The 113450-nt window shown below is 42.4% G+C and overlaps 4 protein-coding genes across 4 annotated transcripts; 1 reads left to right on the forward strand and 3 right to left on the reverse strand.

Moving 5' to 3' along the window:
- Nucleotides 1–18702: 18702 nt before the first annotated feature.
- Nucleotides 18703–23879, forward strand: csrnp3 (cysteine-serine-rich nuclear protein 3; the record flags this gene model as incomplete). The annotated part of the gene is made up of 4 exons (XM_080536940.1): nucleotides 18703–18853; nucleotides 21102–21361; nucleotides 21979–22275; nucleotides 22650–23879. The coding sequence occupies 4 exons, from the start codon at nucleotides 18703–18705 to the stop codon at nucleotides 23877–23879; spliced, it is 1938 nt and encodes a 645-aa protein (XP_080393066.1).
- Nucleotides 23880–28309: 4430 nt separating this feature from the next.
- On the reverse strand, nucleotides 28310–35166 carry galnt3 (UDP-N-acetyl-alpha-D-galactosamine:polypeptide N-acetylgalactosaminyltransferase 3 (GalNAc-T3); the record flags this gene model as incomplete). Its single annotated transcript, XM_080536941.1, has 10 exons — nucleotides 28310–28432; nucleotides 28756–28908; nucleotides 29069–29170; nucleotides 29406–29537; nucleotides 30562–30762; nucleotides 30952–31069; nucleotides 31240–31474; nucleotides 32912–33061; nucleotides 33733–33905; nucleotides 34670–35166. The coding sequence occupies 10 exons, from the start codon at nucleotides 35164–35166 to the stop codon at nucleotides 28310–28312; spliced, it is 1884 nt and encodes a 627-aa protein (XP_080393067.1).
- Nucleotides 35167–38142: 2976 nt separating this feature from the next.
- On the reverse strand, nucleotides 38143–49487 carry ttc21b (tetratricopeptide repeat domain 21B; the record flags this gene model as incomplete). Its single annotated transcript, XM_080536943.1, has 29 exons — nucleotides 38143–38226; nucleotides 38335–38402; nucleotides 38490–38610; nucleotides 38839–39063; nucleotides 39331–39526; nucleotides 40077–40238; nucleotides 40332–40482; nucleotides 40652–40733; nucleotides 40827–40937; nucleotides 41334–41522; nucleotides 41795–41901; nucleotides 42268–42406; nucleotides 42505–42615; nucleotides 42854–42926; nucleotides 43222–43460; nucleotides 43688–43912; nucleotides 44047–44204; nucleotides 44323–44452; nucleotides 44726–44926; nucleotides 45340–45437; nucleotides 45721–45913; nucleotides 46071–46169; nucleotides 46331–46415; nucleotides 47398–47555; nucleotides 48003–48125; nucleotides 48221–48387; nucleotides 48491–48601; nucleotides 48692–48821; nucleotides 49455–49487. The coding sequence occupies 29 exons, from the start codon at nucleotides 49485–49487 to the stop codon at nucleotides 38149–38151; spliced, it is 3963 nt and encodes a 1320-aa protein (XP_080393069.1). The 3' UTR covers nucleotides 38143–38148.
- Nucleotides 49488–61261: 11774 nt separating this feature from the next.
- Nucleotides 61262–85095, reverse strand: scn1laa (sodium channel, voltage-gated, type I-like, alpha; the record flags this gene model as incomplete). Its single annotated transcript, XM_080535416.1, has 26 exons — nucleotides 61262–62460; nucleotides 62549–62819; nucleotides 62923–63023; nucleotides 63135–63273; nucleotides 65129–65188; nucleotides 65448–65723; nucleotides 67259–67381; nucleotides 67679–67852; nucleotides 68664–68818; nucleotides 68913–69051; nucleotides 74272–74763; nucleotides 75155–75511; nucleotides 75715–75888; nucleotides 76004–76242; nucleotides 76454–76586; nucleotides 76991–77362; nucleotides 78283–78561; nucleotides 79026–79232; nucleotides 80105–80246; nucleotides 80567–80630; nucleotides 81174–81419; nucleotides 82674–82765; nucleotides 83350–83478; nucleotides 83574–83654; nucleotides 83864–84027; nucleotides 84838–85095. 26 exons carry the CDS (start codon nucleotides 85093–85095, stop codon nucleotides 61262–61264), a joined length of 6066 nt encoding a protein of 2021 aa, XP_080391542.1.
- Nucleotides 85096–113450: the final 28355 nt, after the last annotated feature.

Genomic DNA, 113450 nt, shown 5'->3' on the forward strand with positions numbered 1-113450 from the left:
CTCATATGGCATCGATAGTGGAAGATGTGCACAGTACAGTGCTGTTGCTTGACGTGTAGCTTTATACACTCTCCACTAGATGACAGTGTACCTCAGTAATATGCTACTAAGCAAGTCGTGATAACATATCCTACTGTAGCTATGCATTGTTGGGGACCACTCCATTAGACTATGTGATGTCGCTAACATATTGTTATTGTTTCTAGTCGACAGTATTGAAGCATTACAAATGGCTTGTTTTTGTCTGTATGCTTGTTGCATATGTAGATGTGTTCTTACTTATATATAACAACTTATGGGCAATACACAAAGACAATTACTGTACTTGGCTTCCCTTTTTCTGTGGCATGAATATCTTGTTAACTTAACCTTTACATAAATGTGATGTAGCCGAAAAGCAGTGTGGTGTTTTCATTGATTGCCCGTATTATAGACAGCGAACATATTTGTTTCTGTATATATAACAAATAGACTGAAGCTCAGCTTCTACCCCAGGGCCATTCAGGCCCTGAACACAGCAAAGACCTAGGTTCTAGGCCCTGGACAATCTAGCCAATTTGATGGCAGCTACTAGATTGTAATCAAGTGCAATACTGAAACACAACTGTGAACATTTCAAACCTGCAAACTGCGACACTTTAAATGAATGTGCAATAATACTATGTGCAATATGACAACCCTCGTGCACATAAGGTTCAGAGATAGGAAATGTTAGGATATTCATAGCATAGCATATAGTACAGCACAGTGTTTTATTTGTATAGTATAGTATAGTGGATAGTGTACATAGCCTTTATTTATGTAAACCAGCTTTTTTCCCTTCTTGTTTTTAGTATTTTTTTCCAAGCACCAGGGGAGCCCCCCCTCCTAAATTTCGTTGTATGGTACCTGTACTATATCAATGACAATAAAGACCATTCATTCATTAATTCATTCATTCATAAATTGCATCCAAGTTGCATCAGTAAAGCATACACAACTCCTCTGCAACAGACAAGTGAAATATCATGATTACCTTTGGCGACATGTTACCAGCATTATCGCACATGTATCCCAAGATTCTACAGCCTACTTTTAGTCAGTACGATTCCTGATTCCTTGAAGCATGTAAAGTGATTGGTTGAGGGAAGTCACGTGGTGGATGTTGCTGTCACACCGATGCCGCACCATTGTTCCACCAGCAGCCGGAAGACCTGCGAACGCAACTGCACTGGAGATGCGACAACTGTACCGGGTGGTGGCACATCTCGATGGCAGTGCGCTCAAATGATGTATCGCTACACAATACTATGTAATAAGTGACATGCTTAATGAAGAAAACGTTTAATTTGCATGCCTAATTACTAGTCAGAAAGAGGGATGTCATTGAACGAGCAGTCATCATTGCATTTATAAAGGCTGATGTTTTAACGAAATGAATGGTAAGTGTCGCAACTTGAGCATCATTATTCATTCTTATCAATGGGGCTTATAGTAATCAAGTGTGTGTTTTTTAGGTTAACATTTTTCATTGACGACATGATTGTCTTTGTCTTGTAGAGAATGCATTTAGCCGATGTTACAGATATTTTCCTTGGCAGTGTATAATGTGGTTACTTGCATGTCATTTTATATTTTGTAACCATATCTTAGAACCTTATCATGATACAGTATTATACATTATGCATAAGGATATTGTATCAAGGCTGTGTAGCCCAAATTAGTTCACCATCATAATTTGTATTCTGTACAATAAGATCAGGAAAGGTTTCCTTTGTTCCAAAACACAAAATGATGAAGTTGGCTGTAATATTTGTTTGATATTAAGTACTTTGCTGACAGTGCTGTGTGCGTGTGACTGTGTGCGTGTGACTGTGTGTGTGTGTGAGTGTGTGTGTGTGTGTGTGTGTGTGTGTGTGTGTGTGTGTGTGTGTGTGTGTGTGTGTGTGTGTGTGTGTGTGTGTGTGTGCGTGCGTGCGTGCGTGCGTGTGTGTGTGCATGTGCGTGCGTGTGCATGCGTACATGCAGTGTGTACACTGGCAATGTGAACCCAAGTGCCTAAGAGGCTCCCATGCAGAGCTGTGTGAGAGGAGACGCTGGTCCCCTGCAGAGAGCTCCTGGTGAACATACAGCACAGCTGTGTCAGGCACCCTACTCCTGCTTCCTCTAGGAGTTCTCCCTCTCTCAGCTTGACTGCAGAAAGCCCACTGTCAATCATCACCACATTCCATGGTTTCCATGGTCAAAATACATTGTTGTGATATTGTAATGAGGGCAAAAGGTGCAGGTCAAATGGGACATGTGTCATTTTCAGCAGTGTCAAGAGTGTTCAGCAGAGTCAGGAGTGTGTATGCTTTTCATTAGAACAGTACTGGTTGAAAACATACGCTTTCCACAACATGGTTCAAATGTTGCAGACCATGGAAGTTGAAGTAGATTGTGATGTACTTTAATGCACTATATTATTGTAAGCCTAATATTTGTACTGTAGGTAGGTATGCATGTTGTTGTCACTTTTATTGCTAATTTATATTTATGTTTGTTGTTTCTATAGGATAGAGACTATTCAGTGCTGAAGAACTACATATTTTATTTAAGGTAAGACTGTCTATTGTTTCTTGTCTACTGTCTAAAATGTTTTGCCATGCAATACAGTGATGCCGACTGACATTGCTATGGACTGACGTTGAATTTATGGCTTTCTGTTAAATACTTGCAAAGCTGTTGCAGTGCTGCAACAGAGGCTCTCATGATAACAAGCTATGGTAAGATTTGATGTTGAATTGATATTCAGACAGACAACTGGGTTAGTGTTTACTCGATAGAGAATGTTTTAAATGCAACACACACCTCATTAATATTGGAAGTATTACAGCCAAGAGACTGAGAGTAGGCATGGTACAGATTTAATTTAAAATAATAAAATCAGACTTTATTTATATAGTGTGCAAAATTGCAGTACAAGGTGCTTAACAATAATGAAAATACAACAATACAATGAAAATACAACAATACAGTGAAAATGAACAGTAAAATAAGGAAAAATTAAAATAGGAGAGTGACACGTTAGAACAGAGAGACCAGTGTCGAACAGTAGAAGAGGATAGATTAAAATAAAATAGATTAAGAGAATGCTAAGATAAAAAGGTATGCTTTAAGAATTGTTTTAAAGGTGTTTACAGATTGTGACACCCTCAGCTCCGAGATGAATTGAAACAAATACATACATATGCATACATGTTTATGTATTTATTTATTTCATTTATAAATATAATAACAACAATAATCCTACACCAAGAATCAATCAAGTTTCTTAAATGGCCCAGTGACACTAAGGCATCGAGTCTCAGTGTACTGTATCCTGCAAGTCATTCCATGCACTAGGAGCACAGTAACTAAAGGCAGTACTACACAGCTCAGAGGAGACACGTGGGACCTCAAGGACTAACCAAACTTGAGACCACATCTGATAAGTGCTGGATTGTCACGTAATGAGTGAAGTAAGATAGCATGAGAGTTTATTTAGGGACGGCCACTCCATTGCCTGATATAAAAGACAGTGATGAGTACAAAACATATCACCTGTAATAGAATGGAGTGCTGAACGATAGATAGAATCTTTACTGTTTTAATGTAGAGGAGGATGCGTTCATATAAATAATGTCTACAGTATACGGTATGGTCAAGTACTGACAGGAACGTTGATCTTCTTTCTATTCAGCCAAGTGACAAGCATGACCTATTCCTATAGAGAAACCTAGTTTAACATTAATTCAACTGGATGTGGTTTAAATGATAAGACATGTAGTAGCTTTTTATTGTTAAGTCATCCATGAGTCAGAATCTATAAGGGACATACTTTGCTGTTTTACGAGGCAGTAAAATTTGGTTTTTGAATGGTCATCAATACTGTGGAACACCCAATGGCTTTTATTAGACATTGTCTATAATGGTCATAGAGGGCAATACTCAATGGTATGTGTGCATTTATTCTCTTCACCAGAAAAGAGACATCCTTCTTTATGCATGACAGTAGTATTTTGATACATATACTGTACTGTACCATACCTGGATGTTGAGAAATTACACTTTGTATTCTCATCTCTCATTCATTGTTAACTATACAGAATGGCAATTTACCAGACACATTCATTTTTATTCATAACGCCTAACATAGTATGTGCAGTGTATATGGTCCATGAGGGAATCAAACCAAGCATCTGCAAGCATCGTGGTTTTGCATGCAGCATGCCCCTACCACTTGAGCCATTACAAGAATAAGTATATATAATATAATATAAGTCAGTCCATTTACAAGAAGATGCATATTCACTAAGTCTGTATGTTGAGTTCCATTTTGCAAAACAAAACATATCCTAGCGCATGGTGGGTTTTGATTGGAGATATAATTGTTAACCTGATTATTCTGTGCATTATCAAAAGGGGGTAGATAGCAAAGGTCATGTAATTGGATGTCAGCAGCCCATGCTGTGCCAGTCAAGCGATGACAGTGGGTTGGAATATGGCAGCGTTTCTCGTTATCCAGCACTGCCTTCTTTGCTGTTCCTGAACCTGAGTCTCTTTTGTCAAACAGGGAAGAGGCACTGAGACAGCTTTCTGTGCAGCACACACACCCACCCACACACATGCACATTGCACACACACACACACACACACACGCACACACACACACACACACACACACACACACACACACACACACACACACACACACACCCACACACATGCACACACACACACACACACACACACACACACACACACACACACACACACACACACACACACACACACACACACACACACACACACACACACACACAGCCAAGTGATTGAGATCTGTTAGGCAACAGGGTCTTCCCCTCTTATTGTGGCTGTGTATTTATTCCTCCTCAATCCATCTGTTTGGCTACCCAGTCCATCAGCACTCTATTCTCATGGGGAAATGATTTAATTAGTACATGACACAGTTAAAGGACATTGAAACATTCACTAAATGTATTTACTTGGGTGCGAGGCTCGATCATTAAGCTGCTTCATTTGAATAAGTGAATCTGCCATGCCATTGGTATTGCATACTGTAGCACAGATGGCTGGAGCTCTGTAACAGTGAATGCGGTCCATTAAAGATTCACAGGAAAGGTGGCACAGCTTTTAAAGATAACAGCACAGAGTATATTCTCCCTGCATGACTCTGGCGCGGGTGCGTAGTCTTCAAACAGAGGTTCAAATTCACAGCCAAATCAATTTGGCTCCCTTTTATGTGGGAATGACAGGGATTCGTGTTTGCCTTGAATTTGGACGTGTAGCACCATTCATACTCACTTGTATAACAGTCCCAAAAGGTCAGGCTTTAACATTGGTTTGGGGTGCAGTAGAATAGCTACTGTAATGCTCTACTAACATTACGATACATATCTTTTTGATCAGTTGGAATGTTCTGCCTCATAATGCACTTTCCCTGAGGAGGACGAAAATATGTAGTATCTGTTTCTTATTTAGTGAACAAAGAACACTCTGTACAATTGATCGTTTCAGTTTCAAATGATATTCTTTAAATGTCTTATGAAGACAAACATATTGACCTTGATTTTCAAACATTTTTGTTCTAAACCATGTCAATCCATAAGCTTTGCATTAAAGCATTGAATAATACAGTACTGATCTTGTTTATTGCCAAATATGTTTTACAAACCGATGCATGTCAGTATAGGCAGTATTGTATTCTAGCATTAAGCAGTAAAAAAGCACTGATATCAGCTGTCAACCATTTTGCACAACAGAAGCATTTTGTTGCTCTTATACTAGGGGCCTTGAGTAGATGCTTGTAATGTGGCTTTTTGATCTGACTATACAGACTCATTTGACTGTACCAGCATCTTTTCAGAGATTGGGATCTGGTTCTCATAAGATGTTGCCTTGACACCTATTTAAAATGTTCTACACTCCATCTTATTATAGTAAAATAAACCTTAAAGCTTGATTAGCTTGAACTAATTGTACTGTGAGGTTGTAGTCTTCATTTTGTATTTTTAAATCACTGAAAAACTAATTACAGAATGTAATCAACTTTAATTAACAACTCGTAATTAAGTATTTGTCATTGCGTTTCCAGTCAAATATGTTGGATTAACAGTTTCATAAGTAAATGAAACAGTTGGTTTGGCTCTGTTTAACTGTGGTTTGGATTCATTGTATAAAGCAGACTATTCTATGCACTGTTGTTTTTAGTAGTATCAGGCATCAGCACTAAATGTGTTGTAATTAGTCGTATGAAACTGGGCCAACAGCAGGGCAGAATCCAGTCACTGAGAGAGCAGGCATGCTTTTGATTCAAATGTGTTATATTGATTTATTTTACTTGGAAAACAGTGGATGAACAGTCAAACAGTTACAGGATAAAACATTTATGTCCTTTCACTACCTTGATTAAAACAAATAATTCATTTCTTGCAGTGAAACCATATTTTGTTAATCTTACTTCATCAAAGTATATTGCTTTTCTTGTCAATTCCATTTGCAAAGCAAACATATTATTAGGTTTCTTATCAAATATCATTTAAACGGCTTACCTTGAACTAAAACTGGAACCCAAATTCTATACTCGCAAACTTGCAATAATAATTACTGTGCAGTTGATGATATACCTGTATATTCCGTATTCTCAACTATGCTATACCTTTTATTGATATTCTCATTCATAAGAGACAGCACATCTTTAATTTACAGGAGGTAGTGTAGGCATGTTTTGTTTTGATGGGACTCTTTTAGTATTTTTCTCGACTATTGTTTTGATTTCGAGGGAAATGAAGGGCACCACTTTTTATTTCATTCCTAAGAGGCCAGGATGTAATTTAGCTCGGAATAAATTCTCAACAAATGATTCCCATCATGCATTTATACAGTGCTCGCTATGCCTGCCATCATCACTATGGCAACCAGTTTTAATGTGAGGAACACTCTCGTGAAATGACTACCTTTGTGGTATAGGTTTTGATTTCCATTCAGTCAAAAGAACATTTGGAACAGATCAGTTGTAATATTATCAATAAAATATTCCTCAGGTAAACAATATATGTTTGTATGTAACATATATATTTATTTTTAGTATTATAGGAGAAGCTATTACTGTATGTTAGAATTATTGGGACCTCTTTCTATGACCTAATATCTAAATATCTTCATCTAAATATCATGGCATAGGAACCCTGGGTCTGGTCCTGGCTGTGATGTTTTGTGATTCAATGAATGCGTTATTAGAATTGAATTCATTATAGGCTGATTACATTCATTCTATTTGCATCATGACTATGACCACACACATGAATATACCGCATGACCTGCTTCATGAATTTTCCCAGTTATCAGAGCTAATGTTTTACATATGAAAATGCTTCAAGATATCAATAGATACAAGCTATATATAAATAATAACACTGTCTGCTGAACGTGAACCCCCCCCCCCACACACACACACACACACACTCCAGCTCCCTCGGCCTGAGTGAGATGAAAGCATCTACTGTATGTCTGTGAGGTGGTTTGGCAGCTCTGTTCCTGCCTGAGTATGGGCTTCTGTGAACTTTCAGGTGGCATGGGAAAATTCAGTCTTAAATAAAATATACTGGCATGAATAATTCAGAGGAGCATTGTGATTGACACAAGGGCTGAACATACCTGATTATGCCTCTGCATCACGTGACTTGAATTACACCAAAACATGACAAGTTTGAATGTGGAGCTGGAAAGTTATGATTGTATCTGTGATATGCTGTTGAATAATTATAGCAGGGATAACAGGGATTTATATATCTTTTGAAATTGATATCAGAGATTTATTGACCAAATCAACACCAAAACAATTTCAGTTTTACATAAATGTTACAGTATCAGACAGCAGTGATGTTGTGAATACATGTTAGGAAAGAGGATAGGCCTACATGTAGGTATAGAATTATATTGATTTGCTTGCTTATTTAGGAAATGTGCATGGAAATGTTCCATGTTAGGAAACAGATTTAATATATATATATATATATATATATATATATATATATATATATATATATATATATATATATAGTAGCCTATGCATAAACGTCATGTTGTGATCCTTTATTTCACTGTTATAACCACAATTAATCACAACACCCACTTTGCATCTCATGTTATTAGCAGTTATTGTGTCCACTTTAGAGGACCAGCACAGTCTGATACTGTAGCAGTACCTTCCATCCTGATCCATGGTTTTACCTTGTTATGACCATCTCTCTCTATTCTCCCTGGGCGTGCATTGATAACAGAGGCAACATTTCCTCTATTGTTCTGTGAGTAGGAGGAGATCAGTGGTGGCTAGCCCTAGGCTAGGCTAGGCTAGCTGCTGCAGCAGGCATCAGGCTGCAGTAGGCAGGAGGCTACAGCTCCGTGTGCAGAGTGCTGAGCAGTGGGCTGGTCTGGCTGCCTTCTCCCTCCCTCCCTCCCTCCTTCCCTCCCTCCTTTCATGTGTTGCAGAGCTGTCTGCAGCCTCAGGCAACAGCAAGTTAACAAATGTACAGAGCGCATGTGAAACCTCATTTGCATAAGTCTGTAGATAGATGTACTACATTTCCTTAAATGGATTCTTTTTGTTTAATTGCGGGATGTTTTCCCTGTGCTTGTGACTTCTGAATGCTCACCAAGATGCCCGAGCATTAATATTAGCCTTTCGTGACTCTGACCTGATATTGCATAGAATAAGATATCTAGCATCAGTAGTCGTGTTTTGGCTAATTGAAGAAAATAGTGGTTTTGAATTAGGCTGTTTATTCTCCCCCGACAGCAGGGTTATAGTGATAAAAGAAGAGAGGCCATCTTTGAATTCCATATTAGTGTAGAACAGAATGCTGTATGGAACTACAGCACTGTGACTTTAACTGTGCACAAAACAAATGCTGTACCTATTTCTTGTGATATTATGATATTATGATCTGAATATATTCAAGGCGCCATGTCATTGAGCTGTACATTTTTATTGTTCTCATATAATCATTGTGTGATATTCAGATGTGGCAAAGTTTTAATTCATTTAGAGAAAAAATAACGCACATCCTCCTGTCTTCGGTGCTGAGCTATAACTGACAGTGCAGTAATATTTAGTACAAAACAAGGTAGCCCGCACTCACTTTTCGTTGCTCCAATTTTTATTTAGCAACCAGCAAGTAAAAATGCTTACTGCTTGCTAAATAAAAATTGGAGCAACGAAAAGTGAGTGCGGGCTACTTTGTTTTGTACTAAAGTTTTAATTCATACCACTTTCATTCAAACCATCCTGTACATTGATTTGTTTTGGTGGGGAGGTGGGGGCTTCTGGAACCACATTTCCCCTAGGAAGGCTGGGATGCAAATGACACTCTGCATCATGTTATCCCTGAGCAATGTGATTACATGATACAGAGACAGAGAGAGAGAGAGAGAGAAAGTGAGCCTACTAGAGAGAGAGTGTGACCTCTGACCCCTCCGCAAACATATTCCACTGTGGCCTTTTCATGTATAATTTAGGAGGCTCTGCTCTGCGCCCTATAAACGGTGCCATTGAGAGTGGAATACATCAGTATTGTGTTTATGTTCTCTGAGCCGCACGCTCGCAGTCGTAGGGACACTCTGTTGACATCATCTGTAGCTGTGTAATCATCCAGACCCTGGCTTCTCCTCCAGGAAGCCCCAGCTGAGACCTCCCCTCTCAAGGTTGCTGTTTATGGCTCTAGCTGACACTGGTGATGGATGAGGTTAAACACAGCCTTGGACAACTGCTAACATGGCAGAGGAGCTTTGAGGTTTAAGGGTTTCCCTTTGCTCTAAGATCTCATCCCATATATTTTAATGGCCCTAGTCACTTAGACAGTCTGGATATTGGCATATTCTCTAACGGTTTCTTTTCCCCACAAAATATCAGACTAGCCATCTGGGTTGTGTGTGTATGTTTGCACTGAGCTGTGTGACAGTAGAAACACTCGCACTTTGAGATGAGACAGGCCATATTGAGATTTGGCTAAGGATGTGCGATGCCCTCTCTTCAGGCTTCCGAGGGACCAATCTGTGGTGTCTGAAGTCTGCCTTGCCCTGGTTCCGCTTTCCTAGCCTCACTTAGAGGGTTAGTACCCTGCCCCCTTCCCTACCCACTCCTATCCCTGCTCCATCAACCTCCCCCTCCCACCCCTGTCTCCTGCTTATCTTGTCCCTTCCATATAGGGTTAGGGATTTTTATCCAAAGCGACTTACATTGCAGTGAGTGCACACATTCTTCGGTATATATGGTCCCAGCGGGAATCAAACCACTCCCTCCCTTGTCCCCTGCTTACTCTGCTCTCCCCCCCCCCCCCCAACCAACCCTGTCCCCTGCCCACCCTTGTCCCCTCCTTACCCTGTCACCTCCCTACCTTGCCCCCCCCCCCATCCCCTGCCTCCCCCCCCACTGCTGCACTGTCAAGGGATTTGACAACTGTCAAGCATAGAGAATATGATTTAGATTAGGTAATCCAAGTGTCTGAGTAAAAGATGAAATTAGGGCTTCTGCAATGATTGCTTTAATGACGCTTCTCCAACTTCCATTCTCCTTATTCAGTAGCCTATATTGTATACTTCTTTGTCTTAGATAATTTGCCTTGTGTTTAGGAATAATAAAAAATACTCTTTTTATAAAGAAATTATGACTCAAGGATTCCTGTTTCTATATTTTTTTCTCTGTATTCTCTCCCAGTGACAAGCTGTCTTTGAGCATCCTGGGTTGGACAGTTAATTTGCATTTGACCTCAATACAACAGCAGAGCATGGCCACACATATTTAGAATTAATTAACTCAAAATCTCTTGTATGTTTATTTTCATGCCTGCTGTCACAAACATGCTTCTTTGAAATCAAAAAGCCACACGCGAGTCAGACCAAATATAGGTCATGAGCAGTGCTGGATGGTTGGTGTTCTTTATAACGAATGCCATCTACCCAGCTTATGTTTTGCATTTGTATGTATTAAAGCTGCATATACAGTATGTTGTCATAAGAGGCATGAAACAAAATGCAGATGAGGTATTCCAGTTTTACAATAGAAATCCAAGTTCTGGATGAAATGAGGGGGAAGTAACAGCGAATTGTGAGATTAGAGTCTTATTCAGATTCAAATTCAAATAACTTTATTGCCATGCCCATACAAGAGTTGAAAGGAATATGTCGTGGCTTTATTCAAGAATAAGAATACTCACATAGTGAATACCACAAATGGTGCAGATAGAAAAGAACATTGAAAAACACAGTCTTGTAAGAACAGATAACAGAAATGAGCATACAATACACACAATAGGCCTATACATATTTTAATGTCCTCAAGTATCAATGTCATGACGTTCAGCTGTGTAAGTGTGGATATGCATATCAAACAAATATTATGTTTACGGTTATGGTAACAGAAAAAAGTATATGTCGCACACTATTATTTCCAGTGTAGGTGCTGCCCTTTTAGAGAAAATATACATTTTGTTTATAATCATTATAATAAGACATCAACTAACCATAGTTCTCTGCACTGATCCTACAGTACCTAACAGTACAGTACATTAAATTAACCCACATTATGATGCAACAATGATGAGGGCGTCTTCTCGACCTTTAATCACCTCTCTCAAAAATTCTACCTTCCCCACTCAAGTTATTTTCGATACCTCCATGTTCGACATTTCATAAAAATGTTGGATACAAACTTCCCAAATACACCACAAGCTTCTGCTATAGATGATATCCTCCAAATTCCTCCCAATCTAAAAGGCCATTTCGGGTATCTATTCTAGCATATCATCTCTCGGAGACACTTCCCTCGACAAAATGAAAGAGAAATGGGAGGAGGAGCTAGGGGGTGTAATACCCGATGACTCCTGGACTGAGGCTCTGATGAGAGTTAACAGGAGCACATCATGATCTAGACTAGGTGTAATCCAATTTAAGGTCTTGCATCGAATTTACCTCTCCAAATCTAGGCTAGCCAGAATCTATCCTAACGGAGATGAGAATTGTAGCAGATGTCATAATGCTCCGGCAACGCTAACACACATGTTTTGGTCATGTCCCTTGTTATTTGATTATTGGTCTGCAGTTTTCAGGACCCTCTCACAGGCACTAGATCTGAACCTGCAACCTAACGCCTATTCAGCTATCTTTGGCATAGCGCCAACTGACCAACAGATTATTAACAAGCATAAAGACATTGTGGCATTTGCCACTCTACTTGCTCGTAGGAGGATTTTGCTTTGTTGGAAATCCCCCAAACCACAGAATTCCTCCTTATGGATGACTGACCTTTTGCTTCACTTTAGTCTTTAAATACACACTTAGGGGGTCCAAGTGCCGCTTCTATTTCACCTGGAACCATATAATATATTATTTCAACAAACTAAAAACCCTCCCTGACAATGCAAGTGTGCTGGATGCTGAGTGATGACATGATATCATAGCCCAACACGACCATCTCATGTATCCTTACTTAGAAACTAATTGCACTTCATTTTTCTTTATTTCTTTGTTTACTTATGTATACCTGTCTACTGTCTTCATTACCTATCACCACTGTTATTATAATTATTTATTTATTTATTATTTATTTATACCCTCTATCCTGGGATGCACCACTTGGGATTTGGTGGGATAGGGGGGTGGATGGGTTATGTTCGTGTTATGTGAAAAGTATTGTTTTTGTATATCTGTAATCTCTACCTCACTCTCAATAAAAAGATTGATTTTATTTTTTTATTTTTATTTTTTATTATGCAACTATAATATGATGCATGTGTGATACTGTAAATCTAAATCTGAATCTAAAGCTGAATGGACAGAAAACACCATTAGACTAATTCAGTTTCATGATCATGAGAAATTGAATAGCCGATATAAGAGAAAGCCCATGTTAGAGACCGATAACATAATGGTCAGTTGTAGTCACCTGTCTACACCTGCTGTCTACATTTGCAGTGTCCATGACAGTGTCCATGTCCACCTGTCTACCGTTGCACTGTATCCATGTTAATGTTTTATGTTAGAACAACTGTATTTCAAATCAACAATGGTCTAAGAAGATGAGGCATCTTAGTGTTGATGGTTTGGCTCTGGGTGGCGATTAGCTCCTTCGGCAGGATTTGATTTACCCTACTTTGTCACAGCAGAGTGGGGGCTTCATGTGAGATGGAGACTAAGAATGGTTAGAGGAGTGCGGCTCTATCGAGAGAGGGTTTGTGAGGACACACTGGTGGTGATGTACTGCTACTGAGAGAGATGATGGTTGTGTTTTATTTGTTCATCTATAAAACAATGTAATCCCTTCACAGCAAACATGGCGCTGTTAAAAAACAGGATTCTCACGCTGTATCCGTCCACTAAAGAAAATAACTTATAGGCAATATAAATAAAGGCAGCGGGGACTTATAGCATGTACTCTCTTTTCACATGTTCAAAGTGCTAAATGTGCTTTCATTCACAAGGTCTGCCGGCAGAGGTGTAGTGGTTTAGTGGTGTGTGTTACGAGATAGGTAGCTAATATACCCTTTTGCCACATGAGACCAACTTTTTGCGTTGACCTTTATTTCTATAGTTTGCTCTGAACAGTTACACGACTGCTCTATTGCTCATACAGTATTCCCCTGCTTGCTGTAAACTACCAGAATAAGAGGAAGCACAGGGCCTCTAATGTTGATTCATTGTCCAATTGAGTGTGAGAATGATATCATCCCTCCACAGGCTGTGGCCTCACTTACACTCACCAGGACTTCCTGACATAGGAAGTGTTTGGACTGTAATCGCTTCTCTGCTGACAAGTTGATACACAGACTGCCCCCTCTCACTGTGGTGGATAGAATATTTACTGGGATTAGACGTATCCTGATATTACTGGGATGGTTGTATTCAGTACCTTTCACGGTTGGTGAACATAAAGCAATTAGTCTAGTATGGTAGTCTGCATCATAGTTTATCATGTGCATAATAGTCTATCATGCATACCGTAGGCCTACTGTCATTGTTCCTTATTGGTAGGCCTGCTGCATCATCTGCTGAATGTCAGGAGACTTTTAAGAATAAGCACAACTGTATAATGCTCCCCACTGGTTTTGCCTCTTCTATTAGGTTTTTCAACTATTAGTCATGTTATGATTTCTCCTGTAGTTTTAAGACTTTTACAATAACCCATTACATGGGTTATTGTGCTGTGCCTGGAATCAAGTCTCTCTCCCTCACTCTACCTACCTCTCCCTCTCCCTCTCCCCCTCATAATTCCCAGCTCTGCCCCCTCTGCTCCCCCCCCCCTCTCTCTCTCTCTCACATCCGCCCCCCCCCCTCTCTGGCTCATGCTGGTAAAAATATCTGCAGACAGCAGGAGCAGAGGCACGCCTGACTCTCTCTCTCTCAGACATCCCACCCATGTGATCTCACGGGCTGCCTCTGCTCTGCTCTGCTCTGCTCCAGTCAGGCTCCAGCCTTTCAGCCGGCTGCAGCTAATGAGCCTTTGTGTGGCTAGGGTGAAGAGAGAGAGAAAGAGAGAAAGAGGGAGAGAGAGAGAGAGAGAGAGAGAGAGAGAGAGAGAGAGAGAGAGAGAGAGAGAGAGAGAGAGAGAGAGAGAGAGAGAGAGAGAGAGAGAAAGAGAAAGACAGAGAGTGCCTATCGTCATTCAACAATAAAGCATATGTTACCGTCAGTGGAATCAGGGCTGGAAAATTCTCAAGTCTCTCTCCCTCCCTCTCTCTCCCTCTCTCTCTCTCTCTCTCTCTCTCTCTCTCTCTCTCTCTCTCTCTCTCCCTGCCTCCCTCCCTCCCTTCTCTTCCACCACTAGCTCATGCCCCCAGAGTACCGGGGTCGCCTCTAGTCAGTGGACTGACGCAAAATGGGAACCTTTCATTCATCATGTTACACCTGTTTTTGAGTAGCCTCATTTAGCTTCTGTTTTCCTAAGTATTACTGTGAGGAGGGGTGAGAGGAGTCGGAATACGCCAGTGGACACAGGTCAGTTGTTTCTTAAAGGGCTCTCTGGCACAAGTGCTGTGTTGTATATTATTTGCATGACTGATGTGTCACGACTTGCTCCAGATGCTGTGGGCTTGTCGTCATCACCTGAGATGAGGGCTCTCGTTGTGATTCTCTGTAGCAGCTCTGTGTTATGATTTGGGATGCATATGAATGGAGATAATGTATATCTATTTGATTCAGATGATAATCTCTCTACTAGATGCAGTTGTTTAGGTACTACAGTTGGTTGATACACTGCATGTGTTTGTGTGTGCTTAGTGAAGCCAGCACAGGGAGGGGCTTTGCAAGCAAGGTTTGCTGCATTATTTTCTCCAGGATTTTCTTGTGCACCATGGTGTGTGCTGCCTAGATATGATTAGTTGGAACAGAACATTGGGGGAGACAAAGAAGAACTGCACGGTGAGGGTGAACAAGCACTGTTCTCTGGATTCTCCTAAGCCCTACAGAAGTGGAGTCTTACATTACCGGCTGGGTTACACATGATGTCATGCCAATTCAGAGTGCCAAGGAGATTTTAATCTATTCATCTATCCAGATTAGGTTCTATTGGTAACTGAATCATAACCCATGTTCATACGGTTAATGATATATTCTTGCATTATGAGTGATTTTTAAATTAACTGGTGGGTATTTATGTTATTCTAATCATCTTTTGTGTGATTGCTTCACACTGATATCCCTATGTGGTACGATTGTTCAGTACTGTAGTATTGACGTTGTATGTGGTATTGATAGCCGGTGTGCTATAGTGGAATCACTGTCAGATGGGAATTCACAGGTTGTGCAAGTATATTAGCATCTCCATGGAAACCATGTTGGGTATCAAAGCATAGTGAAGCATCTTCTGAGGGCTGAGGATATTAATATATGTTCATTTATATATTACAATGGGGAACTAATTATGATCATTATACAAATCTAGGCTTACATTGCATTGGTCATTCCATGTGAAAATTCAAACCAATTGTAGCTTGAAGCACAGATTTTATTTTTTGGAAGGAAGAATTCTCAACATGTATCTGGCATTCACATAATATGCAATGATTGTTGAAAAGCAATAGATTAGAATGTGGATACTAACAGGTTATTTCTGTTTTTACTCATTTTTATATATTGTTTAATGTACTACATTGTGCATGCACAGAAAGAAAAAAAAGTAATTAAACCAATCAGGCACTCACCATCATCAGTAGCCTATTATGGCTAGGGTATTCATGCTGCTAAATGATAATAGTTCATTTCAGACAGATCTTTTAGACATTTTAGAGCCACATTTTCAATAGCAAAGCAATTTTTAACAAGCCATTAAAGTGACAATGGGAAAAATATGCAGCCACGGCATATTTCAACGAGTTGTGTACATACTGAGGGAAAGTCATTAAAAGGGGGCGTCCCCCCCCTCTCCTTGACAGCGGATGCCACACATTCCACAGCGTGCTAGGTAGGGCAGTTTGCTCTGGCTCTCCTCCAGGTGCCAGCAGGCCCATGTCACACAGAACAACCACACACACTTGGGAACAATGACCCTCTGGCAGCATGAGTTCTACTTCTCTCTCTCTCTCTCTCTCTCTCTCTCTCTCTCTCTCTCTCTCTCTCTCTCTCTCGCTCTCTGTCTCTCTCGCTCTCTCTGTCTCTCTCTCTCTCTCTCTCTCTCTCTCTCTCTCTCTCTCTCTCTGTCTCTCTCTGTCTCTCTCTCTCGCTCTCTGTCTCTGTCTCTCTCTCTCGCTCTCTGTCTCTCTCTCTCTCTCTCTCTCTCTCTCTCTCTCTCTCTCTCTCTCTCTCTCTCTCTCTCTGTCTCTCTCTGTCTCTCTCTGTCTCTCTCTCTCGCTCTCTGTCTCTGTCTCTCTCTCTCTCTCTCTCTCTCTCTCTCTCTCTCTCTCTCTCTCTCTCTCTCTCTCTCTCTCTCTCTCTCTCTCTCTCTCTCTCTCTCTCTCTCAGGCAGCATTTGCATCTGTAATGAGTTGATAGCAGAGAGTCACTCCCAGTGTGAAACACACAGGAACTACCTCCACAAGCTGTTTTGGCAGATATCCCAGGTCAGAGTGAAGCTGGCAGTCGGTGTTGTTTCTCTATTTCAGATTCAAAAAGAAAGGGGAGACGGGAAAAAAAAGCTGCCAGTCATGCTCCTTTCTCAAGCTCTGCTTTGTCTGCCTGATAATGGGTTTGGATGACTTTTAGAAGATGACATCCTAGTAGTGTGGGACGAGAAGCAACACAGGACTTTGTGTTTGTCACTGACTGTATTTCATTTACTGTGTCATTTCACTGCTTTGAGTTGAGTTTATAATACAAAACAGAGGTTCATTGATGTCTGAAATTAGATTATCGACATAAAAATTATTGCAAACAGATTACAAACAATTAAAGACCCACGGTCTTGAAGCACAGAAAAATGTTTCAAGGTCTTTAATTGGCCACCTGGTGGAACGTTATTTGTGGAGAAAAAGCAACAATTAGATCAACGTCATGTTTGACAGTTACAATGGAGCACTTATGACAGCCAGTCGTTGAGTACTTAGTATTTCTGCAGTTGACTGATGAGCCTGGCCTTGTTTTTATTTCTTTAATTACACCATCAGTCAGAATTTAATGGCTGTCTCTGGTTGTTGCTCTCGTTTGCTTACTGGTGAAGTGGTCTGCTCTTTAGAGTGGTAGTAGTTAGAAAATGCCTCTACATAATATGACATAATATTATATTCTGACCTTTTTACTCTTTACAGCCTGCTTTGCGCTCTCTCAAGGTCCACCAGCCCCCCCACATATGTACACACACACACACACACACACACACACACACACACACACACACACACATACATTAACTGTTCAATTGGACTTTTCATAAGAATAAGCTGTAGTCAGGCCTTTTTAATTTCCCACAAGGTGTAAACTAATTAATTTTGAAGCCAGTGGATATTTTGAGTCTGCAGGCTTGATGCATTGTGTTTTTGAGGTGCGACGCCAATTAAATACAGTCACATAATTTCTCCTTTTCATATGCTGTGGGCAGCTATTAACAACCTGCTTAGGGTGTGTGTCTTGACTCATTTTACTTCTACTGCTCCATGTTGTTCTCCTGTAATTATTTAAAATATGTTCAATCTGTGTTTTTATGAGATGAGATGAGATGAGATAATGTTTATTGCCATTTATGCATACACATTAAGCATACACATATAGGAATTTGATTTGGCGTTACAGTAAGAGCATTTCTAAATGCAATGCAAACAAAACAACACAGGACAGACAGCAGTGCAGACAGAACACAACAAACTGTAAAACCATAGCTGCCATGTGCGGCGTATTTTATAAATACCATCTTGTAGTCGTGCAGAGAGCCTCACACAAAGTTTAGTTTTTTCTGTGGTCACTCCATCAAAGACAGCAGAATGAACTTCCTGTCAGGTAGACATAGCATGCAATTAGCAGCTTTCTCCCTTCCATTGCAGCTCCTTTCTGGCAAGGTGATCAATCGCCTGGGGGATGCCTGGGGGGGAAAGTGGGGGAGAGTGGTGGGAGAAGAGGGGGAGGCGGAGGAGTGGGTCTTGTCTGGGGTACTCACAGCTAATTGAGTGTGTTGAGGATTGCGGCAGGCCTAAGCTGGGTATTAAATAATGTGTTTCCCTACTCCCTGTGCTGGCTATTCCAGGTGACGGGGTGCGGAAGGCCATGAGCGGAATACTGAAGAGGAAGTTTGAGGAGGTGGAGGCCTCCTCTTCTCCGTGCTCGTCCTTGCGGGAGTCCGACGAGGAGGTCTCCTGCAGTGAGAGTGGCGACAGCAGTGACAGTGTCAACCCCTCCACCTCAGGCCCCTTCACCCGTAAGTCACCACACACACACACACACACACACACACACACACACACACACACACACACACACACACACACACACACACACAGACACATGACACATGCTCATCAATATGGCCAACACTTACACTGACACCAAGAAACAAATCTACAGCGCATGCATCACAGTATTATATCATGTTGACAGAGAAGCATTTTTAAATAAAGAAAGCATCATTATGATGTTGCCTCTCTGTCATGTTACATAATTAACTTGTTCATCTATTGATTGGGTGCCTATTGAGATGTCCAGTCATGTTATCTCATAATTCTTACATTGATGACTGTCAGATCTGTGTAAATGAAGTGCATATTGAATCACAATACAACCTACATCATAAAACATCAATCAGATTACACCATTGTTGATGTAATGAACAGGCAATCTGCGTCAATCTGTGCTTTAAAACAAGTGTCAGCAGGCCCTGCCAGCCAGATGGATGAGCTGATGTACTCTAGTCTAGTCTCTCTCTACCCATGTATATACAGTATGTGTGTGTGTGTGTGTGTGTGTGTGTGTGTGTGTGTGTATGCAGAGCCACTTGTGTGTACCATTCTCCAAGAAGCTCTACAGTATGTACTGATGTCTCAATCAATCAGTCGATCAATCAATCAATCAATCAATCAGTCAGTCAGTCAGTCAGTCAAGTAAACCTGTGTCCCAGAGTACTTTTTTTTTATCTGTGTACTTGTTTTAAGATTTGATGTTGAAGCTGACATGGCTGAATATTGGTGGGAAACTTGAGAGAACTGGTTTAAGCTGTGTTTGGGTGACACAAACGGGTCTTCAGTAGCACCTGAAGACACCAGGTTGTCGTTGTAAACATTGTCTACCTCCCTATGATAATGTCCTTATTTGGCTTACCTGGTGAAATGAGGGTCCAATAAATAAACACCGATACAACTTGGCTCTAGTTTATCCTGTGTTTGAGAGACAGAGCCCTTCACAGTGGTGAAACCATGGTTTCCCTAGGGCTTCTGAGATGTCTATGTCAGCTGCTGTTGATCCAGGTTGGAGGAAGTTAGCATTAGCTAGGCTAGGCCAGGGGATCAGAGAGCTCTTTACCACGCATCACAGCACACACATCCCCCAGCCTCTCCCCAGTAGAGATGTATCACACAGTGGCAGGCATGGTGCTAAGATGTAGCATTGTTGCCTGGAGTGTACAAGCCAGTCTTGGATAGGATAAGCAGTGTGTTAGTGTTTGAGAAACAAAAAGATCTCCTTGTGTGTTTGCTTTAGTGGAGCATCTTAAAGCCTTGAAACATGTAGAGGTGTTTGATTGGTAGAAGCCTACCGTGTATTCTCATAGAAACGTTTACATACAAGCTACATGACAATCATAAAAGAAATACTGAGTAGGTAGCTAACACGACTCATTCTAAGACCAGTGCACTAAACATCTTTCTTAATAATAATAGAGCCAGTTCTCAACTGGACAACTTGACACATTGCCATATTGGTAATGAATGCATTGTCCTTATGGCATGCTGGGGTGGGGAGCTGTTGGAACCAGATGGTTCCCATTTTCCCAGTGTGTCTGACATGGACTGAGTGCTGGGAAAAGCTGTGTGTGTCTGTGTGTGTGTCTGTGTGTGTCTGTGTGTGTCTGTGAACGGAACCACTCCACATCTCCAGGCCAGTAGGGTGGAGAGAGATTATTTATGCTCCGTTGTTGCTCTCCTCTCCACTCCGCCCCTCCCTCCCTCTCTCTCTGTCCTTAAAAAGCCACAGAGGGAACTAGCATGCCAAGTGGTAGAGTAGAGATGATGAAATGAAATCCTGCCCTACAGAGCTGGATCTAGTTAGAGGAAGTCCCTGAAGGCGAGCAGCAAGGCCATAGAGGGGCTAGGTAAATAACAAGTCATATATCTGGCATGTAATGTTTGGTAAATGAGCTATAAACACATGTTTTATCTTAGTATGGCTACATCATCATGGGGAAAATACCAAATGCAAAAGCATAGGCAGGCTCTCTAGTTATACTGTACTCATCTAAATGAATGCTTTCTCTTGTAAACAGTGGCATTGTTCTTGTATGCAAATGTTCTTGTCGCTTTACCTTTTCGTCCATGTCTGATTGAAAAGCCCTGGTTTTCAATTTGAGATATATTTATACAATACACATACTTTGTATACAGTATGACAGCTATCACTGTCATTGTGTTGAATAAGTCTTCCCCGTCTTCTCTCGCTTCGTCCCTTCTCCACCGTAGCTGATTCCATACTGAAGAGAGAGAAGCGTCTGAGGACGAGGAGGGTGCATTTTGAGAAGGTGACGGTGTACTACTTTGGCCGGCGGCAGGGCTTCACCAGTGTGCCCAGCCAGGGAGGCAGCACCCTGGGCATGTCCAACAGACACAGCTGGGTCAGACAATACTCCCTGGGGGAGTTTGCCCTGGAACAGGAGAGGATCCACAGAGACATGCTACGAGACCACCTGAAAGAGGAGAAACTCAACTCTGTTAAACTTAAGGTAAAGGAACGCTGCTACCGAAACATGTGACAGCAGCTGGTGAAAGCGGGAACAATGACACACTCGCTAGTCAAGCCAAAATATTGTAATGCAATGGATTCGGTGAGTAATCCCCACTACTACCTAGTTAGTGTAGAGTAGTGGGGATTACTCACCGAATCCATTGCATTGTGATATTTTGGCTTGACTAGCGAGTGTGTCGTTGATTTTCAACGTCGAAATGTATTTAAAATTTTCAAAATAAAAGCCTGAACATTCTGATTGGTTGGCGACTTGTTCCCGCTTTAACCAGCTGCTGTCACACATGAGTTTACATTGGTGAAAGTGCAGTGCTGAAAAAAACATCTGTAATTGTTGAATATTGGATTTCCTGTACACCATTGTTGGAGAGGAGTATTATACATGTAGGCTGTTGATGCTGCTGTAACGGAAAGTCTAGAAGGAACGTTATTATAGCAGATCTTGTTCGGTCGTATACAGTACAGCATGTTACATGTTGTGAAATGCTAACTCTGAATCCTGCTCCAAGCAGCGGCAGCATATCATTGGATTTCAGCAGGCTGCAATGCTTACTCTTCAAAGCGGACTGAATTTGATCCCCTCTCTCTGGTTTTCAGCTGACTAAGAACGGCACGGTGGAGTCGGAGGAAGCCAACACTCTCACGGTGGAGGACATCTCTGACGACGATATCGACCTGGACAACACAGAGGTGGATGAGTACTTCTTCCTGCAGCCCCTCACCACCAAGAAGCGGCGGGCGCTGCTGAGGTCCTCGGGGGTGAAGAAGATTGACGTGGAGGAGAAGCATGAGCTGCGGGCCATCAGGGTGTCCAGGGAGGACTGTGGCTGTGATTGCAGGGTGTTCTGTGACCCAGAAACCTGCGCCTGCAGCGTAGCAGGAATCAAATGCCAGGTACAGTACAACACCTCCCCTTGTGTAGTAACCAGGCCCAGAGATACACACTACTACTCACTACTTACACTACACACCCTGATGGAATACTCCCCTTTTAGCCCCATCTACTGTATGTCACTGGAGGCAAACACATTTTAACAAGAGGCTAATCAAGCAATCAAATAATTGAGCCAAAACATGGAAGCACTATTATTTACAGTAGTTTATTTTTATTGCCAAATACAGTGTCCCGTGTAAGTAATGGGACAGTGAAGCATTTTTTCTTCATTTGGAAAGGAGAATCATTCTGCAGTACCTATCCAGCACCTATATTATTGTCGAAATTGTCAAAAAAAGTATATTTTCACATGAAATGTTTTGCGTTGTGGCAGGTTGACCGCATGTCGTTCCCATGTGGCTGCACAAAGGAGGGCTGTAGTAACGCAGCAGGGAGGGTGGAGTTTAACCCCATCCGCGTGCGAACCCACTTCCTCCACACTATCATGAAGCTGGAGCTGGAGAAGAGCCGTGAGCAGCAGCAGGCGTCCCCTGCCAACGGTGGTTATCATGGCGAAACCAATGGCAACGGCCATCATGGCAACCCCCTGGTCCAGACCCCGCACAGCCTGGAGTACTCACTGTCAGACCCCGTCCAGCAGTCTGCTATCATGCACCTCCAGACAGCTGAAGACATGGAGGAGCCCCTAGATGAAGAAGATGAGGATGATGATGAGGAGGAGGATGAGGAGGAGGATAATGAGGAAGACGAAGAGGATGAAGAGGAGAGCAGTAGCTTATGCAGCGGGCTGTCTGACTCCAGTACTCAGAGTTTAGCGAACAGTGATTCTGAGGAAGAGGATGATGATGAGGATGATGATGATGAAGGTAAGTCAGAGGACTTTGAGGATGGGATGACCACTACACCTCCTGTGTCCCACACTGAGGTCGTCCCCCTGTCCTCTGTGTTGTGTTACTCGGACGGCGCCGTGGCACATGACAACCACATCAATGGAAACTCTTATTTAATCAACTCCTCGGCTGATTATTACCAGCTGGAGAACTCTAGCGCTGCCTCGGCCAATGGGCCGGCCGGCCAGCCCAGCGAACCCTACGGAGAGGCCTTAGCATTCGCTGCCTCAGCCAATGGGCTGCCGGCCAGCCAGCCCAGTGAACCCTACGGAGAGGCCTTAGCATTCCAAGACACAGTTAGCACTAGCAACGGGAACATGCCACCAGGACCATTCAACATGGCTGCCGAGCCATACACAGACTACGCCAACCAGGCTGAGGAACATTGCACAGCAACAAATAACCCTTTTACTCTGACCAACAGTGCACCATCCACTGCCATTGGGTGCTGCACGCCTGACCAGGAAAACAACATCCAATCCAATGGAACATTCCACGAGAAGCCTGAGGGCCACGGTCAGGTGGAGTTCCAGAACTATCTGAACAACAACAACTCTAAGGAGGCCTATGGTGGGAATGGGAAGTGTTTAGCGGCAGAACTGCCAAAGGAAGTGTCTAGTAGTGTTAATGGTCTCCCCGAGGGTCCGTCTCGAGCAGACAATACCAAGACCCCTCCATTACCCGAGCATTGCTCTGAGGTCACACCTGTTTAGTGGGCCTCGCCTGTTTAGGTGTCTTTCATTGTGTGTCTTTTCTTAATTGAACAAACCTGACCAATTGGTATTCATTGGGAGGTATTTCATGGCCTTTCAAAGCAGAACTAGAAATTCAAAGCAATTGCAGTGCAAGACCATAGCCTACATTTTGATTTCAAATGATTTAACCACAGGTTCCACGATGGGAAAACATGTTTCATGACCGCCGCAGGTCACCAGTATTCTTAACTGCAAGTTGGAAACAGCCAACAAAAAACGTAATACTGTAAGACTGTGCAATGTAATCTTGTAATTTCTAAAGTAAAGTTATAGTTTTAAGCAGATATTGTAGATGGAACTTTTCTATGTCTATGTGTCAAATGTGCGGAAAAAAAGACGCTTATTGTCACAGTTTATTTATTGGTTCTGAAGTATGTGTATACTTATAAGTGTTTTGATAATGATAAGCATGTTATTTTGGGTTCTCAATGGCATTTATGAGAAATTGATCATGGGTTTATAAGCAAGCTATATCAATGTACTGTTACTGTACAAACATTATTTTTGTGTTGTCACTTGTAATCCATGCTTTTCTATGGTTTGGAAAAGCATGAACCACTCTCTATAAATTATAGTAATAACAATGCTTTCTTTTGGATTACGCTGCAGAGAGGATAATTTGATTGGAGACATCCAAATAGTGAAAATGATTCACAGCTGCTGTTTGCACTTATGTACAAGGGTCAGATGCCATGCAGTTTGTATGATAGATACAGTCCTTGATACTTGTACTTGTTGTTTTAAGTTGAAAATGTGGCTCCTCTCTTTAGATTTTACTTCTTAAAACCATTATGAGTGGAGTAAAATCATTGACTGGTTCTACGTCATTTAACCATTTTGTTGACGGTGTTTACAGGGATATACTAATGTAGCACTTTGACACATCTCAAAGACCATATCAAAATGATGAAATGAAAGAGAAGAATGAAAAGGTCTATGGGAACAACAGGACAACATCATGATAATTAACAGTATGTGTGTATATGTACAGTACCAGTCAAAGGTTTGGACACACCTTCACATTGAAAATGAATGAGACGCTGTGTCCAAACTTTTGACTGGTACTGTATATACTGGTACATATATATTTATATATATGCATACATACACACATACTGTTATATTATATATATATATATATATATATATATATATATATATATATATATATATATATATATATATATATAACCATATTGGAGCTTCAGTTCAAATGAATATACGACATCTATTAACTTAGATTTGATATTATTACTATTACTTGACATAATGTGATATAATATGTTTGAATAATAGATAACACTTAAACACTTAAAAACTGGGGACAATAGATGTGACTTGTTTCTCCAGAGTTGGATGAGCAAATGTTTACATTGACATTCCATTCTCTTATGACAACTTCAATAGCTACTGTTCATGAAGATGCTGTATGGTGTGAAATGATAATTAAACAAGTATAAATGATCATTAGAGTCTGAAGTGCAATAGTTTCAGAAAAAAGGAGGTGTCGGAAACAACCATCTTTAAAGGTTTTCATGAGGGGTAATGATAAACTGTCACTGTATTTCATACTCTTGGCAGCACCATCACTCTCATACATGGAATACAGACGAGCAGTTATTAGTTATTCTTCATTCAAGGTTGGACAATCAAAGGTTGATATCAAACCCCATGCTTTATATATCAGCACCAAATTATATGACTGGCCACACCATAAGCATGTAGAGGAAAAACAGTTAATATGATTTGCCATGAAATCAGTACATATCTTTTACCCCTCACTGGAAATGACTTAAATGGAAAGGATATCGAATGGAATGCTCCAGATTTATCCAACGCTTCAAAAACGATTATGGGACAGCAATAATTCAACACAGCATTTACAATGATATACCCTTTAGAGAACTGAGTAATTTGCTCCCTAAATTCCCTCACCATGAGAGGTTCGCTCCTGCATGTCTCCCTGTGCCTCTGCCAAGCCTACAAAGTGTGTATCCATCCGACATGATCATAATGGTCAGTTCTGGGTTCTGCTCTTGAATGAAACACACAGTGGCAAGGTTCTCTCACCTCAGTGACAAAACAAAGTGTATTATACAGCTGTCAGGCAATCAATGCTATGAATGTGGCGTACACAGTGTCAGAGTGCCAAAGCATATTTATAAGAGAGGGCGAGATACAGTGACATTGCATCCAGTTAAGTAATTCTGCTGTGTTTATGATTTTCTGTATTTATTATGAATGATATATTGAAATGTGTATTTATTGTGGTTTATTGAAACAGTCTGTATTGCATTTCTTTTTTTTAACAAAAAAAAACACACTTTTCTGTCTTAAAATTGTCATATGTTTCATGATGGTTGTGAATTGTACAGCTCCATGTGCCTGGTTTATTTGAGTTGATTATTATGCTCTTTGATTCTGTGAAACAGAATACTTTTTGCACAAAATGGTATAGCTTAATGTTTCAATATGTGTTTTGGTTTCTGATTGTAAGATAAAGCCAAACTTCTTTCTTTTTTTGCTTTTTAACAATACATGACTTTGAAATAAAATGAAATGAAACCATGTGCAACACCTCTTCAACTTTTAGTTTGTGTAATAAAAAAAACAATGAATTTGTTTAGTAGAAATGTTTAGTCCAGGCATGATGGCCCAGAAGACTGGAGTATTACAAATGATGACAATGCATGCATGATGATGGATTCCTTTGTACATAGTGCCCCCTCCTGTTCAAAAAAATACTCACAATTGTGAAGCGGTAGTCTGCGTCAACTGATGAATGACACTTTCAATACAGAATGTGTTAGACAAACGGAAAAGCTCAAGTATCCAGGCATTAAAGGCACACTCTCTTTGCATTAGAATGTCATGTGTGGACAGATAGATCACTACCATACTGTAGATTATCCAGATCTCTGGCACAGACATATTCAATGTTTTACAATATCCCCTTGTCAGTCAATACTCTGCACCCATGGACATGAACTGGCCTGTATCCTTGCATCAAAACACTGAAGTTTCAGGATTGTTGGATGCTTGACTAAGACACCATAAAACTCTACTTGAAATGTAATATACAAATGTACACTCGTACGCTAAATAATATGTTGTAAACCAAGTATAAATGTTTCCCTTTCTACAGACACCATTGTAACATGATACATAAAGGGAAAATAAATGTCATTTGTATCACAAGATAACATAAATCTAAATATAGACGAAATTAAGCATGTTAAAAGCATACAACTACTGTATATAACCTACCATTGGAGAAACAATGAAAACCCCAAATAACCCTTTTTGTAAAAACTAAACAAAAAACCCCTCAATCTTAGCAATAAAAAACCTTCACATCAAATTGGTTTACAATACCGGTAGGTCAAACTAAGAAAATACAGTCATTAATGTAAAACTAAATATAAAATAAATTGGAGGATACAAAATCAGATGTATACTGTCAAACGTGACCAGGGTGACAAATAGCTATAGTTGTATTGTAATAACAATAGCTAGTTTCAAATACCATTGCTGTGGAATATCATCCCTTCTCCCCCACATTAGTTCATAAAGTAGATCATAAATTCAAAGGCACTGTATGGTCGATGTGTTATCATTCTGTAGGCCTATCTACTGCTCAGGAGAACCAGACGGATGAGGGGAGCATAAGCTCCCTCTAAGGATAATAGAAAATTATGTATTTTCAGTGCTCTCCTGATCTTATAAAATGACTTGGCATAATAAAAAGAGGCAGTAGTGGTACATATTGAATAAACTATATCATAAACATTAATTTCAATAGAAAATAATAATCCCTTAATGAGTCTTTGGTGAAAAGTGTTGTTTTCTGTGTTCTGTGCAAACAGAACAAGCCCTATTACATTACTTATTTTGTTGGTTTTCACAAACATTTATAAATTATTCAGTGTGGGCAATAAAGAGCATGCCCTTGATATTAAATACAATGTTATGTTGATTTTCCCTAAGGAGGACAAACTCAAAGGGGAAATAATCAAAGAAACAGGACTCAATAGTGGCATCCTTCAAAAGAACATCACTCTTCATATTTCCATCCAAAGGCAATTCACAGTTCCTAGTAAGGCCGTCTTTATCAAACCTACAGACAGAGTCTTGACTTGAATGAAGAACATAATTTCTCAACCCAAATCATGGTAAAAACAAAAAGCAAGAGAAATTAAAAGTCTTCAGTACAAGCTCAAATGCTTCCTTCCGGAGGTTGCATATTTTCCTTGAAAAATCCAACTTTCCAGCAGCAGTTCTTCCACGTATAAAAATAAATAAAAATTCAATTTGATAATAAATTTAAAAATGTATGCCAATTGCTTTTTTGTTAATGTTCCTAGTACACCCATGAACAGGTTTTGTCCTCAGCCAGAGCTGGTGAACAGCCAAAGCTGGTATTTGTCTGAAGGGTTGCAGGTCACCAGGGAAGGGTGCTCGTGACGGGCACTAAGACACAGGTTCCACCCTGGGATGAAGAATAACTGGTTCTACACAGAGGGAAGAAGACACACATAAAGAAGTTAATTATTTTCCACACAGTATGAAATAACTGGCATCCAGTTGTTATGATGACGGTAATGACGACTAAGTCTGGAATTCCAAAAATGCTGTGGTAGTAACGTTTATGCTTTGACTGTCGCACAAGCACAAACTGCTATTGTCCATGTGTGAAAAGTACATTTTGAAGTAGCACAGTAGTGAGATTTTACATCCCCCAAAAACTAGTCCCAGGATTTGAAATAAATGAATCCTGGATGAGCATACCAGATAAACAAAATGTAAGGCTTTAGTTAAGTTTTAAGACTCTCACCTCCTTTAACTCCCACTTTTGTTCCGTTCCTACGAACGTGCTCCTGCCTTTATACTGGCAGTCTTCCAGCTTCACAGCTCTGTCTGCCCCGTGTAAGCACAGCTCCTTCTGAATGTTGTGCCGGATCTCATGATGTGTGGAGTACTCAAAATACTGATGGATCAAAAAGAAAACTGTATATCATCTCGACTTATAAGCTGACAGATAAAGCATGAGTGTTAGAAACTGATAGACAAAGGAAGCGTTCTGTAAAACTAATAGACTAGGCAGTATTTTGTATTGGAAGTTGGGCAGTCCCGTAGCTCCCTCTGACCTGGTTTCCTCCTAGGCCGTGGCAGGGGTACATGATCAGCTGTTTCCCTCCCTCGTTGTTCTCCCCAGCATCCAGACACGAGTCCTTACCTACATTCTTAACCTGAAGGGCGGAAATGGAAATACAGTAAAAAAAGGGGATTTCAGTAACCCACAAGCTGTTTAAACAAGCCCCCCACCCTTGCCTCACTCGTGCCTTCGGTGCCTCTGAAGCACTCCTTTGGGCCCTCTGGAGTGGGCTAAGTAGAAACCCACAGTGGCCCAGACACAGTACTCTGTGGTCTGGAAAGGGAGGCTTTGGGGGAGGAGGAAGAGGAGACGGTACTGGTGGGGCTTACCGAGCCAAAGTGAAGTGGGTTGAGATCGGGCATGAAGACCTCTGGATACACGTTCTTCAAATACCAGGAGAAGCTCTTGCACTGCAGCCTCTCCCTGAGCTCCACACGCCTGGAGACGTCTCCAAAGACCCTCTGTGGAAACAATTCCAGGCAGCCATTAAAGAAAGAACGTTCCCTCATTACTCACTCACTCTGGCCAGGCTTTGAACTGGGGTAGGGAAAGCCTCCATTACCACTTCCTGTAGGCCGTGGTAGAGTCAGGAGCTGCGTGGTTGATGGGTGACGGGCTGAAGACAGCACTATGTATGGCATGTGTTCCATTCAGCCCCTCACAATAAAAGGACATTTCGTATATCATACCAAAGCAAGCTGAAAAACTTGATGTAAATTAACCAATGTTTAGTTGGTTAAGTTAGCGTCTACTGCATATTTGTCGAAACACTTCCAAGGAGGTCAAAACTTTTAACACCGGTGTAGGCTGATGATAACTACTATAGATAGGCCTTGAAGCTGTTTAAGGGGGGGCTGTTTGAACCCAGCAGGGGCGGTCTGTTGGTCTAGCTCTCTTTGAGGTATGGCCTCAGGGGGAATGTTTACGACATGTAGATGAGCGCCTGTGTTGGGAAGCACTACTCTGAGCCCATGTCATTCATCACTCCTGCTGCTTACCCTGGGGCTACTCAGACTGTCTGCTAACAACTTTAAAACTTGAGGAAAAAAAGTGGATAATCCATGACTATTTCTCTCAGTTACAAAGGGATACTAGCCATTTCAACTAATTTCACACACTGAGGTACTTATGCTGGGATCTCAAAATATATGTTCTCCTTACAGAATGTGTTTGCACATAATGACGTGTGTTCAGACTGTATCCAGACTATAGACAATCTATGAAGGCCCAGCGTGTGGTTGCCCAAACTTGTCCTACGAGGGGGATAACAAGACGTCTGCAGTCAAAATGGGAACATTTGTACGGCCATGTGGGATATAGCTGTGGGGAAACATTCCAGAGCAGACTGCTACTGTTATAACAGCTAAGGGATGGATGGATTTCTGGATATGGATGGATATTGCTTTTATGGCTTTGTCCCATTACAGGAAATAGCTAACAGGCACACCACTAAAGGAAAGCACCAGAATCAGAATCACCACGTACGTCTTTGGCCATCTGCGAGGCTTGCTGGTTGCGTCTGTAGAAGATCTCCTTGTAGTCGTCCATCCACACCTCAGCCAGGCGCACCTGGTTGCGTGCAATCACCTGGGTGCCCTTAGGGAAGGTGTGGGGGCTCTTGGTGCGGAAGACATGGCCCACGATGGAGCAGGGGATAATCTCCAACTGACCCCCACACTGCCACACCTGCCAGGAAGAAATAACTAAAAATAAATTGTCACGACTACACCTAGAGCTATGCTCAGATACAAAGATAGAGTGAATCACATTTAGTCAATAGCACTAATGGCATGATAATTAATACCTTCTGTGGAGGCACTAATATACTATAATGAAATGGTATTAGAAAAGAATGGCTGGTGAATGATCTCTTACTCTGAAAGACATTTCGATATTTTCTCCACCCCAAATTTCCATTTCTTCATCGTAGCTGCCTATATGATAGAAGTACTCTTTTGAGATGGAAAAGAGCCCACCAGCAAAAGTTGGTGTCCTATGAAGAAAAATACATTTAATGGAGAATCCTGATATATGTTTATTTCATAATAGACAACTCATTATCACATACCTAGGAATATAGAAATAGATTTTGCATAACTCTTTACAAATAAACAGGTGAATATATGTCAAAAACAATTCAGGCTTCCATACAGTTATACTCACTTGATAGGATAAGTCTCATCCTTCCTCCTTTGTTTCTCATGGTCGGGTAGACTCTCCCAGCCAAAGGACAGGCCCCAGTCAAAGTTACCACGGTTGTGGTTCTGTCCATACGGCGAGGGCTTCATGAACTCAAAGGTATTGAGGTCGATGGTGGTGATGTCAGGACTCACTACTGCGGTATAGTTTTCTGCTATCCTGGCCAGTAAGGGTTCCAGCCAGCCATTGAAGCATTCACCTGTTGGGCATGAATATCATTCACAAGAAGGTGTCACATAACAAACACTATGTGCTGTACATTATATACAGTACAGGCCAAAAGTTTGGACACACCTTCTCATTCAATGCGTTTCCTTTATTTTCATGACTATTTGGTACATTGTAGATTCTCACTGATGGCATCAAAACTATGAATGAACACATAGGAATTATGTATTTAACAATAAAGTGTGAAATAACTGTAAATATGTCTTATATTTTAGATTCCTCAAAGTAGCCACCCTTTGCTTTTTTGTTGTTAATAAAATATATTATAATAATATTAAATATAGTATGTGTTAATAATAATATGTTATTATATATATATATATATTTAATATTATTATATATTTTATTAACAACAAAACATTTTTATTTTATTAACAACAAAAAAAGCAAAGGGTGGCTACTTTGAGGAATCTAAAATCTAAGACATATTTAGAGTTATTTCACACTTTTTTGTTAAGTACATCATTCCACATGTGTTCATTCATAGTTTTGATGCCTTCAGTGAGAATCTACAATGTAAATAGTCATGAAAATAAAGGAAATACATTGAATGAGAAGGTGTGTCCAAACTTTTGGCCTGTACTGTATATCTGTTAAAATGTGAAACTCTATTATATTGGGTCGATTAACAGCATAGTAGCTTGCAGTACACAGTGCACATTCCTGGGTCAAGCACAAGCAGCCACACCACAATATATGCAACATTGCAAAACCAATGACATTTATAGCAATCCTGGCAAGCCTCAAAACAACAACATGTACTGATGCACATTCACTGAACACTATTAGGAACACTATACTAATACTGGGTATGGCTCCCTATGCTCTCAAAAAACTTAAATTCTTTGTGGCATTGATTCCACAAGATGTTGGAAACATTCCTTTGAGATTCTGGTCCATAATGACATGACAGACTGCAGATTTTTTTCAGGTGCACTTTCACGCTGTGAATCTCCAGTTCTACCACATCCCAAAGGTGTTCTATTGGACTCAGATCCGGTGACTGGGAAGGCCACTGAAGAACACTGAATTCATTGTCATGTTCATGAAACCAGTTTGAGACGACTTTTGCTTTGTGAAATGTTTTAATATCATGCTGGAAGTAGCCATTAGAAGATGGGTACATTGTGGCCATGAAGGGTTACACATAGTCAGCAACATTACTCAAATAGGCTGTGGCTTCAGCCATTAGGCCTACACAACCTCTACCAGCTTGGATTGTTGACAGGTGTGCAGGTTGTTCCTAATAAAGTGTTCAGTGAGTGCATATTCAGCATAGGTGTGGACACAGGTGTGTCTAAGTTGAACGATTACTAACTACTAGGTTTGTTGAATGAATGAATGACTCAGTGACATTGACGTCAGTGAGAGGGTGTGTGTGTGTGTGTGTGTGTGTGTGTGTACTTACAGTGAGCATCTAGGAAGGTGAGAGTGTCGCCGGTGGCCACTGAAGCCCCCAGCAGCCGAGCAGTGATCAGGCCCTTCCTCTCCCTCTGGCGAACCACACGCACAATGTGCAGTCTCTTCAGATAGTCATCCAGCTCCTCCTTCAAGGTATCTGGGGGGAAATTACACAGAAATTTAGAGAGATTCACGAAAATGAATCAGTGGACAAAACACAATAGTCTTTGATCAGATCATTCCTAACAGGTGAAGATAGATCGGCCTTTTTCTTTCTTTTTCTTGAACTCATGTCTGTATAGTGATACTGTAGCCAATTTGGTGAAGTGGCTTGTACCTCATCCAGGCCCCTTAATATGGAAGCTTACACTTCAACAGAGAAAGAGAAAGAAAGAGGTGCCTGGCTTTCATCCCCAGAATGGCTCCGTGCCAAGTATGCCTGACCAGTTCGTAGGCTATAGGAACAGGAAGGGAATCGTTTCTTTTTCTGCAAACCCCCTAATAGTGGGCTATTCCCACAAATGACTTTTTTGAGTTTAGAGTGTCGGTTGGGCTGAATTCCCTGCTCCTTCATTTTTGTTTCTCTCAGCCTGGGGCCTGTTTACAAGAGCAAACTCTGACTCATTTCTCCACACGAGCCCGGCTAGAGCTCCTCTTAGGAAAGTATTCACTAGCAGCTCTGCTTCCTGCCGTAACCCTCTTCACGAGCCGCGAGACAGGCCTCCAGACTGCACATTTCATGGCACACCAAAGGCCGCCCAGCAGGCCGCCTGAAATCAAATCCAAGTGAAAACAGGGTGGTCCCTGCCTGCCCAAAGGCCTTTTTACCGTCCACGCTGGCATCGTCCACCAGGATGATCTCCTTCAGGAAGATGGCGGGGGAGGTGTGAAGGACGCTGTACACCGTCCTCAACAGGGTGCTCCATCCTTCATTGTGGAACACAATGATCACACTAGTGGTCGGCAAGGAGGGACATCGCTTGAATGTTTGTTCGATACATCTGCAAAAAGAGCAAAGATATTTGATGTCTTTTATGGTTCCTGAGAGGCACAGTGGACTATGGTTAAAAAAACTTATTTTAGATAAGTTTAGTTTTAGTTTGAGATATTTTCCCTGAGGCGGTGTCCATTTCAGTTGTGACACTGGATGTGTGACAGCTTTGAAATGCCCACCGCACCAGACAGGGGGCGAAACTGTGTAAATTACCCTGTTAAAATAGTCGGAACATGGACAGACTTGTTTAATTAGCCAAACAAAACTCGACTTTCTCTTGAACTGGCCACATTAACTGGGCAGACATGCTGAAACGATGTTTCAGACAGAAAAACTCTCCCTGTGGTTGGAGTGAAATTTTCCTCAATAATTCAAAGCAAATATCAAAGAGTTTTTGGGTTGAGCAGTCATGTCTGTTCGAGACCAATTCTATAATGTTGTTATATCTCCTTCCCTCTGCGGTGTTTCAGTATGTGACTTGGGTTTAATATTGAGGTATATATGGAAATTGATTACGTCTACAGACACAACACCACCAGGTGGTGCTAGCTAGGAGAAGCTCATCTTTACATAGTCATGCTTTGTCATCTAATTCATTAATGTTTTAAAAGATAATGATGATGATGATGATGATGATGATTTTAATTCATGATACTCTGGGCCACCACTCTGAATCTCTACATGGCCATGTTGTTTCCAACCAATGATTAATATACTATGCCCACTATGAAAAAAGCAATAGACTGATGGTTTAATATAAGGATGACATACTCTGGAGGTCTGGTGTCAGGGCCCAAGTCGCGGCTGAGAGAAATGCGGTCACTGGCATAGAGGTTAAAGCAGTGCTTCTCATCTCCCCTCTCCTTCTCCTTCTGTTCAGTAGGGCTCAGCTTGTCTGTGTGGAGGGGCTTCCCAGAGGCCCCGGGGGCGTTGGGGTCCTGGGGTGGTCTTTCCAATGCCGGCCTGAGCTCGGCAGCAGTGTAGTACCCTGGTAGACAGGACAGGTCACCTCCGGTCTCCTGCTGCCTCACAGGGGCTCTGATCTGCATCTTTGGCATGACGTCCCTGAGGTTATTGACAGCCCCCATCACCATACCCAGCACTGCATCTCGTTTAACTGCTATTTCTTTCAGCCAGGGCTCCTCTTGTGGACTTTGGCTCACCACCTCACGTTGTATGAGGAACAGAAATGTGACAAAAATAAGGGCCACTATCACCAGTTTCAATGGGTGTAATCGCCTCCGGAGAAATCTGCGAAAGCTAGTCATTCTTCTGGAGCAGGTTGGGGTATTCCTTTCTGACAAAATGTCACCTAACAGTAACACAGTCATACAGTTAGGCCACATCTCCAATAACATCACAAAGAAATTAGAGTTGATCAGTATCAAATATGAGAGTGAGCAGAATCACAAAAGTATGTCAGAAAGAATCACAAAAGTATGTCTCCAAAACTGAAAACAGACGTAATAGTGACATGCCATGTTACCACACTACACATTGAACTGTGACATTCCACACGTGGACGCAGGCAAGTAACAAGATTCAGCATTGTGGCCACAACATGTAATGGTTGATCATTAAAGGATTGACATAATCTACAAATAAGCAGCGGCAACATAGGCTACACTTCACGTTGCCTCATTTATTAAACCATACACAAAACACTTTTAGTTTTACATGCAATTCTGGAAAATGATATGGAACTTACCTGGGATGTTACATAATAAGGACTGGAAATGCAATGCACTCCAAAATGGAGATTTAGAAGAACATCAAATTAAATCCATCATTGCATCCACACAAAGAGTTCCGTTTCAAAGTGCTGTATTCCAGGGCGGTTTAACCACAACTAATACAGTCAGCACAGTCAATTGGAGTTGCGCTATTTCAATCTCTGCAAACTAGGATACTTCCGTCTCGTTGGATCCAGGTGCGCTCCTCTCAGGTAGAGGGTGGAGCCCTGTTGGCAGTACGCGTGCGTAGAGCACATCTCCCCGTCGTGATGTTAGAATTATAAGGTTCTATCTCCATTTTTGTCAAAATTTAGGTTTTTTTACATAATCTGATCCATTAGGTGTTTATTAATGCCTGTGTGGTGTTGTCTTTAAAATGTTGACATTTTTTAGTTAGTAATTCATAAAATACAAAGGTTCCATCTCACAAAACCTAATGGAATGTGAAAACTTTGACGCTCAATATCTCTGAACTGCCCTAAACGGAGATAGAACCTTATCATTCTAAGCTCACGCCGTGTCGAAGCCATCGGACTGGAACATCAGTGGATATCCATACACATGCACAATGTGTTCCATAACGGCATAGGCTACCCCTAATTACAATTATGTGTTAATTAATTAGTTGACACATAGGCCTATACGCTCTAGTTGTGTCATAGCAAAACTCACTTATGATTCCCATAGGCTATACGTTTGAATTAACCAGCACTTGTCTTTTAGCATTAAACTAAAAAAAGAGTTGCAATCATGGAAGCAATTTGGAGCTAATACCTCTCTGGTCGCTTGCCTTGCAGAGTCACTTTGTCTGGGCAATATTGGAAATAGTCTACTCAGCGGGGTACGTCTGATCCGATAGTGGTGTCAATTCTTAAAATAATAGGATTTGCTTAGCCGGCCATTCATTGAGACTGTTGCCGGGTTACAAATAGCGGAGGAACGTATCCTACACCTCTCTCATAGGCACCGCATCCAATCAGGCTACCTAGGAGAATAACGGGAGGTCGCCCTTAGGGGACCATCTAATAGGGACGAAGGGGAACTCGTGAGAATTAACACTTACATTAAATTCCAATATCGAACACAGTTTCTGTTCAATTGTAGCCTACACACCGACACACCCTGGTTTATGTAGCCTATGACATCAATACGAAATCAAATGCCTATAATTGTATAATTGCATCTAAATTGACAAACTGATACTCAACCAAAGACCCATAACAGCGCATCTTGTTTCAGTGAAGTCACTTTTCTGATTTCTCAGAACACAACCCCGCACGCAAAAAAAGTTTGGAATTCTATAAACGCTCAACATTTAATGTGCACTATAATCAACGTCCATCCATGAGTTTTTATCTGTTGAATGAGAGATGGAATTAATGAAAATCATCGGACACTCACCGTGCATACGGGATCCTCTGAAACATAGCCCACCATAGTCCCGTGTGCCAAGCCCCCCCTGGCAGACGGTATTCATAGAGTGTTCGGTGCTTGTGGGGTAAAGAAAAGACGTGGACACGGTGGCCATCCGGAGAAGGAATACTCGGGTGCTTGTAGTGACACAATTCACCGTGACTGCTCTCCCCCCTCTTCGTTAATACCTCGCCTACACAGCAGCCCCGCACTTAGTTAAGCAGGTTACTTTTATGTGAAAAATGCAGGAATGCTCACTGCTTTTTCTTACATTTGAAATAGGCATCTTAATAATGAATGACAGAGTAGCCAATCTCTAGAGAGAGAGAGAGAGAGAGAGAGAGAGAGAGAGAGAGAGAGAGAGAGAGAGAGAGAGAGAGAGAGAGAGAGAGAGAGAGAGAGAGAGAGAGAGAGAGAGAGAGAGAGTGTGTGTGCTTTGTGACCTTTTCCCAATGTTACTAGATGAGCTATAGTACTTCACATTCTTCAAGACTTTTAACTCAGGAAATACTGTAGCAAAGTAAACTCTGATTGATTGATGGATTGACCAATCTCCTTATGGGAGGTTGCTCTCTATAGTTGGCAACTCCCAGAGGGGTAACTTTCATTTAAAAAGTTACAACCTTCCCGACAGCATGTTCAGAAGAAAACTTAAACAGATGACATAGGGTGGTTGTATCAATTCTTAATTATACAAATCCTGTCTATGATACAGTACAATATTTTGTTGATAAAGATAAGTGTGAATCCATAAAAAAGCATGTACGCTTAAAGACTATAGATTAAATTCAAAGTAATCATTAGTAGCAGCTACATAATAACAATATCTCTTTCATTATCAAGTTGTGGATTCAACTTGAATTCATGTACCGGTATTTGTATTGTAGAAATAACAACAATATCAATTAATCGATAACAATACATGTTTTACTTAAGCATAGTGATTACAAAGACTATTCTTCCAAATGTACAAAGCACAGCATGAGAAAATACTCTGCATCACTTCCATCCAAATTGATTAATAATGAAAACACTGTCATAAGAAAACATAAAGTCAACAATGATATACACATTCACACTCACATACACACTCTAGTATTTCTGCTAAGATCTTAAAGCTGCCCGTGCTTTGTCCAAGATGTCCTTCCTCATCCTTGGATAATTTGGATGAGCATCCAGAACCTGCAGATGACATGACATAAAGTTAGTTACTGTACTGTACTATATGACAGTGTGTTATCCAAACAAACAAAATAATATCGTTAACCTGTTTACAGGAAATGTTCTTACCTTGTGACACACATCAATGGCGTCAACATGCCTCTTTGCTTTCAGGTAGTTGAATGCAAGCTTGTACCCTGGGATAAAAGCGTAGTTACATCAATGTGTGCTGAAATGAATACAACACAATTGACTGAGCCTATGTAAAATGTCCTACCACATACCTATAGTTGGGTTAGTTTGATTTCCATATTTCCACGCCATTTCATAGTTGAGTGCTGCATCCCGGAACGCCTGTTCTTTTTCCATGATATAGCCCATATACTCATAAGCTTTACAACAGGACTGTAAACACAACATAATGACTGTCAAAATCTCATAATGGAATATTTCACCTACAATGCATGGCATGTTATCAGCAATGGGAACTTTAGCAAGGAACACTCAACACTATCCATAAATAGAACAGAAAGGTTTGATAATGAATAATACGTTTAGACCCTATCGCTCTTTGTAATACAGTGAGATACAGTAATGCCATTCATTTAATGTGACAGTCTCTCCAATATTAACCTTATTATGACGGAGGCATCTCTTCAGGAGCTCGCCGGCCATGTCATATTTCCCTGACTGGATATAGATGTCTGCCAGGAGCAGCCAGCTCTTCTCAAACTCGTCAGCGTCAACGATGCTCCAGTTCATTTTAGCGATACGTTTGAGCTGGTTCCTAGCTCGGGGTGTTTGTTTGAGAATCATGTAGGCCGTGGCCATTGCTAGCAGTGCAGGCACATGGTCTTTCTAAATGAGAAGAGAGACCCCTGGTTAGGTGTTCTAGTACAAAAGGGTTGGGGAAAATACAATGCTATAAATCAGATACAAATTCTCTAAAATGTACAGTGAAAAGTTACTCTGTACTGTAAAGAGTTAAGTTCCATACAAATGTTAAGACAACATAACTAAACTGAAAAGCAAAGAGACAATGAGATAATGCATGCCATTAAAGTGAGGGTACATTTGCTCTAAGGGCGTATGGGCATCCATGTACACCATCTGGAGTTGACTTACCTCATTGTTTGCAATCTCTGTGAAAACATTCAGAGCTTTCTCCACGTTGGCTTTTTGCTTGGTGGCCAGAGAGCAGTAGTTCTCTAGGATGCGTAGTTGCACTTGGCCACTGGCTGTCTGGGGCTTTAACTCCTTCAGGAGCTTCTCTGCTGTTCTCACTGCCATCTGCTCGGACTCCTGTTTCTCAGTGGAGTTCCTGGACACAGGTGAGGAGGATAGAGGCTAAAGAGTCTAATTTCTTATCATTGAATATATACTGTACAGTGCATTCACCTAACATAATTCTTTTAAATTTGTTTTTCAGATTTTATCCCTTTTTCACCCAATTTGGTAGCCAATTGAACCCAACCTAGCATCCAATTATCCCCTGCCTATTGCATAGGATCCGCCGCACGACCCCGTGGCCGGCAGTCCCAGAAGAGGCCGCCAGGCAGACTAGCTGACTGGCTCCTCGAGCCCAGCACCGTTATTCCGGCACCCAGGGGGCGGTGTTGCGCGACGGATCCTTGTCCAGAAATACTCCTATACCGCCCTCGGAAGCGGCCGCCCAATATGCCGCTTCCCGTGTGCCTCGGCCATATCTGGATCTGGCGAGCCGGGATACGAACCCCGGCCCCGGTGGGCAGCATGCACTAGTGGCCAGTGCGTAGACCGCTACACCACCTAACATAATTCAATGAAAATCCCAATGTTCTAGACAGTTCAAGGACAGAGCTGACTGCTGCTGTTCATGTCACCCAGCTCACCCCATGTCACCATCTAGATTCTCAAACACTTCTCCTCCCATAGTGTCATTGTCTGGGTTTAGGCAGATCTCAATCATGTTGTACACAGCATTCTGACCCCAGTCATTGTCCTTCCGGGCCTTATTGAAGTGGCGCAGCCCATCATTTGGTTCACCCATGTACCTGTGCAGCAACCACACAACTCTTTGAGATTGTCTTTGCCAGACTGCCTTGTAAATATTTCTGAATAGATCAAATTGAGATGAGTGAACTGACCACAGGTAAAGTCCTTTGCAGTAGTTAAACCCAGCATCCAACCTGGCCCTGGAGGAGTCTTTTTCAGCCATGTCGAGGAACCTGGGAACTTCCTCTAGCTTTCCAGCTCTCCTCAACAGATCTATTAGACGTGACAGTGTTGGGTAGTTGTCTAGGGGAGAACAGATGGGAAAGACATTACTTCCCCCCCAGAATCGGTCAAATCAGTGGTAGATATTTACATTAAGTTCTTAAGTTTCCCTTTCAAGCTAGCAAATCTCCATTATTTCAGAGGGGGTATATGAGGTTGTGTATTTAAGCCCTCAGAACACTTGTCACACCTGGTTTGCGCTCCAGTAGTTGTTGAAAGTGGAAGACGGCCTGCTCATAGTCCTGCTTCCGGAACATCAGGTCAGCCATCATCTACGGGGGAAACACTTCCCGGGTGAGTAACTCACATTTTCCCTTACAGACTTACTGAAAGACGTATAGAAATATCCTATGGACAGAACTAACCAGAGTGGCGTCTTCATTGACCTGGTCACTCTTGAGAAGGACACTGCATTGCTGCTGGCAGGAGTCCAGGTCATCTAAAGTCAGGTACAGCCGTGCCAACTCCAACATCACCTACAGTAAAGTCAGTAAAAAAAAGCAAAGCTCAAATCAAATAGGAAATAAATGTTAGCTTTTTTAGATGTATTATTTGCAACTATCCCAAATAGCGCAAGGAGATTTAATGTTTTGGCTACAGAGTTTTTCCGGGGCAGGTAGCTCCTAATTATAATTACAAAAGCATAAACCAATGAGCAATGTTGCCATTAAACATACAGTCCACATTCACAAATAAACATGTTTGTTTAATTGCAGATATTTGATGAATAAGTCAAAACACCCATAATAATCCTAAATAGGTGTGTACAAAACCAGGGATGCAACCTCACAGAAAAGGGAAAGAAGGGATGCTAAGGCTTAACAAGTACAGCTGCAGTGAGCACAGTGACCGTTTGATTCAGCCTCACCGACCTTGCTATCACTCTCACAATAGACAAGAGCTTCTTTGTAGAACTTGACTGCTCTCTCGTAGCCCCTCTGACTCGTGTAGTGTTTAGCGATCTCGGCGCAGATCTCAGCAGCGAGCTGCTTCTGCATGGGGACGGCGTCCGGCTGCTCCAACTGGACCCGCTTGAGAACCTTGGCCTGCACATCTCTCGCCTAAAGACGGCATAAGAAAGCGGTCATCTACACATGCAATGGTAATGTTGGGCATTCGTCACTTAGCTTGAAGTTAAATTGATTATACATTTCAGTTAATATAATGATAATAATTATTATAATAATAGTAGTAATAATAATAATAATAATATATGCCATTTAGCTGACATTTTTATCTAAAGTGACTTACATTGCAGTGAGTGTATACATTTTTCAGTATGGTCAGTATATGTATATGGTCCCAGTTACTGGCAGGCCTAATCAGTACTCACTCTTTGTAAGGAAAGTAAAGCTTCATCATTTTTGTCAACCTTGCCTTGGATCTTGGCTAACAAGACCAGGTAACGGCAGTCGCCTGTTAGTGCCGGCAGCTCATTCACTAGACAAAACCAAAACCAAAAAGACAATAATGCAATTTAAACAATATACATACAGCACATACTGTACTTTCAACAGGAGCAGTCAGGTAATAATTTTATAATTTTAATTATAATTTTGCCATTTAGCAGACGCTTTTATCCAAAGCGACTTACAATTACGAATTACAGGGACATTCCCCCTGGAGTAACTGAGGGCTAAGTGCCTTACCCAAGGGCACACTAGTAGTGGTGTGGCTTCAGGCGGGATTTGAACTCACAACCTTCCGATCACAAGTCCAACTCACTATCCACTAGACCACCACTACTAGGTACAGCCTAGACTAGGGTAGGCACTCTAAATCCTGGGTAATTCCAAAAAGCCATACCTGGGTCATGAGCAAGAGCGTCCTGTAGGACCATCTCACACCTCTCATACTGTCTCATCTTCATCAGCAGTTCAGCAAGGTCGTAACGGAGGAAGCTCTGCTGCTCAGTCTTCAGGGCAGCTTCATAGTAATTTATCGCCTGAGAGTAGTAATCAGTAATAGGTGTAAGACCACCTATTTTAAATACTGTACAGTGGATCTTTGGACATTTTTGTTTTCTTGGAACTGCATACAAACCTTTCCGTAATTGTGAGTCTTGACAAGAGCTTTGCCAATCTTGCTGGCCAAAGCACCATCTTTGGGATTTTTCTTCAGAGCCTGCTCATAGACCTCAATGGCCTTCTCTGGCTGTGAGTAAACATGTTTTATGTTCAGCTACGTACAGTATAGACCACAAACTGTGACGATTCATCATTCCTGTGTAATGTCATCCGAGGACAACACTAAGATTGTTTACTATCTTTTCTAAATACTTACATGACTGAAGAAAACAAACTTATATTCACTGCTTCCTGTGAAGCCCAAACAGCTCTGTAAGCTGAGACTTGGTGATAAAAAAACAAACAAACAAAATACAAATACCTACCTCTTGGATATTCACATAAGCATCCCCCAGGAGGAGGTATGTATGAGGGCTGGGCAGCTTCTCCACCAATTCTCTGAGGAAATCAAATGAGACGTTACACGATACATTATACAGTATAGACGTGTGTCTGCAGGTTTGAGCTGCTCAAGGCTCATTCAAACCTAATTACTTAACAGCGGGGTCTCTGTGTGGTAATGCCTGTCAACACAAGTACAGTATCAGAGATCAGGGAAAAAGCACAGTTCTGGAACAGTGGAGGCAGCTTTGCACATTACAGCCTTGCTGCATGAGTGGGTAGCCTACAGTAGAAATTCACATTTCATTGGCTGTGAACTTATGGCCTGCATAAAGACTTCATCCCTCCTCACCGGTAACAACTGGCATATAGGCGCTTCTCCTTCCTGTGGTTGAGATAGATGTCGGCCATTTTCTCCTTGGCTTGGATGTAGTAGGGCTGCTCAGGGGTGATGTTTCGGAGCATGCTAAGTGCCAGTTCAGTGTCACCGCGTAGCAGAGCCAGGTCAGCGTTAGCAATGGTAACGCGTATCTCTTCAGGAGTGCCAGAGAACTCGTTGATGGCATCCTGCATCACTTTAGCTGCTTCGTGCTAAAAACATCAAACCCATTCATGAATCAGAAGTTACTCCTCCATACTGGGTTAACATGACTGGGGCAGAAGACAGTGGAAACTTTTTTTTTTTTAAAGAATGTTCTCATTGCAACCTTGTCTGCACTTTATGACTAAAATAATAATAATAATAATAATAATAATAATAAAGAATATTTTACATATAAAAAAACTATTTTTGAGCAGATTCTCCTGAGTCTTTTCACCTGTTCTCCGTTGAGCCAGAGGGCCTCAGCCAGCTCCAGGAAGATGGACACACAGTCAGCAGAGCTGAACTCCACCTTCTTGCTCTTGGACTTGGCTGAGCCCCCGGCCCTGCGTACCCCCTGCAGGCTCATGGCCATTTGCAGGGTCTGGATGGCCTCAGGAAGCTCCCCCATCTTCTTCTGGGCCTGGGCCTTGATCAGGTGATATAGAGGGTGCTCTCGCACCTGGCAGGAGACAGGAAATGATCAATCGGTGTATGTGTGTGTGTGTGTGTGTGTGTGTGTGTGTGAGAGAGACAGAGACAGAGAGAGACAGGGGAGTTGGATGTTTTGGCCATTTTTTAGGAAGCTGTTCTTACCTCAAAGTTGTGGCTGAGACAGAGCTCCAGAGACTGGGAGGAGAGTTTAAAGTTGCCCTGTAAGAGGTGGATCTGGGCCATCAGCAGGTGAGCCTCAGCATGGGAGGGACACTGGTCCAGGCAATGTTGGAGGCTGCTATGAGCCGCCTCAATTTCACCTAAAGGACATCATTGCTGCCATCAAGCCCATGAATGCTGACACTAAACTTGTCCAAAATGGCAAGGAAACAGTGCACTGCACTGCATTCTCTAATAGGCAATACAGTTAGGACCCACCTGACTGGAACCTGACTTTGGCCAATAGGAAGACACTTTCTAGGAGTCCGGGTACTATCTTCACCACAGTGTCCAGTACAGAGGCACAGTGCTGGAGCTGAGGGGCAGGAGGCTGGCCCGGGGCTGGAAGCTGAGACATTGCGGAGAACAGGAGGTCAAACGTTATCTACAAACTTTACATATCAATGTAGTCCAATATTGGTTTAAAATTTGAGTAGAATACACTATAAGCTGGACGCTGAATGCAATGTCAGTGGCTAGAAGATAGCTAGTTATGTCTTCTTACTGTTTTTGAATTTGAGTAAGATTGGTGTGAATAATCACAACATAATCCCTACGAATTGATGTATGGAGTTATGATATTGCAATGGAATCAGTGATTAGACATCTCCTCCAGACAGACCTTGGCGGGGCAGAGCGCTAGGTACTCCTTGATTATTTCCATCAGGAAATCAGGGTTGAGCTTCTCGAAGTACTCCACCCCCAGAGGCAGGCCCTGCAGTGTGGAGAAGTGGGTATCCACTGCGTCGTTCAGCAGGTTGGTCACTTCGTCCTGGGGCTTGTGCTTCTTCACAGCCAGCACTGCACGCAGGTACAGTAGCTCCTGACAGTGAAAGAGAGAAGAGAGAGCGAGGGGGGGGGGTTACCCAAGAGTGTTATAAGGACAACACCTCATAATTCAGCTCAGAAGGGCAGCTAAGATACAATCACATGGCATTGAGACAGAGAGTTACCCAAGGGTGTTATAAGAATTACCCTTCAGAATTCAGCTCAGAAGGGCAGTCAAGATACCGTCACACAGCGGCGAGTCTACAGGAGAGCTGAGCCCATAATGCTAAAGACCCACAGGACCAGCTGTTACTCATCCTAGCGGATGTCACTGCTGCTAAGAGCTTACAAACATTTCAAAAGGAACCATGGTAACCTAAACAAAAAGCAAATGGCCAATGCAAAACTATTTCCCAATACTTTGAGAAAGCCCTCAAACTGGATGAAACAGAGCAACATCTTTCTTACCGCTGATTTTCCGATCGATTGCTGAATCTCAGTGAGGAACTCCAGCTGTTGCTCTGCATCCTCTAGGTGTCCTTCAATGAGCTGGCACCTAATGATACCTGTAATGCAGTTAGAATGTTTTAGAATATGACATAATTCCACCATTGACAGCCCCCACTCTTTGGCAGATTTATTTCTCTCTCCATGGAATGTAGTGTCTTTGAGTACTGAGGAAAAACGCTATACAAAATAAAAGCATTATTATTATTATTGTAATCACTTTTCAGTAAGTCACTTTTCAGAAAACAAACAAATGTTGTACAGATAGTATGACACACAATAAAATGCACACAATAAAACTAAATAAATTAGAAAATCAGAAGTTAATGTATCCCGCCTCACCTGTCAAAGCTGAGACACTAGTTTCGTCCAGAGTCATGGCAGTCTTGTACCACTTCATAGCCTCCTTGATTTTCCCCTGCAGGACCAGCTGGTAGCCCAGTTCTGTGGCCAGATCAGAGACCCCAGACGACTGTGAGAAGGCTCTGTCCACCATGATGTGGGTCTGGTGGATGACCTTCTCATTTCTCCCACACTAGTAAAGGATTTTTAAAAAAAGAAACAAAAAAAAATCCATTAATTTCCATTTAGCCTAAGAAACATTGTGCAAGAGAAAAGTGATGGACTTTTATCTTCAGACTTCATCACTTATCACAGTAACTTCTGTGGAAAACATGGACTATCGATCTTACCACCCGAGTGAAAGCCAAGGACATCCTGTAGAACAGCTCAGGGTTGTGAGGTTCCTTAGAATCCAAATTGCTGACAAGGTTTGACAGCTGCTTCACCGACTGCCAAGATTGTTTGGAAAAGAAAAGATGATATTTTCCAATCAATCACACTCTTCCCACTACACACCATGGACAAGATTATCCAATATCCACCAATGTGTACAGCAACAGGTGGACGTGCTATCTGGTTGGCAGATTTACTGGTACTGCTTGGGCATTACCTCAGTAATGTCACCATCTCTGCATAAGGAGTGAAGAGCTAGCATTCTAAGGGCTTCTGGGTTGTTTTTATCCCTCTGTAAGAGCCTGAAATGAGATAGGCAACATCATGTAAGTACTGTACACAATACCTTCTCTCAAACGTACCGTAGACAACATTTCCATTATACCTAGTACAGTTGGTTTCATGCCCACATAAATCTGATGTTATCTGGGTGGGTATTGAATACATGTTAATCCCATGATGTCTTACAATCTCTCACAATGTGGAGGGAAAGCAGAAAATACAACCTAAGCAGGAACCCTCACTCAACAATGAACCAGACAACAGAAAGAAGGAAGGGTCAGGAATGTGCACTGCATGTGTCCATCCCTCTTCACAAAGCGCTAGCAGGGCTACAACAGAGCTTCTGGCCTTGGCTCAAAGGAGACTGGCTCCACCTGAGTGATCCTCCTTCCTCTTGTTCATAGAACCTTGAGCTGTGCATCCTGGGAATCGTGTGTGGCTCTAGCGCTTCGGCTCAAAGGCTTTTTATGTTCCCTGGCACTGGCCACAATCCAGAGGGGAGAGCAGGCAGGAACAATGGCTTTAGTCAGTGTGCTCTGGTTCCAGGCATCACGCTCGGTTTTCATTTGCACTTGAATACAGACCCCACTTGCAAAGGCTCTGTGTCTTTCCTTACATGGCTGCCATTTATCGACCAAATCCAGCAATGAACATATTTTTGGATCGAAACAGCCCTTTTAAAAACAGTTGGATTTCAACAATACCTTCTCTAAAACACACCTTAGACACATTTCAATTATACCTAGTCCAGTTGGTTTCATGCCCACAGAAACCTGATGTTATCTGGGTATTGTATAGCCTACATTTTAATCCCAAGATGGCTTACATCTCTCACAGTTGGGTTTACGCAATACCTTTTCTAAAACACACTATAGACACATTTCCATTATACCTAGTGCAGTTGGTGTCATACGCAGTAACCTTTAACCACTCTGCAAAACAAACAATCACACATTCTATTAATAAGAAAAATGCAGTTCAGTTGAAATGACTGCTTCTCACCTCTGTGCTGCATCTACTGTCTGCTCCCAGTCCTGAAGGCTCAGAAGCAGCTTCATTTTCTTGATCAAGGCAGGGAGGAAGCCAGGAAAACTAACAATGATTTGGTTGACTGTCTCCAAAGCCCCAGAGTAATTCTGGCGAAATTCGTAGTACTGCACCTGAAACAAACAACACAGACGGTAAGAATATTTACTGACATCCATTTAGTAATTAAATTCAACTGCAAAACAAGAGGAATGGGTAATCAGCCATTTCACAGAAACAGAACAAGTGCAACGACAAACAGCAATAACATAAAACAAATATCTAAAGAAAATATTGCACATCGCACAAACAGAGACCTATCTTGTGTAAGTTGATAATAGATTCAGCCAAAGCCTCTATCAGTATAAAGAAAATCTCTGATTCAGCCTTCAGAGTGAAGGTTTGGGACACATTCAAGCCGTCACTAAGGGGATTACCACTCAGACACAATACCTAAGCACCATGAGAAATATGAGAAGTGACGGAGACATCAACAATGACTCAGACTCCAATATCTCTTACTATTGTTAGAGTGAAGGAACACCATTCATGACAACACAGAGATGGTGTGTCTTGCTTACCTTTCCCATCAGAGCGAAAAGATCTTCTCTCTCTTTCAGTCCCTCGTCAAAGTATTTCCCAGCCTTCTTGGCAAATGCATCCTTACTAGATGTCAGATCTATCCAGCCTTTCAGGATAATCCCCTGAACAACAGACGTTAATCCAAACATTATAAAAGGCTGGACAAAAAGGAAACGAGGCAAAAGGGTTAACAGTGATTCGTAGTTGTTTTACTCACCTCTCTGGAACCATTGGAGATTTTGATCATCCTCTCTATGTATTCCCTTGCTTTATCATTGCGACCCAAAAGCCAAAGGAACATCCCAGCATAGTAGAGGCCCTTGGGAGATGAACTTTTGCGATCCTCTTTCACCTTGGCATCCAGTTCCTGAACGACATCTCGATCTGACACAGACATAGACAGACACAAATTACATTATAAGATATGACGAACGTCTGCATTGTAAACCAGGAGAGATATGATATGGATAGCTAGGTGTGACTGTACCTGGGTTTGACTTTTTCTTCTCAGCATAAACTAGAGCCATCAACGTACAGAGGGACACATCACGTCTCTCTCTGATCAGTTCCAACTCCTGGATGGCTTCCTGAATTTGATCTACATTGAAACATAAGACAGAGTCTATAGAGACAGATAACACTCATTGAATTAGCCTATTTAACCTGAGTTTAGCGAGTCATCTTTTACCTTGCATCAGAGTGCCATAGGCGTGGAAAAAGATGAAGATCGGATCATTGCTAAATTTCCTTTGAGCCAGAGCTGCGGCACTTATTACATGGTTGTAATACTTTTCAAGGCAATAGTAGTTGATCAAGGCCTGGGAATAAAACAAAAACAACAACATCTAAAGTTAGAGCTAAGGCATGGTCAAGAGCTCCATGATAATGGCTGTAGAGACATCATCTGTTTAAAAGCATAATGAGGCTACATGAAGCTCCTGTAAGTAAGTCAGTAAGTAAGTAAAGCTTTATTTATATAGCACCTTTCATACAAGAAATGCAGCTCAAAGTGCTTTACAACAGGAATAAGAACATAAAGTGAATATAAAAACATATACAAGCATAGAATGAATATAAAAGCAGGGGAAAACAGTCAAAAGAAAAGGTAAAGATTTACAGACTACTATAGACTTTATCAATAGACTTCTTATATACTTTATTGTAGCAGATTCTGTATTATGCACCAAAACAAGCTAATGCATCTGCACTGTGGCTGGACAGCTGTAGGACCTTCACATGAACAGTTACTGATTTTAACATAGGCCAATAGCACTTAAAATGCTACGAAACAAAAATGTTTTCTGCTGATTGTTCACCACAGTGACACAGTGACTGTTGCAAACGTTTACCAACACTGTAGCTAGTCGTTGCTACACAGGTGCGTCGTTGCCTTTGATTGAGATATTATTGTTGTGGAGTTATTAAATACATTTTGTGTCATGTCAACTTACCAGTGTTGACTCTTCATCCTCCATTTCAGCCATGGCAGAAAGATTGAAATCGAACGCTAAATAAGCGAAAAGACCAATATTTTCGTGGGATAATAATACTACAGCATCATGAACTTTCTGTCAACAAATAGCAGATTCAAAAACGACAACATTTGTTATTTCATTTATTTCGCCATCTTGCAAATGTCTATTTTGGCGTCTCTCGGTAACTTAGTTACAAGCGCCGCCATTTTCATTGGATAAAAGGGGAGGTTCAGGAAGTTGAGGATGCCCTGTAAATCTGCTTTAGCGATACACTAATAATCCGCAAGGTGGCGCACCGGGCACGCTGTATGATGATTGATACTCGAGCGATGCTCCACAATGTATCCACATCACATTCACATGGAATTACAGTAATCTTCATTAAATTTGATGATTTTCCGTTGATGAATTTATGTCAAAAGAATTGCTGATTTATGGAGTTTACTGTTTCTGTTGTAGACTTCATCGATACTCATATATACTCATACTCATTTGATTCACTCCACAGTCCAACTGTCGCATCAAGACAAATCTTGTATAAGTAATGTTCATCATGTAGCTAATTATGTAAACAAAATACATAGGCCTACATGTATTTCTGGAGTATACATACTGTACCTAATCTTATATATTGGGATTTCTTGGGGGTGTTGAGAGTGTATCTCATTGATTGCAGCGAGGAATATATTGGCATTACATTTATAGTAGAGATAGCCTTGCACTCACAGCAGAGGAAAAAGTCATTTGACACTGTATGCCTACTGGACCCTAAGGCTTATTATTATCAAAGTGGTTGCTCTTTATGTTTGGTGAAAACCTCTCCACAGGTCACTTCAGGCTCTTAACAAGGAATCAGTTTGACCAAAAAGCCCCTAGATATAGTTACGCAATATAAATGCACATATTTTGTGTCACCCACAGACCCCGTTACTGTAGGATGCAGTAAAAATATTAAAGGTAGGCCTAAGTTGTATTCACCTATGAAAGGTTCACATGTGAAACTGGTTATCTTTAGAGTGGCACAATTGAAGCACATTGACACTCTGAAATATATTGCATGTAAAAAGAATGGTTAGATATTTGAATGTATGGAAATGATTCTGGTCATTGCTCTGATTTCCCAATGGCTCTCATTCACAGACAATGACTCTGTGTCATCAGAAGATTCCAGTGGCTGCCATCTGTTCTTCAGAAGGCACACTTTCCAGTCTAGAGGGTGCCCAATCAAAGCAATTTAGATAGATGTTCAACATGAAAATGGAAGGAAATGGCAATTCTGAGTCAGGAGATTATTATGAGTCAGGAGTTGCAGGCAGGATTAAAAGATACGGTAGCAAGGTGCCACAAATCAAAGTATAATTATCAGAAATAACATTTACAATTACTCATACAGTAAGAGTCCACTGCACCTCCTCAATTTCTAAGCTCCCACCGGTAGACCGATATACACAGTATGGTAGTTATTTTTATACTGTGCAATGGAAACACATTCCAATCAGACCAGTAATTGGTGGCACAATGTTACACAACGCCAAAGATTGATTGTGAAATCCTAACACTTGATATGTAGAATACAGGGCAGACATCGCTGAGTCCATGGCAGGAGCATCCAATGCCCAGTGGGTCACAGGACAACTGTCCCAAGGGAGACCTTTCCGTCCCTTGTCAGATACTATTTAACACGAGCACTGGCACATAATCATTACTCTGCAGCAAACATCAATGGAAGAGTAAATCAGGTTGGTATCGAGCTCTGAGCATGGCCAACAGTGGTAAACGGTTGTCAGCTGTAGCTGGTCTGTAGCATAGAGATACTAGTGGGCCTATACAGTACACAGGTCTGTAGCATAGAGATAGTGGGCCTATACAGTACATGTGTCTGTAGCATAGAGATAGTGGGCCTATACAGTACATATGTCTGTGGCATAGAGACAGTAGGCCTATACAGTACATATGTCTGTAGCATGGAGATAGTGGGCCTATACAGTACATGTGTCTGTAGCATAGAGATAGTGGGTCTATACAGTACATGTGTCTGTAGCATAGAGATAGTAGGCCTATACAGTACATGTGTCTGTGGCATAGAGATCGTGGGCCTATACAGTACATGTGTCTGTGGCATAGAGATAGTGGGCCTATACAGTACATGTGTCTGTGGCATAGAGATAGTGGGTCTATACAGTACATGTGTCTGTAGCATAGAGATAGTGGGCCTATACAGTACATGTGTCTGTAGCATAGAGATAGTAGGCCTATACAGTGCATGTGTCTGTAGCATAGAGATAGTGGGCCTATACAGTACATGTGTCTGTGGCATAGAGATAGTGGGCCTATATAGTACATGTGTCTGTGGCATAGAGATAGTGGGTCTATACAGTACATGTGTCTGTAGCATAGAGATAGTGGGTCTATACAGTACATACTGTATGTCTGTAGCATAGAGATAGTGGGCCTATACAGTACATGTGTCTGTGGCATAGAGATAGTGGGCCTATTCGGTTGCCTAAGTCTGACGTCAAACGTGACGTTTAGCAATTTCCGGGTCCAAACCAGAATACCAGTGTACTACAGCGGTAGAATGACAGTTCAATCAATTTTAGACTCGGATGTATTCATACAACAAGGGACACAGCACTTTCCCATTTTCCCATATTTGTCAGCTTCTTTGAGCCTCGGAAAAGCGCTATATAAATATAATGAATTATTATTATTACTGAGGCATTTCGAAGACAGCGCCTCAGCCAACTTTGGACCCAGAAACACGTCATGTCCAAGCACCACCAGACTGAATTATGTACATTTTTACAATATTAATTTGTGACTACCAGAGATTCACAGAAGGTCAGCATTGATTTTTTGTGATGGTTATCAGCAGGAGAAGCATACAAATCTCCTGCATGATTGTTAACACTAGAAGAGCCGTGTGAGTAAAACAATGTGTGTGACCCCTGTGAGTAAAACTAAATTCTATCTTTGCACTCAATCAAATTTCAGGATCCTCCTTTCATGACTTTTCCTAGAAATGTGCGTTCTACCACCCAGTATCCTTTCATTTTGCTAGCTACCTAGTATAAAGCTATTTTGCAGTATTTGTGTGTGTTTGTGTGGGTTTGCGCTAGTATTGGCTGACATCTTTTTTTTCCCAAGGCTGCAATGCTCTTCAATATCAGCAGAGGTCGCAGGGGGACACTAAGAAGTGAATAAGATGTGTTTATGCTACAAATATCAATCTTATTCAGTAAATCTAATTCAGCATATTATTATATATTTCAGTGAATAAGCTTGATATTTGTAGCATAATGTGTGTAGGCTACTCTCAATTCTCATGTCGACCTCGCATGTGACAAATACACTTGAAACTTGATTACATTATATACATTTGATATATATATATATATATACAGGGTTCGACGTTAAGGTTTTTTCCTACTTGCCCTGCAGGTCAAGTACTTCCCAAATCTACTTGCCCCATCTACATTTTTACTTGCCCTGCCTACCGTTGCCGGCTGTGCGGCGCATAGATTTCTCTCACAACATATTTCTAACTAAGTTCCGTTGCCTGTTGATTGTGTGTAAAAAAAAAAAAAATCTTAAAAAACAGTGTTCATTAGCTATATTACATCAATCATTATATTTAATAGTAGATGAGAATTTTTTGGGGGACCTTTATTCTGAAATATTTTTGGGGGGACTTTTATTCAGAAATATGTTTTTTCAGACTTTTATTCTGAAATAAATAAAAAATCAGACTACTATTCTGAAATCTTTTTTGGGGGACTTTTATTCTGAAATAATTATTTTCAGACTTTTATTCTGAAATTTAAAAAAAATCTGACTTTTATTCTGAAATTAAAAATTGCAGACTTTTATTCTGAAATTTAAAAATGCAGACTTTTATTCTGAAATTATTTCTTTTTTATTCTGAAACATTTTTGGGGGGACTTTTATTCTGATTTTTTTGGGGGGGGTCTTTTATTCAGAAATATTTTTGGGGGGACTTAATTTTTCTTGTGACATGAAGCCACACTTTTCAGCCATGATTCCTTGTTGTATGTTTCAGAGTTTCACGCACACGCAAGGTACGCCCAAGGTACGCCCACACATGTACGCCTATTAGACTTATTTCCGATAACTAATTCATAATGTTGCGAGACATATTTATGAGTTTTGAATTGTAGTGTTGTAGCTACTGTATCTACAAGCATTAGCTTGTTGAAACATCAGAGTGCTTTAGCTCATTAAAAGAACACATTTGAAAACCTGTTAGAGGGTTTAAACCTGTTGAAAGCCGGTTATGTCTCCCAGAGGACTATCCTGCTATACTATATATCATGTGGCCATGCCCATTGTGGTTTCTCTCTCTAGTCCTATTTGATCAAAGTGGCATGCTCAATAACAAACATCCGTCTTTGCTCATGTACATTATCATTTTTTAATTGTGTTCAAGTATACAGTATTTAATTAATAACTTGAGGCTTATCATACATTATAGTTTCGTAACCCTACATTGGATCCTACATTGTGCTCATCCAATAAGTATATTATTTATTATTTATTATAGTATATTATTATATTATTATGCATATGCATAATTAAAAACATACTTTTAGCCTATGGTAATTCCAAAATGCATCCCTATCTGTAGCCACAGCTAAACCTAAAACATATATACAGTACATTCAAAGAATGTTGTTATTGGAGAGAAAATGCATAGAAAATGCATATGGCATAAACTGGACTGGTCTTGCCTGCTGGTGACTACAGAACATAATAAGGCAGCATTTCACACCATGGGACACAATTAGACATAACTCCCTCTGCTTCGTTACTCTGGGGATCCCAGCTAACCTGGCTGAAATTAATATTATGAGCTCAACTTCTCATGACTGTGTGTGTGTGTGTGTGTGTGTGTGTGTGTGTGTGTGTGTGTGTGTGTGTGTGTGTGTGTATGAGTGTGTGTGTGTGTGTGTGTGTGTGTGTGTGTGTGTGTGTGTGTGTGTGTGTGTGTATGGGAGTGTGAGGAAGGAGGAGGATCCTCAATATGCCTATCAGTTTCCCTATCCAGTCATAGTCCATTTACCCTTCTGATAGACATGTGGCCATGCTGGGGAAGGGTGGGGGAGGGGAAGGGGAAGGGAGGGGAGGGGAGGGGAGGGGAGGGGAGGGGAGGGCAAGGCAGGGCAGGGCAGGGCGACCACCCCCTAGCAGAGAGCACTCTGGGAGGCAGCGGAGGTCTGAGTGATGACGAACCAGCTGATCAGTCACACAGATGAGATGTGATGTCAGGTTGCCAGGCAACAGACGAGGAGAATCTGCAGCATCACTCCTCATTTAAATCATGGCTCTCCAACACAAGAGCTCCCCAGCCATGCCAAGGTTGCCATGAGGGGGGCTGTCTGCTCTTTTAGTCACTGGTTGGGTTAAATAACACACACACATCATGGCCTATTATTCTAATATTGTGGATGGATTCTGGACCAAGCAGTTTTAACAAAAAGGACAAACGACAGCAAAGCCTATGCAGTACATAGATAAATCAACAAATAATTCCATGACTGTTTACAGTGAGAACATAAAGCTGCTAATAGGTGTTCACCCAAAGATACATTTGAGAGTATTAGTAAAGCTTACAATGTTTTCTTATGACAACAGCACTTTGATTGGGTGTGGTGCAGCAGGCTGATAATCACATCATTCAATCAATGTGAATGGCAGGACTAATCAGCACATTGAGTTCAGTCTTCTGTTTTGTTGTCCTCAAGATTGAGGAGTTGAAGGTAAAAGCCAGTGGTTGGGCTTTGATTAATAATTAATCAAACGTTCCACCCACTCAAGATGTTAATAGCTTCTAACAGAACGGCTTCAGCGGAACCACAAGAAACACCTTATATCATCCCCACCAACAGCTGTTATCATTTATAACTCACTAAAATATATCGGCTCTTATTCTGTATCCGCAAAGATTGATTGATTGATTGATTGATTGAAAACTTTATTAGAAGATTTGCAGAAGTAGGTACATGAAAGTACATATTACATACAAGGTCAACTAACAGGATAAAAACCCAAGAAAGCCACTGGCTTATTTCAATTGGGGTCCTTGATTCTCAATTCATCGTTACATGTAAGACAGACAAAAAAGCTAGTACTATCTACAAGATAATACAGACAAATAACTATTACTATCTACAAGATAAACACACATCCATCATGGGAAGAACAATACAACAAAACATAAGGTATGTACAGCGGGTAGGACAGGTGGGGACATACACCACAGGTGGGGGCGGGGGACAAAACACAAAGTATGTACAGTGGGTAGTTCGGGTCTTTTAATCTGATTTTTGATTTAGAGGGTCCAGTTACGGATTGCAGCCTCCTGTAAATGTTTTTTGAGAGTGGTTTTGAAGGTGGGCAGTGTTTTGCACTCCTTTAAGATTATAGGAAGGGCGTTCCACATTTTTACTGCATAGTTTGCAAACGAGTTTAACCCCTTGTTTGTGGTGCAACGCGGTTGAACGTGGTTCGTGGAGCTTCCTCTGGTGTTGTATGTGTGGACGTTGTTCACTTTTTGGAAGTATGTTGACAGGTACTTGGGTGTCTTTGTGGTGTAGCGTATCTTGAAGACCAGGCCCAGTGCAAGCTGCTGCACTCTGTCAACTACTCGTAGCCAATCAAGGCTCAAAAAATGAGCAGCGGTTAGATGTGTCCTAGGGTTGAGGCCTAGCAGAAGCCTAACCAGTTTATTTTGGGCTGTCTGGAGTCTTGTTTTATGGGCCTTTGTGGTTCTATAGTACCATGATGTTACGGCATAGTCGAAGTGACATTGAATGAGAGCTCCTGTTAGGGTCCTCAGTGTGTCCTCAGATCCTTTCACTGAGACCTCTATCAGAAACACATGCTTCGATGTCAAATCCTAATGTCCATGATCCATGACCAAATGTCTTTTAAATAGGCCAGTGTGGAAATTCTGTTACCACATAGCATTAGGAGAATGTAATATGATTCAAGCTAATGTAGTTAGACAGGACATGAGCCACGAGTCTGTGACATTTTTCTCTCTACAACCTCCCCCAAGAGAAAAGAGAAACTTTTCTCCAATCAAACAAACTCCTGCATTCTATTCTGCAAAGACGAACCATTTACAGTTGAGTGCTCATTACATTTGGCACATGAAATGGACACTTATATGAAGTCCTTTCCGGATTCTGAAGTGGGGGACTAAATGCTGATTGTGGTTTGGGCGTTAGGAGCATGGTAAAAGTCATAAAGATGGTGACTGGAAAAGCTTTATGGCTAATGCGTTTGCAATTATCTTTGCGGTTGCTCACTTGAGACAGGTCCTTTCCAATAAGTGATCCCCTTCTTACTCTTAAATAAATGATATTGTTTAGGATGAGCATGAACACACTGCTTACTGTAAATGAGTGTCCATATTCTGCGAAATACACAGAAAACAGAAACGGAAAAATTGCACACGGGCTCCATGAGACATCGTTGAATAATTTAGCTCCTCTGGCAAGGAGGTTGGCACACTGAGGCACACTGATGAGTTCCTGGTGACTGGGTAAGAATTCAGATGTAGGGATATGAGGGGAAGACATTGTTGTAACAAAAGATGTTCCTCAGACTGGATCTTTCAGTATTTAAAAGGATTCCTGGACTGGTATATTTGTGGTTATATTTGCGGGGGGGGGGGGGAGGGGGGGGAGAGATGGCTATGGGTAGGGGAGGCTGTAGGCATGGGAGAACAGGTAGGTTTTGAGGTGGGATTTAAAAGTGAGGAGTGAGGGTGAGTCACTGAGTGGTTGAGGGAGAGAGTTCCAGAGGCGGGGTGCAGCTCGTGAAAAGGCACGGTGACCGAAGCCTTTGAGTTTTGAGCGTGGGACAGTGAGGGGAACAATGGATGAGGATCGGAGGGTACGGGTAGGTACAGTTGGGAGTTCTTTGGTGACAGTTGGGAGGTCTTTGGTGACAGTTGGGAGGTCTTTGGTGACAGTTGGGAGGTCTTTGGTGACAGTTGGGGGGGTCTTTGGTGACAGTTGGGAGTTATTTGGTGGAGTAGAATTGTTAATTGAAACTCTGACTCAACCTTCTAGAATTCAGAATGAGATCATTGTATCAACCAAATCAATGTTAATTTGTCCACATTCCCAGCGTACTAAAATGCATATGTTGCAGACTTCATTCTGCTCCTAGACATCAGGCTGCACACCATGGGGTGGGGGTGTTTGATCTTGAGGAGTGAGTTTACCATCTACAACTTGGTTAGACTCAGCCCTCTAAACTCACAACACCAGAGCAATCCCAGCCATTGTTAGCTGAGCCCAACTGCGTATCCGGATCACAGACATCAATAAAATACCGTACACGTCAAGTTGTTGCGAACACTAGACAGCAAATAGACTTGCTTTGACCGAGCCTCGAACTTGGGACCTCTGGCTTGCCAACACACATGACGGTCTCCTATAACACCCGATGTTAACCACCTAAGCTATCAAAAAGCTTGTTATTCGAGTATTTGAGGAACTTGAGGAGTGAGTTTACGATCTCTACTTGGTTACACAAAGCAGTGAGAGTGAAGCGGGAGCCGAGTAGAACACACTAGTTGGCATTAGCTGGCTGTAGAGACAGGGGTTCTCTGCCACTCCCAGGCAACACCTGCTCCTCACCAGCCCCCCAGAAGAACCAGACCAGACAAACCTGAGCTCTCACTGGGGGAGCAGTAAACGACTACTGTAGATGGGATGAACCGTATCAACCAGAATGCTGTCCTATAAGTGGGTGTCATTATCTTTCAACATGAGGGAATTCATTAAAACGTATTTCACCTGAATGGTACATACAATACTGTAAAGGGAAATAAAGAAAGATAAAATGTACCTAAAAAGGGATGTTGTATAAAATATATTTTTATATGATTTTCCTGTCAAGAACATTACATCATATAGAGGAAGCTCTACGATATGATTGGGGAATTTATAATAACAAGTGGCATGTCACACAAAGACAGGTACAATATATTCAGACATCGGCAATCAGTTCAACATGAAAGGGTCTTCCAGCACAATATAATGTGTTCATTATGTTGTCCCCCATGTATTGTTAATAAAATAGTACTGTATTCTGATGAGAGGCATGTTAAAGCAATACCATCTTTAAATGCTGAACTATGTAATGTACACATGAACACTTGAGAAAATTGTAGCTGACATACTGCAGATAGACAAGGAATTAAGGGAAGAGAAACATGTTTCTCCTCCAGAAAAATTACACCGCGGAAATGCCACAAAAACTGGATGAAGATTAATTTGACCAGTTTGCATGATGACCTACTGTATCTAGTGAATATGAAATACAGAGTAATGTCTGAGATAGACATAAAATAAATGTGTATGAATAATGCTTACAGTATGTACTCAATTAATCATCCACAATAAAGTGCAGTATTCTACAGTATGTTATAATCCATACTGTAACTAACTGGTCAATACTTTGCAAACATGCCCACATTTTAGCATGTGCCACAATGGAAACTAGGACAACAGTGTACTTGTGTAAATTGATTATGCTGATTTATGGCTTGCAGTCAAATATGGCATTCAAAGAATAAGTGCAATGGAATAAATGAATATGTTACAGACATACCTGAGGTACATAGTGGTAGTGTTTATTCTTTTGGCTTTTCAGTGAGATGGGTTATAGCAATATCTTGCATGCAGTTTACTCATACTCTACAAGCATAATGCATATAAAAGATGAGATCTAATAAATGTTATATAATCCAAACATTCATTGTGTATAAATGTATAATATACAATACATGTAATAGTTTTTATTACATGCAAAATATACTTATATAAATGTATACTTCATACCATAACATTGTAACACATACCATGGACTTCTAATACAGAGGGAACAGCTGACAAAAGTAATATCCTGAAGTTCAGTAACTATAAAAATGTAAACAAATGTAGGAAACAACCAAGGACTTGGTGCTGTTACACTATCCTTGATCATATTCAGAATTGTCTGATCCATAATTCCCATCTTAGATATTTATTCTGATAAAGCATGTGAGGCAAACTGTGACCACAGTTTTCAAATTACACAAAAATATGCAAGAACCAAAGGAGAGATTCACTTCCCCTTCACTAGATCACGTGGGGAGCTTCTGAATGAAAAGTGCAGTGAAGCAGGGATAACCAAAGTGGTGCAGACAGTGCGGCAATATCTTAAAGAAAATGTGAATATTGCGGTGGAAAGGTGGAATATTACAAAGATTATTATATTACAGTTCTTTAGACATTGAGAGAAATGTAAGGTCTTGTCACAGCTCAAGCTGGATGCATCATACTCTGGTCTGTCTGCACATACAGAGAAGAACATGTAGAATATATCACATAATAACAATTAACAGTTTAATATATTCCATTACACATAAAATATCACATAATATATCAAATATATTTGTATATTTCATATATTATAGAATATGTACATACAGGTACATTAATAACTATGGAAAAACCATTTCGGAGTCATTTGTGTTTAGTAAATGATTGAGTTGTTTGATAGCACTGACCAATGATCTTGCAGTACAAAAAAACACAAAGTACACAGAATGTACTAATAAAGTATACAAGGTTTCACCTGTAGGAGGTTTGTAGGCTACATTAGCAGAATTACATCTGAGTTACACTGTGAGGAGGATAATGAGTTCTACCATTCACCGTAGTAAAGATAACTAAATACAACTCAGACAATACTGCCTGTGGGGTACCAGCCAAATAAATCAACAGATTATGAAAACACAACTCAGTGCATCAGCCGTTAGGGAAATTAAAGATAACTGCGTGTTGTACAGTACAATAATATTATGTAAGGTGTACAGTATGTATGTAAGGCTATGTGTATATGAGGTCATTGTTCTAGAACGGATGTCACATAACAGTTGTAGGTCATGGTGTTTGGACTGCATGCTCAGGAGGAATGTTCTGTTGTTGGTTTGTAATGGAGTGAGTAAACACTCATGTTATGGATGACTTTAGACTCATCAAAGCATCAATTGTATGAGCAACTCAGACTTCAAGGAGAAGGAGAGACAAACTAATGTTGGCGATAGTGGAAGCTTACATGCATAATCATGGGTGATTCATGCAATTCTACATTTCTATTGCACTCCAGCTACATCCCTAACTGCAGCAATACTGGTCGTAATGATCAGTCAAGTCATATAAACGTATTACTAAACAAGAGTACTTGTTTATAAGAAATACATGACACCCCTCATTTGAAGAAAAAAAAAGTTTACAAAAATAGTAAACACAACCAACCTATGAGTTTTAAAAATAATAGGATTAAAAACAGAAGTTTGTCAATAATATGGCAGTTAAAATGCAAGACACTGAATGCAGCACTGGTAGAACTAGCTGCAAGAGAAGTTACAGCATAACTAAATGTTTCAGATTGTAACAAAACTTACAAAAACAATTGTACCTGTTCCTATTTAAAGTAACCATGAATAACCATTTTCTTGTCTCCACAGCAATATCACTTGGAAAAATCGGCCCCCCTACAGCCTAATAATAAGAATTTGAGTCACTTCCTCATATTAGGCACCGACCTTGAATTAGACTCAAGTAAGCGTGGTCAGTTTAGCATAGATATCCATACCAAAGAACGGAGTCCACTGGACACAGAGGTCACCTTCAAGGCTGTTCGAGGCTGTAAACAATGTCACTGAATGAAATGTCAATTTGCATTTTTCCAGCATTCCTTTACTTTTTCCCCTCCCTGCCATCTTTGCTCCCAACCTCTTTCTCCCTCTTGTCTTTCTCATATTTGTTTTTGTCTGGTTTTGTGACACTGTCATATGAGGGTGGAGAGGCAGTTGAGGGCGTCATGTCATTTTTGTCAGAGGAAGGGATCTCATTCAAATGTTCTGTGACAAGGACATCTTTATCAAGCAGCGTCTCCCGGCTGTTGACCTTCTCCTTATACATGTTGGAGGGCCTATCAACAATGCGCAACATCATATACCGTCTGAAGGCCCTCTGAATTACTTTGGCAGACATGTCCTCTTGTTTGCGGCGCAGAGTGCTGGTGATGGGTTCATAGGACACCTTGGAGGGGTTTGAAGCCATGAAGCGCTCCTCCATTTGCCCCCGGAGGATGTCCATCTCGCCCGACTCCCCCAGGACACGCTTGGTGAAGGCAAACAGGATGTCCAGGCAGTGAATGCGCTCCCCATTCACCATAGGCAAGTCCATGGAGATCAGTTGAACCTTGTTTGGCTTGGCCATGCGTAGTGGCGGGTCCAGGGCGTCCGCGAAATCAGATAGTTTATGGTACTCCATGAACTGGCTGGCACTTGGGTCGAATTTCTCCCAAACCTCGTAAAACATCTCAAAGTCGTCTTCACTTAGAGGCTCGGCGCTCTCCTCAGTGGCCACGCTGAAGTTCTCCAGGATGACAGCAATGTACATATTGATCACAATGAGGAAGCAGATAATAATGTAGCTCACAAAAAAGATTATTGCCACAGGGGCATTCCCACAGTCTCCCTTGTCCTTGTAGGGGGTGCCTGGGTTCTCTTTAGTGTTGTCACAGTCTGGTGGTCTCTTGTTGAGGATGGGGGCCAGGAGGCCATCCCAGCCTGCTGAAGTCGTGATCTGGAACAGGCAGATCATGCTGTTGGCAAACGTCTCAAAGTTGAACATGTCGTCAATACCTGCCTCCTTCTTGACATATGCAAAGTTCGACATGCCAAAGATGGCATAGATAAACATAACCAAGAAGAGCAGGAGACCAATGTTGAACAAGGCAGGAAGTGACATCATCAAGGCAAACAAGAGTGTGCGGATTCCCTTGGCACCCTTAATGAGGCGGAGGATGCGGCCGATTCTGGCCAGTCGAATGACTCTGAACAAGGTCGGTGAAACAAAGTACTTTTCAATCAGTTCCGCGAGAAACATCCCTGGAAAGTAAAAAGAGGAATAAGACATGATAGCCAAGGCAAAATGGAACATTCAAGATCAACAAATATAGGTAGATATGGATCTTACCACTGATTGACAGAATAACAACGATAAAGTCAAATACATTCCAACCAATGGTGAAATAGTACTGGCGGAGAGAGATCATCTTCAGTACACATTCTGAAGCGAAGATCACAATAAAGAACTTGTTTATGCTGTCGAGAGTATCATCTTTTTCTTTAGACTGGTCATCGGTCTCCACCATCATGGTGACCATGTTAAGGCATATAAGAATCATGATGAGAATGTCGAAAGCTTGCGTCGTAACTAAGTCGAAGACATATCCTTGAAGTTTGTTCTGGAGGAAACACAGGAGAAAAACATTTAGAAACACTAGAAAACAGACCCGAGAGTCACAAGTTATTTGTTGGGAAACAGCTATGTTAAGTGGGATGACATACCATGGGCCTAGGAATAGGCTTTTGGGGTTTCTTTGATCCAAGCTTCTTCATGGCATTGTAGTACTTCTTCTGTTCTTCTGTCATGAAGATGTCCTGACCCCCAAAGTAAAGAAGCAAAACAAAACATCTTAAATTCTTGAACAGTTTTAAACATATGTACTGTATATTAGCACACCAGTTTATTTATTTCATGAACAGGCTAGATAAAAGACTTATCTTTTTCTTTTGCTGATTAAAGTTGTCTATGATGACACCAATGAAGAGGTTGAGAGTAAAGAAGGCTCCGAAAATGATGAAAATCACAAAGTAAAGGTACATGTACAGATTGAATTCATAGCTGGGTTGTTCGTTCTGTAATGTAGAAACCTTGCATTAGCATCCAGTAATGACACCATCATCATCAACAACAACAACAATTACAACAACAGCAAGAACAGCAAGAACAACAAGAACAACATGATGATGATTCTGTATATGTGACACGGTCTGGTGAAAAGGGCTGCATGTTGGCAATTCCCAAGTCGCGCAAATGAGAAAAAACACTTTTTTCAGTTTTTGTGCATATTACGAAAGTTGAAGTGTTGAAGAGCCCACTCGATATAAGAAACAACAATGTTAGGATCACTAAATACTTATAATTTGTGAATTGGATTCACTGTCTCGTCTTCCGTAGGCTACACGTAAGTGATACTTACGTTTTAGGACATGTAAGGACAAGCAAGAGTGTGTGATCATCTAATTATGTGTAGTTATGTGTTTTTAGCATGTTGATGTTCTATCAGCATGTTGTGATGTGTTAAACATGCAGTTAGATGTTTGTATCTAAATCAGAGCTGCCAAGTCTCACGCAATCGCCGTGAGACTCACGCATTTCAACCAGTTCTCACGCTCTCACGCCGCACCTCTATTTCTCACGGCGAGAAATAACAATTGTTTTACGGGACTTTTATTTTTTTAATTCCTTGAAAGAAAGCTACCGGACGCGCGTTAACTTGAGTCTGCAATCGAAGCGGCAGGCGAGCGCTGATGGAAGAACCTGTGTTCACGCGAGCTGCAAGAACGTAGCAAGCAGTGTTGCCAGATTGGGCTACTTTTGGTCACATTGGACGGGTGGATTCGGCAGCTTTTAGACCGGTTGGGCTGGACAATTCCGTCTGGCAACCGTGGTAGCAAAATATGTGCATACATTACAACATCGTATCTGGTAGCCTACTGGACTGGGTTGCACCAATTTGGCGTAAGTCATTACTAAATGCAGGCATTTAGTAGTTACTAAACCCCTAGTTGTTACTAGCTAGTTTCAAACTAGTTGTTTACTAATTTTGGTTGCACCACGCAAATCTTTTGCCAATCTTAGCTAGTAAATACTCAGTTTTGGTAACATTTTTTTGTTTCTCTACTGTAACATAACCAGGTACATTAATAATAATAATAATAATAATTCATAATAATTACAATTTACAATACAAATACAACAATTGGGGGTCCCTCCCCCAAAAAATGGGCGCGCTGTGCGTGCACAAGATCAACCACCAAGCCCTCATTCTGACCCAGGAAAAACCCTGGTATGTACTGTATAACATGATAGCCATCTATGAGCAATGCACTGTATATAAGATGATGATCAAGGGTCTTTCTGCTGCTGACCAAGGGGCTGAGTACTGTTGATGGGGCCCATTTTTCATTTCGAGTCTGTAGGCTACTGTATTTGTTTATTAAGTTTTCATAAATATGATATATTGTCTGAATTTTTGTCTTGTTTTATAAAATGTTAATTATTTTCATTTCTTGTGCTGGTTTATTATGAACAACATGTAAAATTGCAGGAAACACAGTTTTGCACAGTTTTGGGTCGCTCCACCGCCAAAAAATCTCACTCCAAACTTTTGGTGAAACTTGGCAGCCCTGATCTAAATTATTTTTTAGCGCTAGCTATTAGCAGCCTGTGTTTTGATTCAAAGCGTATTTCTCCGCTATTTGGTTTGAGATGGACCAACATTCGAATAAGCATATCTTCTTCAGCTATTTTCAATGTGACACATCATTTGAAAGCTTACAATCTGCACTTTCATAATCTGGAAAAAACTGAAAAATTACCATGAGGACTTGAGGACTTTTTAACCAGACCCTTTCACATATTAATAAACAATAACCATCTATTATCATTTTAAAATATTGTGTTTGGGTTTTAAAATAGATTACTTACTAGATTATTGCGAGAGTCTACAGCCGCATACATGATGTCCGTCCAGCCTTTAAATGTAGCCTTCAGAATGTAAGAATAAATGTTACTACCTCACTAGTAAACATTTACTGATACTGTTCCCATGGCAGATGCTGCTGTCTTTTTTTGCAATTTACTTACAAAACAATATGATAGTCAAATAGTGTGGAATTCATGTAATTGAAAAGTTGACATAAGCCCTAATATGATCAAATATCTACTCACGCATCTCAAGGTGTAAAGAGACACCCACTCACCACTTGTAACAGTGCAAGGTAGCCTTAAAGAGACACCCACTCACCACTTGTAACAGTGCAAGGTAGCCTGCTCCAACGTTATCAAAGTTGATCTTAGTGTTCTTCCAGCGGGCTCCCTGCGACTCTGCATTCTTACATTCTGTTGCGTTGCCAATCTCTTTAACAGGGAATCGCTCGTCGGTGGTCGTGTTGACACAGTAATAGTATTTCCCGGCAAACAGGTTGACCCCCATGATACTGAAGATAAGCCAGAAGATGAGACAGACCAGAAGCACGTTGAAAATGGAGGGGATGGCTCCTAGAAGAGCGTTGACCACCACCTGCACACAAACACACACCAGCCCACACCATCTCAGATATAGGACTCGAGATAAATGTGCTCGGGTAATGATCATAATTCTCAGCACAGACAATGATGACGCTGTGTTGACATTGACTGGTAATGGTAAACAAATAGGAAAACACAAGAGTAAAGTGTTTCAATGCCAGTGTACACATCGGTATAAGCTCAACACAAGTATCGCTAACACCACCATTCACGACAATGACAACAGCAGGGTAAGAAGTTGGGAAAGAATAAGGAGAAGTGGGGGAAGTTAACTACAGGTCATACAAGCTATGTCTATGTGTTTACATGTACAGTACATGTTTTTGTGAGAAAAACGAAGCAGAAAAAACCTTGTAGAGGCAGGACGAAGTCACACATTTTTGTTTACTGCAAATGAAAAAAGCAAACACATAAATATATATATATATATAGAGAGAGAGAGAGAGAGCGAGAGAGAGAGAGAACCAGTGAAGTAATGCAACGTTAGTCATGCAGATGGGAGAATTCAGTGATGACCATGTGAGGAGAGACCATCGTCACAGCAGCTGTGGAAAACTAGCCCACCACAACATGCAAGCCGCTGATCAATACGAGCTACATTGATTTCATCAGTCCACACCCCTCCCTCGTGGAATACAGAATACACAGCGGAATACACTGTGATTATAGCTGTTAGCTATAGCTGTAAGTGGAGAGAGACGATCACACGTTACATTTTCTCTTATGCCTGATGTAATTACTCTGGTAATAACATTGTATTGACATGGTGTTACACAGTAATGTTTCTTATATTAACTAAAGTAATAATAACTTACGTAATTATAGCTTAAGTGTTGTGTGGTTTTGTGTATTACATTATTACATACTGTATAACAGGGGACTTAGGGACTTAAGGGCTCTGCACACAGCGTGCGATTTCTGTTGCGCGTCAACATTCCATTTTGAAGTTTGAATGGAAGTCTATGAGAACATCGCATTTCAACACACACGGCCCCGATTTTAATCGCACGGCGAAAATTCGATTCCATTCATTTTGAATGGGAAAAACCACAAATTTGACAGTGCGACAAAACTCGCACGCCGTGTGCTTTGTCCCATTCAAAAGGAATGGAATCGAATTTTCGCCGTGCGATTAAAATCGGGGCTGTGTGTGTTGAAATGCGATGTTCTCATAGACTTCCATTCAAACTTCAAAATGGAATGTTGACGCGCAACAGAAATCGCACGCTGTGTGCAGAGCCCTTTAGGCTCCACTTCTGAAATATCTAGTGTTAGAAAAACTGAAATACACATTGAGCTGGACAAGGAAGAATAAGGAGAGGAGAGGGATCTCTTATGTAAATCCATGGACTGATTCACTTCTCTATTCTCCAGCTGGTGGATTGTACCAAAGACCCTGTGTTGTTGGCCTTTGCTGACTGTGCTCTGCAGCTGTGGTCAGCTGACGTCACCCCGGGTAAAGGCTGTGATGGTGGTGTGAACTGTGAGGTGGGACGGGCACAGGTCGGCGGCACTGGTGACTCTTACCCTCATGCCCTCGAAGCGCGACAGTGCCCTCAAGGGCCTCAGCGCTCGTAGTGTCCTCAGGGACTTGATGGTGCTCAGGTCAGAATAGCCCATGGCGTTGGCTACCAAGCTGACCAGTGAGACCTGGGAGTAGACAAGACATCATTAGAGGATCTGGGACTGGCTGGTTTGTCACTCACTGTGGTGGGCAGAACAATCTCTCTCCTGAGGAAATTGTTTCAGTTTAAATAGGTCACTAACTCGCCTAGATTACTAGTAGCATTTTATACTATGAAAAATCAATACAGCTTTTCAACGATTACAGAGCAAGCTGACTTTTTACCATTAGCATATTTTCTATTATATATTTGAGTGCTGTGTGTATGTGCATGCATGCATGTGTGTGTGTAAATTGAGAGGTGTTTTCCAAAGAGGACCTACATCAACAATAAGGAAGTCCAGCCAGCACCAGGCATTTGTGAAGTATTTGGCGAATCCATATGCCACCCATTTCAGCAACATCTCCAAGATGAAGATGTATGTGAAGATTTTGTCTGCAAACTCCAACACTGTCTTAATTGTCTTCCTTCGCTCTATGTAGACATCCTCAAACGCCTGCATGACAACGCAAACAGATCTGATTACTATCTCATATCCTCCACAATAATCTCATACACTACATCTGCTGCTGACAATAACCTCATCAGATACAGTATGTCAAGGTCGTAATTGTAACAGAGATTTGTTTTCAGTTACCTGGCTAATTAGGGGTTAAACGAATACATTGGAAAATAAGTAAAAATCGTATTATTTGTCATGGCAGAACATAATGCTTAGCCTTATTATTACATGTGATCCTAAATAAACTATATGAAAAAGCTGTCCTGGACAAGGCTAACAAGATAATCGCAGACCCCCATCATCCGCTCTCCACAGAATACGAAGTTCTCCCCCTAGGTAGAAGGCTTCGCATGCCAAGATGTAACTATAAGCTCTTAAAACTATAATTTGTCCCATTCTCCATTAAACTAATACATTCTCTCAAGCAGAAACGATGATTAGGACATGATCACCAGCACCTGCACTTTATCTTAGACACCACTTGAAGGGCCATGTGCAATATTCGAAAACACCACTTGAAGGGTTATGTGCAATATATATTTATACCAAATGATGCCATGTCCAGGTGGAAACTGCTGCCAATGTCACTCAATGTTTGTTGCTGTCCTGTTGTTTACTTTGTCTACTGTATGTTGTATGTATCGTCACTGTTGCACTTGAAGCATGAAAGTACCATGCCCAAGACAAATTTCCCCTCGGGGACAATAAAGTATAATCAATCAATCAATCAATCAATAGCATCAAGCACTTGGAGCGTACTGTGAACCAAGTCTGTCATACAAGCACCAAGGACATTCCGACTCACCAGCGCCCCACTGCTCAGCAGGATCATGAAGATGATGAAGCTCTCAAACCAGTTGTGCTCCACTATTCTGAAGCACGTCTTCCTCAATGTCCACCAGATCCTCCACTTGCCCTCCTCAGTGTTCACCTGGCAGAATTGGAATCTACGGATGCAGCCTAAAATGAGACAACGGAATGGATTAATTAATTAATAGATGTTTCATGTTGCATCACTGTTCCTACATTCTGAGTCCTCTATAATATCTCTCACCATCAGTAAAGCAGCCATCAGGGACATCCATGGACTCCTCTTGTTCAAAGTCCACAGACTCCCCTCCTTCCAGGGGTCTGATGTCCACCGTGCTGCCCTCTGAAGAGCTGAGCTGGAGGTCATCCTCTTCAGCTAGCCTCTGCAAAGGGAGATCCAAACCAACGTTAGCATAGCACAGCCCTGACAGGGTCTGGAAAGCTAGCATCTGCCCAGGAGCTGACATACTGAGCCTCTGTGTTCATGACAATGGATGACTCAGGGATGTGAGGCTGCTTGCCATTATGTAAGCTCACAGGGTTGATCGCTTGTCCTATGGCTAAAATGTATGTATATCATTGCATGCAGAATCAATCAAAAGTACCTACAGATGAGACACATAATATGTTTTGTTTTGAAAGTCAAACTGTAACATATAAGCTATTGCTGATTACTGTTGGAAGAGATGGTTATACTCCCATAAAGGCTGTAGGTAACATTGATTTATCTTTAAGTGGCATGGCATGCATTCTCTAAAAAGTGCATGTTTTAACCAAGCCGGTGATTTTAAACTAAAGACATGTGTGCTCCATTATTTTCATGTCCAGTGGTTTTTTGACCCAAACCTTGCACTCAACAAGACTTACTGTATCAAAAATTCCTAGATACATTTTCCCTCATGACATGAAAACACGTATGTCCAGTTTCTACTACACAGTAAACAAGCTTCAGTCATCTCGAAAAGAGGACACCCACATTAGCTTAACAGCAGAAAAACTGCTGTGCACTTGACCAAGGAGGGCATCAAGAGTCTGCATTACAGTACAGAGCTGTCTAGGTCACCTGATCACTCCAATCTGCCTAGGAGACATGAAATTAAACACCCCAGCCAAGATAACTTACAGTAGGAGAGTAATGTGATAATGCTGAGGAGACAATCTAGTTACTTTCTATCTACAGTACAGTATGGTTTGAGACAGACCAATGTGGTTATTGTACCAATGTGGATAATACAGTACTATGCCTCTAATGCAGTATACTGTACAGTGTATATCTATGAATAAGATAAGCTAAGCAAGTTTGAGACATGAATGTCTAATAGTTAATGTTATGTATGTAAGTTACTATTAGGGAGGACAATATAACTTATATTCAGTGTCTCTCCTCAAGCCGTCTGTACTGTGTTTTTCTTCCTGAAGCCCTGAGGTGAGAGCAATCTTGAATGCCTTCCTGGAGAGTGCAGCAGCGCTGGGCTGTCATGGGACCGGCTAATGCAGCATGAGGAATGATGTAAGCATGCTATAATGATATATGAACCGCACTCAAAACTCCATTGGAGTAAGCTACCACTCATCAAGCTACTTTACATCACACATCACATCTTTAAAAAAATATGTTTTTATCATTATGGATATGCTTGATGTCGACTTTACGACTGATGAAAGGCACTATTGAATTTTCTTTTTCCCACAAAATGATGGGTGCTATTAGGAACTTTGTTAGGAACACCTGTTCTCAGGTGCATTTGAGTGAAATTGTATTCAGTTACCCATGCAAAATATTCCTGTAACATAATCTATGCATTCCATGTGGATGTTATGTTTTATGTACAATTAGGATGTAGGTACTACTTTATCTTTCTAACTGCATTAAAACTAACTGATTGTACTACTATTGAAATCACTAATGATGTATTCTATCAGTCACTTTTGAAAGTGCACTATTGTTGCAACGCTGGTGATTCAAGTCTAAAGCTTTTCTGAAATGTCACAAGCATTTTTTATCATCTGCTTTCATCATTCCATTATGGATAATATTCATAAAATGAAATTCCATACAAATGCTTGGCTGTCACCTATTCCTCCAATTAATTTTGACATTATAACAGCAAAATCCAATTCTCACAGGATGTTAATTTGATTTGTCATGCTCCAGGTGCTTGCTGACTGCTATGCAACCCAGAGCCAAAAATCAAACCAACCAAAGGAACAAAACATTAAAATAACCATGAGCTGATCTGTCAAATATGACGGTGTTGCTCATTCATAATCATATTTCAGTATAAAAAATACGCTTTATATCTGTTACGTCCGTAGTATGTTTGTGTCAAACTGAAATAGAAACAAAAACAAATTGGGTTTGCAGCATCAGACCTGTTGCTGAACCAACATCAAAATAAAGGAGTAAAGTATGACCAAGCATAAAAAATAATAGATGAGCAATCCAATGAAACATTTTTATATTTTTTGTAAATGGGATAGGCAATCTCCATGGGTAGTGTTATGTACAATAAAGTGGTCTTACAAGTCTCCTTTCTCATTGAAAACCTTGAAAGCGTCTGTGAAACAGCTGTAATAACAAATGGGATTAAGTGTGGTATGAGTCACACCAAAAGTTACCACATACTGTACTACTGTCTGAAAGCAAAGTTGTAAGTTGTAAGAAAAGCAATGTCACATTTGAACACAAAATAGATTAAAGTTACTGTACATTCATAACTGAAGGTAACACAAATATAAAAAGGTACTTGCACTTGTAACTTATCTTTTACTTGTGTGAGAGCTCAAGTTACTTGTCCAAATATGACAACGTGTGTGACCACACACACACACACACACACACACACACACACACACACACACACACACACACACACACACACACACACACACACACACAGTGTCATGAATTTAGTGTGGTGTTATGAATTGCATTGTGGCAACAAGGAGAGTAGACGGGGAGGTGGGTGTAATAAGCCAGTAATGAATATTTAATTGCAATAAGGAAATGTGTGTTTTGGAAGGAAAGAAGAAAGGAAGGAAGGAAGGAAGGAAGGAAGGAAGGAAGGAAGATGGTTAGAAAATCCATTCCCATTCCAACAATTACCGTGGATCTACGTGCACGCCAGAGAACGTTTGATTTCAAAGTTCAAAGTAATTTCTTTGCGGATATTAATATATATTGATTTCTTTTTTTGTTTTGACTTGTCGGACAACTGCAGGAGGTCCACTTGTCTGAACATAAAATGTACTTGTCCAAGACAGGCGGACAAGCCTTAATGTCGAGCCCTGATACATTATGCACAATACAACAATAACACAGCAATCTATCATGATTGTCTGACCACTTTGTTTACACACACACACACACACACACACACATACAGTACGTCCCTACGTTCACACCGTGTTCTCAGACAAAGCTGAAATGAGCCTTTCTAGAAAGCAAATACTGTATCTCCCTAAAGAGGATGTAGCTTCAGAGCACTCAGACTTAAATGGCAGATAATGTAATCTGAAGACTGGTATTTTCCTGTCTCTGCGGCCTCTCCTCGTTAAAGGGACGTGGTATATGGGCTCTCCAGGGGATAGGTCACGTCACATGCTCATACTTGGGTAGCTGTGAACAGTGGGTTAAGTGCACCAGCACGACCGCTGCACTGGAACATCCTACTTATCTAAAACAACAAATGTATCCGCAAAGGACCACAGCCAATATTGGAATCAGTGCTTCATCCATCTGCACTCATCTCTACTGCCTTCTCTCTGCCTCCTAACAGGCCGCAAAACCATAACCAGACAGTGAAGGGTGGGTTTGAAGGGAACATGTCAGTTTGACATGTCACTGTACACGAGCGGTCACCAATTACATTTGTCCATGGGCCAGAATATGTGACACATTCTAATGTTTTTGGTCCGCATGTCAGCACGCATGTCAGCAACCAATCAAAATGTTCGGACTTTTATTTTGAAACACGGAACTACATTTCAACATTGTTGAAAATCACAACACAAACTCGCTAATCAAGCCAAAATACTGCAATGCAATGGATTCGGTGAGTAATCCCCACTGCTACCTAGTTAACTATAACACTACTTTACATTGTTAGCAGGCTCACAAAACAAGCTGTGTTAGTTGACTAGCGAGTGTCAGAATTAGCACATTATTGATTATTATTATTGTTTATTAGCCTATATATATACTGCAGCCAGCCACCAGGGGCCGATCAAGATATTTTGGCTTGACTTTAGCAGAGCTGCCATTTTATCCATCAAAATAATTTAAATAATAATTTACCATTTAGCAGACACTTTTAATCCAAAATGATTTACAATTTTCAATTATTACTCCCTGGAGTTGCACTAAGTGCGTGTGTTTCAGGCAAGATTCAAACTCACAACCTTCCAATCGTCAGTCTAACGCACTATCCAAAATGTCACTCTCAAAGAACCTGAAGCGGGAAATTTAAGCGGAAAATCACAGCTTAAATTAAGAATGGACTGACAAGTACGCATTCATCTTGCCAACTTTCAGTAAAGCTAAATCTGCATGCCTCTTCTGCACTGAAACGGTAGCTGTTGCAAAAGAATACAATCTTTGCCATCACAATTACACAAGGCATGGAACTTCCAAAGAGTCATACCCTGAACAGTCAGAGGGCCGTCACAGAACAATTGTGAGCTTGAAAGCTGGATATGGCCAATGCCAGTGGAATTATTAAGCAAACTTTAACTGAACAAGAGAGGGCATTCAGTGCACAACCAGCGAAGCAAGGTTGCAGCTTTGTGAATGAGGTAGGTCTGACTCCTCCTGCATCAGGTTGTGTAGGCTACTCGCCAATAATAAGCTGACAGAGGGATTTATGACATCTTTAGAACCTGTGGCTCAAACACATGTATTGATTAGATTCAACTTTATTGTCGTCGCAGAGTACAAGTACTATACAACTAAATGCAGTAAAAGTTTTTTTACAATGCTCCGCTGGGACTCCATCCCCGATCTTCTGTTTACTTGACAGGTGCTCTAACCAACTGAGCCAGGTGAGTGCCGAGGGGGGTTGCTTCAATATTGGATGAAAAAAGTACTAGATATTCTAAATACTGGAACGCATTCATAGAAAATATATTCTGTGGGCTGGATGGGAAACTTTGGTGGGCCGGATGTGGCCCGCGGGCCGCCTATTGCCAATCCATGCTGTACACAAACAGCATTATCACACAAAGGCTTATCAATGCCATACAATTGTCATTCAATAAATCATATTATTAAACTGGTAATATAAGGAACTAATATCACAATGGAGGGATTAAAAGTCAATTTCTTTGTAAGTACACAAACTATGGACATCGTTTAGTTACATTATATGTGTATGCCCATGCTGGCAGCCTGGAAGCAGGTAGTCATTGCAACTGGTATACTATCACTTAATGCAATGCAGTAGTGCAATACACTACAATGCAAAGATAAGATGGTAGCAATTTCTTCTATATTTGTTATAATGTGCCAAAAAACACAGAGACAGACACACTTCTTTCAATCTGTAGATCTAGAACTGAATCTTGTCAAACTAAGTAGCACCAAGTCAGCCAGTGAGTGTCCTTACCTCTTTGATCTCCTCTACGTCCGAGCAGGTGCTGCTGCACTCCTCTGTGTTTAGGTTCTCAAAGTCTGACTCTCCCACTGCGATAGGCACAGTGACGGTCAGGCTGGGGTTGTGGATGAAGGGCATGTAGCCACAGCCGTTGTCTATGTATCTCCCTGAAATACTGCCAGTGCCGCTGGCTGCCCCATTCCCGTCTTTAGGGTATTCCGGTTCTATGATGCAACGGTGGCCAGGATCTATGATGCAACCACACCCTCCACTAGTGTGGTTGCAGTTCTCTGTGGGTTCTGGGCATTGATCGCTCCGGGCATCCTTCTGCCTCCTGCAGAGGCTGTGGAAGGATCGTCTCAGCAGGGCCTTGATGAAGGCCACACCCTGGTGAATGCGGCCGATAGCGATCGTCAGGTTGTTCATCTCGCTGTCATCGTCAGTCGCTGCCAGGTTGTCGGCGCTGAAGGAACTCAGTAGCAAGGCTAGGAACAGGTTCAGGACCTGAAGAACACACAGATACATAGTACATAGTGCATACATAGTATATACACACACACACACACACACACACATACACACACCACACCACACACAGATTCATGCACGCACACACACATACACACACACACACCACACACACACACACACACACACAGGAAACCTAACCCTAAGGCTGGTTCACATGTTTACATGTACATGACCTAAACTTAAAATACAGCGTGAATCTCTATGGCAAAAGACTATGGGATAACCCATAGTTACACACAAAAATGATTTTAGCTCTCAGCTTTTTAAGTTCCCAACACCATAAGGATAGTATAATGGTCCAGCATGTTCCCCCATAGCTATGCCAACCCCTTTGACACAGAAGCAGCAGTATAGATCAACATACAACCAGGTTCCCAATGACCATGACCATCAGGAAGACGACGAGACACATGTGTGGTCCGGCCACCTCCATGCAGTCCCACATTGTCTCGATCCACTCCCCACATAGCACCCGGAACACGATGAGGAAGGAGTGGAAGAAGTCGTTCATGTGCCAGCGCGGCAGGGTGCAGTCCGTGGAGATCTTGCACACACATTCCTTGTAGCTCTTGCCGAACAGCTGCATGCCCACCACAGCAAAGATGAAGACAATGATGGCCAGGACGATGGTGAGGTTGCCCAGAGCACCGACGGAGTTGCCGATGATCTTGATCAGCATGTTTAATGTGGGCCAGGACTTGGCCAATTTGAACACCCTCAGCTGCAGGTCAAGACACAAAGGGAACAAAATAGGTGATTTAACAAAACCTGTATGTAAATGAGAGTCATAGTATGGTAACATGGTACTTTGACCCACATTTACAATGTAATTACTGCTACTTTTTGCTACTGCATTACATTTACAGTCCAGTTTTTTACATTCAGTGTACTATTTTGTGTGCGATGGTCTTTTATAGCACTTACCAAGCGGAATGATCTGAGGATAGACATCCCATTAATGTTGGCCAAACCCAGCTCCATCAAACTCAGACTGACAATGATCCCATCAAATATATTCCATCCCTCTTGGAAATAATAGTATGGATCCAAAGCAATGACCTTCAAGCACATCTCAGCTGTAAATATACCTGTGAACACCTGTAGAAAACAACACAATGACAGTTACTGTACTAGCATTTCATCCGTTCAAAAAGACCCATTCCAAATAAATAGACCAATGGTAAACCATACTGTACATAGCAGTATGACTTACTGAGTTCCCCACATTCAGCATTCTTTTGAACTCAACGGACATTGGCTGATGCTCCATAGCCATGAACACTGTGTTCATAACAATACAAATGGTGATGGTGAGGTCTACAAATGGGTCCATCACAATCAGTCTGACCAGCCTCTTGATCCTCATCCAAACTGGAGAACATTCCCAGATCAGGAAGGTGTTCGCAAACTTGTAGAAGCAAGGATGACACTTCTGTCTTGATTCTTCAAGTTCTGATAAACATATGGGAGAAACAACAGAATACGATGTTGCGTAATGTAATCAATACATTCTCATTCTGCTTTTTGTATGTATGGGGGATGTTTGCAAATGAATAAGTTAATCGGCATTCAAAGCAATGTGTTTTTGCTTGACTTTAAACCTGGTAAGGTTTGAGTCTGGTAATGGAGTGTAGTAAACAAACAATATCAGTGGGCTACTTACCTTCCATGGTGTTGGTTATAACACTAGCTACACTCAGGGCTCTCTGTCTGGCTCCAGGGTCATCCAGGTAGTCCATAGAGGCCTGGTAGGAGCCACATCTGGCCTTCCTGTACTCTGTGTCAGTGGTGGTGCCCTGCAGACACATTTCACAGGTTACAGGAAGTGACATCATTTGGATAAATCTTTGAGTTGATAAACTCATCTGAGACCAAAACACTGTCCAGTAATATATCTCAGTAGCACCCAAGTAATTATAACTATAACTAACTATAACCATATATATATATATATACATATGAAAAACAGTGAAAAACAGTGCATGTGTACAGTAGCAAATACAGTGCATGTGTACAGTAGCTTATATCAGAGCAATTGAAAGTCGTTGTGTGAGAGAAAAAGGGAGAGATGGAGGAGAGAGAAGGGAAAGCACACTACAAACACAGCAAAGATACAGTCACAGCAGGTGGAGACATCACAGAGCTGGTGTAGAAAGAAAGAGAGAGATCAGGCCATCCAAGCTAAACTACACTTCCTTACGTTGTCATCAGTAGTGGCCATATCTACTGTCACCTCTGGTAGAAGGAGTCCCACAGGTGAAGTAGGGACTGAGGCCCCACCAACCAGGGACACCACACCATTGTAGTCCACCGAGCTGTGCATCTTCCCATTGGTTGGCAGCAGGTCATGTGATGACACGCTGCTCTGGCTCATGTTGCTGCTGCGTCGCTCAGACCTCCGTGGGACAAATAGAGAGTTCCGGCGACTGTCGTTGCCTTCGAACGTGCTGTGCTCATCGTCTGCAAAGTCGTTATCCGAGCCCAAGTCCCGAGCCCGGCCCCGGAAGCTGAAGAGGCTGGTGCGGCTGTTCCGTCTGGAGGAGAACAGGGATCCGCGTATACTCAGGAAGGACTGGGAGAGAGAAACAGTCCTCAGTGCCTGATACAAGCATACATGGTGAGAGATGATGTGGATGATGGAGATGTTTCTTTTATCTCTTTTGGAGCTAGTTTTTACTCCGATGTAAACACATACATCCGAAAGGTGAATTTAAAACCGTTTTCTTTACATTATGAAGATGAAAAATCATGTCTCGCAGACGACGATGATGATGATGATGATGATGATGATGATTATCTAGAGCATGACCTCTGTGATAACAACACATATGATAGAAGCATATCAAATAATGATAATGACGGAATCCACGATGCTGCTGTTTTTGTAGATGATGATGAACATGATTAGGATGACGATGATGATCATGTTGATGATGATGATGAGAATGATGATGATGAATGTGATGAAGATGATAAGAACGATAATGATAATGGTGATAATGATAATGATGACGATGATGATGAAAAAATTGACCAAAAAGGAAAAGAATGCAACAAAGGTCCAGTATGTAGATTTGAGCTTTAATATAGTGCTAAATGGCCATGATAAATCGGTAGCCATCAAGGAATTAGATCACATGAACAACAATGTTCAGCAAAGAGCATAGTTTTTGGTCCAAACAAAGCGCTTTCTAAAATGTGGTGTGGTGTCTGGGTGAAGCACTGGCCTCTACGTACCTATTTTACGTTTAGTTTGTTTACAAGGATATGCACATGTGCATTTTCAAATTTTCAGTGTGGCCAAAGAGGGCCAACAAAGTACAAAACCACATGGTTCACCTTTAAAGGATAAAGATGATAGAGACAGAGAGGTAACACACTGGGAGTGGTTTATACGAGGGACTGAACAAACATCATGGTAAACAAAGGTGAAGGTAGGTATAAGAAAGGAGAAAGCAGCATGTTATAATGCGATGACGGAGCTAGTCTGACCTGGTGTGGACTTGAGCATCTCATGTCGTAGTTGAGCAGGTTAGCATCTATAGAAAAGCGGAAGCGTCTCTTTCCTATACTGTCCTCCGACTCAGACTTGTGGAATTTCTCATCGTCCACTTTCTCCCCCTCTTCCTCTTTCTGCTTCCTCTTCTTACGCCTGTTACGCCTATCTTTGGCACTCTTGGAGCTGAGTTTGGAGGTCCCGGAGGAGTCCTCAGTTAGCGCCCCTCTCTCAACAAGCTCTGCGCTCTCCGCAGCCGCCACCACTGCTGCCGCCTGCCAGCCAATCAACACACAGACACCCACGGTCGTCAGGGGTAACAAAGAATTGAAAAGTTGCAGCAGAAAATAGAAACTCCACTTAACATTACTTACATTTCAATTACATTCTGGCACATGGAAGGTATAAAGGTAATTGTAAGCCATTTTCAGACTGAAAATAAGACAATACTAGCAATATCAATATCCCTCCAATCACATACGCTATATAGGTTGAGGTGTGTGAGCAGACGACGAGTACAGGGTTGGAATGGGGAACATGTTGAGCTGGGGGAGGCAGGTGGAGGTAGAAATCGGAGGACAGGCACATTGTAATGCATAAAATGGAATTAGGCATGTTTGATACGTCTTTGATACCATTCCTCATTCCATTCCATTCCATTCCATGCATTATAATGAGCCTGTCCTCTGGCTTCTAATCCGCCATCCTCCCCTGATGTTGAGATGTCATAGTACTGCACCTGTGCTTCCTCCTGTTGCCTCTTCAGCTGTTCCAGCATGATCTGGAAGTCCTCCTCTTTCTGCTTGGACTCCTCAATGGTCGCCTGGTTCTGCTCATCATAGGCCATGGCCACCACAGCCAGGATCAGGTTGACCAGGTAGAAAGAGCCCAGGAAGATCACCAGCACAAAGAAGATCATGTAGGGCTTCCCAGCTGCCCTCAGGGTCTGGAGAGAACCCGGAGAGAACCCATTTTATTTCTTTATTTTTTCTAGTATTACAGTGAGAACGTTAGAACAATATAACTAGAACCATGATACAACATGCTAAAATAACAAGCAATCCTGGAAACACTTTTTTTTTTTACCAACCATGTGACATTGATTGCAAACCTGATCTGGGGGTTTGTGAGGGTATTGTTGTCCTGTTTGCTGAGACTAGATTGCTTAGCTATACCCTATTCAAGAGACTGCAATACATCTGCTCTAAAGGGTATTCACTTGATCTTTGCCTGAGTCCAAACAAGAGTCATCATCTTTGTTTCCTTAGGTGAAGATGCACCTGCACTCCATTAAGAGGTCTGTTTGAACAAGCTACAGACAATACATTCTTTTATTTGTACTTTGTAATTGGAGACACCGCTACCGCCTCTGTACAACTCAACAAATGAAGCCTATTTGTGTTTTTGAGGACAGGATAAAGTAGAAACGGCACTCCTTAGGTTCCCATCAAGTTAAAAATGTAATTAACCTGGTACTAAACATGGTGTTCCTTACGGGTGTAGCCAACAGCAGAGGAACAGAGGGAGGCCTATAGTGGCAGAGACCAGTCACTCAGGGATACCCAAAACCTTCACAACACACACAGTCTCAGAGCATAAAGCTAGCACAAACGTGTCCCTAACATGACAACATAATAGAGTAGCCCAATTCAATCAAACCCAACAGTATACAGTGGCTCTTTTTCAATGGCCAAAGAGAATTACAAATGAGTGTATGGAAAAACATACAGTACAGTACTTCTACCAGATATACCCCCTCATGCTTGTAGTTTTCAGAATAAGAAGTACATGCATGGGTGGTAGTTTGTAAACAATGACCTGTTGGTAGAGGAGCTCCCAGTAGTCCTGAGTCATCAATCTGAACAAAGACAGGAAGGCCCAGCCGAACGAGTCAAAGCTGGTGTAGCCATAGTCTGGGTTCTGGCCCCCTTTGATGCACGAGAAACCCTCTGGACATTGCCTACAAAAAATACAACATCTATGAAACTCACAGACATACTGTACATTACTCAAATACACAAGAGCGTGGACAGAGACAAGCACAGGCGCACGCACGCACGCACACACTCGCACTCGCACACACACACACAAACACACACACACACACACACACTCACACTCACACTCACACTCACACGCACACGCACACACACACGCACACGCACACGCACATGCACATGCACACACACACACACACACACACACACACACACACACACACACACACACACACAATCAATATCACATCCTGACTGTTCAATACAAACATAGTCATCTTACCCAACTTCACTTCCATTTCCACAAAGCAAAGCATCCCTTTTACCTGGAATGATGTAATAGTTCTCTACAGAAAAGAGAGAGAAAGTCAATTTGTTGCCAAGTGGGGTTTTTGAATGACTTTCAAATCATCTGGTCACTGTCATTTGCAAACAAAGCTTATGCAAACATAAAGGAAGACAGAATAACTGAACATAAAGGAGAAACATGATCTTTTAAAAAGGTTTTGTTACTAACATAATGACAGTATTAACAGTACCACTCTACGGCTGCCCAGGTCCTACTGCCATGGCCATCTCGATGCTGTTTTTCCCACTTGGGTGGTGACTCAGTACCCTCTGTGCTAACCAGCTAAACATGCCACTAGTGTCATACACAAACAGACTGTTGTTTGTTGTTGTGATCATCCACCACAATACCCACTCCCCACCAGGAAAACCTCTAACAGACCCCTCTCAGCCATCTCTGTCACTCCTCATTGCTCTCTCCATCTAGGCTCCTGCTTAGTTTGCCATGTTAGCGATGAGCTACAGTAACAATGACTCATAATGGGCCCAGGCTAGTGGCCTCCGCTAATCCTCCAATTACTGGAGACAAACACAATGCTCACTCTTATCGTTTATGTATTCTGTCCAGTTGAAAGTCGTGTTATAATCTGTCCCGTTCAAGTCCAGCAGTGTATCATTCAAGGTGTCGGTGGAGTTAGGCGGTATCCGTATGCACTTGTTTCTCAAATGGCCCATGAACAGTTGCAGCCCTATTAGGGCAAAGACACTTAGGCAGAAGACGGTGAGGATCATCACATCTGACAGTTTCTTCACTGATTGGATCAGGGCACCCACAATGGTCTTCAGGCCTGTGGGACACAACAGAGTGAGTGTGTTATTCTCACAGTAGTTTAGTATACAACATTGTATGACAGTGTAAGGAGCTATCACACCCAGAAGTATAATGTAAACAACACAGCATGAAACGGTCTGCTGAAGTCGATGAGCTCTGTTCATACATAATGTGTAATGGAAAACACTGTGAATGTGTCCCAAATAAGCAGCTCATATAATTGTGAAGTAATTATATGTATGTGTTTTCTCAAGTCTGTGTCATCTTTACCAAGATGATGATCTCTAGGGTTACTTTTTATGGGTGATTCTACATTCCATACTGTAGAAATAGAATAGTACACAACTCTATATTCTAAACAGTAACTAAGAAGTCCTACTTAGTGGTAATGGTGACCAGTCTGTTCTAGCCACACATTGACATACAGATATACTGTGTGTGTGTGTGTGTGTGTGTGTGTGTGTGTGTGTGTGTGTGTGTGTGTCTGTGTCTGTGTCTGTGCCTGTGTGTGTGTGTGTTTGTGTGTGTTTGTTATTAATACCTACTGAGCTTGAATCAGAAACGATGTCTTAGACTATTATAACAGCATGCACATCTGTGAGGGTGGCCATGCATCAGTCTGGTATTATGACACACCCTCAATAGACAAACATCCCAGTCTGTCTCCATTGAACAGGAGCAGTTCAATGAAGGCAGACAGCAGTCAGGAAGGAAACACTGACCAGCAACCATCCCAGCAAGGGAAAGAGAGGAGACGACACCACAAAACATGATCACACAGGCTGGAGTTGACAGCATCATGCAAACAAAATCGACTAACTGGACCCACACAAAGACTGTTAAAAAAAGAAAAGACAAGCACGAATAATAGTATGTCTAAAAAGCAGGGAATCCTTTCCATTTCAATTGACTGGTTCAGATTCATGCGTTTACTGGCTATATTGCAGGATGAGAGGCTAACCATCAGATAAGGTGAGGTGAATCTTAACCTTGATGGAGTGAGTAGTACAGATAGTACGGGCCTTTTGGCCTCTAAACTTTTACAGCCTTAACCTGGCTCTCACCTGGGATGACCGATATAGTTTTACAATGCACGGAGAACCCTGAACGTTCTCAGGGCTGAGATATTGCCCAGGTCCACAAACTCTGTCACATAATCTGGAATAAGGGATGACGCCATGACAGCACAACAGACAGCAGTCGCAGGAGGAAGAATCACACAGGGGGGCTAGCTACTGTAGCTGACACTTGGCAGCAGGCAACTCCTTACCTGGGATTACTGAAATTGTTTTCAAAGCTCTCAGTACTCTGAAAGTGCGAAGAGCTGAAACATTGCCTAGGTTTACAAACTCAGTTACATACCTGCAGGAAAATTCACAATTACAATAGAGCTTGTGTATTTCAGGAGATAACATACATGCTCCTCAAACAGTATTACATGGGGGTAAGAATGTACAGTATATCTCATTTGAGGACATTAAATAAGCAATGGGATTTATTTTCAAAGATTGGACAGTGAAATACCACATTTTTCATCCTATGCTTGTGGTCTTGTTATTGTGACTTCAGGAGTACAGTATCATAACAGATAGAGTACTAATGTAAAACACTAGGACCATCACTTTAACAAGGGGTTGTATTATTGTTTATGATCTGTTCTTCAGTAGATGTTGTAACTCATCTGCCTTACACAATAACAGATGGTACTGAAGTACATATAACAGCGCATTTCCAGGATGACAAATGGGTGTTAGTAACACAAATGCTGACATTTTTGGGAGTATAGTGGTGGATTTGTTGTAAAAGCATGACAGTACAACATGAATTCCCAAAGTTACGGTGAATGCAGTGTTAACATTAGTAACATATATTAGCACTAGCAAAAGTTAACGATAAAGACATCATCTTACAAATTGTTCCTAACAGACAAATTAGTAGATACTTACGCCATGACAATAACACAGAAATCCAGCCAGTTCCATGGGTCTCGTAGAAAGGTGAACTTTCCTACACAGAAGCCCCTTGCCAGAATTTTAACAAGAGACTCAAATGTATAAATTCCAGTGAATGTGTACCTGTTTAAAACAAAAGATGACTTGTTAGTGCTCAGAGATAATAGTATTTGTGTGAATGTGTGTATAATATATTTTGGGATTCAAAAAGGACTTACTCTACATTCTTTGCCCAGTCCGGCGGTTGACTCATGGTCATAAACGCACAGTTGGTAAGGATAGTGAACATGATTACCATGCTAAACAATGTGGAGGCAGTTGTCAAGGAAACCAAACTGTCCAGATGGGTTGATTTAATGCTGTTTACACATGATATACAAGACCTGGCTGAGGCAGATAACATATCGGGTGACCCACGTTACGCTCAGTTAGCTTATGCACACAATTCATCAGGCTGCACTAATTATCTGTACAAACAGGAAGCAGATATGTGATACGGGATATTAACTGTAAACATTTCATGAGGTTTTCATTCCTGATGATGAAAGGATATGAGTGTACCAAAATCTTCATTGATATTTTTCTAACAGGGTTGAAGGGGCTTAATACATACAAGGCAGATGTGGCGTTGAACCGGAAGATGGTCTTCCCTCGGTTCAATACTATAAAGGTCTGAGAGAGCGAAGGGGGGTGGAGGGAGAGAGAGAGAGAGAGAAAGAGAGAGAGAGGGGGGCAGTGGTCTTTAAACAACACACCTAAAACACATTGTTCTTGATGATTTTCAATGATTCTGCATTCATACAACCCCCCCCGCACCACAGAGTATGTTTTGATCTAAAAGTAGTCAAACGGTTGCTAATTGATTGATAAGTCTACCAACAACCGATGTCACTGGCCACTTGTGAAATGAGAACAAGACAAATACCCTTTAAAAAGGATAGCAATACTTGTAGTTTCTGTCTTTTCTACTGCATGCTGTAGCCCATCTAGTAAACTGTTAATATGTCACATATAGATTTTCATACAGGATGCTCTTTCAAAGCCTTTTCCTTCCTGTCACCTGGGACACAAAGCCTCTAGGTGGATGACAACGTGTTTCATCACCTCAAAGATGACAGCTGAATTTAGACAAGACAGCATAGAAAGCCTCCACTACCCTCAAGTAACTCTAGAAGTAAGTAAAGAAAAACTGAGTATGACACATATAGACCTCTCCAACAACACTGTCTACAACTGGCTGGATAGGAAGCAGTCTGCACACTCATAAAGACGCAAACATAGCAATGTAGCAATCAGCTACAAAGGCATTCCATGACTGTCTATGCTAAGTTAGAATCATTCAGCTGTGTTCTAACATAAAACCGAACCACATATGTTTTTCAAACACACCACATATGTTTTTCAAACGGTGTAGCATTAACAACCGATCTCAACAACCTTCCCCTGCTGTATTCCAAGCCCAGTTTCTTTTAACAAACCTACTTTCTGATTTCTGTAGAAGGTGTCCAGGTCCTCCAGCGGTGTGGCCACCAGTCCTTTAGGGATGTCCCCGTATATGAAGGGCAGCGTTTTGCCCGGCTCAAGATCACTGTTGGGCTTGAGGTCGTCGTCATCATTGCTCCGCTCGTTCTTGGGCTTCTTGGTGTTCTCCTCTGCGATGCGCTTCTCGATGGCATCGAGGGACTCACGACAAAACGGGTGGAAGCTGTCTGGTCCTGGCGGTACAAGCAGCTGTGCCATCTTTTCATCCTGTACTTTCAGAGTGAACGGCTAGTCTCCAGCATGAGAAAGAGCTGAGGAAACAAGACGGAGGAGATCTAATTAGAGGCTCATGTGGTGGCAAAACATCAACTACTGACATATCATGAAATGCATGCATTTGTTTTTCATGCAAATGATCTTCTATGATAGAAGCTGTGAGATGTGTAATCCAATTAGACCAGATTCAATCAGGCATCATTTTCTGACACTTCAGACGAATACCAGTAAGGAAGTAACAAATACTTTCATTACTGCATCTCTATGCCAGCCCGTCAATGATCTCCTTTGAGATCTCACAGAATAAGGTATTTATACTCTAGGCACAATAATTTGACATCTGTCATTTTAAATCTGACTTGAGGAAATGTATTGTATTGAGGAATCTACTATACTATATATAAGATACTTAAAAGATAACCACACATCTCTACTATCAGATTGGATCAAATATGGGATCTGGACAGGGCACATTGAAGACAAACAGTAAGACCTAATAGGTTTTAAGAGACCTGCCATGTACATTCATCCACACCAACTATCTGAGTGGAGTAATAAGATCTCATCATCTATATCCTTGGGGATTAAATTAGGATTTCACCTTCACCCATTCCTCATTGCCATCTATCCCCCTGGCAACAGCTATATCAGACAATCTAGCTGGTTCTGAGCTCAGAGTTAAGAACTCAGGCTCTGAGTGTGACATGATGAACCAATAGCAGTTTTGAGGTTGAATACCATAAAGAGCTGCCTCCTCATCGGCCACATGTAAAGTATGCCATTGATCAATGCTTCAGCATTAGTCTGGGCATAATATAAATCACAAAAATCACATTACTAGGTCATGCCAAGTCAGAGAAACAGAGAGAAACTCCCTGGATAGGAATTCACAGAAATTAAAATAGTGAATCTTTATTCAAAACATTCAAAATATAGAAAACATATCCCATGCTTAAGAATTGTATAATAGAAGTGGTGGAATAGAAGCATGTTCACAGCTGTGATTTTACCAGGTTGACAGTTGGTTGACCCAAAAATGCAAGTCCATACAACCCTGGATGTTTTATGAATGTCAAGTGCCTATGATCTGCTTACTCCTCACAGACAATGATGAAGGCTGGTAGCCAGGCCTAATTTCCCTTGAATAGATTCAATTGTGTCTAGCAGTGCTTTATTTGAATCATGTGTAGCTGTGTACACAATTCAGCTACTGTACTATATGGTCTCTTATTCTATTTCATCATTATTGCCACAGTAAATCATGGCAGGTGTCTGGTACTTGTACTCTGCAATGACAATAAGGTTGAATCTAATTTAATCTAATCTAATATTGCTGACTGCATCTGACATGTCAACCTCAAATGAAAGCCAATATTTAAAGGAACAATCTGGGATTGGTACATCCATTTTTGGATTTTTAAATTAATGATATACCATTGATTCAAGAAGAATATAACTTATAAATGCCTCATGAGTTTAGTTCTGTCTTAGCCCATCAGAATCCAATGTAATTGGAAACAAACTCTATATAGTTTTTTAATAAAACATTTTTTTATGGATGGTCCATATGGATGGACATATACTGTCACTGCTTCTTCCTTTCAAATGGCTAAAACTGCATGAAATCAAAAGTATAGCGAGACAGACAGGCTCCTCTATTCCATACAGTACATCTTCCCAAAGGTAAGATAGTATATGGAACTGTATTAACACTGCCCTGACAAGATTCTTCTTGTTAACCATAGGCTACAAGGGGCCTAGTTAATAGTCAGTAACAGGGCTGGTTCCAGACTAGGCAATGAGACCTATAGGATGACTACTGTAGTGTACTATACTGTACTGTACTGTAGCTGGAGCCAAGGCCTGCGATGGCTATGGGCAGGCGTGGGCTCTGCCCACTCAAACGTGCGTCTTGCCCACCAAATCAAAATCAATGCCCCTTCCAAAATGTTGGTTCTGATGCCAGGCCTGGCTGGCGCCTGCATTCTGAATAACAGAATCGACCATCATTCATAATCAAATCTGTAAGATTGTTAACACTAGAACAGCCGTGACTTTTTTTTATAAGAGCCGCCTCGAGGGTCAAATGACCATCGTTTTTACAATGGGAAGCTGCTATTTACAAACAACGACCACTAGTTGGCCGCCTTGTAAATGAGCCTGCCTCCTACACAGAAACTGCTAAATAGCTTTATACTAGCTTATCCTGATGTGATTTTAAAAATGGAAGGATACTGGGTGGTAGAACGCACATATCTAGGAAAAGTCTGCTGGACTTTTCATTGAGTTTGCCTTCGATAATGTCTGTCAATAATATAATGTTTAATTTCACTTAATTATAAATTGTTTTGGGTTCAGTCTGCTGCCATCCATCCTTAATGAGTGATTCGAAAAGTGAAACAGTTATAAGCAGAATGCAGTCACGCACACACACACACACACACACACACACACACACACACACACAGAGAGAGAGAGAAACACAGAGGGATGCAGGAGAAAGAGAGAGAGATGGGAGGGTAGAGGAAGATAATCCCTAGATGTTGACGCTAGAAGAACGCACCAAGATGACGAGACTGTAGAAACGAGCACCTCGTCTTTGAAGTTTTTGGTTCATTAAAATCTCTCCCTCAAACTGATTTGATGCACAGCCCACAGTTTTGTTAGTTAGTGCACTCTACCTCTCTTTCTCCTTCTCATGCTTCTCAATCCCTATTTCCCCCTTTTTTCTTCTAACAAAGTATTATCTATTTCTTTTTGATGTAAGGTAACTTTACTTAGTTTAGATTAGCCTACTTGCCTATTTGCATTTCTTAACGTGGTTAATTCATTTATTGTTTTATTTTCGTTGTTTTTTAGAGCGAGTTGTAGACAGGAGAGCCAGCGGTTTATCTGTTGCTCCGAATCTTGAGGGGTTGTATGTGTCTGTGTGTGTGTGTGTGTGTGTGTGTGTGTGTGTGTGTGTGTGTGTGTGTGTGTGTGTGTGTGTGTGTGTGTGTGTGTGAGAGCGAGAGAGAGAGAATGAGAGAAAGAGTAGTAGACAAATCATTCAGAGCATGAGTTTTTCCACAGGAATGTTATTGGATTTTATATTTCACAATCGTGCCAATGACATGTAATTTCACACGACTTTGATCGCAACATAAGCAAGATGGAAATGTATCTGTCACATTGTTGCCGTGGCAAGAGAATACCAAACTACCGAGCACAGAGAGAGAGAGAGAGAGAGAGAGAGAGAGAGAGAAATCACTGGAAAAATACTGCCCTTCACCTGATGTTCTTTTAACTTATTAACATAATATAATTATAGTCTACGTGGGGTTTCTGCTTTGAACGCGGGCTGTGTGACTGCTCTAACCCGTTAACATGGGCGCCTAAATGAAACTCACACGCGCCACTGAGGTAACGTCAGTTTGGCGCTTGTGGTATAATTAGCCCTTAGCCCCTAGAACCAAAGTGTGGATTGAGTAAGGAACCTATTTTTAAAATGTATCCCTTTAAGATAATCTCAGCTGTAAAATGTTTAATTGCATATTCAGGAATTGCAGGTGTGAAAAGTCTACATAATATATGAGGTAGTTTAAATATTTTTTACCTACAAGTTTTAGAGTAACTGTATACTGTAGCTTTTCAGAACTGACCTTGTTCATCAACCAAACAAGAACGCATTGATGCCATGGTGAATGCACAATGTCTGTATGGATTATTTTCTTTTGTTTCTTTTGTATCCATGCATCACATTTCAACAGAGATGATAATGCAATATGATGAACATAAGACTTCCTTTAAGTTTTATTAAAGCTTAATTGATGCTTGAATGGTATGTGGGAGCATCTCTTACCCTAGCATATTCTGGGGATGTAGAAGCATGCATACAAAATGGGATACAAATCGATGGTCACATGGCCAAGAAATTAGCCATGTTATATACACTACCGTTCAAAAGTTTGGGGTCACTTAGAAATGTCCTTATTTTTTTAAAGAAAAGCACAGTTTTTTTCAATGAAGATAACATTAAATTAATCAGAAATACACTCTATACATTGTTAATGTGGAAAATGACTATTCTAGCTGCAAACATCTGGTTTTTAATGGAATATCTACATAGGTGTATAGAGGCCCATTTCCAGCAACCGTCACTCCAGTGTTCTAATGGTACATTGTGTTTGCTAATCGTGTTAAAAAGCTAATGGATGATTAGAAAAACCTTGAAAACCCTTGTGCAATTACGTTAGCACAGCTGAAAACGGTTTTGCTGGTTAGAGAAGCTATACAAATGGCCTTCCTTTGAGCTAGTTGAGTATCTGGAGCATCACATTTGTGGGTTCGATTATACTCTCAAAATGGCCAGAAAAAGATAACTTTCATATGAAACTCGACAGTCTATTCTTGTTCTTAGAAATGAAGGCTATTCCATGTGAGAAATTGCCAAGAAACTGAACATTTCCTACAACGGTGTGTACTACTCCCTTCAGAGAACAGCACAAACAGGCTCTAACCAGAGTAGAAAGAGAAGTGGGAGGCCCCGGTGCACAACTGAGCAAGAAGACAAGTACATTAGAGTCTCTAGTTTGAGAAATAGACGCGTCACAGGTCCTGAACTGGCAGCTTCTTTCAATGGTACCCGCAAAACGCCAGTGTCAACGTCTGCAGTGAAGAGGCGACTCCGGGATGCTGGCCTTCTAGGCAGAGTGGCAAAGAAAAAGCCATATCTGAGACTGGCCAATAAAAGGAAAAGATTGTTAAAGAACATAGACATTGGACAGAGGAAGATTGGAAAAAAATGTTATGGACAGACAAATCGAAGTTTGAGGTGTTTGGATCACACAGAAGAACATTTGTGAGACGCAGAACAATTGAAAAGATGCTGGAAGAGTGCCTGACGCCATCTGTCAAGCATGGTGGAGGTAATGTGATGGTCTGGGGCTGCTTTGGTGCTGGTAACGTGGGAGATTTGTACAAGGTAAAAGGGATTTTGAATAAGGAAGGCTATCACTAAATTTTGCAACGCCATGCCATACCCTGTGGACAGCGCTTGGTTGGAGTCAATTTCCTCCTACAACAGGACAATGACGCAAAGCACACCTCCAAATTATGCAAGAACTATTTAGGGAAGAAGCAGGCAGCTAATATTCTGTCTGTAATGGAGTGGCCAGCGGAGTCACCAGATCTCAACCCCATTGAGCTGTTGTGGGAGCAGCTTGACCATATGGTACGCAAGAAGTGGCCATCAAGCCAATCCAACTTGTGGGAGGTGCTTCAGGAAGCGTGGGGTGAAATGTCTTCAAATTACCTCAACAAATTAACAGCTAGAATGCCAAAGGTCTGCAATGCTGTAATTGCTGCAAAGGGAGCATTCTTTGACGAAAGCAAAGTTTGAAGGACAAAATTATTATTTCAAATAAAAATCATTATTTCTAACCGTGTCAATGTCTTGACTATATTTTCTATTCATTCAATTCAATTCAACTCATTTGATAAATAAAAGTGTGAGTTTTCATGGAAAACACAAAATTGTCTGGGTGACCCCAAACTTTTGAACGGTAGTGTATATATATGGTATTTTCAATGGTAGCTATAACAAAGCCAACTTATATTGTGGCTAATGTTGATTGCCCAATTATGTTGGTACGTACATTGAACTCAATGTGAAACACCACACACTTGAAAGGACAACAACTGAACCTAGATATAAATCTTTGTTTTTAATTTCATATTGCAGGCACCTGATTTATATCTAAGGTCAGCCGTTGCCCTTTCAAGTGTGCAGGTTTTCCTTGTATATCAGATACTGAGATGGTCCAGCGAGAACCAGAATGCTGTGTACAGGGTGCATACCTTATTTTTGTTCAATAGTTTGTGTTGATTCGTGTGGATAATACTATATATGTGAACCTATGGGGGGATTACAGATGTTTGGGATTGAATAATGATCACTTGATTAGATAAGGCTCTAGAAGTGACAAAAGGAGCTTATTGAGAGCAACAATCAAGATCCAAAGAACAGGGACAGAGAATGTGGACCGTGTACTAAATAACAATACATGGTTGTTGGGTGTGTGCTGTATGAAACTTTACATTTGCTGTATATCAAAAGGTGGAGAGTTTATTGATTTTACAGAGGTCTTTTACAGAGAGCTTTTACCTCAATAACTCTTTAAACATGCTATAGCTCCCTAGAATAGACACAGTCTGACAACTACACACAACACGCCCACAGCACATATAATGGGGGTTTCATATATAGTACAATAGTGCCTACAGTGCCTGGACTTGGCATGCCATCCTCTTCACTGTTCCGGTCTCCCTGCCCAGGCAGCATCCTAAACTCACCATCTCATTTAGGAACACCAAGTCTGTAAGTGCACCGGCCCTACCTGTTAGCATCCCACATGGCCTTGGTTCCCCCCGACACCACGGTCGATGGCCTGGTAGCCCACTATAACGCTGCCTTATCCCTCAGCCTCAACTCTCTCGCCCCCCTCAAAACCCAGACTGTCTCCTTCACCCGCCCTGCCGTCTGGTTCACCACTGAACGCGCCATGAAGGCCACTGGTCGCCAACTGGAGAGGCTGTCCAAAGAAACTGGCCTCACGGTCCATCTCCTGGCTTTCAGTGACCATGTGAACTTGTGCCTACAAGGATGCTCTCACCCACACAAAGACATTGTATTACTCCCGTCTCACATGGCGACGCCGCCTCAGCATCGTGCCTCCCCCAATGCTTCCTCTCCTCCTTCTCTCCAGTGGATGCTCCTCAAGTCGCCAAGCTGGTCACCTTGGCCAAGAGCTCCACCTGCTCCCTGGACCCCATGCCCACAGCCCTGGTCAAGGATTGCCTACCCACCCTCTGCCCCTACATGGTGGACATTATTAACACCTCTCTGTTATCTGGCATAGTCCCCACCAGCTTCGAAACTGCCTCAGTCACCCTCATCCTCGAAAAACCTGGTCTGGACCCTGATGACCTTCACAACCACCAGCTGATCTCCAACCTTCCCTTCCTGAGTAAAACTCTGGAAAGAGGAGCCACCGGCCATTTCCATCAGTACACGGTTGGACACCATGAGCTCTATGAGCCCCTACAATCTGGCTTCAGATCACACCACAGCATGGAGCCCGCCCTCATTAAGATCATCGATGATCTCCTCATTGCAGCTGACTCTGGCCGTTTCAGTATCCTCATCCTCCTGGACCTCTCTGCAGCCTTCAACACTGTCTCCCACACCATCCTCCTCAACCACCTCTCCGCCCTCCTAGGTGTCACCGGTACAGCCCTCTCCTGGTTCGAATCATACCTCTCAAACAGGGAACACCATCAATGGCTCAAGTTCCCCCCAAGCCCCAGTCAATCAAGGTATGCCTCAAGGCTATGTGCTTCCTCCTCTTCACCATTTACATGCTTCCCCTCGGAAAGATCCTCTGCCATCACGGCCTCAACTTCCACTGCTATGCTGATGATACCCAAATCTATCTCAGCTCCACTCCATCCTCTCCACTCCCCCCTCAGTCAACTGCCTGCATGAAATAAAAACCTGGATGACACTTAACCTTCTCAAACTCAACAGTAAGAAAACAGAGCTCATGGTTGTTGCACCCAAAGCGCTGCTCCGGAAGGTTGGCGACTTCATCCTCGAGGGTGACGGCTGCTCCACCCTCTCCTTCCAGTCACACATCAAATCAGTCACCAAATCTGCCTTCTTTCACCTCAGAAACATTGCCAGACTACGACCTTCCCTCACAGATTCCGTGGCCGAAACCCTTGTCCACGCGTTCGTCACCTCCCATCTGGACTACTGCAATGGAGTCCTGTTCGGGGTTCCCAGCAAAGCCCTGGACAGGCTCCAGTACGTGCAGAACTCAGCTGCCAGGGTTCTCACCCACACCAAGCCCTGGCAGCACATCACCTCCACCCTCATTCACCTCCACTAGCTCCTGGTCAAGTCCTGCATCACCTACAAAATCCTCCTTCTCACCTACAAATCCCTCCACGCCTGCGCCCCCCAGTACCTAACTGACCTTTACTTTTCTTTTTTTTCACCCACAGTGATCCGCAATGCCCCTACCCTGGACACCTTCAAATCAACCCTCAAAACGTATATGTTCACCAAGGCCTTTAGCCCCTAGTCTAGTTTTGTCACTGTCGCTGTCTTTTTGTTTTCTTCGTTTTTTTTCTTCTGTTCTGTCTGACTTTCTGTCTGTAAAATCTGTAAAGCATCCTTGGGTTTGAGAAAGGAGCTATATAAAACCAAGTTATTATTATTATATATGATCCCCTCACAATTAACAACTTGAGCTTCATCAGCAAGCTGCTGCTGACATCATGACCTTGTGGTGGCTGACCCAAAATGGCTGTTCTGTTTAATTTGTTTCCTCTGTCATTCAGTGATAGAAAATGGCATGCAGCACGTTTGTTTTCTCAACCATTCACCATACATAATAGCCTTGTGCTGTTGATCCACAGATAGTGATGAAAGGCCTCAGATAACCATTAACCTTCCCCTATGTTTCAACAATTCATACAGCCTCTCCTCTCCCACTCAGAGGGAAATGAGAGAAAACCCATGGACTTGATTTCAAATCTCAATTTGATCTCAAACATCAAGTTTCAATGTATTGTTCTCTCGCATGTCACACTCTATACCCAGCTGCTCCTTAGAGGGCCCGAGTCACTCTGAGCTGAAGTGAACACAAACAAATTCATTGTGATAATACAGGTGTATCCCTATGGGTGTGCCATCATACTGTTCCAGACAGTTATAATTTCACACACATACACACACACACACACACACACACACACACACACACACTAACTTTAGGCCTAGTATGAACCAGCCTCTAGGTCTCTCAACAAGAATTCATAAAAAACCTAACCGACATACATCATATTCCACATTGTGACAGCAGAATAAAAACATGCCTGGCCATCATACCAGGTTATGACAATTCCCTGTATTTAGAGAAATTGGCATATGGGCTAGCTACAAGGCCTTTTAACTATTTTCCACTACACATTTCATTCATCTGCCTTGATGGTGGGTGCTAGAATAGGCTGTGCGCTGCCTCTCAAGTCAACAGAGTGTGCTAACCAACCAGCTTTGTAGTAGTTACAAGGTGTATTTCCCTGCTTTTGAAAGGAGCTTCAGTAGACAGCTGTTCCTGTAGACTTCCATTCATTGCTTCAAGGCATTTAGCAATGCATTACTTTGACAGCACGTAAGAGTGAATGCAGATGAGTTTATCTGACTACCGGTATGTGTTAGTAGAAAAAGTTAAATGACAAAATGTCAAACATTCTCTCATTATGGAGTTAAATGGATAGTTCGACGTTCAGTTTAAAATGTATCTAGGCCTACAGGGAAGATGTACAAGACAGGGCCCTAACGGTGCTGCTCAAAGACTGACAGATTCGACCGGATGCTTTTCGCTGCTGTCCATGGTTCTGAAAGTTTAACGTCACTTGGTTTTGCATTAGTTTTTAGGAAAACCCATTAAATCAAAGTGTATGCAATTGTGAAAGAAACACATATACTGTAGGCTTTATTCTCCTCCTTCTGCACAATAGTTTGGACGATCAGATTCAGAACTGCCTGATATGCCGCCGAAATGACCAGCCTACTGATTAATCGCCAGTCATTCGGCCAGCAGAGGGGAAAAATCTAAATGCCATATTCCTCACTTTAGTCTACAAAATAAACCTACTGAAATGGGTTACATTTCATGAGTAAATGTGCGCCTTTAGTTAGTTGCGTCAACAAATACACACACAAATAATCGAGGGTTATAATAAAGATGGACTTCAACCAACTGTTATCATCATGACAGTTGTCACCAGAGATAATAATAAGATGCTACATTGCTGCTGCGATGTACTTTATCCATTTTCTGACCAATCAGACGGATAAATAAGTCTGTTAAAAAAACAGTAATCCATTTCCAGGAAGATTATTTTGTCACTATGATCAACACATCTGTTTGACAGCTGTTTGTAGGCTATTTCTGCGACTCGTCTATCGTACGGTAGAGCGCTCAAAGTAAATAGTTGTTGACAACAGACAAGAGGAAAGGGTGGTTGGAAACAGATAATAGCTACATTAGGGTTAATTCTTATTTTTGAATATTGACCGCATAAAGTAGAGATGAGTAGCCTAAATCAAACAGGTTACCTTATCCAGATATTCAATACGAAGGGGGGGTTCAGTCAGCGGCTGTCGCCATAGGCTTCAATTGTTTCCATAGACTCATCAGAGAAGGTTCCGACGCCTTTCTCATGGCTCCATCCCCGCCCTGCCCAGAGAGTCTGATAGGACCAACATCCCCGAACCTCCCTCCATTCCCGACAGTATGGATGGCCAACACCTTAAGCGCTCACAGCCACTGCTTGAATGTCTTTCAAATAAATATCAAAATGTTGACGATGAGTGAGCGATGCAGAGAGCAGGGGCGTCGGCGATAGTGTAACGTGATTAGTTGAATGCAATTGAACATACCTTAAATGCATTAGATTACTTCAACAACAGAGATTTGCGAATAATGTGTCGCTTTGGATAAAGGCGTCTGCTAAATGCCCCCAAACCATGTCATGTAGGCTACTGTATGATGAGTTTGAATAAACTAATGACGTGTATGATTCGTTAAGATCATTTATGTTCAGACTGTAAAGGTTGTGGCATATGTCGCAGATAAAAACATTCCTTATTAATTAATGAGAAAGCCGACATAGGTCTATTATTACACGACATATAGACACATATGCTACACGGTACATGATTCATATCACAGCCTACAAGTGCACGAGTTTATTGCAGGTGATGATAAAGCCCTCAGTAAAACCGCTATGTTCATTTGAATCTAGGTTGGAGTAGTTATGGCAATGACGCTCAACCAGTATCAAACAATCTGGAACAATCTTCTGTTCAAATCTGAGACCTGTTTTTTCTTCTTAATACGAACAGTCGAACACCAACACGGGAGACAATGTTATGATCACAATATTATTGATCAATAATAAATTCGCTTCATAACTGCGGTGGGTAAACCTACAGTACATTCCCCCTGGAATAGGTATGCCAATTGACACCATCTGTCATAACTAGTGAGATCACAGCATTAGCTTAAATATAACAAGCATCCTTTTAAGACTCATTTTCTTTGAAACCCACTAACTGTCATTACAAGTTAGTTTAATCCGATAATCCCCTCTCAAAATTACTTTTACACGGATTAAAGTTTTCTACATTTAGTAGGCTACAATTAAGCACTACTGCTTCCTTTTCAAACAGAAGCTTTGACGCATTACTTTTGGAAAACGATGGCAGCCTGTAAGTAACCACGTAATATAGGCTACTGAATAATAGAACATGTCGAAATAATAACTTTTAAATAACTGGTTGATGGAAATCGTCTAAAATACGCAGCAATAATGTTCACTAGTCTACTCACCCTAGTTAGCCAAGGCAGGTGACCCCGACGAAATAATCGTTCGGATACGGCTTGATGTTGCTTTCTCCAATGTAAAAACGAAAAAATATATTTGAAGAACGCACGTGAATTTGTGTTTTATTCTAATGGTTCTTCCACTCAACTGAGTATTTCCCAGGGATTAACAAAAAAAATCATAGGGGAGCGTGATTAAATAATTGTTACTCTGTCCGTCTTGAAGCCAGCGCATTCTGGTGCGCTTCCGGTTGTTCCCATTGACGCCAGAGATCCTGGGATTTACGGTATGAGAAACGACGCGCGTCACTGGACGTGGATTTCGGGAAGAGGGAATGGTGAACCGAAGATGACTCTCTAACTATTACCGTTTTTATTTTTTGAATACTAGTTTCTTGAGTGAGGGTTATTTTCCCAATATGCTCCTCTTATTATAAGTAACCTATTTGGGTAATTGTGTCAATAACAACTGTCATCAATAGCCTACTATGTAAAGACTAAAGATCCTCACAACAATGTATACACCCATTTAGTTCATCCAACCTGCTGAAGGGAAAGTAGAAGTTCATATACATAAGGCCTATAGAAAGCACAGGCCTTATGTAGCCTCCTTATTGATACCTACACGATTCAGACATTTTGCTCATATGACAGACATCTACTAAATAGGAAGGCACAGATTATACAAATGAAATAAGTTTGAATTTCAGCTCCTGACCAAAATTCCTCCTCAGACCTTTGACTTCCATGTGTTCTGATGGCACCTGGTGGCGGCAAACAGCATTGCTCAGGGATCAGTGTGTGTCAGGGATCAGTGTTCTTCATTAAGGGCACATGGCTGGATTTCTGTTGCGGGTTTCCACTCTGAATCGTCAGCAGCTACACTGAAACACTCAATCATTTCTAGGACAAGGCGCCAGACAATGTAGCCTGGACAAAATGAAATGTCCATTCCTGGGCAGTACAGCATGCATCATAGCAAGTGATGCAGAATAAATGTTCCCCAGCACCATCAATGGGTCTGCTATGGAGAGGGTCAACATAATAATAAATAACACTAATTAGGATTTATAGAGCAGCTTGAAGTGATAACCTACTCTGTGCTCAACCCACTTCTGTTCTCTCTCCATCTGTCCTCTTTTCACTCTGTGTCTTGTCTTGCTGTCTGTGTTTTGTCTGTTTCTGACTGTGACATGGCTGTTACTGTCTTCATTGTCTGCGTGTTTGCACTGTCCGTGTCTCTCTCCATGATCTACTCTTCTGTTTGCATGGCTCCCTTGTAAAAGAGACCTTGGTCACAGCTCCCCAGGCAAAAAAAAGTACATACATACATGAAAGCACACACGCACACGCACACACACACACACACACACACACACACACACACACACACAGACACACACAGACACACGCACACATGCACACACAGACACACACACACACACACACACACATGTCCAGACACGATATCCAAACCCAGAACCAAAGGGGAAAACAAAAGTAGTGAAGAAGTGTTGAAGTCAGAAAATATGCAACCGTGGCCTGTGGTGGTCCAGTGGTCTGGCACCGCTGTCTACAGTGCACACATGTGCCCATGTTGGCATGGGTTCGAGTCTGGCCCATGCCCTGCTGACATGTCCTCTCTCCTTACTTTCCTGTCTGTCTTTACTATATCTGTCCAATAAAATGAAATGTGAGTGGGACAACCCAACTCAGAAAAAATTACTTAAATTACTGAAGAAAATGTGTGCGTAAAATGACACCAGGACACCGGACGACCCGCTACAGGTTAACTCTGGCACATCTGAGCTCTTATCCAAGAGATCAGAGATTAGAAAGACTTCACACACAAACACAGGAGGCTAATTCCCCATGTCAGACAAGTGCGTGTGTGTGACTGTGTGTGTGTATTGAGCGCCCCAGTCCTACTCGCTGCGATAGTGGACATAAAGTTTAGAACCTATAGACACACTTCGTTGCATAAATGCATTTCATGAAGTCCAGAGAAGCTTTGCAGAAGCTTTATTTGGATCCATGCCATGATGGTAATTGTGTAGCATATATCTGATAGCATATATCCGATGAGGTTCCGTGGAAAGCTCTTGGAATACCTCTCAGGCTCACTATTAGGTAAATATATCTATCAGGATGTCAGCATCCTATTTCACCTGTGAACACACACCGACTCCAAACGAGCTTGTCATATAGCCAAGTTAGGTGTCTTTAGTGCGATAAGTGTATTTGGGGCAAACAATAAGTCAATAGGAGAGAATCTAAATTTAAATAATTTTATTGTGTCTTCTGTGTATTGTGTGACTGTCTGTGTGTGTCTGTGTGTGTGTGTGTGTGTGTGTGTGTGACTGTGTGTGTGTGTGTGTGTGTGTGTGTGTGACTGTCTGTGTGTGTGTGTGTGTGTGTGTGTGTATGACTGTCTGTGTGTGTGTGTGTGTGTGTGTGTGTGTTTGGCCATGAGAGTCCAATCTAACCCCTCACACACTTCTCAGTGTCTGGGCCTTGGGGATGCAGAATGGCGTGGCGTGGGCGCTGGCCGTCCTCTGCATGAACTGGCTGGTGGTGAGGGCCTTGCTCTCTCCCTGCCATTGTCCAGAGCCACTGAAAGTGGCTTGGTGGCCACGATGCGGCCGTTCATACCAGCCATGGCCTTGGTGGCCGCCTCAGGGGAGGAGAAGCACACGAAGCCATAGCCCTGGCTGCGTCCACCCTCCGTCGCCACCTTTGCACTGGTGATTGTTCCGAAGGGGGCGAACACCTTGCGCAGGGCCTCGTCATCCATGCTGTCGTCCAGGTTCTTCACATACAGATTTACACCCTGGTAGAGAGAGACCCTGTTTAGTGAGATGATTTTTCAACCCCTCAAATACATAGACAATAATTACAAAGTACATCAACTTCTATGTTAGTATTAATAAATTCACAAACCTTGTATGTGGTCGTACGGTCCAGCTTCTCGCTGTCAAACTGGCGCTTCAGCTCAGTCTGGCGCTCTCCTCTCTTCTGGGCGCGGCCCACATAGACCCGCCTCCCATTGACTGTTTTACCATTCATGTCATCAACGGCCTTCTGGGCGTCCTCGTGCCTTTGGAAGTCGACAAAGCCGAAACCTTTGGACTTCCCGCTGTCATCAGTCATGACCTGGACTCTCAGGGTCGGGCCATATTTCTCGAACCTCTTCGCCAGCCTGCGGTTGTCCATGTCCTCTCCAAAGTTCTTGATGTAGACGTTAGTGAATATGTCACTGAGCAGCGTGCCGTTCATGAGGTGGGGGGCAGCAGTGGTCTGGGCCTTGGGGATGCAGAATGGCAGAGCTGCAGGCTGGTTGGGGTTGATGACTGGGTTGGGCACGGCGTCAATGCTGGCCGTCCTCTGCATGCACAGGCTGGAGGCGAGGGCCTGGCTGGGGGTGAGGGCCTGGCTGGTGGCGAGGGCCTGGCTGGGGGTGAGGGCCTGGTTGGGGGTGAGGGCCTGGCTGGTGGCGAGGGCCTGGCTGGGGGTGAGGGCCTGGCTGGGGGTGAGGGCCTGGCTGGAGGTGAGGGCCTGGCTGGTGGTGAGGGCCTGGCTGGGGGTGAGGGCCTGGCTCTCCCTGCGCTTGCTGGTGGTGAGGACCTTGCTGGGGGTGAGGACCTTGCTGGGGGTGAGGGCCTGGCTGGTGGTGAGGACCTTGCTGGTGGTGAGGACCTTGCTGGTGGTGAGGACATTGCTGGGGGTGAGGACCTTGCTGGGGGTCTGTACCTGTTGCATGATTTTAATGGGAGAGAGCTTTTTTTTTACACCTTGGCACTGGGGCGCATCGCGAGCAATAATATAATGCGCTGTGACTTCTTAATGAAGGCTGCCTGAGATTTTGGAGAGTTGGGAGATCGAGGCTCATTCACTTTAGAGCAGTGGTTCTCAAACCTCTCCTTGGGGACCCCCAGCCTCTCCACATATTTGATCTGTTCCAACTAATCAAGTTGAATCAGGTGTGCTGCTGGTGGAACAGATCAAATATTATGTGGAGGGCCTGGGGGTCCCGGAAGAGAGGTTTGAGAACCACTGCTTTAGAGAAAGGCACTGTCGAGAACCGCAGTTACCTCTGCTTACCTCTTACCTCTGCTTGACGCAGTTACCTCTGACTGCGTCAAGCAGCAAAGCCTTCATTGTGGGGGGCAGTTATTTTTCATTACCAATCATTAATGTTTTCTTGACGTGTAGCTGAAACGGGCTCTATATGACTTGTAAACTGTGGTAGGATACAAATCATGATGGTATTTGAGAGATTAATTGCGCATATCTTAAGTTGATGAGTGAGTGTTAACAGTTCTTTTCCTCACTCAAAAACTTTTCGTTTCAACTGTTTTGGCATGGTCAGTATTTTTTAAAAATTATTATTCCAATTACCTTTGAGGTACAACTAGCACTGTTTTTAGTATGACTAAGAGGATAGTGATGACCACAGCAGTGGTTTTTATACTTTTTGTTGTTAAATAAGATTTGGTTCTGGTGATCACCTAATCAGTACCTCACTAAGTAGAATAAGGTGTGTCTGTGTTGGAATTCAACAGACACTGGAATGGAATGGCTGCCAGAAATGTAGAGATGCTGATTTCATTTTTCTCTTATTTTTTTTTCAGGGATGTATATACTATACACCAGGGGTGCCCACACTTTTTTGAACCAAGATCTACTTTTCAAGTAGCCAGTCTGCCAAGATCTACCAGTCTAGTTTCAACATCGCAAACGTACACGCACATACTACAAACACACACACACACACACACACACACACACACACACACACACACACACACACACAGTTCCCAGCCTGCATAGTAAACTCACAATACACTTTCTCTCTCTCTGTCACACAGCCACACAGGAGAAGACCATCACAAACCCTCCCTCTTTGCTATTCTCACTCACACACACCAGGGGCGGAGCTATGTCCAGGGGCGGGGCCAGGGCCAGAGAGGGCCTAAATATGTATACATTATATTATTATTAATGTAATTATATATGGTGGTCTATAATTGATAGGGTGGAGATGACTGTGAATGTAGTAAAATAGGATTTCTTTTTCACTTTTGCCAACCAACCCCATTGACATTCCATTGTTTTCATTGCAATAGGAAAAGTAAATCAAGCATACTTATGTGTTTCATGGGAACACAGGTCTGCTGTGAAATCAACTGGATATTATACTCACCATTTGGACGTTCCTTTTTGAAAGTCCAACTGGGGGCTGACGGTGTTTTTTTTTTTATAGCACGAGCAAAACCTAATCAAGCCCTAAGTGGGTTCTCTGGGGTGACCTTTGACCCTTGCCCTTGAACAATGACTCCTCCCAATCATATTCAGTTGTAATCTTCTGTCTTGTACTGTATTTGTTTATTAATGATGGTTTTCTTGGCTCTCTAATGGACATGTGGATTAGTACCAACAGTTGCTTGTAGCCTACCACCCCACAAAAAGTTCCTCCTGGGAAAAATAAACTTCTATCTATCTCCCTTACCTAACCCTTACCCAACGGGTGACGTCAGAGTTGGGCCGTCCCAAGGATCGCATTTAGCATTTATCAATCCAACAGACTGACAAGCTAGGATAGTAAAACATGTCTTACCCTTATGGCCAGAGGCCCACAGTACAGACGACTGGACCTCCATGGCAACAACTGCCTGCTTGACACCGGCACCTCCTGTAGCACAGAATGCATGGACATAAAGACATAATGATGATGTTGTTATATCCTGAGGACTATGAACCTCACCTGTATAACATGTATGACTCAGACAACGGTGGTAACTTGAGTATTTATTGTTCTCTACTGTGGAGCCCCACGTTAGATCAAACATACAGAACAACATGGCCTCTTAAATACCCAGGATGCATAGCGTATACCCAGGATGCATAGCGTTAACAAAACCATAGCAACAGTGAATACATCACATCTCCTCCCCCCTTACAATAAATGTCCCATTTAACATCAGCTAGAAAATCTTCAAATAACACCATAACTATATAGATGCCTGTAACAAAAACAATAACAATCCTGGGGTGAGGGTAGACCACCTCAAACCCCTGACTATACCCATGAAGATTATTCTGCTCCAGTTGAATTGGGTAAGTCAAGCTATAATTCCAAACGATCAGGAGGCCGCCGCTGTCTTTCAGGATATCGCCGTGCAGCTGGAACCTCAGGGTCTCTGTGTCTCTGTAGTGGGCTCGGACCAGAGGCAGAATCAGGCGGAGGTGTTACAGTCTCTTTGATTGGAGAGTCAGGTGCTGCGGCAGCAACCTCAGGCTCAGGCTCAGGCATAAAATAATCTGAAACTTCTGCAGGTAGATCAAGAGGCGGTGTATCGAGAGGGTCCTTGGCAAGCAGCGGGGTGTGTGTTGGAGCTTGCAATAGCTGGTCGATGTGCCTTCTCCAGACGATGTCAGTAGCAGTTTGAACCGTATATGATACCGGTCCAGTCTGTGCAATGATGGTGGCAGGAATCCACTTAGGTCCACTGCAGTAATTCCTTGCCAACACAGATTCACCTGGAGTGAAAACTCTGAACTTGGTTTGTCCTCTTTGTTGGATTTGTTTCTTCTGCTGCTGTGAAACTGTCTCTTTCACTGACGTTGGCTTCAGGAGGTCAAAGTTGGATCTAAGCTCTTTTTGTAGCAACAAGCTGGCAGGTGATACTTTTGTAGTTGCATGTGGCGTGTTGCGATACGTCAGTAGGAATCTGTGCAGCCGCTGATGGAGGGTTCCCTGTCCTTGTGATGCCTTTAATGCATTTTTCATCGTTTGCACAAACCTTTCAGCGAGGCCATTCGATGACGGGTGATAAGGTGCTGATCTTATGTGCTGTATGCCATTTGCTTGCACGAAAGCAGCCATTTCCTGGGACACGAACTGTGGTCCATTGTCAGAGACGAGTTGAACGGGACATCCAAAACGGCTGAACATTTCTCCCAGCTTCTCAATTGTCTTTCCTGTTGTGGTGGATCTCATGATAGCCACTTCAGGCCATTTACTGTGTGCATCCACAGCGACAAGTAGCATTCTGTCCTCAAAAGGTCCTGCGAAATCAATATGCACACGATGCCATGGCCTTTCTGGAAAGCTCCAGGGGTGCAGAGGAGCTAGTTGAGGATTGTTCCTGATTTTCTGACATGAGGAACAGGCTTTTGCTATCTCCTCTATCTGTCCATCCATATTTGGCCACCAAAAGTAGCTTCTTGCTATTTCCTTCATCCTTACTATTCCACTGTGTCCTGAGTGGAGTTGCTGCAACACTGGTTTGCGTAGTGTTGGTGGTATAACCACTCTCCTTCCCCACAGCAAACATCCAGACTGCACCGTCAGTTCCGCCCTCCTCGCGAGGTAAGGTTTCAAAGCACCGTCGTTGCTGCCAGAGTGGCCCTTTACAACAATGTCCAAGACAGCTGACAAGACCGGGTCATTGCGTGTGGCCTTCTTCACTTGTTCAGCTGAAACTGGCGCATCATCCACCTGACTGAAATAGGCAACGTGCTCAGTGTGCAACTCTGGTTTGGTGACAGGGAGTGGCAACCTTGATAAGCCATCGGCGTTGCAATGTGAGTCTGCTTTACGATACTTTATGACATATGAATGCCCAGACAACAGCAGCGCCCATCGTTGCAGACGGCTTGCGGCGAGAGACGGTATCCCGGTATGTGGTCCAAGGATGGTTGTAAGAGGTCGGTGATCGGTAAGGAGTGTAAATTTCCGTCCATATAAGTACTGATGGAATTTACGAACGCCAAAAATGATGCTTAACGCTTCCCTCTCCAGCTGAGCATAATTGGCTTCGGCTTTGTTTAAAGTCCTTGAAGCAAAGGCAATGGGCCTTTCATCCCCATTTGGCATTATGTGTGAGATAACTGCACCCACCCCGTATGGAGATGCATCACAGGCCAGATGGATTTGGAGTGACGGGTCATAATGGGTTAGGACCTCTGACCCCACTAACACATCCTTTGATTTCTGAAAAGCCTCCTGGCATGCTTTATTCCATTTCCACGCCTTGTCCTGGCGGAGTAAGTCATGTAGTGGCTTTAGTAGCGATGATAGATTTGGGATGAAACGACCGTAGTAGTTGAGCAGCCCTAGGAACGAACGCAACTGACTGACGTTCTGGGGTGGCGGTGCATCCATGATGGCTGCGACCTTGGATGGGGCCGTGTGTAGGCCCTCGGCACTAATGACATGTCCCAAGTACTCCACAGAAGAGCGGAAAAAGTCACATTTTTCCTTGCGAACCCTGAGTCCATATTCCTTTAGTCTTTGAAGAGTGGCGTCCAGATTATGAAGGTGCTCGGAATCGCTGGCCCCTGTGCAAAGGATATCGTCTAAATAGCACTGAACACCAGGCAGGCCACTGAGGATTTGATCCATAGCACGTTGAAACAGTGCTGGTGCTGATGTGATTCCGAAAGGTAATCGGCGGTACCTGAAGAGGCCCTTGTGCGTTGTGATAGTTAGCAGCTCCTGTGAGTCTTCATGCACATGCATTTGCAAATAAGCTTGATTAAGGTCTATTTTACTGAACTTTTGACCCCCACTAAGTCCAGCAAACAGGTCCTCAATATGAGGGAGTGGATACTGCTCTACAGATAGCACAGGGTTAACTGTTACCTTAAAATCCCCACAGGTCCGGATTCCTCCATCCTTCTTAGGCACTGGCACTATCGGTGTCGCCCAATCACTGGTAGTGACTGGCTCCAGTACTCCACTCTTCACAAGAGCATCCAAATCAGCTTCCACCTTGTCTCTTATAGCATATGGTACCGATCTAGCTTTCAAAAACACCTGTTTGCTTTCAGGCTTTACATGTAGCTTTACTGTAATGTCCTTCATGCTTCCTAACTCGTTCCGGAAAACCTCTGTGTGTTTTTCCAAGACAGCCTGTAGGCCTGTGGAGCCGTTTGCTATCATGCGTACTGCTTGCCAGTCCAGCCTTATTTTGTCTAGCCACAGACGTCCCATCAATGCTTGATAATCTCCATTAGTTATGTAAACAGGGAGCTTTTCAATTTGTCCATTACACTGGACAGTCACATCCGTCATACCCCTCATCGGAACGGGCTCTCCTGTATATGTTCGAAACTTGGTGTCTGATGCTCGTAATGGGAGGTGCTTCATGAATTTCTTGTAGACTCTATTTGAGATGATTGAAGCCCTTGACCCAGTGTCGATCTGCATTTTCACTGGAAGTCCTTCCAGCTCAGGGGTAGCCCAGTAGCAATCGGCGCCCTCATCCATGTTTAGTACTCTGAGAAAACTTATTCTCTCCTCCTCCTCTGAAGAGTCACTAGCTGTCTTTCCCTGCTCGACGGTACGGACATGTCTTTTCTTTTTGTCATAATCAGTGTTTTTCTTGTATCCAGACTTTGTTGACCTTTCAGCGCTCTTTTTGTTTCTACAAGCCCGCTCTACATGCCCTTTCTTTCCACAATTATGGCAGTCCTGGTCCTTACACCAGCACGTAGAAGCAAGATGTCCTGTTCTCCCACAACGAAAACATGGACCCTGGCCACTTTGCTCCTCACTACTGACCTTATGCACTCGGCTCGTTGTATGTAACTGCTGGGCTTCCTTTGCTGCCATTTCCATAGTCACACTGATATTGACAGCTTTCTCCAGCGTCAGATCACTGACTGTCAGTAGCTCCTTTTGTGCCGATTCATTACTCAAACCGCACACAAGACGATCTCTCAATGTGTCATTTAATGTTTGTTTGAAATCACAATGTTCAGCTAGCTTCCGTAAAGCTGCAACATACAGGGTAACAGACTCGCCTTCTTCCTGGCTGCGTCGGTGGAACCTAAACCTCTCAGCAATAACTAAAGGCTTCGGTGAAAAATGGAGGGCTAGGATATCAACTATTTCCTCATATGTCTTGGTACCTGGCTTTGTCGGCTGTAGCAGGTTACGTAACAAATTGAATGTCTTAGGGCCCATAATAGTCAGGAATGTTGGAACTATCTTGTCATCATCAATGTCATTTGCTATGGTGAAGTAGTCAAAGCGCTCTGTATAGCTAGACCACTGTTCAATACTCTCATCAAAAGGTCCAATATTACCAATAATTCCAGCCATCTTCTTATTTTTCCTTAACTGTACCTTGATATCTTGGTCGCTCCCCTCCTCTTGCTGCTCCATACACAGCGAGCGGGACGCACTTTATCGTTGCTCCGGGTGTAGGCTAATAGCATTGGTGGCTAACGAAGCTAGCCCAGCAACCGAGCAAAACACACGCCGAAACTTCTTCCGGTCGCGCACACGTCTTGTCTGTCTCTCTACTAACATACATACACCTAGACTAGAGACTGTCATCATTCTCTCCTAGTGGGAGATCTTACCTCACAGATGAGGACAGTGGGTGAATCTTGGTCTGGTTGACCGAGGTCTGGGTTTCCCACAGGGTGGGTCAGGACACACGCCTGAGTCACTGCCAGATCCTCCACGCCGGTCAGGACTAGTAATATCAAACATGATTATGTTTATTGGTAGGGTTTCTAGAATGTTCTACAGGCTATATAGGTGGTTCACAACAACACACAAGTGAACTAATACATTTCTGAACTAATAAATGCACTATTATAGTGGGTTGAGGTTATGTACTGTAACGTGATTTGTAAAATTCGAGCCATGCTTGCCGTAGCTAAATTACCGACCAACTGTGTCCACTCGGTGGACTTAAAAGAAGGAATAATGACATTGACATTTCGTGAGCTTAGAATGATAGCCTAAGGTTCTATCTCCGTTTAGGGTAGTTCAGAGATATTGAGTGTCAACGTTTTTACATTCCATTATGTTTTGTGAGATGTTTTATTATGTTTTTATTAATTACTAACTAAAACATGTCCTGTTGTTGTATATCCACTGGCTAACTGTAACCTACCTTCCTCATCATTGATAACAGGGGCCTCTTCAGAGCCCCAGTTCCTGTATATGTAATACGAACTAGCAGCGGTAGCTGCTACCAGGCCAGCCACGAAGACACATTTCATCTTTTAGTAAATCGTCTCTTGTCTCTTTGACTGAAAGTTAATTGTCTCTTGTCTCCAACTGAAGTGAAATACTGTCTGAAACTGCTTTGCTGTGTCCCTCTGTTCCGCTTGTTAAGTCTGACGTCAAAAGTGACGTTTAGCCATTTCCGAGGCCAAATCAGAAATTCTCCGCACCGGAGTACCTGTGAACTACAGCGGTAGAATGACAGTTTAATCGTTTTTTAGACTCGGATCTATTCATACAACAAGGGACACAGCACTTTACCGTTTTCTCCATATTGTCAGGGTATTTGAGCCTCGGAAAAGCGCTATATAAATATAATTAATTATAATTATTATTTCGGCATCTCGAAGACAGCGCCTCAGCCAACGTTGGCCCCGGAAATACGTCACGACTTAACAAGCGGTATGTCACCTATTATGATGTCACAATGTACAGATGTCACAAAACTCCTACAACTCCTACATATTTTACTTATTATAATTGTGATTTTGTATTTGAATGCTGCAATGCCAATGTTGAGGAACCAAAGCCAAATAATTTTACTCGTGTAATTGTACACTGAGATTGAGCGATTCTGATGATGAAGATGTTTCATTTAATGTAATTTGTAGTTTAGGGCAAGGATTTGTATGAGTTATGTAATAAATATTTTGTACAGTTTGGTCATCTGTAGGCCTAGTGATTGGTCATGAGTGATTATTTCTTACATGCTAGATTTCTTTATTTTTTACTTTACTACTGAATACTGCAGTAAAAATGCCATTTCCTCAGTAGCCTAATGTTGTTTCTTTGGGAGGCTAGCGGTCCTCACCGCTGATAGCTCACACCTGCCCGTTCCTGTCAACACGCTGATTGCACGACCAAATTCTACTGACCAAACCAAGCAACCAAATCAACTTTCCTCTCCAAAATGCATCTCCCAACACAGGATGTCCTGAACGTAACCATTACCATACGCCTCAGCCAAAACCCATGCAACTGGAAAAACCCCACATCCGAAGGGCACCAAACACAACTGTGAACATTTCAAACCTGCAAACTGCGACACTTTAAATGAATGTGCAATAATACTATGTGCAATATGACAACCCTCATGCACATAAGGTTCAGAGATAGGAAATGTTAGGATATTTATAGCATAGCATAGAGTACAGCACAGTGTTTTATTTGTATAGTATAGTATAGTGGATAGTGTATATAGCCTTATGTATGTAAACCAGCTCCTTTCCCTTCTTGTTTTTAGTATTTTTTTTCCTGGCACCAGGGGAGCCCCCCCTCCCAAATTTCGTTGTATGGTACCTCTACTTACTATATTAATGACAATAAAGACCATTCATTCATTCATTCAATCATTCATTCAAACAACGGCCTAAAACGAATCAAAAAGCGGACGAGCCTCCACCTGTCACAAAGCGGACCGCACTGTGTACTTCAACCTAAAATGTCAATTTTGTGTATTACATTACACAAGTGTTTCAGTTCAGTTATCCCTAATTGACCAGTAAGATCTGTAGATTTGAGGCAAAATGCAAAATGGAATTACAGTAGCCTATAGGTGTTAGAAATAGTTTGAAAACGAATCTTTTAATGCCTTAGTTTGATGTCGCCTAAATGCTATTTATCCAAAATGTTTTTTTTCCGGCCCAGTGTGATCAAAAGTACCCCATTCGGCTGTAACCCACCCCATCTGGCAACTCAGTGTATAAGAGACTACTTCAACTCGAATGAGTTAACACTTGGTGCAGTGGCTTGCGTTGCCGGTTGGGAAGCGGAAGGTCGTCAGTTCGATCCTCGGCTGGAACTGGAAGTGCTGTACTGAAGTTTGTGAACTGCATATGATGTTTATCACGATGGTCTTCCGAGCTTTCTATGACGATACTGCCATAAGGCATTAGCTGATGCATTCATGGATTTCACCTTTTATAAAGCCTCTTAAATGTGTTTCTTTGCCCAGCCTGTCGGGACTTGTTAAATTGCTGTTGCAGACCAGAGACTGTCGTGTTTCGTAAGTAAACGCGTGAGACAACTGTTAACTATATACCACGTACTTTATTAACCATCCAGTTCCACCATTCATTCCACTCTGCCCGCTTTCCCACTGCGCATGCCTCCCCTGTATCCCCAACTCATTCCCATTGGTCTACAGCATAAGCGTCACACCATATATTAACATAACACCACATCTCCCCTTTCTAGAGACAAAGGGTAGACTGCCTTTGCCTCGTCAGACCTTAGAGGATTATTCTGCCTCTTTTGTTGTAAAGGTCTGTCCCTGTGTAAATCCTGAACATACGTTACTATAGAGGTTTGATCCATAAATCTCAAAACTAACAGGGCTACTAAAAGTGCTCAAACTAGACCCCATCCAACGTAACATGGAATAACTTTTCCTTAAATACAACAGTAACATTACCCATATGCTCCTTTTTTTTTTTTTTTTTTTTTTTTAGGGTAAACACTTATACAAACACTTGTCCACATTTCTCAGTTACATGTCAAACCTCCTAGGTTTAACCACTGCTCTCCCCCCCCTTGTTCTGAGCGTGGGAGTCTCTGCAGGTGGGGCCTGTGTTCCGACTGCAGGTGACATGGGAGCCTGCCCAGGGGTCGGGTCTGGGGCCGGCTCCGGGGCTTGTTGCTGCGGCGGGGAGCCCCTGTCTTGTGTAGGTGTGTGTAGGGGTATCAGATGCTGTCGGTTGCGTCTCACCACCCCCTGGGGCAGGCCCACCAGGTAGGACCTCGGAGTAGAGTGGTTTCGGAGCACAGTTCCCGACGTCTTAGCATCCGTGACCCATACCTGCTCTCCCGAAGACAGGTCACAGAGGGGTCTTGCACGGTGTCGCCGGTTGTAGTTTACCGCATCCGACCTCCCTTTCACCTCCTCTTTCTGCGCGAACGCGTCGCTGTCCGGCAGTGTAGGGACCAGTCGAGAGGGCAGCACTGGCACCGTGGTGCGCAGACGTCGGCCCATGAGGAGCTGGGCCGGGCTGTACCCACTCTGAAGGGGTGTGGCTCGGTAGGCGAGTAGAGCCAGGTAGGGGTCGCTCGCTTTTTTTCAGGAGGTTTTTCATAGTCTGGACTGCCCTTTCTGCTTCACCATTACTCTGTGGAAACCTTGGGCTGCTGGTGATGTGTCTGAACCCGTACGCAGCAGCAAAGGAGGTGAAGGCTTGACCAGAAAACTGAGGCCCATTATCTGACATCAGGACCTCCGGGATGCCATGGCGGGCAAACATGGACTTCAGATGTACAATAATGTCAGTGGACCTGGTGTGAGACAATTGGGCAATCTCAACATACCTGGAGAAGTAATCGACGACGAGTAGGTATGTGTCTTTTCCCAGGACGAACAGGTCGGCCCCCAACTTCTGCCATGGTCTTTCAGGGCACTCTGACGGCATGAGAGGTTCTCTGGGATTCTGTCGCTCCTGAATGCATGCCCTGCAATTGAGCACCATTTCATTTACCTGTTGGCTGAGTCCAGGCCACCACACAGACTGGCGGGCACGCTCCTTGCACTTCACAACACCTTGGTGTCCTTCGTGTAGTCTGGCCAGCACGTCGTTCCTCATTACTGAAGGTATCACCAGTCGTGTGCCTTTCAGCAGTAGACCGTCTTCCACTGTGAGCGTAGCTTGCTCCCGCCAGTAGCTCTTCAGCACAGGTTCCTGGCTTGCGTGGTCAGGCCATCCCTCTGTGCACAGCATCATAACACGTGAGCAGACACTGTCAGCATTTAGCTCCTTCCTCAGGTTTTCCATATATGAGGCACCAACGGGTAGATTGTCCATTACACAGTCCACATATATATTGGTGCTCTCCATTAGCTCCTCTTCTGATGTAGACCTGGATCTTGTCACTGGGGAGCGCGACAGCGTGTCTGCTGTCCAGAGTGATTTTCCTGGCACGTGCACGATAGAATATGAGTAGCGCATCAACCGCATCCTGAAACGCTGGATTCTTGGCGGCAGAAGATCCAGGGCTTGGCCTCCCAGTAAGCTGAGAAGGGGTTTATGGTCGGTCTCCAGGCAGAAGTGTTTTCCTATGAGGAAATCCTGGAACCGTTCGCAGGCCCATGTGAGGCCCAGGGCCTCCTTCTCGATCTGTGCGTATCGTTGTTCTGTGGGAGTGAGGGACCGAGACGCGTAAGCCACAGGCTTCCATTCAACCCCCCACCTCTGGAGCAGAACACCTCCCAAGCCGAACGAGGATGCGTCGGCTGACACTTTGGTGTCTCTCTTTTGATCATAGACCGCCAGCACTGGAGGAGAGGACAGGGCTTCCTTCAGTGTTCTGAATGCTGTCACCTGGGCCACGTCCCAGGCCCAGCTGTTTCTTTTCGAGAGAAGGTCACGGAGCGGCTTGTCCTTTTCTGCTAACTGGGGAATGAATTTTCCCAGTTGATTGACCATTCCAAGAAAGCTTCGCAGCTCGCTGACGTTTGCGGGCTCCTTCATCTCCATGATGGCCTCCGTCTTCCTCGGATCTGGGCGGACCCCTGTAGCCGTGACGATCTGGCCCAGGAAGACCACCTCACTCTTTGAGAGTTCACATTTGTCCATATTCAGGGTGATGTGGGCCCTTTCCACCCTTTGCAGTACTTCGTGGAGTCGAGTATCGTGCTCTTCCTGATCCCGCCCCCACACCAGCAGGTCATCGATGTGGCATATCACACCTTCCAGCCCCTCGGTTACCTCCGCCATCATGCACTGAAAATGTTCAGGTGCTGAGGCAATTCCGAAAGGAAGGCGGTTGAAATGAAACCTTCCGAATGGGGTGATGAACGTAGTGTACTTGGCTGATTCTGCTGCAAGTGGAACCTGCCAAAACCCCATGTTTGCGTCCAGTTTACCCCATGGATCAGCCTCTGACGTCACAGAACCAAGGAACCAGCCCTCCACCTCTTCTTCAATACCGTGCACAGCTTTACCTGCAAGGCACACACGCTTGTAGTGACCCATTTTTCCACAGGAGTGACACTTCACCTCGTTGGCAGGACACTCCAGCTTGGGGTGTGGCGCGCCACCACATTTGTAGCACTGGGAGCTGCTCTGGCTGCTGTGTGCCTTTGCTCCAAAGCTCTTATACATGTTAGGTTTGGGCTTTTCCTTTGGCCTCCCTTTAAACACTCTGTCTACAGAGCTGACGTCCATCTGCACTGCACTACTGCTGCTGTCACTCCTCAGTGTGCTTTGCTGCTTTTTGATCTCCTCTGATTGTCTCGCCATGTTGATAGCTTTTTCTAAGTCCAAGTCTTTTTCCATTTGCATGCGTTCTGAGAGCCGCAAGTCTGCCAACCCTACCACTAACCTATCCCTGATCAGTTCATCATGCAATTGTCCATAATTGCAGTGCTCTGCCAATGCATACAAGGCCGTGACAAATGCATCCACGGTCTCATTTGCTTCCTGTTTGCGCATGTTAAATCGCGCACGTTCGTACACAATGTTCTTTTTCAATACAAAGAAGGATTGAAAGCCATCCCTCACTTTACTGTACAGATGCAGGTCTCCCTCGCTGAGTTTCAAACCCCTCAAAACATCGTCGGCCTCATCTCCCATACAATAAATCAAAGTGTTCACCTGATTATCATCAGAGCTGGCGGCTAGATTGCTTGCCTGTCGGAACCTCTCAAATCTCCGTATCCACTTTGTCCACTCGAGCGGCTTAGAAAAATCAAAAGGCTCCGGCGGCTGAATGTTGAACGTCGCATTTGTAGTAGCCATTCTGCTAGCTTCCTCTTCCTCTTGCGGCACGTTGTCGTTAGCCAGCTGCTCGCCTTCTTGTCCGCTAGCCAGCTCGCCGTCACTGTTAGCCAGTTCGCCTTCAGCATGTAACGTGGAATCGCTCATACAGCCTGTCGATTAGGC

This window comes from Nansenia antarctica, assembly GCF_963989245.1.
Source record: "Nansenia antarctica genome assembly, chromosome: 7".
Classification (NCBI taxonomy): Eukaryota; Metazoa; Chordata; class Actinopteri; order Argentiniformes; family Microstomatidae; genus Nansenia; species Nansenia antarctica.